Source organism: Marmota monax, unplaced genomic scaffold (assembly GCF_021218885.2).
Source record: "Marmota monax isolate L192 unplaced genomic scaffold, Marmota_monax_Labrador192_F-V1.1 WCK01_AAM20220418_F8-fsc00177, whole genome shotgun sequence".
In the NCBI taxonomy this organism is placed as follows: Eukaryota; Metazoa; Chordata; class Mammalia; order Rodentia; family Sciuridae; genus Marmota; species Marmota monax.
Genome location: NW_026694922.1, coordinates 243,223 through 359,655, shown reverse-complemented (window position 1 = coordinate 359,655; position 116,433 = coordinate 243,223). Strand labels below are relative to the sequence as shown.

Below are 116,433 nucleotides of genomic sequence, written 5' to 3'. Positions count from 1 at the left end.
AAAGCCTCAGTGTTTCTGCCTGCCTCACCTGCAGCAGGGAGGAAGGAAAGATTAGCTGCTGCCTTCTCCTGTTGGTCTTGGCATTTCCAAGAAAGGGTTTTCCATCTTGCTTCACCCAAGTAGGGCAGGAGGGTGAAACAGGCAGGCTCCAGGAGCATCCTTCCAGCCCCTAACTGGGAGAGATGGAAGATAGGCCTCCATCCGGGCTTACATGCTATGCTTTGAATGTTTGTCCCCCAGAATTCGAATGTTGAAAACCTCATCCCCACTCATATGTTAATGGCATTTGGAAATGGAACCTGTGGGTGATTTCTTCATAGGGCCTCTGCCTTCATGAATGGATTAATCAATTCATGGATCAATAGATTATCAAGAGATTAGGTTAATTATCCTGAGGGTAGGTCTGTTATAAAAGCCAGTTTGGGCTCTCAGCCTTAGCGCCATCTTCTTGGAAACCTCTGCGCCATGAGAGCCAAGTGGAGGAAGAAGCGAATGCGCAGGCTGAAGCACAAAAGAAGAAAGATGAGGCAGAGTTCCAAGTAAACTAGCTGGGCACTGTGGAAGCCAAAGGAGTAGAGATACGGAATGCCAGGGGCCAGGGACGTTGGTACAAGTTGGACTGCCTCCTACTGTCCACATTTTGTCTTGGTGGATTTAAAAACTTACATCGCCACTCTGTTGCCAAGACCACCACTGAGAGAATACCCACCTTGCTCTTAACATTCCCTGTTGGTCCTTTGGCATTCTGGACTAATTCATTTTATCAGTTGTGGCCAGTGTAACGAGTGTACAATAAATCATCCCTTCTGTTTTAGCTGAAGAATTAAAAAAAAAAAAGCCAGTTTGGGGTTTGGGATATGGTTCAGTGTTACATACAGCATGTGATTAGTATGTGTGAGGCCCTGGGTTCAGTCCCCAGCATGCCTGTGTATGCACACACGTGAGTGCACACACACACACACACAACTAGTCTGACTCCTCTTGAGAACTCTCACCACGAGATGCTCTGTACTGCCTCTAGACTCTGCAGAGTCCCCACCAGACTGGGTGTGGCGGCACACACCTGTAATCCCAGTGATTTGGGAGGCTGAGGCAGGAGGATTGCAAATTCAAGCCAGTCTGGGCAATTTAGAAAGAACTTGTCAGGAAGTAACAAATAGAGTTCAGTGGTAGAGTATTTCTCAGTTCAGTCTCCAGTAACACATACACGGTCCCCACCATCAAGAAAGCCCTCATCAGAGATGCAGCCCCTCAGCCTTGGTCTTCCCAGCATCTGAAACTGTAAGAAATATTTTTTTTTCTTTATCAATGATCCAGTCTCAGATATTCTGTAATAGCAACAGACTAAGTCACCCCTTATAAACAACAATGTGGAGCTGCCTAGGGACAGCTTCACCTAGCCAGGGTGATCAACTTATCCTGGTTTATCCTGGACTTTCTCAGAGTTGCTTTTTGTTGTTGTCTGTACTGAGAATTGAACCCAGGGGCACTTTAACCACTGAGCTACATTCCCAGCTCTCTTTTATTTAGAGACAGGGATCTTGCTAAGTTGCTGAGGTTGGCTTTGAACTCCCGATTCTCCTGCCTTAGCCTCCCAAGTTGCTGGGATTACAGACAGGCACCACCACACCCTACCCTTTATATTTTTTATTATAAGACAAGCTCTCCCTAAGCTGCTAGGGTCTCACTAAGTTGCTGAGGTTGACCTTGAACTTGTGATTCTTTTGTCTCAGCCTCTGGAGACACTGGGATTATAGGCATGGGCCGCCATGCTGGTTTGTTGGGCTGCTTTGTGGCTGATGAACTTCCTACTTGTTATAAACTTGGTCCTGCCGCATGGACCATGCATTCTGGGCAGCCAATCAGTTGGACAAAAATTCCACAAATAAGGAATTAGACCATATCCAATGGTTGTGGAATAAATTACCACAAGTCTCAGCAGCTTGAAACAGTAAACATTTATTATCTCACACAGTTTGTAGAGGTCCAGAATTCAGCAGTGGCTGGGTAGCTGGGGTGGTTCTAGCTCAGGGACTCCCACAAGGTAGCAGTTAGGATGTTGGCCTGGGCTGTGGTCATCTGGAAACCTGAATGAGGCTGGAGAGTGCATTTTCAAGGTGGGTCATACACACACCTGGCAAGTTAGTGCTGGTCATTGACAGGAGGCCTCCGTTCCTTGTCGCATGAGCTCCTCCAATGATTATTTGGATGTCCTGACACATAGCAATTGGCTTTCCCTGAGGTGACTGATCCAAGACAGAGTAAAGTGGAACCTTTGTGGACTTTTATGACCAGGCTTAAGAAGTCAGTGGTGACTTTTCTGTGCATTCCTTTGGTTACATATGGTATGACTGCTCAGTATGGGAGTGGCCTATATAAGAGTGTGAATACCAACATTTGAGAGCTGCTGGGACCATTTTGGAAAATGGTTATTAAAATTAGTTTTTTTTAATTGTAGTTGCAGATGGAGAGAATGCCCCTATTTTATTTTTTAGTTTTTATTTTGTAAATAACTTTATTTTATTTATTTATTTTTATGTGGTTCTGAGGATTGAACCCAGGGTCTTGCATGTGCGAGGCAAGCGCTCTATCGCTGAGCCATAACCCCAGCCCCATTATTTGTTTATTTTTATGTGATCCTAAGGATCAAATCCAGTGCTTCACACATGCTAGGCAAAGCACTCTGCCATTGATCTACAGCCCCAGCCCCCCAAATTAGGCTTATACTAGGCCCAATTTAATTGTTGGGGTTGGACTCAGCTCCTCAAGCTGTCTCCTCCTTCTCCTTCCTGTTCTTTTCTTCTTCCTCTTCCTTTCATAGTGCTGGGGATCAAACCCTGGGTCTTGCACATGTCAGGCAAATATTCAGCCACTGAGCTGTTGCAGCTCCCTTAAGCTTTATTTTATGAGCAGAAATTCCCAGAACCCACCTTTTCCTCTGTCTTAGGACCTCACCATTGGCTTCCCTATCCGCTTCCTCTCAGAGATCCCTTCCGGCCCACCCGTAAGTCTGCGACATCTCTTTCTCCTATGCATGTCTCCCACCCAACCCTTTCCTCTCTTCAGGGTGTGGACCCAGCCTCTTCTCTTTCCTGCCTTTCTCCTTCCCTCCCTCACAGCTGCCCTCCTGGAATCTGCCTTCATAACTCTTTGCCAAGGCCTGCTGTCCACTTGTGTAATGCAGTGAGGGGAGCCAGGGACAGAGACAGATGAGCAGCACTGGGCAGAGAGGAGCAGGCAGGTTCATAAGTGTAAAATATGAACAAACCTGCCATCATCTATTCCCTAGGACAAATAGATCATCACCAAATAGGCTGGAGGAGGGCAAAGAGACAAATTACCCAGCTGTGGCAGTGTCACCTGCTTCTTATTGATGGGCTTTTATGCTCAGGCCCGACTGCTCTCTGAGAACTGTATCCTCCAGCTCCCAGGGGACCCCAAACAGGAGGGCCAGGGACAAAAAAGGTTTTATGTCTCCGCTGGGGCATGAGCCACAAGACCAAGTCCCAGTCCCTCTGTACTATGCATCACATGTATGAATTATACAATTTTGACACAGTGACACATAAAAATTAGGTTTCCATGTATAAAAAGATAAATAATTCAAAAGCACAATATAATCTCCAGTTTGAACAATTTATAAGCTGTTGGTGTAGAATGAATTATAAACTGTTTATGCCACAGTGATACCACTTTAGACCAGGAAACAAATGCCCACATACTCTTTTTTGGGATACTGGGACTTGACCTTGGGGGTGCTCGACCACTGAGCCACATCTCCAGCCCTATTTTATATTTTATTTAGAGACAGGGTCTCACTGAGTTGCTTAGCCCCTTGTTCTTGCTGAGGCTGGCTTTGAACTCACGGTCTTCCTGCCTCAGCCTCCCAAGCTGCTGGGGTTACAGGAGTGTGCCACCCTGCCTGGCTCCACATACTGTCTTGACTGAGCAAATCATACCGCTGTTGGCATTATTTTGACTCTAGCAACTGTGTAGCTACATCCCCAGCCTTTTTTTTTTTTTTTTTTTTTTGAGACAGGTTTTCAGTAAATTGCTGAGTCTGGTCTCAAACTTGTGATCCTTCTATCTCAGCCTCCTGATTCACTGAGATTACTGGTTTGTGCCACCACGCCTGGCTGCCAACTGCTTCTTGTGACTACTGAGCTGTTATTTGGCCATTCACTGCTAGTATAAGCCACTTTCAAAAGCTTTAACAACCTCATTTAAGCTTTTACAAAGTAAAGATGTTAGAGCCAGAAAGCACCCTACCCACCAAATCTATACCTTTGGAGTAGATATTGGGCATGATAAAGACAATGAAGCAAGGAGCTGATCCACCTCTGCACAGGTGGTGCTGTTAATTTAGAAGAGTCCCCACAAGCCAAGATAATGCAGCAAAACCACAAAGCACCATCAAATGCAAAAATGTAGTTAGATAGTTGTGCAGATTTATGAGCAGTGTGAATGCATTTTATCTTTACACTCATTCCTATGGGGGAAACAGGTCTTGGAATACTAAATTTTGAATCATGTGAAGTTTTACAGAAAATAGTCTTCTTATAAAATATGACTTCCCTGGATCTCCACAGCTACCTTGGCATAAATATAACTACTGGAACTCACTTCTGAAAAGGGGTGGGTTGTGTTCCTCCAAAAAGAGATGTTGATGTCTTAACCCCCAGTACCTCAGAATGTGATCTTATTTGGAAATAGGGAATCTTATTTGGACAGGGGGAATGAGGTCAGTAGGAAAGGCTCTGATCCAATATGACTGGTGTCCTAAGAAAAAGGGGAAATGTGGAGCTGGGTGAAGTGGCACATGACTGCAATTCCAGTCACGTGGGAGGCTGAGGCAGGAGGTTTGAAAGTTCAAAGATAGCCTCAGCAACTTAATGAGACCCTGTCTCAAAATAAAAAAGTAAAAAGGGCTGGGGATGGATTTCAGGGATACAGGGATATAATGTCCCTGTGTTCAATTCCTAGTACCCTCCCCCCACAAAAAGAGGGGGTGGGTTTGGACACAGACAGATGGGCATAAAGGATGGATGATGTGAAGCCACATAGGGAAAAGGTGGTGTGAAGATTGAGGATATGCTGCCACAAGTCAAGGAATACCTCTGGCTACCAGAAGCTGGAAAAGACAAGGGGAGAGCTGAGCATGGTGGCGTACACCTGTAATCCCAGTGACTCGGGAGGCTGAGGGAGGAGGATTGCAAGTTCAACTCCAGCCTCAGCAATTCAGTGAGGCCCTAAGCAACTCAGCGAGAACTTGTCTCTAAATAGAATATTAAAAAGGGCTGGGAATATGGCTCAGTGGTAAAGCACCCCTGGGTTCAATCCCCAGTACAGGGAAAAAAAAAAAAAAAAAAGGACAACCCTTCCCCTGTAGGTTTCAGAGGGAGTGCAGCCCTACTGACACCTTGATCTTGGACATACAGCCGCCAGAGCCGTGAGACATGTTTCTGTTTTTCTAAGCCCCCCACCCCAAGGTGTGATTCTTTATGATAGCAGCCCTAGGAAACTAATGCAGAATGTCAGATCAACACCCAAAATTATCTGCCACTTTAAGGAGCATAGAAACAGCAGCAAATTGCAAATTACGCACAGGGATGAATTTTAGGACAGAAAACAGTCATTTTTCAGTCCCTCTTGTGGAAAGGCCCTTTTCTATTGGCAGCAAGCTCTTCTTGAAAGACTGTGGACCCAGAACCAGGGTCTATGGGTTAAGGAACCAGGCTCTATCTCTATGAAATCATGTGATCTTTGGCCAGTAATTTGGGTTCTGGCTACCTCAGTTTTCTTTCTTTTTTTTTTAATCTTTATTTTATTTAGTATTTTCTTGTGGTGCTGAGGATTGAACGCAGTGCCTCACACATACTAAACAAGCACTCTACCACTGAGCTATAGCCCCAGCCCACTTCTTTTTTTTTTAACATTTATTTTTTAGTTGTAAATAGACACAATACCTTTATTTTATTTATTTATTTTTATGTGGTGCTGAGGATCAAACCCAGGGCCTTGCATGTGCTAGGTGAGTGCTCTACCCCTGAGCCACAACCCCAGCCCCTCATCTCAGTTTTCTTAACTATGAAATAAGTATAATAACCTCCTTGATCTTTAGAATTAAATGAAAATGCATGTGTATTAAAATGAGCACTCAGTAAAAAACAGTTCAATAAATGTGTGCTTTAGGCTTTGCTACTTGCAATCATTTCCTATCCCCCTCCTTTTTTTGGGGGAAGGGATGCTAGGGATTGAACCCAGGACTTTGAATACTAAGCACACACTACCACTAAGCTATAACTCCAGCCAATATTCTCTGCTTTTGAAGAGATGATGAAATGGAGACCCAAAGATGGTAAAAATTTTTGAAGGTCACATAGCACTTTGGACGTAGAAGAGCTCAACAAATAATTACTATTTACGAAGGGCTTTTAAATTTGTCCTATTAGTCACTATTTTTCCTGTTTTCACAGGTGATGTAATTGAGGCTCAGAGAATCTAAGTCGCCTAAGGTCTCAGAGAAATAGAAATCTCACCTCAGGCCTGTCTCCCTCTAATACCACAAATAATATCTTGGAAAGACTCAAAAGATTTGCAATTCTGGACCTGAAGGGAATAGGATAATTATAGTAGTCTTCCCTTATTTGCAAGAGATGCATTGCAAGATCCCCATTGATGTCTGAAACCACAGATAGTACTGAATCACACACACACACACACACACACACACACACAACACACACACACACACACACTTTTTTTGGGGGGGTACTGAGGATTGAACCCAGGGGTGCTTAACCCTGAGCCATATCCTTAGCCCTTTTTAATATTTTATTTAGAGACAGGATCCTGCTGAGTAGCTAAGTGCCTCACTAAGTTGTCGAGGCTGGCTTTGAACTTGCAATCTTCCTGCCTCAGCCTCCCAAGTCACTGGATTACAGGCATGCACCACCCTGCCCAGCTGAACCATATATATATATATATGTGTGTGTGTGTATACATACACATACACACATAAACATATACACATATGCATATATATACATATACACACATATATATAGCCCTATTTTTTCCATATGTACATGCCTATAATAAAGTTTAATTTATAAATTAGTTATAATAAGAGATTAACAACAATAACTAATAATAATATAGAGCAATTTCACAGATGGATAAATTAGTCTTACCTGGCATCTTAGCAACTTCATCATGTAATTTACTTTCTGTCATTAAGTTGAGAATTTTCACCTTTTCACTTAAAGGAAGTACTTTATGGATTCTCTCTCTCTCTCTCTCTCTCTCTCTCTCTCTCTCTCTTTTTCTTTAGATGAGAAAAATATTATTTGGTCTCATGGTTTCAGAAATCTCAGTCCATAGACTGCCCAAGGTGTGGCAGAATGTCATAGCAGAAGAGTGTGGTGAAGGAAAGTGGCTCAGGATGTGGCCATCTGGAAGCAGAGAGACAGCTCTGTTCAGCAAGGACAAAATATTGGATTCTCTTGGGTACATCTGAATTGCCAGCATCACTACTCTTGAGCTTTGGGGCCATTATTAAGTAAAATTGGGATTACTTAAACACAAGCATTGTGTCTAATAACTGAGATGGCAACTAAGTGATTAACAGGCTTATTCAGCAATAAACTGGACAAAGGGGTGAGTCCCTCCCAGGCAAGATAGGACAGGACAGGGCAGGATCTCATTATACTGTTCACAACATTGCAATTTAAAATGTGTGGTTTATTTCTGGAATTTTCCATTTAATATTTTCAAATGGCAGCTGGCTGAGGAACTGTAGTTTTTCTACCATTGTTCTGGGGTGTCTCACTATTATTTCACATAGGAGTTATTGCCTGCAACTTGCTTTCATTCAAACTCAGTGCCCTAGGGGTGGCACTTTGGATGAGCATCCTGGCCTTGCATAGATCTCCTGGGCCAGGTGATGTTTAATGAGTCAGGTCACCTCCCTGAGACACAGGCTGCAGGTAGGCAAGGACTTCTTAGTTTACTTGGCTTCAATCTTCACCACATTCTGGAAACAGTGTAGGGCAGCTTACAAAAATATATCCAGAATATCAGTTGAATCATGAGCAAACATAAGACAGACCCACACTGAGAGATGCTTGGCCAAATATCCTCTTCAAACAAGTGTCAAGGTCATGAAAAATAAGCAAAGACTGAGGAACAATTATAGGCTGCAGACTAAGGAGAAATGAATGCTATGTGGGATCCTGGATGGGATCCAGGAATAGAAAAAAGATGGTAATGGAAAAGTTCTTGAAATTTCAGTCAGGTCTTCAGTTAATGGTAATGTTTCATGTCATTTGCTTGCTTTTTTTCTTCTTTTTCAGTATCAGGGATGGAACCCCACACCTTGCACATGCTAGGCAAGCAGTCTACCACTGACTAAATCCCCAATCTTTTTAATTTTGGGGAGGGGGGTACTGGGAATTGAACTCAGGGATGCTTAACCACTGAGCCAAAGTGGTTATCACCAGCCCCTTTTTGCATTTTTTTATTTTGAGATAGTGTTTTGTTAAGTTGCTCAGAGCCTCGCTAAATTGCTAAGGCTGGCTTTGAACTTTAGATCCTCCTGCCTCAGCCTCCCACATCACAGCTTGTGCCATTACTGCACCCAGCTTCAGTTTTCTATTGCTGTGTAACAAATTGCTACAAATATAGTGGTTTAAAACAACATGTATTTATTATCTCACAGTATCCATGGGTCTGGAGTTCAGGTCCAGGCTTAGTTCAGCATGTTTTTCGGCTCAGAGTTTCACGAAGTTGCAGTCAAGGTATCAGCCATACTGTAGTTCTCATCTGCTTATTGACATTTGAGCTGCCTCTGGTTGCGGGACTGAGATCCCTTCTTTTTTTAGCTGTTGACCAGGGACCATTCTTGATACCCAGAGGCCACAGAGTTCCTTGTTATGTGATAGGTGATTTACAAGCAGATAGAAGTGCATGCCCCTGCCCCAATCCCCCCCTGCTTTTATTTCTGGGGGGGGGGTACAGGAGGAGATTGAACTCAGAGGCACTCAATCACTGAGTCACATCCCCAGCCCTTTTTATTTTTTGAGACAGGGTCTCTCTAAATTGCTTAGGGCTTCACTACATTGCTGAGGCTGGCCTTAAGCTTTCCATCTTCCTGCCTCAGCCTCTTGAGTTGCTGGGACTACAGGCATGCACCACCAAGCTGGGCAGGAGTGCAACTCTCTGACTTCTTCCATTCCCATTTCTGGACTTTCTTTAAGAGCTCACCTGAGGGCTGGGGATGTGGCTCAAGTGGTAGCATGCTTGCCTGGCATGCGTGTGGCCCAGGTTCGATCCTCAGCACCACATACAAAGATGTTGTGTCCGCCGAAAACTAAAAAAAAAAAAAAAAAAATACTAAAAAGTTCTCTCTCTCTCTCTTTAAAAAAAAAAAAAAGATACAGACCACATTGGGCATGGTGGTAAATGCATGTAATCCAAGTGATTACTCGGCTTTAAAAAAAAAAAAAAAAAAAAAGAGCTCACCTGATTAGGTCTGTCCCACCTAGGCTAGGCCTTTTCTGTTAATTCAACAAATTAAGCATTATATCTACAAAAATCCCTTTTGTCATATAAAGTAACATAATCACAAGAAGTATCCTCTCATATTTATAGGTCTTGCCCCTTCTCAAGATAGTGGATTATAGCTGGGTATGGTGGTACAATCCTGTAATCCCAGAGGCTAGGGAGGCTGAGGCAGGAGAATATCAAGTTCAAAGGTAGCTTCAGCAAATTAGTGAGATTCTATCTCTAAATAAAATATTAAAAGGGGCTGGGGATGTGGCTTAGTGGTTGAGTGCTCCAGGGTTCAATCCCCAGTACCAAAAAAAAAAAAAAAAGATAGTGGATTATACAAGGCTGTGAATCATTGCTAATAATTTTAGAGTAATATAGTTTTCAATTTCTTCTTATTTTTTTGTTGCTAGTCATGGAACCCACAAATGCTGAGTCTGTACTCTACCTCTGAGTTACACCCCCAGCCTAATATCTTTATTTTTAAAAAATAATTTATTTATTTATTAAATTTTTTAGTTGTAGATGAACACAACACCTCTATTTTATTTATTTTTATTTGATGCTGAGGATTGAACCCAGTGCCTCACACATGCTGGGCAGGTGCTCTACCACTGAGCTACAACAACAGCCCTCTGTATCTTTTTTATAATGCATGTGGATTACTTTAACCTTTATTTATTTATTTTTTGTGTGGTGCTGAGGAATGAACCCAGGGCCTCGAACGTGCTAGGCAAGCGCTCTGCCACTGAGCCACAGCCCCAGACCTGGATTAGATGAAAGATAGAAGTGCTGGTGCATAAAGTCTTTTTTTCTCATGAGTCTCCACTGAAAGGAGGCTGAATGAAATTGTCAGCTAAATCTCTACTATAAAGACAGTCAGAGCTCCTTGGGGCTGTTACTTACGACAGTTGTGGTACAGGATGCTGGCTTCATGCCAATGTGTAGTGAAAGTAATTCTGAAAGTAGCCAGAAATGAAAGAATGTAAGGGCAGTTTTTGGCAGAGGAATCACAATCTAAAATTCACTCATGGCATTTGTATGATGAGTTGATTTAATCTGGGTGCTACATTTGGATCTTCAATGTCCTCCCAAGGCCCTTATGCTAAAGGCTTAGTCCCTGCGCTAGGGGAGTATGAAGCGGTGGAGTACTTGTCTGGATTTGACCCCAGCACTGCAAAAACAAAACGAAACCAACAACAAAGAAACATACAAAGGCTTAGTCTCCAGCCTGAAGCATTTGGAAAGTAGTGGAACTGTTTAATAGGTAGGGCCTAACGGGAAGTCTTCTGGTCATTAGGAACATGCCTTTGAAGAGGGCAATGGGACCCCCTCATTCCTCCTCTATCTTCTCTTACATCCTGGTCATAAGGCGAATAGCTTTACTCCACTACATTCTCTCTGCCCTAATTTATCAGAAATTGATTACCTATGGTATTTTGTTACAGTAACAGAAAACTTAATAACACACTGGAGTTCATAGACATGCTTTGGATGGGTCTTTCCAAGAACCCCTAAAACACGCAAAATTGTTTATATATATGTACTCCCTTGAGGAGTGAGGTACTTTGGTTCCATTGTTTCTGACTCTAAAAGATGGAAGAATTCTTGCTCTGTAGCAGGGTTTTGTTTTACTTTGGCTTTATTGTCACTTTGATCTGGATAGGTCTTTGTTGTTTGTGTGGGGGTGTCATGCGCATTTTAGGTTGTTTAATGGCACATCTAGCTTTCATCTGTAGAAGGCAGGAACATCCAGTTGTGACCATCAAAACAGTCTTTAGACATGGCCAAATGTCACCTATGGGACAGAGATCACCTTTGAGAATCCCTGAGCTTCTGAAGATTGGAGGAACAAAATGTAAATCAGGTGAGATATGGATTAAACTAGTCCTAGATACAAACTGCGACATAACTATAATCATAATTTACCCAAATTACAATTTTGGGTAAATGACTTTATTTCAGCCTTATCTAGTTTCTTGACATATAAACTGATAATATCCAAAAATCATCCCCTGCTACACCCCAGCACTAGTGATGGAACTCAGGATCTCACATGTTAGGCAAGCACTCTGCTACTGAGCTAAATCCTAACCTGTTTTGTTTTTATTTTGAGACAAGGTCTAAGTTGCCCAGGCTATCCTCAAACTTTAAATCCTCCTGTCTCATCCTCCACAGCAGTAGCTCAACTAGGTGTGTCAGTAAGGGATTTCTGGGTAACTGGGATTACAGATGTGCACCATCATGCCAATAGGATTTTTAAAGCATGCAGAACACTTCACTTTTTTTTTTTTTTTTTTGGTACCAGGGATTGAACTCAAGGGTGCTTAACCACTGAGCCACAGCCTCAGCCCTTTTTTTTTTTTTTTTTTTTGAGACAGGTCTTGGTAAGTTGCTCAGGGCCTTGCTAAATTGCTGATGCTGGCTTTGAATCTGTGATCTTCCTGCTTTAGCCTCCCGAGCCGCTGGGATTATAGGCGTGCTCTATCATGCCTAGCTACTTCACAGGGTTTTGTATGGTAAGCAATTATATAGGATCACTATTAATATTGTCCAGACCACAGCTGAGACTGTAAACATTTCCTCACATCTTTCCCTCATTCATGCCAGAGATATTTATTATGTGGTATCTGTGTGTATCAGATTTTGATGTGCTCAACCTGAATTATTCATGAGAAGGATCACTTGAGCCTAGGAGTTCAAAGGCAGCCTGGGCCGCATAATGAGAGCCTGTCAAAAAAAAAAAAATCAACACACATACATAAAATAAATAAGTAACTCCCCACCCCCACAATTATTCTTCAATCTCAACCTGGTAACTATTATGTATTTTTTTATTCTTTGTAAAGAGAATTTTAAATATCAATATGATTTTTCATCATATCTATTTTTATTTTTGGCCCTCCTTTATGAGATCCAGAACCTTCCTGGATATCCTCCAGGAATTTTAAATTGGGTATGTTTTGCCAATTAGCTCAGCAACTAGCACTTAGTCTTCTATAAAAATGAGTGGTTACTGGTCACTGATGTTTCTTAGCCCCTGCTGTTTGATCCACTTTTTTTTTTTTTTTTTGCTGCTCCTCAGTGGTTTCTCAAATTCACTTATTTTCTGACAGCCTCCTTGGCCCTGGGTTAAAAGACCTGATTTTTCTTCCCCGTGGGGAGCCCAGAGGAGAATCCAGCCTGGTTCTCCTACCTGCAGGGAAAAATTGAAGGCATGAAAATGAAGACACTCCTACACCAAGCCCATAGTTCCCTGAGCAGTTTGGTGGCAGGAATTTGCTAGTGGTATGAAGGACATAAAGTTTTGCAATAGCAGCCTCCATTGGGTATGCCAGTAAATGATTCCTGGGGTCCTGGCTGGTGCTTCCTGGCACTGCGGGGGTGCAAAGGAACAAAATTTATGCTATTAGCACAGTTATAACACTGTGTCTGTTGAATATTTCAGAACTGAGGTACACGGTGTCTTAAAGCTGCAGATGGAAGAATTTAGAAGCCTCAATCAGGGCAGCACAGTGGGTAATATCAGCAGGCTCTGGTGGGGTAGACCTGGGTTTGAACCCTAACTTTGCCTCCTATTCTAGGTGATAGTCTGCAAGAGACTCTATTATGCTGAGCCTCAATTTCTTCATCTATAGAGTAAGGGTGATGCTACCACAACTAACACTTCTGGAGTGTTACTATTCAGTCAGAACACATGCAAGTTGTCTCTGTTCCACCACTAAAAGCTGTTTTAAAATTGAATTAAAGCTGAGTCTAGTGGTGCAAGGATGTAATCTCAGCTACTCAGGAAACTGAGGCAGAAGGATCACTTGAGCCAAGGAGTTCTGAGTTAGCCTGGAAAACAGCAAGATTCTATCTAAAAATTAAAAAACAATTTAAAAAAAATATAGAAAAGCATACCCTTCTTATTCACATTATATCCCTTGATGACGTTAAAAAACACACCTGCACATGGTTAAAAACAAATCATACAGGGTGTAACATGAAATACACTTTTTTTTTTAAACCAGGAATTGAACCCAGAAGTGCTTAACCATTGAGCCACATCCCCAGCCCCCCTTCCCACCCACCCCCCCCTTTTTTTGAGACAGGGTCTCACTATGTTATCTAGGGCCTCGCTAAATTGCGAGGCTGGCTTTGAACTTGCGATCCTCATGATATATATTTTCATTCCCCACCCCTACTTTTTTTTTTTTTTAAACTGGGAATTGAACTCAGGGGGCTTTATCTACATCCCCAGCCCTTTTTATTTGTTTTATTTATTTTTGAGATGGAGTCTCAATAAGTTGTTCGGGTTTGCGTTTAGTTGCTGAGTCTGGCTTCGAATTTGAGAAACTCCTGACTCCTGTAATCCCAGCCTCCTCCAGAGCGGCCGGGATTACAGGTGTGCGCCACCCGGCCAGCCTTCCCACCCTTTTTGTTCTACAAACAGAGCGATTTAATAGAATTCAACCTAGTATGTGCCAGTTACTGCTCTAAGGCTTTATATGTAACTAAACACTCTGAAATTCTTCATCTACTCCATGAAGTAGATACAGTCATTACTCCCCTTTGGCAACTGTAATTCTTTTACAGAGAAGCAGAAGGATCAGGCAGGAAAGGGCAGGCAACCTACTAGGCCTCCAGAAGGGTTGTAAAAGTTTGACAAACATAGAAGTGAGTAAGTCGTTAAGTGCTACATAGAAATATTCGCCGGGTGTCCGAAACGCGCTCCCTTGGGGCGCCGCTTACGGCGCGTACTTTGTTGGACCGCAGTATCTCTTTGATCTGGGAGCGACTCATTCCAGAGCCGCAGGGACTAGTCTCTACCAGGGTTCCCGGGAAAGGCGCGCTGCGTTCCGCCGTCTCAACCAGTCTTGCTAGAGTAGGCGGGCCCTCTAGGAACAAAAGCGTTCGGAGTGACTGCTGCTGTAGCCACTCAACGCCGAGCACAGGTCGGCGCATCCCGGCAGAGTTAAACTTCCAATTGGTGGAGTCGCCCTAAAAGAGGCGGGACGAAGTTAAAGTCCTGTTTTCTTTGGAGTTCTCAACCAATCAAGGCGTCTGGGAAAGAACTGATAAGTTAGGTTGAGACGTGTGTAGCGTTCGGGGAGGCCTGAGGGCGGGGCGGGGAGCAGGCTGGAAGCTGCGGGCAGGGTACGCTTCCCGCGGGCGCGCGGAGCGAGGACGGTGACAGCCACGCGCGCGCGTGCGTGCCCTGCTGTGGCGCGGCCCCGCGACCCCCGTCGGCAGCCCAGAGGCGCGCCGGGTCTGGGCGGCCGCTGTCTAGGATTCTTGTTCCCGGGCGTGCCCGGCGTCCCCGACCCCAGTCTCGGAGTGTCGGGCCTCGCCCGCCCCGTCGGCTCCTGCTAGCGTCTGCCCCTTGCCACCGTCAGGGCCTGCCCCCCAACTCCCCTTTTTCGCTCCGGGGGCAGGGTCCTCGCGGCCCATGCTGGCCGCTGGGGACCCACGCAACCCAGCTCGCTCTTGGGCCGGCCAGCCGGCCACCATGGTGGCCCTGAGGCCTGTGCAACTCCTCCAGGGGGGCTAACAGGTCCAGAGCACAGGCTTTGGGGCGCGAGGGTCCCAGGTCTGAGCCCCGAGCCATGGCCGGGGCCATCGCTTCCCGCATGAGCTTCAGCTCGCTCAAGAGGAAGCAGCCCAAGACGTTCACAGTGCGGATCGTCACCATGGACGCCGAGATGGAGTTCAATTGCGAGGTAACTGGCCAGTAGCCCCGACGGGCTGAGGCGAAGGGAGCCCCGCTGAGTCCCCGCATCCGGCACCTACTGGGGAGCCCGGGTCGCGGTGACAGTCGAGATGGAAGCTTGAGGGATTCTGTTTTATTCTCCTCTGGGCATTGATAGAGACCGTGAGAACCGGAAGGGGCCATACAGGCCCAAATCCACAAGTTAAAGCTAATTACTGCTTTTTCGCTTGGGGCTCTTTCGCTTGGGGTTTAGCATTTCTAAGGGTTATTTTCATTCATTGTTATTGGTGGAGGCTGGAAGCTTCCGTGGTAGAGAATTCTGGTTTACAGTGTCAGGTTTAAACTTAAACTCAAGGGAGTTGTCCCCCACCCCAGGTAATGTTATAGGTCCCAGGTATTAAAAGTTAAATCTTCGTTATTGGAAAGTCTATACTTGTTCCCTTTTCCAAACTGGAAAAGATAATTTTTTTTTTTTTTTTGTATTGGAAACTTAACCTGGGGCGCTTTACTACTGAGCTACATCCCCAGCTTTTTTTTTTTTTTTTTTTTTAAATTGAAACAAGGTATCACTAAGTTACTTAGGGCCTCACTAAATTGCTGAGGCTGGTCTTGAATTTGTAATCATCCTGCCTCAGACTATTTAGCCTGGGACTACCGTTGGGCAAAACCAGCAAACAAACAAAAAGCTCAAAAAGCTCTTTAAGAGAGAGTACCTAATACTTTCCATACAGTGTCCAGCCTGATATAACAATTATCACTTTGTTGAAGTGTCAGGTACTCACTTTTTTTTTTTTTTTTTTGTACTGGAGATTAAACCCAAGGGCTTAACCACTGAATCACATGTCACATGCCCAGCCCTTTTTATTTTTTAATTTTGAGATAGGATGTAGCTAGGTTGCTTAGGGCCTTGCTAAATTGCTGAGGTTAGCTTTGAATTTGCCATCCTCCTGCCTCAGCCTCCTGAATTGCTGGGATTATGGGTGTTCGCCACCGCTGACATTCATACTTTAACCTTCACAATAACTCAGTGAGGCAGGTACCTGTAACATTGTAGAATATGTATTTGGTCTGATTTCCTGGCATACCACAACTAAAATCTTTGGAATCTCTGAAGTGATAAGTGGCTTTTTGTATGGTAATGAATTGACTAGGTAGCTCCTATCTTGATGGGAGCTGATCACAAGAAAGACCAAGAAACCATTAGAGGGTTGGAGTTTTTCAGCTCCACCTAACCTGGAGGAGGGGAGAGGGGCTAAAGGTATTTGGCTAAAGATGTAATTAATCATTCTTGTGTAATGAAGCCTCCATAACCCCCCAAAAGAACAGGATGTATAGAGCTTCCAAATCTTCAGCTTCCAGCTGAAGCTGCAAGGGGTTCCTAGGAGGTGGTGTCCTACCTAGGAAAGGGCATGGAAGCTCTGTGCCTCTTCCCACATGTCTTGTGTTTTTTCATCTGTTGCCCTTACAATATCCTTTTTAATAAATAGGTACACATAAATGTTTCCCAGAGATTGGTGAAGTACACCCCAAAGAGAGGTGGTGTGAACTCTGATTTATATCTTATTGGTCTGAAGCACAGGTAAAACATCCTGGGGCCGGGAGCAGTGGTGAACACCTGTAATCCCAGCATCTCAGGAGGCTGAGGCAGAAGGATCACGAGTTCAAAGCCAGTCTTAGCAAAAGCGAGGCGCTAAGCAACTCAGTGAGACTGTCTCTAAATAAAATACAAAATAGGGCAGGGATGTGGCTCAGTTGTTGAGTGTCCTTGAGTTCAATCCCCAGTACCAAAAACAAACAAAAAAATTCAGGGGCAAGTGATTGGCTACTATGGGAGAGACAGTCTGTGGGACTGAGACCTCAACCTATGGGATCTGAATTGCCTCTAGATTGAGTTCTCTAGGTGGCCATATCAGGATCGATTTGAATTAGAGGACATCCAGCTGGTGTCTGCTGCAGAAAAGAATTGACTAATTGATTAGTTACTCGTGAGGGAAATCCCCACAAACACACACCACCTCCCCCCCCCCCCCCCTCTCTCTCTCTCTCTCTCTCTCTCTCTCTCTCTCTCTCTCTCGTACTGGGGATTAAATCCAGGGGCACTTAACCATTAAGCTACATCCACAGGCCTTTTTATTTTTTATATTGAGACAGGGCCTTACTCAGTTGCTGAGGCTGGCCTCAAACTTGTGCTTCTCCTGTCTTAGACTCCTGAGTCACTGGGATTACAGATGTGCACCACCATGCCTGGCTCTTACATACTTCTTGGTGATCAGAGGTCACATAAATCTTCTGTGTTGATTGTTTGGGGCATAGAAAAAATGCTGGTATTTTGCCTGTATCTACCAAATACCACAAAGATTTTTTTTTTTTTTTTTTTTTTTGGTACCAGAGCTTGCACCCAGGGGTGCTTAACCACTGAGCCATATTCCCAGCCCATTTTTTATATTTGATTTTGAGACAGGGTTTCTCTGAACCTCACTAAGCTACTGAGGCTGGCTTTGAACTCCCAATCCTCCTGCCTCATCCTGTGAGAGGCTGGGATTACAGGTGTGCACAACTGTGCCTGGTACATTTTGGACTAAGTAATTTGAGTCTTTACTACTCAGTTTGGTTCATGGATCAGTAGCATTGGCAACAGTAACTTAAGTCAGGAGTTGGCAGACTTTTTCCGTATAGTAGGGCCACATAGTCAAGCTTCTCAACTTTGCAGGCCATAGGATTTCTGCTGGATTTACTCAGCTCTTCAATTCTGTTGTTATACACAAAAGCAGCCTTAGACCTGATTGGAATTCCAGCATGATGGTGTTAAGGAGCGCCATTGACCCATTTTCTTGCAAAACTGGTGAAAATTATTAACAACTATTTAAACCCTTTGGAAATGTCCAAAGGTAAAACAGCAAATGGTGATATATTTATTCAAGAAAAAAGTATGAAAATTTGGTAAGAAAGGTGAGAGGCAGTGGTGTTTGGACCAAGATTACTCTTTTCTTAGAACTTCACTGTTTCTCATCTTAACCAGACCTATTTGTTGCTGAGGCTAAGTCCTGGGTGATTGCATCTCAGAGATGGGGCTCCCTTCTTCCACTTAGTCCCTATTTGTGGAACAGGGCTTGGCATACTGAAATAACTTCAGCCTTAACTGCTTTTGTCTCCATCCTGGATTATGAGGGGGTGGTTCCACAGCAGGATAGGCAAGCTGAGACCTTGAGCTAGTGTGTCCCCACCTGTCCCCTTCCATGAAGTACTTTGTCCTAGAGTCAGGAATATCACTCACAGAGAAGCTTGCCATGGGCCCCTTCCCCATCCCCAGATCCCTGGCTCAGGGATTTTGGCTGAGAGTAGAAGCTGGCCTTAAAACAGAGCTCCTGGTTGGGGTATAGCTTAGTGGTAGAGTGCCTGCAGGGAGCCTTGGGTCCAGTCCCTAGCACCAAAACCAAACCAAACCAACCAACCAACCAAAAACCCAAAGGAAGTAACTTCATCTGCAAAGCAGTGTGGAACAGTTTATACACACTTGAAAATAGTGGGAAAATTTGAAGTTCTGCAAGCATCACAGGTTGGGCAGACAGGGCAGTGGGTGTAGGTGAATGTCTGGGTGGCAAATGGTGGGTGGCAAGTGGAAAAAATGCAGCGCAATTCACAACAGCTAAACTGTGGAACCAACCTAGATGCCCTTCATCAGATGAATGGATAAAGAAAATGTGATATATATATATATATATATATATATATATATATATGAATGAATGATGGAATATTACTCAGCCTGAAAGAAGAATGAAATTATGGCATTTGCAGGTAAATGGATGGAACTATAGAATATCATGCTGAGTGAAATAAGCCACTCCCCCAAAATCAAAAGCCGAATGTTTTCTCTGATAAGCGGATACTGATCCATAGTGGGGCTGGGGGATAAAAGAATGAAGGAATTATGGTTTGTGCAGAGGGGAGGAGCTGTGGGATAGGAGGATGGTAGAATGAGACAGACATTATTACCCTATATACATATGTGATTACACTACTGGAGTGACTCTGCACCATGTACAGCCAGAAGAATGAGAAGTTGTGTTCCATTTGTGTACAATATGTCAAAATGCATTTCACTGTCATGCATAACTAACTAATTAGAACAAATAAAAAAATTAGAAGTTAAAAAAAGAAAGAAAGAAAGAAAAATGCCGTGGATGAAAGTAGTTGAACTTTGGAATGGATCTGGAGTACATATAGGGAAAAGAGAACAAGCAGTTGAGGCCCCATTTCCTAAGTGGAGAGTTCTCAGCTAAGGTCCCTCCCCAGCCTGCCTCCCTAATTCCTAGAGATTTATGGCTTAGTACAACCTCAACCCAAATTATTCATATTTAACATGAGCCTTTTCACTATATTTTATGCCCTAATTACTAAAAAAAACACAAAATGAAATTCCCAGCACCAACCTCTTCTCTAACACAGCCATGATCCCCAAATAACTTTCTAACCCCAAATCAACCCAAAACTTACCTTAACTCAAACTCATCACCACCCTAACCACCACTCACCTTTACCCTCACCCCAGACCACTTATCCTGACACCTAACACCAATCCCATTTCTAAATCCCAAACCTTCATTCTTTTATTTTTAATTTTTGTTGTTGTCATAGGTGGACACAATATCTTTATTTTATTTATTTCTTTTTATGTGGTGCTGAGAATCAAACCCAGTGCCTTACATGTGCCAGGCAAGAGCTCTATCACTGAGCTACAACCCCAGCCCCCAAAACTCTAATCCTAACTCTAAGCTTCATACTCACCTTTTTCCTCTGCCTCATCCCAACCCATTTTTTAAAATTTATTTATTTACTCTGATTTGTTATATGACAGTAGAATGTATTTCAATTCATAGTACACATATACAGCACAATTTTTCATGTTTCTGGCTGTTCACAAAGTAAAGTCCCACCATTCGTGTCTTTATACATGTACTTAGGGTAATGATGTCCATCTCATTCCACCATCTTTCCTACCCCCATGCTTGTTTTCTTCCCCTCCCTCCCCTTTGCTCTATCTAAAGTTCCTCCATTCCTCCCATGCTCCCCTTGCCCATCCCCATTATGGATTAGCATCCTCATATCAGAGACAACATTCAGTCTTTGCCAACCCAATCTTGAACATTCAAAAAAAAGAGCAATTGGGAGGAGATTTGTGAATTTAATATTGATATAGCTTAGACAGAAAGTGTTTCATTTTGCAGGAAATAATAAGGAAACAAGACAAATGGGAGGAGCCCTCCTGGGGTTAGAACAAATATCAAATATTGACCTCGGAAACAGTTCCCTCAAAACAATCATAGTTTGATAGGATTAGTATGTATAATAAGTTATGCCTTGGGGCATTGTTGAAAATAATAGATCAATAAGCCACAATGAATGGAGTTCAGCTGAATGTAGTCATGAGAAGGAGAGAAGAGAGCCCTTCTAAAGCCACTGTCATACCAAAGGGACTAAGGGCGAACCTAAAGCTTTGGGAACCCAAAGCTATACCTCCTTAATGCTATGTGGGTGAAATAGATTTTGTTAAAATAATCTAGCCAGTCATTGAACTAATAGACAAGCAAATAATAAGGTCTGGAGAGGGCGTTCCAGTCCCTGGAGTTGTTGCAGTATATTATCTGAAATGTCCAATTTCCAACCAAAAATTATGAGTCATACAAAGAAACAAGAAAGTAAGACTTATACAGTGGAAAGAATCTGGCAATAGAAATTGCCTGTGAGAGTGAACGGAGGCTAAATTTAACAAAGTCTTCAAATAAGTCATTATAGGGGTGAGTATGGTAGTGCACACCTGTAATCCCAGCAGCTCAGTAGGCTGAGGCAGGAGGATCACGAATTCAAAGCAGCCTTGCCAACTTAGTGAGGTCCTAAGCAATTTAGGAAGACCCTGTCTCAAAACTAAAATGAAAAAGGGCTGGAGATGTGGCTCACTGGTTGAGTGCCCCTGGGTTCACTCTCGTGTACTAGAAAACAAAAACTAACCCCTCCAAGTCATTATAAATGTGTTCACAGGACTAAAGGATAGCATGATGACAAAGAAGTAAAGGAAATTATGATTCTGTTGCATCAAATGGAGAATTATTAGCAAAAAGATAGGAATTATAAAAGAGAGCCAAATGAGAATTCTGGAGTTGAAAGTACAGTAACTGGAATAAAAAATTCACTAGAGGAACTCAATAGTAAATTTGAATTGGCAGAAGAAAGAATTAGTGAATTTGAAAATAGATTAATAGAGATTATGCAAGTTGACATGTGGGGAAAAGAAAATAATGAAGATAAATGAGCAGAACCTCTAGAAATGTGGGAGATCATTAAGCACAACAGTGAGTGCATAATGAGAGCAGCAGGAAGAGAGAAAGGAGCAGAAAAGTATTTGAACAAACTATGGCTGAAATGTCTCCAGTTTTTAAAATTTTTATTTGTTCTTTTTAGTTATACATGACAGTAGAGTATACTTTGATGTATTTATATAAGCATGGAGTTTATCTAATTCTTCAGGTTTTATTTTTTATTATTTTTTATTTTTTTAACTCAGGGGCACTGAACCACTGAGCCACATCCCTGCTCTATTTTGTATTTTATTTAGAGACAGGGTCTCACTGAATTGCTTAGCACCTCAGTTTTGCTGAGGTTCACTCTGAACTCATGATCCTCCTGCCTCAGTCTCCTGAGCCTCTGGGATTAGAGGCATGTACCACTGTGCCCACTATTCTCCAGTTTTTTTTTTTTTTTAACATCTATATATTTTTAGTTGTAGATGGACACACACCTTTATATTATTTATTTATTTTTTATGTGGTGCTGAGGATTGAACCCAGTGCCTCACACATGCTAGGCAAGAGCTCTACCACTGAGCCACAACCTCATTACAAACTCCTATTCTCCAGTTTTTTAAAAATAATAACTATACATTTGGAAAGCCAGAAAGCTCAATGAACTCTGAGTAGGATAAATTCAAAGAGATCCACAAATGTAAAAATGCTGAAAGTCAAAGACAAGAAGAAAAACTGGAACACGAAAAGAGAAAAACAGACTCATTACTTAGAGGGGAGCCTAGTAATTTTAACAGCTGACAGAAGAAAAATCCTATCAACTAAAAATCATGTGTCTACAAATGATCCATACAGAAGCTGGATATTGAGGAAAAGGACATCTCAAAATGAAGGTGAAATGAAGTATTAACAGTTTTTTGTTTAAAAACTGAGAGAATTTTTTTTGTTTAAAGACCTGCCTTGCAAGAAAATTTTAGGGGAATTCTTTAGGCTGAAAGGAAATGACCTCATACAGTAATTTAAATTCATAGGTAAAAATAGCATTGGTAAGGGTAATCATTATAATTATAAAAGAATATAAATTCAGGGCTGAGGTTGTGGCTCAGTGGTTGAGCGCTTGCTTAGCATGTGTGAGGAACTGGGTTTGATCCCCAGCACCACATAATAAATAAATAAACAAAATAAAGATATTTAAAAAAATATAAATGCATATCTTCCTGCTTTCTTCTCTTAACTGGATTTAAGAAACAATTATATAAAATAAATGTACATAATGTACTATTGGCTTACAATGGGTAGAAATGTAATGTACCTGTAATGTATTTGCCAGTAACAACACAAAAGAAGTGGGTGTGAGCAGAGATATCAATGGGCTAAGGAAATGGCTATAGATAGATGGTGAGGCAATAATTATGACAATGAATTATTGGGTATGTAAATTTAATAGATGTACTATATAGATGTCCAACAATAATACCCTTCAAATGGGGAAAGGGAATGGAATTATACAGAAGTATAATTTTTTTTATTCTTTTTGGTACCATGGATTGAATCCAGGCATGCTTTACCATTGAGCTACATTTCCAGCCCTTTTTATTTTATTTTTTATTTATGAGACAGGGTCTCACTAATTTTCTGAGGGTCTTGCTAAGTTACTGAGTCTGGCCTCAAACTTGTGATCATCCCATCTTGGCCTCCCAAGTTGCTGGGATTACAGATGTTTGCCACAGTGCCCAGCTAGGTGTAATGTTTTATATATTGGTGTAAACTAGTGTAAATCTGAAGTTGACTCTGATTCAAAGTTTGGATTATATCATAAATGCTAGAACAACTACAAAAAAAATCTAAAAATATAGTGAAATAATCATTGAAAATTTTAAATGTTTTATTAAAAATATTCACTTAAAGTAAGATCAAGGAATGGAGCTGGGATGGTGGCTCAGCGGTAGAGCACTGGCCTAGCACGGGCAGGACCCGGGTTCATTCCTTAGCACCACATAAAAAAACAAAGGCATTGTGTTGTGTTCATCTACACCTAAAAATAAATATTAAAAAAAAAAGATCAAGGAGTAATGGAGGTATAGAGGAACAACAACAACAAAAGACATGAAACAGAGAAGAAATAGAACTGCAGTTGATTGCTGCAGTCTGGCTGGGCACAATCAGGAGCCACTTGTCAAAAGAAACTAACTTTATTTTTAGAACCACACACGCCAAACAAAACAGCCTCTCAGAAAAAACCCTCAGAGCCTCAACTGCCACCACCGGCTTTCCACAAGCCTCTCTCTCCCACACAAGCTTCTCTCCCCCTCCCACAATCCTCCTGCTCTTGAGGCCGATTGGCTGGGTCACGTGGGCGGAGCCAAAAAAGTCCCCCAATGAGCAGCTCCGTGGTCTGAAAGGGCAGGGAAACAGTCCAATGAGCATCACCGCAGAGGAGCCAATCAGCTAGATGTTGCTGGGGCCGAGGAGCCAATCAGCTAGATGTTGCTGGGGCCGCTGTGAGCCAATCATCAGCCGGCAGCTGGAAGTTTGCTGGCAGCTGGAAGTTTGCTGGGGCCCCTTCGGCTGTGGCTTTCAACATCTCCCCCTCTCTGTTTAAACAACAAGCATGTGGCTTAGGGACCGTGTCTGTTAGGCAGTCCAATTCAACATATGGTCCTTACCCGTCATCGGATGAACTGACCTCTAGGCATCAGCCTCCTGTGTTAGGTTGGTACCACTGCAATTGGATCATACCCGTCACTGACTACCGGTCCAGCATACAGCTATACTTGTGGATAGGCCTTTGCACCAGTGGGGGGGTGAGGTTCTTTGCCTCACCTCTGTTGGCCCCCAAATTTTAGACCATCACTAGTAGAGGAGGATGCAAAATGCCATGACATTAAGCCAATTGAGGGCTCCTTTGAAAAATTGTACCACCGGTGACATCATCAGCAAAAATACCCCAACACTACCACAAGTCGCTGCACCAACAGATAGTTCACAATGCATACAGGTGAGCTCACAATGTGTCCAGGCAAGTTCTGCAAGCAGTTCAGTGATGGCTATTGTAGAAGCTGTAGATTGGTTTTATCTTTGACTTCACCAGCACTGGGATGAAGATAGGAATTCTGGCAATAATGGCTAAAGAAAAAATTATGTAACATTACAGAAGGCACTAAAAGAAAACAATTTTCTTAACAATTTACATTATCTTTAAGAGAATTATTAAATATAATGAAAAGGAAAGGTGAAAGTAAACAAACAGATCTGTTAACCTTCTTTTTTGTTTACATATTAAAACAATCCTCAACAGTTGTTTACCCAATTTAAATTAAACCATATAAATCACGTGAAAAAAAATATTTGGATCCATTTTATCATGAGCGCTCATCATATATGATATATGGACATACGTACATTCAAACATATAACACAAAACACAAGTGTGCACACATAATATAATACATACAACACATAACATTATAGTAAAGGCCTTATAACTTTTTACAGGTGAAATCTCCATTGCAATGTTTAAAAACTCTATAGTCAAAAAATAGAACTGATCAGCAAAACATTAACCTAGGTCTGTATGAGCTCAAAAAACAAAATAGAACTTCATGATATGGCAAAGGGCAATAATAAAATAGATATTGAAAAAAGCATCCTGGTTCTGTTGCAGATGTAAGAATAGCCAAACTGGAGTTTTGGATATCAGTTGTTATGGATTTGAGCCAAATCATCTTCTTTTTGGTCTGTAGAAATCGCTTTAGTTAATCTTTCTGGAATCCAAATCGGCTGCTGTTCTCCCTGTGGAAACACATAAACAGACCCCCGACTCCAGACAATCACTGGGTCAGGACCTTGGTTAATCTCTCTGGAATCCAAATCGGCTGCTGTTCTCCCTGTGGAAACACACAAACAGACCCCCGACTCCAGACAATTACTGGGTCAGGACCTTTCCATTGTCCTGTTAGAATATCCTTCCAAAGTACCTTGGGCTTATGCACATTTTTTGGACACATATGCCTTTCCGCAGCACTAAGTCCTGATGAATCCAAATTTAAAAAGTTTAGAGTAAAAAGGGTTATTTTAAGTTTATCTTTGGGGAATATATACCCCTTTCCAATTCCCTCTTTTTGCTTTAATAAGTACATTTTAATAGTTTGATGAGCTCTTTCAACTATACCTTGTCCCTGTGGATTGTATGGGATTCCTGTTATATGAGTAATGCCAAATGTTGAGCAAAATTGTTTAAAAGAGGTAGAAGTATAACCAGGGGCATTATCTGTTTTTAACTGTTTTGGAACACCCACAGTGGCAAAATTTTGTAAGCAATGAGCTATAACATCTTTAGTTTTTTCTCCGGCATGAAGGGAGCCCATCAAAAATCCAGAAGAAGTATCAACTGTAACATGCAAATATTTTAATTTTCCAAATTCTGGCAAGTGTGTGATGTCCATCTGCCAAATATGGTTAGGTATCAATCCTCTAGGATTGACTCCAAGATTAACTTGTGGTAAAAAGGTCACACAATTTTGACATTGTTTTATTATTTGTCTAGCTTGTTCCTTAGTTATTTTAAAACGCTTTTGTAAAGTATTAGCATTGACATAGAACTTTTTATGAAAATTTATAGCTTCTTCTAGTGTAGAGAAAATATGTATGTCATGTGTAGTTTTATCTGCTAAATCATCGCCCAAACTAAGGGCTCCAGGCAATCCTGTATGTGCCCTGATATGTCCTATAAAGAATGGATCTTTTCTGTCCCAGATTAGACTTTGTATAGTGGAAAGCAAACAGAAAACAGTAGAAGAAGGGGAAATCCTACCAGCATCTTCAAGAGATACTATAGCATTAACTACATACTGACTATCAGAAAATAAATTAAATACAGAATCTTTAAACATCACAAAAGCTTGTAAAACTGCATTAAGCTCTACCTTTTGAGCTGATTGTTTGGGTACTAAAAATGTAAAAGTTTGATCAGGGGTAACTACTGCTGCTGTACCATTATTTGACCCATCAGTGAATATATTTGGAGCATTCATGATAGGTGTTTTTCTTGTCATTTTTGGAAAAATTACAGGATGCAATGACCAAAAAGACAATAAAGGATTAGATGGTAAGTGGTTATCAAATGAAACATTAGATTTGCACATGATTATTGCCCAAGTATTTAACTCATTAGCTAACTCATCAATTTGATTCATAGTATATGGAGTAATAATTTTATTGGGAGAAATTCCAAACACTCCCTTTGCTGCTTTTATTCCTTTGAGTATTAATTATCCTACAGCCTCAGGATACCTAGTAAGAATAGTGTTAGGAGAATAAGGTAAATGTATCCATAATAATGGACCTTCTTGCCAAAATACTCCTGTAGGAATATTTTTTGTTGGTAGTACAATAAATAATAAAGGCAAACTTATATCAATTCTATCCAAATGCATATTTTCCATATATGTTTCAATGATTTTTAATGCCTCTCTTGCTTCAGGCGTTAACATTCGGGGTGAATTTGGATCTGATGGACCTTTTAGGATATCAAATAAAGGTCCCAACTCTCCTGTTGGTATACCTAAATAAGGCCTTATCCAATTTATGTCTCCTAATAACTTTTGAAAGTCATTAAGTGATTTGAGTTGATCTACTCGTATTTGAATTTTTGGTGGACGGACCATGGTTGAGGATAATAGAACTCCTAAATAATTAATTGGAAAATTTAATTGTACTTTATCTATTGCTATCTCTAGATTATAATTTTTTAATAAGTTTGTAAGTGTGGCATAACATTCTAGCAATGTGTTTTTATCTTTGTGTGCTAATAATACATCATCCATATAGTGAAATATTTGTAGTTCAGGATTTTGATTTCTAAGTGGCTGGATTACTTTGTTAACATAAATTTGACACATAGTTGGGCTGTTAGCCATCCCTTGAGGGAGTACTTTCCATTCATATCTCTGATCAGGACCTTCATGATTCAGTGCAGGGATAGTAAATGCAAAACGTGGACTATCCTCAGGATGAATTGGAATTGAAAAAAAACAATCTTTAATATCTATAACTAAAACATACCAGGTTTTTGGCAAAGCAGACAACTGAGGAATCCCTGATTGAGCAGGTCCCATAATAACCATCTCATTATTAATGGCTCTTAAATCTTGCAATAATCTCCATTTACCAGATTTCTTTTTGATGACAAAAATGGGAGTATTATGGGGAGATACAGAAGGTTGTATATGTCCTTCCGCTAATTGTTGTTTGACCAGGTCATGGGCTGCTTGTATCTTTTCTTTAGTCAGGGGCTACTGAGGAACCCATACTGGTCTTTCTGATTTCCAAGTAATTTTTATTGTCTCAGTGGCCCTTTCTGAAAATCCAACCCATGTCTTTCTGTTCCTTGATCTATTTGTATTGGTGCTGCTATACCTTGTTCTTGTTTTTCTAATCTTTTTCCTTTCCTAAAACCTTGTCTAGTCATAATAGTGGGTGCATTTTGGTTGATGTTATTTGTTAATGTCAAACCTAATTGATCTAGGACATCTCGTCCCCATAAATTTACGGGAAGATGATCCAATACATATGGCTGTATAGTTCCTTCACATCCTTCAGGATCCTTCCAATCTAATACCATTGCACTTCTATGGGGATTAGTCGCCACTCCTAGGCCTCGAAGCGTTTGAGTGGCTTGTTGTAATGGCCAATGTTTTGGCCATTCTTGACGAGAGATGATGCTAAGGTCTGCACCTGTATCCAGTAGCCCATTAAATTCATGTCCTTGAATATTTAGTTTTAGCATGGGGCGAGAATCTAAATTTAAAGAAAGCATAGCCCAATCTACACCTGTGGAACCTAATCCCTTGGAACCTCTTTCTACAGTACGACTGGAAAATTTATCATGTAGGCTGGGTATTATTAGTAACTGTGCTATTCTATCTCCTGGTGAAATTACTGATATACCCTTTGGAGAACTGGCTATAATTTTTATTTCACCTTCATAATCGGGATCAATTACCCCAGGACTTATCATAAGTCCTTTTAGAGTAGAAGAGCTGCGTCCCAATAATAAGCCTACTGTTCCTTTGGGAAGAGGTCCTTTCACCCCTGTGGGAATGATTTGAACTCCCATCTCTGGAGTTAGTACTGCTCTGGCGGAGGCGCAGATGTCCAACCCTGCGCTCCCTCTGGTTTGTCTGATGAGGGATCTGATGGACAATGTGTCCTTGGCACTACCCTGATGGGGTTGCTGGGTTCCTCCAGTGCTCCGTATATTTGTGGTTTTGGGCCCCGGAGCATTGGGCCCCCCTGTCCATTTTTTGGCAATGGAGCCCGATGCCTTTCTCCACGATATTGTGGATAAACACCTGGTCCTTGTTCGTTTTTTGATAATGGAGTACCCTCTATGGTGGTTTGAGAATGGCATTCATTAGCCCAATGTCTCCCTCTATGGCATCGTGGGAAAATACCTGGTATTCTACTCCTTTGATACCTAGTTTTGTTAAACCCTCCTCCAATGGGGCAATTCCTTTTAAAATGTCCTGTTTGTTCACAATTGTAGCATGTTCTTGGCCTGGCATCTAAAGCCTGTTTTACTGCAGCTGCCACAATTTGCCCTTGTTCATTAATGTCTCTGGCATCTAAAGCCTGTTTTACTGCAGCTGCCACGACTTGCTCTTGTTCATTAATGTCTCTACATAATTTAATATATGTGTTTAAATCTTCATGTTTCCATGGTCTAATGATATCTCTGCACCAACGATTCGCTTGCTCATAAGCCAGGTGTTTTAGTAATGGCATTGCTTGTTCTGTATTCCCAAAAACTCTGGTAGCTGTTTGAATAAGCCTATCTACAAATTCAGCATAAGGTTCATTAGCTCCTTGTATTACCTTAGATAATTGACCTTGTAAACCTCCATGTCCTTGTAAAGTCTTCCATGCCTTAATTGCATCTGCAGCAATTTGTGCGTATACGCCAGGATCATATGCAATTTGTTGCTGCTGATCCTCATAAGGTCCCTTTCCTAACAACATATCTAGATTTCTCTGAGGATAACCAGCTGCTGCATTTCGCCTAGCCATCTCCTTTCAAAATTCCTCATTGGCAACCTTCCATAACAGGTATTGTCCTCCATTTAGCACAGCTTTACACATATTAGCCCAATCTGCTGGCGTCATGTTCAAGTTGTTAATGGATTCGACCATGCTTACAGTGAAGGGTGCTTGAGGACCATAGGTTGTTACAGCCTCTTTTAGCTGCTTCACTGTTTTGAAATTTAAAACTTGGTAAAATCGCTGCCCTCCTGCCTCAAATACAGGGCATGTTAATATTTGAGATCTTGTCTCAGGATCCCAACTATCAACTGCGGGGGTTGGGGACCTCCCAGCATATGGAGGTGGCCTTGTTAGTTGGACACTTACGTCCTCTGGTGATAGAAAGGTGTTAGTAGCAGTCTCCTGTTGTAACTTTCCCCCTGATGGCTTTTTCTGTTTTACACTTTCTTTCTCTGTCTGACTAGCTTGAGAGGCCTTCTCTTTTACTTGAATCTTTTCCTCTGTCTGACTAACTTGAGAGACCTTCTCTTTTACTTGAATCATTATGTCTTCTTCTTCCTCTACCATTGTCTGAACTGAAGGCTTTGGACTAAGCAAACAAGATATGAACGTCCACAATGGCAATGTGCCAACTGGCAGAGTCCCTGGGCTTTTCTTTTCAATTCTTTTTAAATCTTCACCATGATGATTCCATTGTGATATATTTAACAACTCCTCCTTAAAAAGCCATGGGCTACATTTTTGTATTGTATCAACGTATGCCCTGACTGCTCTTGATTTTACTGAGATGCCTCCTTCCTCTAACAATTTACTTAACACTCTTTCAGTTTGTTTTTTACTAATTTCTGATCCCGTATTTCTACTATAATACAACCCAACAAGATAACGCCTAACAAAACTGAAACTGAGTGAAACAAAATTGGAACAACACAAAATCATTATAATAGCCTCCTGAAATGTCCATCCGTCCTTTCTCCCTATCTGTTCCTCAGATGTGAGCGGTTTTTCTTCCATCTTACACATCTCCAGGGACAGGCAACTTAAAACAAAAGTGAAACAAAATAACAAAAGAAGAATCTTAAAATGGCTACCCATCCTCTCGCCCTGCCCTCAGGGGCGAGCAGTTCACTTACCCTCAGTTGCTCCCTGTGCGAGCCACCAAATGCCGCAGTCTGGCTGGGCACAATCAGGAGCCACTTGTCAAAAGAAACTAACTTTATTTTTAGAACCACACACGCCAAACAAAACAGCCTCTCAGAAAAAACCCTCAGAGCCTCAACTGCCACCACCGGCTTTCCACAAGCCTCTCTCTCCCACACAAGCTTCTCTCCCCCTCCCACAATCCTCCTGCTCTTGAGGCCGATTGGCTGGGTCACGTGGGCGGAGCCAAAAAAGTCCCCCAATGAGCAGCTCCGTGGTCTGAAAGGGCAGGGAAACAGTCCAATGAGCATCACCGCAGAGGAGCCAATCAGCTAGATGTTGCTGGGGCCGAGGAGCCAATCAGCTAGATGTTGCTGGGGCCGCTGTGAGCCAATCATCAGCCGGCAGCTGGAAGTTTGCTGGCAGCTGGAAGTTTGCTGGGGCCCCTTCGGCTGTGGCTCTCAACAGTTGATAACAAATAATGGACAGCTGAAATAGATTCCTTGAAAGAAAGAAACTGCCAAAATTGACTCAAGAAGAGAGAACAGGGGCTGGGTTGTGACTTAGTGGTAAAGTGCTCGCCTGGCACATGTGAGGCACTGGGTTTGATCCTTAGTACCACATAAAAATAAACAAACAAACAAATAAGTAAATGAAGGTGTTGCATCTCCAACTTAAAAAATAATTAAAAAAGGAGACCATCTGAATATACCAATAACAAATAAAGAATTTGAATTAGTAACAAAAAACTACCTACAAAGAAAATTTCAGGGTCTACCCTTTAGAGACTCATCTAGCTTGACCACTGAAATCTACAAAACAGTTCAGGAAGAACTGTTTTTCACAAACTCTTTAAAAACATTGAGTTGGAGCAAGCACTTCTCAAATAAATTTATTTTATTTTTTTGGTATCAGTGATTGAATCCAGGGGTGCTAACCACTGTGCCACATCCCCAGCCCTTTTCATTTTTTATTTTGAGACAGCGTCTTGCTAAATTGTTTAGGGCCTTGCTCAATTGCTGAGGCTGGCGTTGAACTTTCAATCCTCCTGCCTCAGCCTCTTAAGTTGCTGGGATTGCAGTTGTGGTGCCACTGTGCCCAGCTCAAATAATTATGTGAGACTGGCTTTACACAAGTACCAAAACCAGATAAGTACATCACAAGAAAATCATAGACCGAAATCTCTTATAAATGTGGAAATAAAATCCTAACAAAACTAAACAACAAAAAACCTAGCAAACTGAATCCAGCAATGTATAAAAAGAATTATACACCACAAATAACTGGAATTTATTTCATGACTACAAGGATGGTTTAACATTGGAGAAATCAATTAATGTAAATAATATAATGCATCAGTAAAATAAAAAATAAAAATAGCATGATCATCTTAGTAGACACAGAAAAAGCACTTGACAGAATCCATCATGTTTTTCATGATAATGTACTCAACAAATAGAAGGGAAGTTTGTTTTTTTTTTGGTACCTGGATTGAATCCAGGGATGCTTAACCACTGAACCTTTTTATTTTTTTGAGACAGGTTCTTGCTAAATTGCTTAGGGTCTTTGCTAAGTTGTTGAGGCTAGTCTTGAACTTGCAATACTTCTGCCTCAGCCCCCTGAGTTGCTGGGTTGACAGGTATGCACCACTATGCCCATAGAAGGGAATTTCTTTAACCTGATAAACAGCAGTGATGAAGAACCCACAGCTAACATCATATTTAATGATGAAAGACAGTGCTAGAGTCTAATACTCACATGTCTTAGGCGTGCAATACATTTTGTGTGTTTTTTTTCCTTTCATTTTTTTTTTAAGACTGTATGCTTATCCCCTAAAATCAGGAATAAGACAAGGATATCCATTTTTTTCTTCATTCCTGGGAATCAAACTTAGGGCCTTGCACATGCTAGGTAAGCCCCCTATCACTGAGCTATATCCCCAGCCCAGGTATCTAGTCTTACCAGTTCTATTCAACATTGTACTGGAGGTTTTAACTAAAGTACTTAGCAAGAAAACTCAGTACATGGTACCCAAACTGGAAAAGAAGAAGCAAAACTGTGTTTACAGATGACATGATGTTGTAGAAAGACTGTAAGAAATCCAGGAAAACTATTAAAACTAATGAGTTCAGCAAGGTTGAAGGCTTAAAAAATCAATTTGAAAAAATTAGTTGTTGATTCTGTACAATTGCAAAGAATAATCTGAAAGTGAAATTATAATAACATCAAGAAGTACAAAATACTTAGAAATACTTTTAACAAAAGAAGAGTAAAATTTAGCTTTTAAAACTATAAAAACTTTTTTTTTTTTGGTCCTGGGCATTGAACTCAGGGCTTTACACATGCCAGGTAAACATTGTACCACTAAGCTACATTCCAGCGTTTTAAATTTTATTTTGAGACAGGGTCTTACTAAGTTGCCTAGCTTGACTTCAAACTTGGGATCTTTCTTCCTCTGCCTCCCAAGTAACTGGGATTACAGGCACTTTTCAGTGTCAAGTTGGTAGTATTATAATTTATGTATTTAATGCAAAATTTAAAAAAAATTGACAAGCCAATTCTAAAATTCATATGGAATTTCAAGGAACCCAGAGTAGCTAAAAAGCAATCTTGAAACAGAACAAAGCAAGAAGACTCACATTTTCCAAATTCAAAATTTACCAAAAATTTATCATAATCCAGACAGTGTGGTACTGGTGTAAGGATAGGCATATAGATTAATGGAACACAATTGAGAGTCCAGAAATAAATCCATTGGTCTGTTGTTAATTGTTTTCTTGCTAAGGGTGCCAAGACCATAGAGTGGGGGAAAGTAAGTGGTACTGAAACAACAGAAGAGCCTCATGAAAAAAAAGAATGAAATTACACCTTTATGCCATGTATAAAACATTAGCTCATAATGAATCAAAGATACGAATGTATGAGCTAAAACTATGAAACTCTTTTTTGGGGGTGGGGCACGGTATAGGGGATTGAACCCAGGGCACTCGACCACTGAGCCACATCCCCAGCCCTAATTTGGGTTTTATTTAGAGACAGGGTCTCACTGAGTTGCTTAGCCCCTCGCTTTTGCTGAGGCTGGCTTTGAACTGGTGATCCTCCTGTCTCAGCCTCCTGAGCCGCTCGGATTACAGTTTTGCGCCACCACACCTGGCTAAAACTATAAAACTCTTAGAAGGAAACATAAGGATACATCTTTATGTCTCTGAATTTGGCTTACATATTTTTTTTTAGATATGACAGCAAAAGCATAAGCAATAAAAAGAAAAAATAGATAAACTGGACTTGAGCAAAATTAAAACTTTTTACTTCAATGGCCATCATTAAATAAGAATACAGTAGCAAATTATATATATATATATATATATATATATATATATATATATAGTACTGAGAATGAAACTCAAGGGCACTCAACCACCAAGCCACATCCCCAGCCCTATTTTGTATTTTTTTTTTTTTAGAGACGGGGTCTCATTGAGTTGCTTAGCGTCTTGCTGTTGCTGGGGCTCTTTGAATTTACAATCCTCCTGTCTCAGCCTCCTGAATGGCGGGGATTACAGGTGTGCGCCACCACGCCCAGTGTAAATTATGTTTTATCTCAAACATACAAATCGTGCTTTAGCATGTGCGAGCCTTGAGTTCAATTTCCAGTAGCTCAAAGCAAACAAACAAAATTAAACCTTACAGTTTAATATTATTTAATAATAAAAGAAGGAAATAACCCAATTTTAAAATGGCCAATGGTTCTAAATACACAGTTCTTCAAGGAAGATATTGTAGCCAATAAAACATATGAAAAGATGCTCTATATGTAGGAAAATGGAAATCAAAAACACAATGAGGACTTTACCATAATAGAGCTAACCCCTAAGATGTTTGGAATAAAAAAATCATATAGTATTGGCCAGAATGTGAAGAAGCAACCACTTTGGAAAATGGTCTGGCAGTTCTTCAATTGAACATGGAGTTACTGTATCACCTAGTAATTTTACTCATAGATATCTACCCAAGAGAAATGAAGCCATGCCAGAGAAACTTGTGCATGTACAGAAGCATTATTCACGATAGCCAAAAGGTGGAAACAGCTCAGATGTCTATCAACTGATGAATGGATACATAAAACATGGTATATCAATACAATGGAATAATATTTGACAAGAAAATAAAATGCTGTATCAATACATGCTACAACATGGATGGACCTTGAAAATATTATGTAAGTGAAAGAAACCAGTCACAAAAGAACATGTTGTATGATTCCTTTCATAATGCAAATCTAGAAATGGGATATTTGTAGAGACAGACTGTAGATTAGTAGTTGCTTAGAGCAGGAAGAGTGGATGGGGACATAGCCATGGTAGCTAAAAGCTAGGAGTTCCCCCCCCCCTTTTTTATAGCATATATTTTTTTAGTTGTAGGTGGACACAACACCTTTATTTTATTTTTATGTGGTGCTGAGGATCAAACCCAGTGCCTCATGCATGCTAGGCAAGCACTCTACCTCTGAGCCACAACTCCAGCCCCTAGGAGTTTTCCTTTTGAGGTTATGAAAATGATCTCAAATTGGCTGGTGATGGTTGCACAACTCTGTAAATATGATAAAAATGTTGAATTGTACAATTTAAAAAGGTGACATTTAAGGGTATATGAATCATTTCAATAAAACTATTTTAATAATGCAACCTTAGACAAAATGTAAACAATGGCCATCAAGCTTGAGGGACACAAATTTGATTGAATTCCGTGTAATTTCACAAGTGATGAAATATTTGGGGTTTTTAAAACCATTTTTTTTACATTAACCATTTCTATATTTTTATATATAAAATATAAAAAATACAAAATATAAAAATTATTCTTAGCTCTCAGAATGCACAGTTAGATATTGATTTGGATTTATCCTATACCTGGCCTTTGAAATAGACCCAGGCTTGAATTCTAGCGACACTATTTCCTTGGACATGATGCTTAAGCGCTCGGGCCCTCAGTTTCTACATCAATAAAATGGGACTAATAGTACGGACTCTGCACATTTGTTATAAGGGGTTTTAGAATGCTTAGTGCCTGGCAGAGAGGAGGAATTAAAAGGGACTATAATTTCTTTCATATGTAGAAACTAGAGAGGAAAAAGGAAAAGAGAGGTGGAGAGGGGAGCTCATGAAAATCAAAGGGAGATCAATAGAAAAAAGGGAGCCAGGAGTGATATTGGCCAAATTATATTGTTAAATTGTGTACTTGTATGAATATATAACAACAAATCCCATCATTATGTTAAACTATAGCGCCCGAATAAAAAATGTGTGTGGGGGAGAAGGGACTATAATTGGCCTAAAGTAGGAGACTTGGGTCACCTTGGGTACTTCCTGTTGTGATTTGTCAGGTTTCATCTCCCCAAACTGTAAATTCTAGAGGAAACACCCATTTGTAAACATTGTTAGAATATTCTGTTAAAAAGCAATAGTAGTTTGATTTATGATGATAGAGGGAACTCAGAGAGGCCATTAGTCTTACTCCCCTGCCCTGTTTTTATGTTGTATATTAACTGGGCAAGGTGCTGATGCAAGGAGATAGCAGGTACATTTTTGGGAAAATAAAAAAGAGAGATAGCACTTGTGGAAGTTTTGGCTTTATTAAGGTCAAATGTTGGTGGCCTTCCAAGAAGGACTCAATTGCAGAACCAGTGGTAGTACTTATGAGTCATGTTACTTTATGGTAATAAGACTTTTTGCTGCAGACATCGGGGGAAGATCTCTTTCTTGCACTACTTGCTGCATTGCACAATTGGCTTGGTGCTTTGGAAGATTTTTCCACTTGAAAGATTTGATATTTGTCATTTTGAGAAAGTGAGTGCTGAATGTAATTTGCCAGGAGGCTAAACGGTTATGTTACTTCTTATCTCGCCTGGAATTTTACTCTAATAATTCAATCTATCAGCGAAAAGAACCAGATATGAAAAATTTCTCAAAATTGAGTTGTGGGAGATTCTAATACCATCTTATATTGAAAACAAAGCCTTCTCCTGTTGATTGGCATCCTAATTGTTTTCACATACCCAAATGGAATTATAATCAGATTGAATACCAACATAACTCGCCATTCCAAGATAAAAAAAATGGGCATAAGTTGTCCATAACAGAAGGAAACTTCAAAAGGAGAAGACAAAAAGACCAACTCTGCTATTTTCTCTAAGATCTTAATTCCTTGACTCCCTAAGATTTTGGGTAGGATCCCCTTTGAGGATGTTAATTCTGGGAGGGCAGAATGGGATTGAAGCAGTTAAAAAGGGAGATGTTGGCCTTTCTTCTGAAATAAGTTTCTTGTTGTGCTGATACAGAGTCCTATTATCCTATTACTATATATAGCTAAGCAATGAAATAACCAAAATGCCAGGGGCTTATATTTTTCTGGGTGAAGGATAAGACTGACAAACCCCTGCTATATTGAATCAATGTCTAGTTTGTCTTTTTGAATCACATGGGCATTTTCTTTTTTTTTTTTTTTTTTTTTTTTAATTTTTTATTGTTGGCTGTTCAAAACATTACATAGTTCTTGATCACATGGGCATTTTCCATAGTGAATCTTCCTCACTTGGGTTTCCTTGCCTTTGGCCTAAAATGAAACCTGGGTAACAGAGACCTCATCTCTTTAAAAAACAAAACAAAAAAACTCAAAAAACAAAAATAAGAACCAAAGCAGCTGTGGGACTATCTGGGGATTGGAACATAATTATGCAGATGTAAGGATCAAGTGAATTTGGACATCGGGGTCTTCTGAGATCAAGAATGAGCAGACCCAAGAGTAGGAAAGCCAGCCAGGTAGGACGGAGTTCTTGGGGCAAACCTGGTCAGAGCTGGGCTCAGAAAAGTCAGCACACTTTCTCATCTCTAGTCCCAGTGCATGGTCAAGGTGTCACTTACGTAGAATCATCTAGAGCCTTAGACTGGGGTCTGAATACCTGGCTTCCAGGTAGAGCTCTTCCATGTGACCTTGGGCATCACCTCTTTCCTCCAGGCCTCAGTTATTTCATTTGAAAAAGAAAAAAAAATGTGATTTCTAAGGCCCTCTGTCTCCACATCTTATCACCTAAGATGATCTAGGTAGAAGAGGCCCACTGTGTTCCCCCTTTTTGTACTTTCTTTTTAGGATGTCATCTCAGGATTTTGAGATGTGAGAATAATCTACCAAAGAACAGGAAAAAAATATTGCTTAGGAAGTAAGAGTTTAGCTATTAGTTCTAGTAAAGGGGGTGAATTGGCCTGGGAAATGCCCTGCCATCTGTTCTGGAAGCAATCTTGGTTTTAACACTGTAAAACTCAGTTGCTGAATCTGTAATATGGGGAGAATAATACAGTATCATTCTTTAAAAAAACCTTTTTTAGTTGTAGATGGACACAATACCTTTATTTTATTTATTTATTTTTATGGGGTGCCGAGGATCGAACCCAGTGCCTCACATGTGCTAGGCAAGCACTCTACCACTGAGCCACAGCCCCACCCGCTACAGTATCTTTCTTACAGGGTTGTTTGAGAAATGAGGTGAATCTTGGCAAGAATTGGGTCTACTACTTGACCCATAATAAGCCTTTGGTAAATGTTAGCATCTTAAGCTGGGAATGTGGGAACAAGAAGAAAAAGTCTCCTATTAGCAGCTGTATGAATTTTTCTCCTTTAGTTATTGTCTTCATTTTCTTTGAATCTCCTTCAGATTATTCACGCCTTTATGATTTGTATAAAGTTTTCTATAGTTTACCTAAATATAATGAGCTTATGTCATATTCCTGGTTTCTCTCTCTCTTCCCAGTGCTGGGGATTGAACCCAGGGCCCTGTACAGTTAGTCAAGCACACTACCACAGAGCTACATCCAAAGCCTGCCATATTCCTATTGAAGGATGTTCTTTTTTATAATATACAATATGACTTGATTTCTATTTAGCTTGATGTCCACTGTGGTAACAGGATTCTTTTCTGATTTCTGCCATTGTTTGTTATTCTCTATTCTTTTGTCCCCAGTGTGTCATTTTTTTCACAATACCTTTATTTATTTATTTATTTATTTATTTATTTATTTACAGTGCTGAGGATCAAACCTACTACCTCACATATACTAGGCAAGTGCTTAACCATTGAGCTACAACCCCAGCCCCCCCCCCCCCCCAGTATGTCATTTTTGATATTTTTCTTTGTTTTTGGTGACTCCTCCAATTATTCATGCTAGTTTTGCATTCCTGTCCAAGAACATTCTTGGTGCTTGTTTATTTTTAATTTCAGAAGTTAAAACATTTTAAGTTTTATAAACCCAGAATTAAGTTTTCTCAGAGCTGCTAATCTTTTTAGCCAGCTGGTGACAAGCCTTCTCTGGTTTGTTACAGGATGAAGTGTTCTCTCTTCCTGTCTGTGCTTTGTCTAATTTAGATTCTAAATCCACATGTTTTAGGACATTTTTAGCACACAAATTTATTACTGAATTAGTGCTGACTTCAAGGGAAAAGCCTTAATCAAACCTTTAGTCACAGTGCTGACTTAAGGCGCTTGTTTGGGTTTAGGAATCACGGTGGCACCACTAGGTGGCGGCAGAGCAAATCATTTCTAAAGACCCTGGCCTTTTTCCTCTTCTGCTTTCATTGCTTCTTTTTGCTTCTCTGCCAAATTTGGACCTGGCTTTAGAAAATTCACAGAAACTCTCTGTTAGTGAGTGATGTTGCTTATGGCTTTCCCAAATATCTTGCCATTTTTAGTTTCCTAGTTTCGGTAGTTTCTATAGTTTGACTTTCAGATGAAACTTAAAACTGAAGCCTGAAGTAATTACTAAACTACTAAGCTTATCTGGACCCATCTGTGGTTTTAAATTTCCCAATAGTGCATTTACCTACTATCCTATTCCTGTCGATTTTGAGATTATATCAGTCTCATAAATATGTCTAAAAAAAGTCTCTAGCCCACAGTAGATTTTTCTCAACCATTAGCAGAAATTTTCACCCAGTCTTACCCATTCATACCTTCCAGTGTTGTTAAAAGTCAGTGTCATTATCATTGATGATCGGGAAGCATAATGAAAACTTCAAGCTAGAAACAGAGACAGAACATTTAAAATTTCTTTGCAATTAGAGTGGCTAGAGTCAGCATACTACACAAGCTAATTTGCACAAATGGATTATATTTTGGCTCTATTGTGCAGAAAGCTTTTTGTGTGTGTGGGTATGCGGGGGGGGGGGGGGTTCTGGGAATTGATCCCAGGGCCTTGTGTATGCTCTACCACTGAGCTGCACCCTGCTGGAATAGACTTTTACATATAATCTGCATTTTTTTTTACAGTGACCAAGACAGGAATAATCCATTGGATAATACTTTGTGGTGAATTTTGTTTCATAATATGCTAGTTTTCTCTAATGATTAGACATTTGAAATTTAGCCCTGTGTCTTATCTCACTGAATTTACTATTGTTTCCTATCTATAGCTCTCTGCTGAATTTTTATTTTCAATGTTTCAAACATTTGTAATCACTGATGATTGCTGAGAATCAACAGCATTCTAGTCCTGAAAACTTCTACTCTTCAGCAGCATTCTAATTATCATTTTTGTTGCATTGGAGAATTCATTATTATACAGTCAACTCTTGATTATTAGGAGTAAGGAACATGATAGCAGAACCAGAGCAAGGGAAGAGAATGGAAAAACCACACAGGAGTGAAATGTTAAGTGTCATTTACATCTGTAAAATGATTTTAAGGTATAGAATGAAGCATTAAAGGATTAACAAAGAAATTATTATAGCAGCAACAACATAAAAGTACTACATGGTTTATACAAAAACCATCTCAAGCTTGTGGACTCAGAGGGTGGTATTAATTCTGAAAGACCACTTGATGATTGCAGAAGCTGAGGCCCAAAGAGGTTAAGTGACTTACCCAACACAGCAGGTTTTGGTGTTTTATAGCTGTTTGACAGGGCTGTGATTGCTCTCATGTTGTGAACTAAATCCTACAGAGATTGCCTTTTTTTTTTTGCTTTTGGGGAGACTGTCTTGCTTTTATAGCACTATAATTGTGTTGTTTCTTTTTGCTTTGTCATCTGTCAACCAAGTTTGAAGCAAGTACATCTTGTTTTTTTATTCAGAGCATCATAAAATCTAGGGACTGCACGGGGCATAAGAAATTTACAGATGAAGACACTGGGGCCTCCTTGAACTGCGTGCTTCACTTAAGTCACAGGCTTGTGTGTGGTGGAAGGAGGGTGTCTAGGATCCAGATTTCTCCTCTGGGTTCACTGCTAATCCCATAACTGCTTTCTACTTCAGCGGGAAAGATGCCAGAAGCTGCAGACATAAGGACTTTTCCCCCTTAACAAACTGTAACTCATTTTGTTTTGAAAGACTAGAGACTTATCAGAGTTAAAAACCTCTATGTTGTGGCTTCCCAAGGTGCTGTGATTTGTTTCTTACTAGTCTCTTCTGTTTGGTGGAAAATTTTCTTCCTCACTTCTTTGAGATTTAGATTTCTTTGCCAGGGTATTTTTAGAGAGAGTAAATCAGTATGTGTCACCAAAGGGGAAAAATATATACCTTAAGGTCTAGTTATGCAGTTAGAATTTTAATAAGGAGTGTCATAAATTCTTGCTTCATTGCAGTCATTACTTAGAAGTCTGTTCTACTTAGAAGCCTCATCTAGTTATCATCATCATTATCATCAACATCACCAGCCAACCACAAGCATTTATGTGGCACTTGCTTGTGTTCTGGGAGACTTAAGTGTGTGAGCATATACATGCATGCAGGTGTGCGTTCGTGTGTGTGTGAGTGTGTGTGTGTGCGTGTATGTGTATGTCTGTTTGTGTTAGACCTTGCCTTCAAGGAGTTTGTGATCTACAGAGTTGGAGGAAAGACAGGAATCTGGGGGAAAGACAGACTGTACACTTTTCCATATTTGTAAAATACATACTGACTTGTCTGTGATATTATATCAGGGAAGGGCAGTGCTGAGATAAAGAAATAGATCTTATCAAAGTTCTGATTACAGGTGAATGGAAGTACATAGATTTTTATTTTCAGTTTTCTGGTACCAGGTATTGAATCCAGCCCTTTTAAAAAATTTTTATTTATTTATTTTTATTTTCAGACAGGGTCTCACAAAGTTGCTAGGGCCTTGTTATGTTGCTGAGGTTGGCTTTGAACTTCAATCCTCCTGCCTCAGCCTCCTGAGCCACTAAGATTGCATGCATAGGCCAGGCTGGAAGCACACAGGTTTGCTGTCTTGAGAGTACACAGGCTGGATTGTAACAAGGCAAGGTAAATGATTGAATGAGGGAGGAAGGATTTGGTGGAAAGCCTTGAAACCAATAATTTAAATAGATTTGGAATAATAACAGATGATTAGAGAACTGGAAGAAGAAAATTAATTACCATAGTCCATTATGACAGAAACTGACAGGGTAAGAGATTAGAGATGGGAATTTTTGCAAAGAGGCTTTAGGTTTGAATCTTGCAGATTCAAGATCAGCAGAGCAGAGCAAACAAATCTCTTTTTGCTATGATCTTGTTTCTATTTGGAGGATTCCTTTTTCCCTTATGTTGAAATAATGCCTGCGTAGGAGTGGTATATCCTTTAGTTTCAAAAGGAAATGGCAGAGTGGTTTTGCATTAAGCTCATGAGACAGAAGAACCTGTTTTTTGTTTTTGTTTTTGTTTTTTTTTGGTGTGGTGATACTACATCCTGAGTTGAAGTGTTGATTTTACAGCCATAATACTATACTTTTTAAATCTTTGATTAATCAGAAGAGATTTTAATGGGATTCATTATTATTCACTTACTGCATAGCAAAATCATTTTTATTACTTTTTTTTGCAGGGGGATGCTGAGGGTGGAACCCAGGCAAATACTGTACCACTGAGCCACATCAGCAGTCCCTGTACCTCTTTTGTCTTTTTGCATAACTGGGATTGAATTCAGGGGCACTCAACCACTGAGCCACATCCCCAGCCCTATTTCGTATTTTATTTAGAGACAGGTTGCTTAGTGTCTTGCCATTGTTGAGGCTGGCTTTGAACTCGTGTTCCTCCTGCCTCAGCCTCCCAAACTGCTGGGATTACAGGCATACTCCACCATGCCTGACTCCTGTATACCTCTTTCCATCATGTTTATCTTGTAAATTGAGGTATTTGCCCTCAATTTTTTCCAAAACAGACAAATAAAAGTTGTATTTAGGTTTAAATCTTTACATAACTGTCTTAAATTCTCAAGTCTGTAAATCTGTTCTCAAAGGCCAGCTATGACTGCAGTAGTTAGTTATGGATAAACATTGAACAGGGAAATTGCAGTCATCCTTAGTTTTCCATTTCTGAAATAACGGCAAACATGTGGCACATTCCCTGAGCCTGGGGAGGCACAGTTCCTTCTGTTGCTGTATCTGCAAGGGAGCTAACCTTTTGACAATTTTTATGGCAAATGCTATGGCAGCTTGTGAGCTAATTAGAAGGAAGCCTGATAAGGGAATGCTGGGGTCGTCAGTTCTCTTTCATCCTCTATGGAGGAGACAACCAGTTAAATAGCATTGCTTGTGTGACTGGTAATCTAGCCCTCCAGACCTCTATGAAACAGAATATTGCTTCTCTCTTAGCTTTTTCCAGATGTGAGTCATTTCTAAAAAGCCTACGTGTCTTTGTGGGTTCCAATTCTCAAGCATTTTACATCTAACAGCCATATTGGGTTCACTTTCTTCAAGAGAGTTGACCTTGTCTAGCTGTGGCCTTTTTCCCACATGTGGCTGGTTTCCACCTCACACTGCCCTGTTGCTATCAGCAAGTTCAAGGGGTTTGATTGTCACTGACTTTGTGGCCCAAAGAAATGGGAGAAATGCAATGTGAAGACTGCCAAAGCCCAGAAGGAAAAAAAGAAAAAAAGCATCTTCAGGATTGAGTATAACTCTGGCCAACTATAAGATGGCTGTCAGTAAAAGTTATTCATAAAGCTTCCCCAGTTAATAGACCCCAATCAGCCCTGCAGGTTATTGTTGCCATTTGCTTCCTATAACAGAAAAGTGCTGCATTCTAGTTACGTTCCTGTTGTGGAGGGTAAGTGCTTACTGCTATTTACTTAAAACATTCCAGGTTGATAAATGACAAGTACTTCACTCTGGGTAAAGCTCATAAATTCAGCTCCTACAAAAAATAACAAGCTGACAGCACTTAGTCCTGTTTATAAAGTTCATACACATTTATCTTTGATACCAGCACAAGTATATATCTATGAAATTGCATCACAGCCTGTTAAAAGTAACAGGAAAGCACAACCATAAAGCCGAGCAGCATCACATTTGCACACTCTCTCCCTGTAGCCCCTGCGCCTGAAGGGCACCTTGAGGATGAGGCCTGCAGAGGGGACACTTCCTTCCACATGATGCAGTCCAGATCTATGCCTCTTCCTGCCTCTCCTCTCCCTGCAAGCCACCTTCCTCACTCCCCCCACCTCTCTTTTTCTCTCTGAAAAACAAACACCTGCCTCTTAGCCTCCATCCTCTTTGCTGGACCCAGATGAGGCAGGGAACTGTCCTGGACATAGAGCAGTTGAACACTTTGGCCAGGTGGAAAGAGATGGTTTCAGTGTATACTTCATCAGGACCAGCAGCTGTTCTATTTTTGGCATCCTGTTCAGAAAAATTACAATTTCTAACAAAAAGTCCTGTAAATAGTGTGAATGCAGGGCCTGAAAGGCTTACGTGCTACCAGGTGTCAAAAAAGGGATTCCTCCCCCCCCCCCGCCCCAGTGCTGGGAATTGAAACCAAAGCCTCATGCTGCTAGGCAAGTACTCTGCCACTGAGCTACACCCTCAGCCCAGGAAAATAAGCAGGGACTCATCCCTGTCATCTTAGCTTCTTTGAGGCCTGCAGGTACCCTTGCAAGATGTGTACCTGCTCTGATCCAGAGCCTGAACAGCCAGGTTCCTGATCAGTTGTGGAGTCAGAATCTTACACGTTGGGCCAAAGCTGCATATTCAGTAGTGCATTGAACATTCAGTACTGCAGATTGGATAATTATGCTGTTTGTCAGATACTAGAAAAGTGCAAAGAACATTCCTTCACTTTGCAACAGCTTGGACCCAAGCAGCAAACGTGCTATTCTCTCCTCCTGGTGTGACCTCCTTTTTGTCAGCTCCTTCACCACAGGCCCAACTATTACTTGGCTTCTGAGACCCAGTTCAGACAGCATCTCTGTGAAACCCCTCATGCCCAAGATCCCCAGCCTGAGTTGTGTTCCCACAGCATCCTGTTCTGTTAGCACTTAACCAGGTTCATTTTTGTTATCCATTTACCTGTCTTCCCTGTCAGATGCAAACAGGGACCATGTCTTGTTCTGATTCATCATTTATCTCCTGTACCGAACACAATGACTAGGATGTAGTGGGTGCTCAATAAATGTTTGTCAAATGAGTGATCGTATGGTTAGCTCAATGAGAATTGATGGTGCCCTTTTCGATCTGTCATCCATCATCCCTGGTGTGGATCAGGGCTGGAAGGCTTTAAGTGTACCACTTTGGAATCCAAGGAGAGGAGGCAGGATGAGAATTAGTAATAACTACCCCTACTGAATGCTTATTTACTCCAGGTAGAGCACTGTCTTAATCTTTTGAAATATATTAATGCACTTAATCCTTAGATCAATCTGCTAAGACAGGTTCTGTTTATTATCCTTGTTGCAAAGCTCAAGGAAATTCAATAACTTGCCCAAGGTCATATAGTGACAGTGTTGAGATTCATACCAATGGTAGATAACCAACTTATCTATGATTTTCAGAGTGGTTCCTGGAAAGAATTAAGCCCCAATGTCCTGAGGCATCCATCTCAGTAATGATTCAACTTGTCTCCTGTGTATTTAGAATGATACTAGTTATGTTCCATTCTTGGGAAACTGGAGAAAATAGTCACCAGATAACTCACTGTGTTCTGTGGTTCAGATGCAAGAGGAGCTGGACAATTGACAAAAGTATTGAATTGAAATGTATGTAGTTTTGGAAACAGGGTAGAATTCTCATCTCCAACAGAACTATAGTACTGTTATTTCCCATATGAACAATCTAAACTTGTTTTTTTTTTTTTTTGTCTGTAGACATTTGTGTATACTGTCCCTCTACCTGGGACACCACTTACCTGCGGGCTTCTCTTCCAAGCCCAGTTTTCACTTGGCTTCTCTTTCCCACCATGAATCTGTTTAGATGACATTTCCTTACTCTCTCAGATGAGGGGGGTCCTTTTTATGGGGTCCCCACAGCCCTTAGTGTCCCTGTTGTGGCACAAGTGTAGTGCTGAAAAACACCTGGAGTTGATTTTGTGTGGGCTTAGGGAGGTGACCACCTGTTCCTGACTGGCCATATTCTAGACCTGTGAGAGTGGGGCCTCATCTTTTGTTCCCTATTTCTCCCTGCACCTTGCATGGTGCTTAGACACAATGGGTGTTCACTAAATATCTGTGGAAGGAGTGGGTGTGTGGGACTAATTGTGCTCCAAGTCTCTAAGCTTTGGATTTTTGAAGTAGTTCAGTTTTGTCACATGGACACTGTTTGCTGTGTCTTATATGCAGATACTCAACTTGGGTGCTGTGGGGAATAGGAAGGTGGTGAAAGTTGCTCCTAGTCAGAGGTGTCTACAATCTAGGGAGACCTTCAGATGACAGTGAGCCACCTCACAGCATCAGCACAATGCAGTGGTGGCACATGCCTGTAATCCTAGTGACTCTGGAGGTGGAGGCAGGAGGATTGCAAATTTTGTTTTGTGCTTTGGTACCAGGGATTGAATCCAGGGACGCTTAACTATTGAACCACATCCCCAGCCTTTTTTTTTTTTTTTTTTTTTAATTTAGAGATAGGGTCTTACTGAGTTGCTTAGGCCTATTTATTTATTTATTTTAACTAAATCGCTGAGGCTGGCTTTGAACTCACTATCCTCCTGTCTCAGTCTCCCAAACCACTGGGATTATAGGTGTGTGCCACCGAGCCCAACAGGATTGCAAGTTTGAGGCCAGCCTGAGCAACTTAGTGGAACCTTGTCTAAAAAATTAAATTAAAAAGGTTTGGGATATGACTCAGTGGCAAAGTGCCTCTGGGTTAAATTCCCAGTACCAAAAAATATGAATAAACAAACAAATAAATATTAAAAATTTTTAAAAAGGACATATTTGTCATGTTCTGTCAAATCAGCCCACATCATTCATAACCATTCATAACCAAATACCTCCCTTCTCCAGGATCCTGAAAACCTACAGTATCTATGACCAACAGCTTTTGTCTGTAAAGAACTGGAGACTCAAATCAGGAAGACTGAGCAAGCCTCAGACATTTGGGGAAGGGCATATTGAAAAGTACAACATCAGCCCGGTATGGTGGTGCTTACCTGTAATCCCAGCGATTTGGGAGTCTGAGATAGGAGAATTGCAAGTTCAAAGCCAGCCTCAGCAATTTAGCAAGGCTCTAGGTAACTTAGTGAGACCCTGTCTCAAAATAAAAAGGGCTGAGGATATAGCTCAGCAGGTAAGCACCCCTAGGTTCAATCCCTGGTACCAAAACCAAACCAAAACAAAACAAAAACGAAAAACAACTTTGGGTAGGTAATAACATGTTGAGGTTAGATTTAGCCAAACAGAAAACAACTTTTCCTCCTTGTCCTTGTCCTTGGTAGGGATTAAATCTCAGCCTAGTGCATGCTATTCAAATGCTCTACCATGAGCTACAACTCCAGACCATAAGAAAACTTAATTACTTAAAGACATAACTTTCTATTTTATTATTCTGGGGGGTGGGTGGACAGGGTCTTACTATGTTTCCGAGGCTGACCTTGAACTCCTGGGTTCAAAAAATCTTCCTGCCTCAGCCTCAAACATGTTATTTTATAAACGGAGGCTTTAAATCAAATTTATTTAAGGCATCTCTTCCTGGTTTCTTCAGGCAGCTTAATTTATCTTGTCTAAAACTTAATTGCTCATCTGTTTTCCCAAATTTACTGTTTCTCTTGTATTCTATCTCTCCTTTAGTGGAACCATCTGGTGCTTGAGCTAGAAATGCAGGTGTCCCTCTTGATTCTTTCTCCTTTGGTCCCCGTTCAGGCACCAGTTCTATGACTGCTCGCTTTCCATTTCTCAGGCTGTCTTTTCTCCCTCCCACCACCTTTCCCATTGTAGGAATGGCTTTCGCTCTGTCCTTCTTGATTTATGCTCCTTCCTCCAACTAATTCTCTCCCCTGTTGTCAGAACACATCCAGAATGCAGATCTGACCCTGTCACTCCTCTGCCCAAGTCCTCAAAGCCTCTATGGAATTTGGCTGAAGTCAAGTCACCTGGTTGGGCATTAAGCACTATTTCCACCATGCCCCCTCCAGAGCCTGGCTGTTGGTTTCAGCTCCAGCAAATGACTTGCAGTTTCCTGTAGCAATCATGATTTTTTGGAGTGGAGGGGCATAGGAATTGAACTCAGGGGCACTTGACCACTGAGCCACATCCCAGCCCTGTTTTGTATTTTATTCAGAGACAGGGTCTCATTGACTTGCTTGGCACTTCACTTTTGCTGAGACTGGCTTTGAACTTACGATCCTCCTACCTCAGCCTCATTAGGAGTCATTGGGATTATAGGTGTGTGCACCGCGCCCAGCACAATTATGATTTTTTTTAAAGAGGTGTATTTCCTTCCCTACCTCATGAACTCTCACTTGTTCTTTAAGTCTTCTTGGACCTGAGTTCTCCCCTGCTTCTCTTGCATGCATCCTGCTTGCATCGTTTTGTAGTTCCGATGTCCAACAGTGCTGGCACATAGCGCGTGTGCTCTGCAGTACTAACTGTAAAAATAAATGAGAGTAACCAGGGGACTTAATTCACATGAAGCTGTAGATGAGCCACATTTGATTCTTCTGAGAATGGGTGTCATTTCAGACACTGGTCACTTTCTGAACAAGGTGGAAAGCAAGAAGAAAGGAGGACCACAGAATAGGGAAAGAGGTGCTTGAGGGACTGGGGGTTTGCCTACTTTGAGTCACCCTGAAAAAGGCCAGGGCCTGCTTTTGTCAGCCTGCCAAATAATCTGTGGCTCAGTTCCCTTATTTGTACAAAAGGGGCTGGGTCTGTGATAGTTAACTACTCAGGCTCATTTTCAACTCTGACAGTCTGAGATTCTTCACACCAAAGTTAAAAATATAAGTAGGAAACCCCCCTAAGTAGGGCAGTTCTGAATTGTTATGAAAATTCTTTCCCTCCTCCTCACTTTATTGCAAGCTCCATGGGGGCAAAGACATTGTCTTTGCATTCAACAAAGATAGTTTTGCATTTTAAAAACGAAGAAGTAGGGGCTGGGGATGTGGCTCAAGCGCCTGGCATGCGTGTGGCCCAGGTTCGATCCTCAGCACCACATACAAACAAAGATGTTGTGTCCTCCAAAAACTAAAAAATAAATATTAAAAAAAACCCAAAAAACGAAGAAGTAAGGGCCGAAGTAGGGGCCGGGTTGTGGCTCAGTGGTACAGCGCTTGCCTAGCATGAGTGAGGCACTGGGTTTGATCCCTGGCACCACATAAAAATGAAAACAAATTAAAAAAAAAAAGATATTGTGTCCATCTACAATTAAAAAAAATTAAAAATAAACAAAAACAAAACAAACAAAAAACAAAGAAGTAGAAGGGAATGCAGGAAAACTGCATTAATATGATATTATGTTTGAGGATTTAAACTCCCAAGTCAGGAAATTCACTCATCTTCCCTTGGCAGCTTTTCTTCCAGTGCATTGCCCATCCCACTTGCAGACAGCCCCTTCGTGCCAAAACCCAGCCCTGGCTGTGGCTGTAAGTAAAGGCATGTTGGGAATCATTACCTTGATCCTCTTGGCCCATGGGTGTTTAACTTCTCCACATTAATGCCTGCTCTTTAGTGGTACATTATCTTGTAGCAAGGTAGGCATTTATGATTTATATACTGTGTGCTGCTTAAAATAGAGACAAGAGGATAATCGGCATCCTGAAGCTTCCAGTTTTCCAAAATAACGTTTCTTCAGTGAAGTCTGCCTGTAGGAATTAAAACCTGCTGTGAATTAAAAACCCTTTGTCCAGTTGTCAGATGGGGCAATGGGTGTGGCCATTGTTCAGCATTATAAATGGGGAAAGACTATAATCTTTTAAAAATAAAACTCGTGATTTTATTTATTTTATTTTATTCAAAATAATCTCTAAGGACTTTGTTAATCTTAATAATCTTTGTTGTATACCAGGGACTCTACTATAGTCAGAGAAAGATAGGAGAAAAAGCCCTAGTGAAGAACAAAATTAGCTGGATGCAGTGGGGCACACCTGTAATCCCAGTGGCTCGGGAGGCTGAGGCAGGAGGATCGCGAGTTCAAAGCCAGCCTCAGCAACAGCGAGGCACTAAGCAACTCTCTCTAAATAAATTACAAATAGGGCTGGGGGTGTGGCTCAGTGGTCCAGTGCTCCCGAGTTCGATCCCCAGTGCCCTCCCCAGCCCTCCCGCGCAAAAAAAAAAAAAAGAAAGAAAGAAGCCCACTGCAACTCAAGCACTTGTCTGCTGTGGTCTTGGTATCTGCCATCTGGGTTGCTGACTTGGAATGCTGGAATGTAACACAGAGAAGAGATGGCCTCTCCTTTTGAGTACCTGTGGGGAACCCACCATTCATTCACAGCTATTTTTTTAAACATTTATATTTTAGTTGTAGGTGGATACAATTTTTTATTTTATTTTTATATGGTGTTGAGGATTGAATGCTGTGCCTCATGCATGCTAGGCAAATGCTCTACCACTGAGCCACAACCCCAGCCCTCATTCACAGCTATTAAAAACAGAAATCCTACTTGAAAATTCCCCTGTGGAACTAGGTTTTAGCAAAAAGTCAATCAGATATTTTTTCCTTCTTGTTTTTTTCTTTTTTCTAATAAGTCTCTAAAACCTACATGTTCCCCATTCCTTTTTCATCATGCATCTTCAGTGTGCCAGGACTTTGGAGATTTCCAATGAGGGTAGAAGTTCAGAGGCTTTTGTAATCAAGTGGTCTCATTCTTTCCATGTTTGGCGACCTTGCATTTGAGTCTCAGGATTACTCTATGACTGCTGTTTCTGTGATGTGCCTCAGGTGTTCATACCTGCAACTAAGCGTGTATTTCTATGTTCAACTGATAACTTGGGAGGTGATGGGGCAGGAATCTGGCAAGTGGTAGCTGAGGGGGTAGTATGGGAACATCCTGGGAGACTTAATGGCAAAGCCACTAGGTGGCAACATTTACTAAGCTGCTAGACATTCTTTTCCCCTTAGCAGCTTTTGCTTCAGGTCTTTTTTTGTTTTGTTTTGTTTTAACTCAGGGGCACTCAACCACTGAGCTACATCCCCAAATCCCCAAACTCTATTTTGTATTTTATTTAGATACAAGGTCTCACTGAGTTACTTAGTGCCTCGCTTTTGCTGAGTTTGGCTTTGAACTCAACGATCCTTCTGTCTCAGCCTCCCAAGCTGCTGGGATTACAGGCATATGCCACTGTGTCCAGCTCAGGTTCTTTTGAAAGTGAGTCTCTAGGGTAAACACACCATAGTATATGGATGTCTGTCACCTAGGCTCAGATACCAAGAGTTTGAAATTGCTCTGTTGACTATGGATGAGTTACTTTGCCTTTAGCCCAGTTGAGCATCTATGATAGGAAACCTGTGACTGGACTGGCTAATCTCTCATGGTTCTTTTTTCCCATGATTTATGACTTTGATTGCAACTTCCTCCCCTATATTTAAAAAACTTCTAGTAAAACGAATATTTAAGTTAAACACACACACACACACACACACACACACACACACCCCACTAGTCTTTTATCAAAGGGCAGAATGATTTTTTAAAAAGCAACAACAAAATCTCAAGGGAATTGATGTCTCAGACGCTGGCCATCTCCCTGGGTTAACTCAGGAGGCTCAGCTCTCCTAAATGAGGATGCTTATTTACCAGGTTTCCTAAATTAGCAGCTTTGGGGATATTAAGATCTGTAAGGAAGTGTCCAAGGGAGGTATTGTGTATGCTCTGCAGTGATTAAGCCATTAAGCTCTAATTGGTATTTTCCCACTCATGGTTTTGTGTGGGAAGCTTTAAAATTATTTAGGAATTCAATGCTCATCAGCCATCTTAGTATCAGTAGAGAGTGCAGAGAACCGTTTTGTAGGCGAGTAGGTTATGATTCTTGCTCACAACATCCTTCCCTGTTGGTTTGTTATATTGCAGGTGAAATGGAAAGGGAAGGACCTGTTTGATTTGGTGTGCCGGACTCTGGGGCTGCGGGAAACCTGGTTTTTTGGACTACAGTACACAATCAAGGACACCGTGGCCTGGCTCAAAATGGACAAGAAGGTTGGGCTTGGAACTGCACAAAATCAGTGGGGCAGATGTGTGCTTTCCGGATTTTACCCTGAGCAAATGCTTAGCTTATTTGTTCATCATCAGGACTTCATGGCTACATGGTAGAAAGGGGGTCAAGTTCCTGAACTGAGTGGTGCAGAGACCAGGTCCCAGAAGTGCTGTGCCTTACCCTTCCCCAGCCTGTCCTAGGCAAGTGGAGTTCACTGGGGTTCAACCCTTGCAAGTCCTGGCTTCTTTGCTTGTTGTCCCCAGCCCGATTGCTTCCAGCTTTATGTCCTTCAATTTATTGAGCCAGGAGGCAGGCTTTATGAATAAAAATGACTACTATCTTATACTTAAAAAAAAAAAAAAACCCAACGATTCATGTCTTTGAAAGATTCTCTTGGGGCTCATGTTCTTAAGGGGATTTTTAAGTCTTTTTGAGAACACCATGGCCCAACTTGAATTAATCATTAATGTGATCCAAGGAATAAAGGACGCGCCTGTGCCTGTGGTGAAGGAACAGTACCCATTTGTTCTTGGGATTCTCTGGGGCACGTGCAGTCTGGGCTCCTACTAATTTTAAAATGGCTTGAAAATGGATATTGCTTAGAGGAACTGCCCTCTGCATGGGCTCATATGTTCACATAAAGACACACTTATATATTTACCTGCCCACCTAACTATGAAGATGATTGGGGAACAGGACCAAGTGCTTTTGTCTGTCACTCGTAAAAAGACACCTGAATCTTTAAATAAGTCAGTGTCTAATTCTTACCCTAATTGGTACCCTCTGCAATTGCCTGCCTGAAGTTATTACATACTTCATGTTATGATAAATGATGGAAGCCTTCTGTCTTTTACCAGTGTGATCCTAAGCTGAAGTGTTCAAATTGTGTTTATATATGTACAGGGTAATCTCAAGTCTTCACATTGAAATCCCTGCTGGTTGTAAATTTCAAATGGTTATTCTTCATGATCTGAGTTCTGTGAAGTGCCAGTGTCAGTGAAGGTATCCTAGATCAGGTTGATTTTGAGTTACTGGCCACTGTCCCCTATAATTTGGGCAGGAGTAAGGAGAGTTATGTGTCAGAGACAGCAAAACTTTCCATATGTTTTTATGATTCTCAGCAAAGTGAATTTTAAATCATACCTGAGTGTTGGCCAAACGGATATTAGATTGAGGGCATCAGGAGCCATGGAACCGCTGCTCAAAGGAAATAAATTATGACACATGTTAATGGAGCCTGGTAGCCTGTCACATGGCATGTTTATGTCCTGAAATGAAATTCACTCTGGAGAGCAGATGGTTCAAGCTTTTCAGGGGGTGGATGGAATTGTTAGAAGATTAAAGGCAGTGGCTTACTGACTGCACTGCAAGCATTTTGTGGGGCATCTCTGGAGGGTCCTAGAAACAAAGGATTGTTCTGTGGACACGTTTCACTTCTGTTGTTCAGTTAACATTTAAATGGTGTCGCAAAAATCTAGTTCATCATCTCTAAGGTGTATTCCAATTGGATCTATGTTATGTAGGTGGGCAATAAGGAAAAAGAACAAAGGGACATTTCACTACTTCAGAAAAATGTAAAAACATTTCAGTCTCCCATAAAAGACAGTGGCCAAGACCTTTGAATTATATTTCTAGGTTTTTTTCCTGTGGCCTCGAGAACATTTGAACCTTCATCTTAGCTTCACTCACCTTTTAGGGTATTGATTAGTTTGGTTCAGAAACCCTGTGTGAGGAAGGTATTTCCTCATGTGGATGGCTCTGTGAATGCTTCCAGCTGGGGAATCAACACTTGTGAGGAATATAAAGAAATTAACAGGGAAAAAATTGTATACTCTCCCTGCAAAAAGTTCTTTGGTAGCACAGGAAGAAGAGGGCTGACACAATACGTGTGTCTTCTGCTTTGCAATTCTGCAGGTGCTGGATCATGATGTTTCAAAGGAGGAGCCGGTCACCTTTCACTTCCTGGCCAAATTTTATCCTGAGAATGCTGAGGAGGAGCTGGTTCAGGAGATCACACAACACTTATTCTTCTTGCAGGTATACCAGCCCGTGCTACCCCCTAAATTCTGAGAGAATACCCCCCACCCTCTCTGTGGTTGCAGAGGCATCCTGAGTGAACCTCTCAGAGTTGACCACAAACGCCTCCACATTGCAAAAATGTTCTGCCTCTAGAGCGTCAGTCCCTTTGGGTCTGTAATGGAAAAAAATCTTCAAAATAGAACTATACCTGAGCGATGAGAATTGGTGTCAGATGAAATTGCAAAGGTGTGATGATGAAGCATGGATAGAAGCAGCTGCCTAACCTAAAACCTCCCAGAAGATGGGTCCTGTTTGTTTCAAGCTAACTTGAAAGTGCAAAGAAAGTCTAAAGAGAGAGGCTTATAAAGCAGTAGTTCTTCCCTAGCTCAAAATCTGATCTCATTAAGACAGAACTTCAAAATGCTGGTGATGCTTGATTTGTCTCGTGCCTGTGATACTTCCAGCTTTCTGCTTCATGCTATCTTGTTCTATAATTGTCTGCTTGCTCCTTTGCTTCCTTGTTGGAGTGTAAGCCCCTTAAAAGCAAAAGTCATCAAGTGTTCAGTAGGCATTCCTAAGTAATCACTCATCCAAATTGAAGAAATTAGGAGATACGTAATTATAGGTTATTGACCCTCTAGGGGGATGGGGAGGGGAATTAGAGGATGATGGAAATCTTGTCAGTTTTGCCTGTGTGCTTACTTGTGGCCAGAGCACCTCCCTGATTTTGTGGCTAGTTGCAGTGATTGGCACCAGGGCTGCCTGTGTGACCAAAGGTGCACACTGACAGTGACGTTAAGATTACAGCAAGGTTGTTAATTATATGATTTCTCCAGAAGTAGACATGTGGTCTGTCACAGCATCCTTGTAATTAATTTGAGCCTCAGAATATTGTGTTTGGTAAATATTAAGTGAAATGTAATAAGCCCCCTAAATAATTTCTTTTACCAAAAGGTCTTCTCATGTGCATGTGCGCATGCACACAAACACGTACACACACACACACACACGCACAGAGTATGTGTCAGATTTCTTTCCAGTATTTTCAAGTCAAAAGATAGCCCTTTCAGTTTTTCTGTAGTGTGACTTCTTTTTCTTTTTCCTTTGAAAAGAATCCAAGGATTTGAAAAGTTGCACTGCTTCAAAACAGCTCAGGTTTCATTTTCTTTGTAAGAATATAAAATGAGTTTTAAAACCTGGAAAGAATTTCTTTGTGTGAATGAAGCCACATAAAGACCTCCAAGGTCCCTGAATGTCTTAATGTTATAGAAATGGCATTCCTGTAAGTGCTTGGAAGCAGAATCTATCCCTCGTATGACTTTAGTTTGATTTTCCTTCATTGAAATGTTAGGGTGTTTTTGTAACAGAACAAGGCAAAATTTACTACTTTTATGAATCTGGTGACTGTTGACATCTGTAAAAAGAGTTGGCTTTCCTTTTGTGTTTATTTTAGTGTGCCCCGCATCATGCAGTTTTCTTGCTTTTGTGTCAGGATCATACACTGCACCATTCCAAGAAATTAAGTGCAATGAAATATGTTAATTCAACACTATGGCTTAGGAATTATATTTCCTGAACCTCACGTGTACTTAAAAGTGTTGAATCGATCAAATTTTATTGCTTCCTTTTTCCTTAGAGCAGCACATTGAAAGTGATGTTTTTTTCTGCAGTCATAACTCATTGCCTTGGTAGCTTTTGTCTTTAGACTTAAAAGTAGACTTCATTTCCTCCATGCTCTGAGTGCTCAGCAGAGACCTAGGCTGTAGTCATCCTCAGAGGGCTCCTGACGCTTCTCTAGTTCACACCTCTCTGCCACAGCCCAGATGTCAGTCTCTGTAATAACCATGAAGATCACATTTACTCTTCAGCCTTGATCTTGAAGAGATGAGTATTGTTTATTTATTTATTTTTTTTTACAGTGTTGGGAATCAAACCCATTGCTAGGCAAGTGTTCTACCACTGAGCCGCATCCCCCAGTCCAAGATGAGGGGGTGTTTATGTGTAGCCATCTTAGCAGTAACTTCTCAGTGACTGAACTCTCAAGTGGTCTGTAGCAGTTAAAAAAAAAAAATTGTCCCCTTTGTCAGAAAATCATTAACAGGCTGCCTTGACAGCCTTCATTTAGAACACCCTGCAGCCATCTGCTGTGACCAGCCTGCGCGACTCACTTCCTTGCGCACAGTCTCATGTCTCCCTCATTGCCCCTTTTAGGTGAAGAAGCAGATTTTAGAGGAAAAGATCTACTGCCCTCCTGAGGCTTCTGTGCTCCTGGCTTCTTATGCTGTCCAGGCCAAGGTAGGCTCAAAGAAGAAAAATGCAACTTCCTGGACATTAACTTGTGTCACAGGATGGCTCCTATCTTCTGGTTCTTTGGATTTTCTCAACAAAGACTTGTCCTAGGAAGTGAGATGTCCTAAGACTTGTGGATTAGTGGAATCCATTGTCACTGTCCTAATTTCTGTATGTGGGCATATGTGTGTTTGTATGTACAAATGATAAGTGTATCCTTCTAATGAAATAGAATTCATTCTACGGGAATTCATTCAGAAAGATAAATTTTCTGTGAAATTTCATTATGCACATGTGGGTCATTACATTCACCACACCAACCTCTATTTATTAACCAGGAAAAATGAATTTACGATCTCTAGTTATGACCAAACGTGGCCTTTAGGTCAAAAGAGCCCAGATTCTCCCTCCATCTTCTAAAAGCCAGCTGTCCTATGTGGAGGCACCCCGCCACACCCTCACACACAGCCCTGCCTTCTTCACCTCTCAGGGGCATGCGCACTGATTGTGTGGCTAGACTCTGCCTGTGGAGCTGTCCAGCTAGCTGAGAATCATTCACTTTCATTCACTCACTACAGACCAGGAGAGATAGGAGAGGAACATCACCAAGTCTGTGTTTCTTTTCTTTTCTTTTTTTTTTTTTTTTTAATATTTATTTCTTAATTGGACACAATACCTTTATTTTGTTTATTTATTTTTATGTGGTGCTAAGGATCGAACCCAGGGCCTCGCATGTGCTAGGTGAGTGCTTTACCGCTGAGCCACAACCCCAGCCCCTGTTGTTTTGTTTTAATGTTATTTTTTAGTTGTAGATGGTCACAACACCTTTATCTTATTTATTTTTATGTGGTGCTGAGGATCCAACCCAATGCCTCACACGTGGTGTGTCTTTTTAATCTTCTAACTGCTCTGCCATTGAGCCACAACCCTGGCCCATCTTGGGTTTTTGTCCCTTCTATTCTTTTTTTTTTTTTTTAAAGAGAGAGAGAGAGAGAGAGAGAGAGAGAGAGAAATTTTTAATATTTTTTTTAGTTTTTGGTGGACACAACATCTTTATTTTTTTTATTTTTATGTGTTGCTGAGGATCGAATCCAGGGCCCCGCGCATGCCAGGCAAGCGCGTTACCGCTTGAGCCACATCCCCAGCCCTCCGTTCTATTTTTTTAAGACCAACAAGAGAGTTAGCCCAGGGTACTTCATGTCCCTCAGATTTCCCATTTCACTCACATACCACCTTCTCCTAGTCTCCCAGCTTCCTGCCTTTCACTGAAGTATAAGATGTCCTCAGACACTGATGACTTGTGATTGTAAAGCATAATCTTTTCAGTTATTTTCCTTTTTCATTACAGGTATCTGTAAAGCCACCCCTGTTGTGTTAGAAAAATCAATATGACATTCTTCTTCGCTCACTTTTTTTGGGTAGCTTGGTACAATTTCAGATCAAAGCCAGGAAGTAACTGGTCTGTCATTTGAGTGGGTGAGTGGGGGAAGGCTGTATGTTGTCTTGACGATCACACCAATAGAAACACAGCTTCATCATATGATGACTCGTGGAATATTTGCTGAGCATTCACCAGGCCTGAGGGAGGGGGTTTGTTGACTGTTAAAGATGTAGGCGCTGAAGCACTATCTGCCCTTTGTGATTTGCCCAAGGTCATTCACACAATCTTGGGTAATGCTAAGGACAGAATTCATGGCTTTGGGATTGCATTTTGTGCCTCCCCTATTCCACTTCTCTGAAAAATGAGTAATTGAGAAAACAGAAAATGGGCCTTGATTCAACTAAAACATATGCTTCCTTTTATGCTTTGATCAAGAATATTAGTAACAGGAAAAATGTGTCCTTTCAATCAGTATCGCCCCAACAGTGATGAAGCAGTCATTGTCACTTTCATTAAATCTGGGCACTGCCTGGCCCAGAGTGGAGTCCTCTTTTGTACATTTTTGCTCTAGTTTAGGGGAGACCCAAGCTTTCAAGGACACTACCTTGGTCACAAAGGCTATATTTTCTTAATATGGATTTTAGGCCACAAATTCAAAGGCCACCTGTGGGGGGAAAAAATCACTTTTCTGGGAACCAGCAGATGTTTGCTTAAACAGATTTCACTGTAGGAAAGCCCTACTAATTTGGATTCTACTAATTTGGAGATGAAAGTGATTCACAGACAGCATATGTGGTTCATATGGAGGAGGATGTTCTAACTATTTTTTCCGGTGTAAATTTTAAGGATCTTACAAATAAAGGTAATCTATGGCTTAAATCTGCACTGGGGAAATTCTCACTGTAGCATGCTTCCAGTTTCTAGGAGCTGTTTAATATTAAAAGGAGATATATCTGATTATAATATTAATAAGACTTTACATGTTCATACTGGGCTTTTTGTTGTTGTTGTTCTGTTTGTTTATTTGTAGTACTGAGGATTGAACCCAGGGCTACTCTTTTTATTTTTCATTTTGGGCTACAAAAAAGTCCTTCTAATTTTTCTGAGACAGGGTCTCATTAAGTTGCCCAAGCTGACCTCAAACTTGTGATCCTTCTGCTTCAGCCTCCAGAATAGCTGGGATTATATGCGTGTGCCGCCATGCCTGGCTTGTGGCATTTGCCAAAGTGCTGAAACAAGAATATTTTGCAAATTACTCAATGTAGTCTTTTCTGGAAGCCAAGCTAGAGAGTATTGTGCCTGTTTTGCTGATGAAGAATTTAAGGCTCGGAAAATATTGATGATTTGTCCAAAGTCACAATACTTTTAAGTTAATTCTGTTTTACAGAGGGTATAGCCCATCTATTTTTCTCTTTCTTTTGTTTGTTTCTTCTTCTTTTTTTTTTTTTTTGCAGTGCTGGGGATTGAACCCCAGGCATTGTGTATGCTAGGCAAGCACTCTACCACTTAGCTACACCCCAGTCCTATACCCATTTCTTTTTTGGCTGGGAGGGACACCAGTGATTGAACTCAGGAGAACTCAACCACTGAGCCAAATCCCCAAGCCCTATTTTGTATTTTATTTAGAGACAGGGACTCACTGAGTTGCTTAGTACCTCGATTTTGCTGAGGCTGGCTTTGAACTCATGATCCTTCTGCATCAGCCTCCCAAGCTGCTGGGATTATAGCATGCGCCACCATGCTTGGCTATTGCCCATTTCTTGATGGAAAGGATTTTAAGCCGAGAGGAGCTGGGTTGGGGACGTTGGTGTTCCAGCTGCCTGAATTAGCACTTTGCTCTCATCCTTCACTGTCTAGTGAGAGGAAGGTCTATGGAGATCAGACATTGCCTTTCACTAATTGTAGTTTCATTTATGTGATCACAAGCTTTTCATTAAGTCATACTGGTTCCCCCAGTATGCAGCTTGTTTTCTTTCACAACCTTTCTGAAGCAGAAAGGAACTTTCGAAGTATGGAGGGGAAAGCGAACTGAGCTCATTAACACATGGAATGTAATTATGCACAAATGTATTCATTATAGTATTTCAGCTATTTGAATGATATAGACACAGTTGATTCTAAAGCATAAAGAAACAATTCCTCTCAAGGTATGAATAGAAATATTAATCACCTGGTTCAGTTTTAACAAGAACCATATTTCTTGGTTGGAGTTGAGTTATGCTGGAATCAAAAGTATGGGAAGGATTTCTTTGGTCCAGTCACACGACACCACCATCTTGCAATGTTTAAAACACCTGTTGGATTTTATATTGATAATTTAGGGTTTGAAATATGTCCTAATTAAAAATGACTTTGGAAGAGAATGGTATGTGATTTATAAGGCTTCTGGTGCTACATGCAGACTTTTCACATTCTGAAGGAAGAAAAGAATGGTGGGAGAGGAGGCTTAATTTTCCTTTTTATCTTTAATATGATTAGTGCCAAAATGCAAGTCAGTTAGAACACTGAGTATAGGTAGAGACTGGCATAGATTGAGGCTGGAGATATCTCTAGAGGAACAGATCATAAAAGGTCTTAATTTTATCCTACGGGTGCCTCAGAGCCTGTGAAGGATTTATTTTTTTGACAGAGCCTAAATTTCCCAGTATTGACACAGTGAGATTGAATTAAAGTGGGCAATGGTTGGTTGGATAGGAACAGATTGACTTAAAAATACATAGGAGGTAAAAGTTGATTAAGTGGTGCTATACTCTGCATATCCTTTTACAAATTGATATATTGTCCCCATTCAGCCTGGATTTTGAGATGTATCCATGTTGTATGTGTAGGTGTAGCTCCTTGATTTGAACTGCTATTTGGTACCATTCGTAAATAAACATGTTTTTTTTATATCCACCAAGAAGAGGTAGATTGTTTCTACTTTTACCCTATTATAAACAGTGCTTTGCTGAAAATCTTCCTACATTGTTCCTCATATGCATGCACAAAAGTTTTTTTCCCCCCTTTAAGGCAAATTTCTTTTTATTTTTTATTTTTTTTTATTGTTGGTTGTTCAAAACATTACATAGTTCTTGATATATCATATTTCACACTTTGATTCAAGTGGGTTATGAACTCCCATTTTTACCCCGTATACAGATTGCAGAATCACATCAGTTACACATCCATTGATTTACATATTGCCATACTAGTGTCTGTTGTATTCTGCTGCCTTTCCTATCCTCTCCTATCCCCACCCCTTCCCCTCCCCTCCCCTCTTCTCTCTCTACCCCCTGTACTGTCATTCATTTCTCCCCCTTGTATTATTTTCCCCTTTCCCCTCACTTCCTCTTGTATGAAATTTTGTATAACCCTGAGGGTCTCCTTCCATTTCCATGCAATTTCCCTTCTCTCTCCCTTTCCCTCCCACCTCTCATCCCAGTTTAATGTTAATCTTCTTCTCATGTTCTTCGTCCCTACTCTGTTCTTAGTTACTCTCCTTATATCAAAGAAGACATTTGGCATTTGTTTTTTAGGGATTGGCTAGCTTCACTTAGCATAATCTGCTCTAGTGCCATCCATTTCCCTGCAAATTCTATGATTTTGTCATTTTTTAATGCAGAGTAATACTCCATTGTGTATAAATGTAAGGCAAATTTCTAGAAGTAGAATTTAATAGAATTGACAAAAAAAAAAGTCTACCTAAATACAAAGAAGTCTTACGTTTATAGGAAAAAGATAATGGGCATGAAGCATGTGAATAGGGGTCTTATAGAAAAGAAAGTAAGAATGGCCCATAAATACAATAAAAAGGTGTTTGATATTATTAGTAATGCCTAATTCCAGAATGTTTCCATCACCCCCAGAAGAAATCCCACGGCCACTAGCAGGTTCCCCTAACCGCTTCCCTCCCACCCCTGTACCCTGATAACTGCTAATCTGCTTTTTTGTCCCTGTGAACTTGCCTGTTCTGGGCATTTCATATAAATGAAATCATACAATACGTGGCTCCTTTTCATTTAAAACTGTCAGAACAGATAGACCTGCCTATTCTTTTTTTTTTTTTTTTTAGTTGAACACAATGCCTTTATTTTATTTATTTATTTTTATGTGATGCTGAGAATTGAACCCAGTGCCTCACACATGTTAGGTGAGTGCTCTCCCACTGAGCCACAGCCAAAGCCCTTGCCTTATTTTTTACCTACTGTACAGTATATCATGAAAGGGAGGAACTGTGGATTATTTAAAGGTATCTTCGTGGGGTTTTTTGTTTTGTTTGTTTGTTTATTTATTTATTTATTTAAACAGGTGCAGTGAACATCCTTGTATTTTTCCCTTTTGGGCATATATTACTAATATTCTGTTATGATAAATACCAAAAGAAATGGCACAACCGAATTGAAGGATAAGAACATTTAAAATTTAAGTAAGGCTAAGTTAAAGAAGCCCAACAAAAAGGCCACATATCATATGACTTCATTTAAATGAAATGTCTATACTAAGCAAATCCACAGAGACAGAAAGTAGATTTAGTGGTTGTAGGGGGCGGGAGGAGTTAGAAATTTAGGAATTACTGCTAGTGGGTATGGGATTTCAGTTTTGAGGGTGATGGTAATGTTCTGGAATTAGTGAATGTTATACAACATTCTGAATATACTAAAAACCATTGAATCATTCACTTAATATGGTAAATTTTACGTATGTAGATTTTATTTCAAAAGCTTCAAATAGATAAAAATTTTAAAAACTTCAAATTTGAACTTACTCTCTGAAAGAATACTTTCAGCAATAGTGCATTAGATGACGGGTTTTTGCACATCCTTTCCAATAGTAGATGCTATCAGTCTTTTAAATTTTTGCTAATCTGATAGGAAACTAGATTTTTTTTTTTTAATGTGGTACTGGGAATTGAACCTAGGGGTGCTCTATCACTGAGTGACATTCCCTGCCCCTCCTTTTCTCCCCCCTGTGGTGCTGCGGATTGAACCCAGGGCCTTGTGCATATGAGGCAAGCACTGTACCAACTGAGCTATATATCCCCAGCCCCCCACTCCTCTTTTTAAAATTACTCTTTGTTTTGAGACAGAGTCTCATTAAGTTGCTAAAACTGGCCTTGAATTGTGACCTTCTTGCTTCAGCCTTCTGAGGTGCTAGGAGTACAGGAGTGTACCACTAAGCCTGAAAGAAAAAAAGATTTTAAAAAATTTGTACTTCCTCGATTGTCATCTGGGTTGATAATCTTTTCATAGATTTACTGACCATTTGTGTTTCTTTTATTTGTGAATCAACTGTTTATGACTTGTACCTTTTTCTACTGTATTGCTTACCTTTTTCTGATTGATTTATTGAAGCACCATCTGTTGCAGGTATCAACCTTTTGTCTGTTTTACATATCACATATGTCTTTTGTTGTTGTTTGGAGTCACATAGAATGGTTTCACCAACCATTATTATATACATGCTCTCTATTTTGTTCTGATGTTTTTATGGATTTTCATTTATAGGTTTAAGTCTTTAATCCATCTGGAATTTAGTGACTTTTAGTGATAGGGATCCATTTTTCTATATATTCCTTAAGCAAATCTTTATGTTTTGTGAAATCCTGGTCAGAATATTCAACCTTGTAGTGGCACCCCCTCTTCCACAGAAAATCTTAACTAAGCTTCTCCAGAAATCTTCACCATAATTGATTTTAGGACTATCAGCAAAAGAGTCTCTACAAAAGAGTTCAGTGTAGGTAAACTTCCTAATTTTCCTATTGCTCCATTTTATTTGGCCACTGGTCTGGAAGAAATCAGCACTCCAAGTGCTGAACGTCCCTTTACTTGTTTTTCACAAACATTTATCCAGGATAGTAGTTTGTAAGAAGTTGTTTGCAAATGCAAAATGTGATTTAAAAAAAAAAAAAAAAAAAAAAGATCCTTTAGCAAGGCCTCTGGCCTTGAGCTGGAACTTCACAGAGATACCTACATTTCTAAGGTAAGCAAAGTTACCAGTTGGGCTCCATGATAACAGCTGGCAGGGGGAGGAAAAAAAAGGTATTGATCTTTTGTCCATTTTGTCTAGCTCTCCCCTTCTCAGGTGTTGTCCTTGAAGGGTTAACTTGCCCAGAATAGTGAAAGAAAAAGCTGTTTTTATGTGAACTTCTGCAGATTGTGAACTTCTGAGCCCCTCCCCTTACAAGCTGGGTATAAAATTCTGAAACTACCTGAACTTGGGGTTCAGGGGATTAATTGATTACAGAGAAAGCTGTGCCCTCTGAACCTGACTGCAGCCAAATAAAACTGTTTCCTGCTATCTTCGGTACCCTGCCTCATCTGTCCCTTACAACAACCTGATTTTACATACATAAAAATATAGGAAATCATTTAATATCCATAAAGAGTCCCACTTAAGACTATAGGGGCTGGGGATGAAGCTCATTGGCAGAGTGCTTGCCTACCATGTGTGAGGTCCTGGGTTTGATCTCCAGCACCACAAAAAGAAAAAAAAAAAATTAAATGCCCCAAGAGTCCTTTAAATGGTGTGCTCCCTTCTTGAATTTAAGTTCAATTATTTTATATCAGGTGTAGATCCAGGTATTGTAGACCTGAAGTTTATATAATTTAGGGACTTTTCTTTAATAAAGAATACCAAATCATGACTCTTAAAATTAGGCAGAGACCCATGCAGGTACAGAGAGCTGAAATCTCAACTTCTTACCCTCACAGTAAATTCACCCTGGATATATTATCAGAATGCATCTGTTACATAAAAGGATGAGGAATTGCCATCTCCATCCATAGAGTGATTTGACTTTTTTATATTCACCACTGCTACAATTTCAGGATTGTTTCCCCCTTTGTTTTTTAAAGAGACATTTAAGAGCAGGCACATACATCAAGGTGGCTTTAATGTTGTGAGTGGAGTTAGTCCAGTGGAGTAGTCCTTGCAGCAGTCTTTGCTACCTCTGCATTGCTCAGCTGTAATATATTTGATCAGTGGAATAGCTGGGAGCTTGGTATAATTTAATAATGGGGACCGTTAATCTTGCAAGAACCTGAATTTACAACTTTAACTTTGCATATCTGCTTACTTTTGCATTCAAGTTTGGTGGGCATTATTGAGAGGTTTGGAAATGCAACTAATAGGGCTTTCTTTGGCATCAGATGCCTTCAAAAACTGGGGAGGCAAACAGTGACAGGTGATAACCTAAATAATGCAGAGGATACCAATAATAATCATAGCTGACTTCCACCAGGAGCCAGGCACTGAGCTAAAGGCTTGCCTGTACTGCTTAACTTCACCCTCGTTGCTAGGTGCTTTTACACCCGTTCCTTTACAGATAAGGAAGCTGAGGTTTGGATAGAGGGCACCTTACTTAAAACCACAGTGGCAATACTCCAGAGCTCCCTTCTAGATCCTCCAAGGCCAGTGTTCTCATTTGAACAATAGGAAAACAGTCTTGGAGGGGCCTGAGATCTTTGACATCTGGTTGTATGTGTCAAAGATGGTTTTTAAAACTTTACAGATATTATTTCATTTAATCCAAACAAGAGTCCTGTAAGATATCCCCATTTTACGGAAGAGAAAGTTTTCTAAGTTCGTCTAGCTACCAAGTGAAAGAGCTGGGGTGAAAACTTAAGTATGCATAGCCTCTTACTTGTATTCTGCAGCTACCTCTGAAATACTAGTAAAGAACCATACTGTTAGGGCTTTTTATGTCTCTGGGCCTTTTAGAAGTAGGGAGAAACCTGGGTTCTCTCTAGGTTGGTTTGTTTTGTTTTGTTTTTAGGTGATGCTGAGAATCGAACCCAGCATCTCCTACGTGCTGCAGGGCAAGTACTCCATCAACTACATCTCCAGCCCCCTTGTTTCATTTTTGATGACTTTCTGATCAGGCTTAAATTTTCTAATAAAGAAAAGAACACTTTTTTCCTTTTTTAAGTAGAGAACAAATTTCTAAGTCATTGTCCCTGGAGGAATAAATTAAAATGCAGGACCTATTTCCAGCCCCAGTAGTGACTTGCTGTGCAGCTTTTGCAAAATCAGTTAACCTTTTACTTGTTTCTTTGTACAGTAGGAATGACAGTGTTAACATCAGATTTTTCCAAAGCATTTTTCTGAGCCTTGAGTGAAAGGTATTAAAAGTATTGTCTGCATTATTCCCAGCTCCCACCTAGCAATTGGCTCCAATTACCAGCCACTTAGAAGCATTTGTAGGTAAGACTCTTATCACACCTTGCTAATCACAACTTTCACAGTTGTGTTTTGTTGTTTCCATTTAAAAACTAACATTTTAGAAGTGACTGCTTTCTTCCAGAGTTAGAAAACATGACTACATTTCCATACAAATGTCACATTCTTATTAGCACATGCCCATCCATCGCCTTGAGGGATTTTGCAACTGTGTTCATAGATATAATCAGCTTTGTATTTTCATTCAAGGATAACAAACTAGCAAGGTTGCAATCTTGACTTGTCATCGGAATTGAATTGCTCCCGGGAGCTGGGAGAAGGGAATAAGACTAAGTAGAGCCCTGTTCAGAAATGGCAGTAGTCTTTAGAATCTCAATCACCTGCTCTCCTTTCTTCTCCTTTCAGTATGGTGACTACGACCCCTCAGTGCACAAACGGGGGTTTTTGGCCCAAGAAGAATTGCTTCCAAAAAGGGTAAGAAATCAAATTTTCTTTTTGTGGAAACATAGCAGAGACGTGGTCTTAAAGAAAGCTAACCAAATGATTTAAAGAAATGTTGGCAGTATATGGCAAGCGCATTTTCCTAAATACTTTGTAATGAATAAATCTTGAGTAAAGAGAATGGCATCTCTGTTAAGTATATGAGAAAGCAAAGGTTAGTTTGGTGTTGCTGGGATGAGCATGGCCTGTTTCTCTAGTGTGGTGATTTCTTTAAAGGTGATTGAGTGGCACTGATTTCCAGGAAGGTGTATGAAGCAGTTTGTGTTCAGTGGGAATTAAGCCGTTTGCAGCCTCAAGGGGTGGATAAAGGTGAGGTAGGGGTGGGCCTTGTGATTTTTAATCCTCAGCATTGTTCATCTTGTTCATTAGCCACAGAAGCAGGCCCTCCTTCCCTTTGGCTGCTTCTGATTTTATGGCCCCACTCATCTGTCAGTGGGTAATAAAGGTCTGCTTCTCACCTTTCCTGGCCTTTGCCTGTCCTTTGATGGCTTCCATGCAGACAAAGGCACAGGATTAGTGAGCATTGCTTCACTGTCAGAGGTGGTCTCTGGGATACACAGCCCAGGCAGGAAAGGGGGGCTGCTGCCAGCCCCGGCGTGCACTGAGGCCTGAGGAGTTCTGCAGTTTCCAGGCTGTTCCTCCAATTGAATTTTGCTTGTTTACACACCTACTTCTGCGTATGACTCTTCCCTGTGTGCAGCCTTTTTAAAAATAGCTTTGCTATTTTGTAAAAATGATGCATAATTATAAAAATGGCAAAAATACCCAAACTTACTTTGTGTGTAGATCTTTAAAAACTATTTATTCATTTATATATTTATTTTGGTTCTGGAAATGGAACCTAGGGCCTTGTACATGCTAAGCACACACTATAAATAAACTACATTTCTGGTCCCTATATCATATTATCTATAGATTCTGATTTTTGTACTTTTTTTTTTTTTTTTTTTTTGGTACTGGGGATTGAATCCAGAGATGCTTTGCACTGAGCTACATCTCCATTTTATTTTTTATTTTAAGACAGGATCTCACTAAATTGTTTAGGACCTTGCTAAGTTGCTGAGGCTGGCTGTGAACTCGTGACCCTCTTGCCCTAGCCTCCTGCATCATTGGGAGTATAGGTCTGCACCACCACATCTAGCCCTGTGTGTAGATTTTATTTTTCTCTCTTTGGGTAGGTAATAAATCTATATCAGATGACTCCAGAAATGTGGGAGGAGAGAATTACAGCTTGGTATGCAGAGCACCGAGGCCGAGCCAGGTAAGGTCCCTTAATTGTTTACATTCTTATGGCCTTTTTTTTTTTCCTTAAAGAACTGCAAAACTAGGACAGGTCTGTTGAACAAAATACAGTACTGAAGTATATAAAGACAAAGGGGGAGCTGAGAGTCATGTCAGTCTTCAGTTTCATGTGCATCTTTTCTGTAGCACATTGGTGTCAAGTGGCATATGTACTGCCTGTCAGGATATACAGACCTAATGCATTCACTGGTAATTTAGTTCAATTTTAAGATTTATATTGTATAGATAGGCACTGCTGTTGCATCCAGCCCTCTATTGATGGCATTTGGAGTATCTGTAGGTTTTTCACTTTTACAAAAAGTTCTGAAGTGCCTAGCTCATATTGTTCCACAATTGTATGAGTAGTGTAAGGATAGATTCTCAGAAGGAAATGGCTGGATAAAGGATGTGAACATTTTGTGTTTTAAAAGGTACCACCAAATTGCCCTTCCAAAAGGCTTTTCCTGTTGGTAACAAGTCAGCCCACTCCAGTCTATACTCAGCACTTGTTTAGTTTACAAAGTTTATCAATCTATAATTTTTGTAAACTAAAAGGTGAAAATTCATATTGTTAAAATTAGCATTCCGCTGGTCACTGTAGGAATTGATCGTCTTTGCATTAGCCTTTAAATTTTTTTAATCTCTTCTTTAAATTAGCTTCCTATCATGTGTCTTTTTTTTTTTTTACTTTTAAAAATATGTTATATGAATACCCAAAAGTAGACAAATTATAAGTATACTGCCTGATCAATTGTCACAAAGTGAAAACACCATCTACCCTCGAGAAGAAATAGCCCATAACTACTCTCCTTTTCCTCCAAAAGTAACTGATTCCCTGATTTCTAACTCCATAGATTTGCATTGCCCATTTTATTTTATTTTATTTTTTTGCAGTGTTGGGGATTGAATTCAAGGCCTCTTGCATGCTAGGCAATCACCCTGTCACTGAGCTTTACCCCTAGCCCAGCATTGCCCATTTTAAACTCTAGATAAATACAATCAGTTTCTATTTTTCGTTCCTCATTTCTTTTACTCAGCATCATATTGCAAGATTTGGGCTTGTGGCATGTGGCAATAATTTTCTCATTTTCATGGCTGTGCAGAATACCACTGTGTTAATACACCACAAATTATTTATCCATTCTACTATTGAAGGACATTGAGGTTGTTCAGTTGTCTCCTGGTTTTTGCTGTTACAGTAATGTCAATTTCCCAAAGTAATTGTATCAATTTATATCAGGAGTGTGTGTGATTTCTGGTTCCTCCAACTGCTTGCCAACACTTGGCGTTCTCTCAGGGTGAATTTTTAAAATCCATTTGAGAGCATTTTGAGATCAGAGCAAGAGGGAAAAGGACAAGGTCACAGGGAGACTCCAGTTAAAATATTTCAATACCATTACCTAGTTGGGAGTTTTCTGCAAGTCATTGCTGCTTCAAGAGCTTCCTTTAAATTTGACTTATAACTTGGAAGGAGGTGACCTGGCTTGGGTTTTACAGTCCCAATAGCTCTTGCCCTAACCTCCAACAATACGTCAAGAAATAAAATCAGGAAAGTAGCTGTCAGGTGGCTTGCAGAAAGAGTTGTTCATTACCAAAACCTTCTAAGTTAAGGAAGTACACAAAGATAAGGCAACAACTTAAATAAAATTTGAATATCTAGACCCATTTAAAGATAGAAGATAACATTACTATGTATTTCTCTTTTTTTGACATGCTGGGACTTGAAGCCAGGGCTCTGTGCATGCTAAGCAAGTGCTCTACCACCAAGCTACATCCCTAGCCCCCATGTACTTTACTTGAATCACTTGAGACAAATGTCACCATTTACCAAGGTCAAAGTGTGAAACTGAAGCCAAGAGACAGCATAATGAATCTGTTTTCCTGTTTTTACTGGGATGAGAAATTCTGCTGTGTTTAATAGACTCAGGGTTGAGAAGAACTTTGCCAGTATGGGGCCAGGGAAGTGGCAGATTCAGAATGCTCAGCTTGGCGGGTACCTGCCCTCTACCCTTGCCGCTTAGCTCCAGTGACAATGTCTTCCATTCTCCTCACAGGGATGAAGCTGAAATGGAGTACTTGAAGATAGCTCAGGACCTGGAGATGTATGGTGTGAACTACTTTGCAATTCGGGTGTGTTGAACTTCCTGAGTTCCCAGGCTAGCAACTAGATGCTGAACCAGATGGTCAAAACGGGTTACTTCTGTATCCCAGGGTGGTAGTCTTTTGTGGTTCAGTGGTAAAGAATAAAAGACAAAGGGAAAGGGTCTTAGAGCTTGGATTTTCTATTTTTGGACTTCAGATTAGATCATAGGTAATTAAGTGGCTGTGGAGCCTTGGGGGACTGGGGCCTTCGCTTTGCTTCCTAGCAGGAGCCTGTTGGAATGCTGGGAGTGTAACATTTGATTATTTCAAGCTCTGTGAGATCCAGAGAGCACCCGGAAATACTCTTTCCCCAAGGCCCACTGAGAGTGAAGCGACTTTTATAGATTACTGATTTGTTTGGGTGGGACTCTTGTTCTATGAAGCTAATTATTTTTTTCTATTCAGACATTAATGATCTACCCTCCTCTGGGAACCCATTGCTTCTTCAGAGAGAGGCCTTTGTGTGCAGCCAAAGTCTGGCCTTTTAGCCTGCCTTTCTCCTGTGGGTGGGTTTGGGTGGCAGACGCAGTGTATCGGCAGCTTCTTCCAAAGGAATACATGTGATGTGTCCAGGCATTTCACCACTGGTAGATGAGTAGATGTTAAAAAACATCTGCCACAGTAGTTTACCTTTATGACTACAGTTATGCTTTGCTTTCCTCTTTGCAAGTTCCTATAACATTTGTACTAAATTTGGGTAAATTAAAACATTTTCAGTATTCTAGAATAGTTTTTTACTTTATTTATCTTCTAAATACAGATTTTGATGGATTACTTGCATAACAAATAAGCACACTGAAATGTTATGCTATTTCATATACAAAACAGGTGCCTAAAATATGCTATTTCATATACTAAACAGGTGCCTAGAATATGCTTTTTAAAATTTCATTAATTAGTATTTGCTTATTGTTTGGTTTCTTCATTTAAAAAAATATTTTTAGGGGCTGGAGTTGTGGCTCAGTGGTAGAGCACTTGCCTGGCATGTGTGAGGCCCTGAGGTTCAATCCTTAGCACCACATATACATAAATAAATAAAACATAAGCTCCATAAAATATTTTTAGTTGTAGATGCATACAATACCTTTATTTATTATTTATTTTTATATGGTACTGAGGATCAAACCCAGTTCCTCACACATGCTAAGTAAGCACTTTACCACTGAGCTACAATTCTAGCCCTGTTTTTTTATTTTAATGTATTTTGTTTATTGTCAATGGATCTTTATTTTTATTTATTTATATGCGGTGCTGAGAATCAAACCCAGCGCCTTACACATGCCAGGCAAGTACTCTACCACTGAGACATAACCCAAGCCCCCAGCCTTTTTTTTTTTAATATCTATTTTTTAGAAGTAGCTGGACACAATACCTTTGTTTTATTTTTATGTGGTGTCGAGGATCAAATCCAGGGCCCCACATGTGCTACACAATCGCTCTACCGCTGAGCCACAACCTCAGCCCCACCCCCCTGCCTTTTTTAAGGTCAAATTAATTTAACAGAACACTAGTTTTGTCAACCCAGCTACTCTTGTCCCATGTGCCTACCACCTAGATTCTTTAAACTAGGATTTTATAATCCTCAAAAAACAGTTTCTTATCAGGTACCATGTCTACATTAGTCAGGCTAATGTATACTATTGAGTATGTACATTTCTTATATTGATCAATAGACTAGGTTAAAGATTATTTTAGAGGTTTTGCTGTTAGAGTTCCTAAATTTCATCATTAACTAAGGAAGATATATGCTTAAAATAATTTTTTTAAAATTAAAATTTATTTTTAACTGATATATAAAACATAAAAAATTATAATATAGAGGGATACTATGTGATAAAAATAATTTAAAAGGAGCTGCTTGTGTTCCCATCTCTCGTTTAATGTATAGAAGTGTCAGAGTCATGATGATAGGAGGCAGTGGGCAAAATATGTTTATTTATTTTTTTTATTTAAACTCAATAATCAGAAACATAATGGAATATCTCATTTTCCAAAATGTGCTGTAGATGTAAGAGTACAGAGCCTCATTTTTGCTAACACAGTTATTTTAAAAGCTTTGCAGACAAACAGGAGATTCTCTCATAGCTTGGTGATAGCGCCTAACTTCAGGTGTTAGAAGGAGTAAAGAGATTTATCTTAGAGCACTCGCTTCTCCATCTGACACCTGCTGTTAGATTGGTACTTCTCGTCACAGTCCAAGCACCTTCTCAGTTTGCAGATCTGTTTTCCTACCCTTGAGTCTTGGTTCAATTTCCTTGTTGTCAGCATGGGGTCAGGAGCTATAGTGTCCTTGTGTGGGGAGTTTCTTTCTTCTGCCAGACAAGAGCTGGACCATGGTGTTGGCAGGTGAGCCTGTCCTTGAGGACATGGCTGACAGATCCGTAGCCGAGTCAGTGATGCGGGGCCCAGGACACTTGCTCCCAGCTTTCTGGACTGCTGACCAGGATGGCTGACAGAGGTATAACATACATACAGCCAATTAAATTTTTAAACAGCTTATTGATCCAAAAATTTAAGAAATAAAATTAATGAAACTTTTAAAACTTTGCTTTATAATGGAATACTCTTTAGATACTTGTTTAGTTTATGAAGTAGCATGACATTTCAGTATCACACACATATATATATTAAATTTAATTAATTTATATATAATTCATCAGACATTTATTTCTAACATTTAGTTATTAAATATTTCGAACATAGAGGAAATACCCAGATATACTCACTAATGAGTTTCTACAATTAACATTTTATCAGCCTTGAGTATAGTACAGTAAGACTACATTGAGACTGAATGTAACCTAAAATGAGACCATCTAGTCCTGACATATAAAATTTTCCAGTAATCCAACAGTCTGTTCTTTCTTTTGGGTCCTGAGGATAGAGCCCAGGGGTGCTTAACCTCTGAGCCACATCCCTTTTATTTTTTATTTTGAGACAGGATCTCACTAAATTGTTTAGAGCCTTGCTAAGTTGCTGAGGCTGGTCACTAAAGTTTTGGTCCTCCTACCTCAGCCTCCTGAGTTGCTGGGATTATAGGCATGTGCCCCTACATCTGGCCAACCTGTTTCTTTAACATGGGAAATATTTAAACTTACGGGTTTTGATTGTTTGTATGTTCTTGGTTTTGGGGGGATTCTGGTGGTGTTTTCAAACAAACAAAGGCCTTCACTTATGCTCAGTACTCATCCTGCCATTGAGCTACATCCCCAGCCCCAAATCTACAGGTTTTAATTCTACATCTATGATAATCTGGTTATTAATTAGAGGCAGTAACACTTAGATTGCCCCTCCTTTAGCCATTGAGCCAATGATAGGAGCTCCTAGTGACCTTTGTGGGGGATATACAAGTCACAATGGTATAGTTGTGCCTCTGCCTGCCCCAATCCTGGAAGCTGAAAGCCTCCTGAGTTATAAGACAGCTGTGATTTCTGTTGGGACCTGTTGAAACTTGTCAGCTGTAACCGTGTGTGCTAGGTTTTAGAAAGTTGAATAAAATCTTGAGCTGGAGTTGACAGTGGCCGCTGTTTATTGACTGTACAGAATAAAAAGGGCACAGAGCTGCTGCTTGGAGTAGATGCTCTGGGACTTCACATCTATGACCCTGAGAACAGGCTGACCCCCAAGATCTCCTTCCCGTGGAATGAAATCCGAAACATCTCATACAGCGACAAGGAGGTAGGATATGTTTGAAATACAAATGCTGCCAGTGGCCCAGTAAAATGTCTTTTCCCATCTCCCCTGCTTGCCAAAGCTGCCCCAGCTTGGCCATCTCCTTATTATCAGGAAAAGCCCTCTAATTCTCAGGCTTTGGGGTTTTGGTTGTTGATTTTTAAAGTATTTACAGAACAGAACTGGCATCCTTTTTTTCAAAGGGCATCACTAAACCCCATTATTGACTAAAGAAAGAATGGGAAGCTCAACATGTCAGGGTTAAATCCCAAAAGAACAGTTAAAAAGAAAAAAGGAATATTTTCTGATTACTTAGCTTTCTATTTCGGGTGATGAATTCTCTTTGTATTTTAAGCATGGTCTATATTAAGCCTCTTTCTCTGTCTAGTGCTTGATCCATGTGGTGGGAAATATATATATGTTCATAGATACACACACATACCATTATGTGTGTGTGTGTGTGTGTGGGGGGGTGATATATATATATGTATATATAATATTTATATATATATAATATATATATTTTAGTGTGTGTATTTCTCACAGCATTCACAATTTATTTATTTTTGAGTGATTATTTTTATTTTTTCCACATTGATGGGATTTGTGGTTATATATTGATATATATTCACCCAATGTAACAATATAATTTGGCCAATATCATTCTCAGCATTGGCAATTTAAATAAGGAATATTCAGGGCTGGGGTTGTGACTCAGCAGTAGAGCGCTTGCATAGCGCATGCGAGGCCCTGGGTTCGATCCTCAGTACCACATAAAATAAGTAAATAAAATAAAGGTATTGTATTCAACTACAACTGAAAAATAAATATTAAAAACAAACAAATAAATAATGAATATTCATAGGATTCAAATATTCCTATACAGGATACTAATGAATTTTCCCTACTGCTATAATCCTCTATTTATTCATTCATTCCTCCTTCTCTCTCCTCTTCCTCCTCCTCCTTTTTTTTTTTTCCATTTGTGCTGGGGATCAAACCTAGAGCCTTGTACATGCTAGGTGGGTACTCTACCACTGAACTCTACCCACATCTCCTATGAATTATTTTAAAAGAATCATTGAGAATCTACTTTGTGCTAGGTTTCATATGACAAAGATGTAGGAAGCCCAGGCTCACGTGTTCAATTGCCAGTATGCCAAAACAGGGGGAAAAATCAGATGCAGGGCTGAGGATGTGGCTCAGCGGTAGAGTACTTACTTGCTTAGAATGTGTGATTCCCTGGGCTCTGTCCCCAGCACTGGAAAGAAAGAAAGAAGGGGGGAGGGGAGGGGGAGGAGGAAGGTGAGATAAAGAAAGGTAGGTAGGTAGGTAGGTAGGTAGAAAGAAAGGAAAGAAAACCCAACCCAGGAAGTTCTAGTCAAGTAATAACTCAACCAATATAATAAATAAGTGCAATTGAAAGGACTAATGACAAAGATGACAATGATAGAGAGTTTCTACTTACAAGCACTTTTGCTCTGATTCTCTGATTTAATCCTTGTAAGAACCCTGCTGTGAAGACAGGAGCTGTATTTTCAGTAGCCATGTCACAACAGGAAGCAGAGGTGCAGGGGATACAGTGACCTGCATCTGAGTAGAGTGGCAGGAGCTGGGAGGCAGAGTGGCTGATGCTACAGCCCCAGCTTTTCAGGGAGGCCCAGAGGCTGGGCCCTTGAGAGCACAAGATACCAGGTGCCAGCGGGTGGGAAGTGCAGCCTGGACTGTGCTCAGTGCCTTCCTGGTACTTGCACATCTAAGGCAGGATGTGGAGGAAAACTCTATCACTGAGGTACATCCACAGTCTCTTCATTTTTTATTTTGAGACAGGATCTTGTTAAGTTGCCAAGGAGGCTGGCTTTGAACTTGTGATTCTCCATCTCAGCAGGTTTTTGAGTCACTGAGATTATAAGTGAGTGCTACTGCACCTGGCTAGATTTCCTGTTTTTTTTTTTTTTTGTTTTTGTTTTTCTTCCTTCATAGCAAATTGAGGAAAGGAACACCATGCTCTGGTTTCCACTCTGTGTTGTAATCTACTCAGCCATGCTTGATGAGGCCAATTGAGTATCTTAATCCCAAACATTCTGACTTGGAGCTTATGTAAGTAGTTAGCTCAGGAGGTAAATAAACATCAGGTAGTTCTTTTTTGAAAGTATTTAAATTGAAAGCTCCATGTGACTTAAAGCAGTAGATGTACCACAGTATGGTAGTTCTTTATCTCCCAATTTCATAAAGCTCTGTTTATTGCACATCACATATTTCTGTGCTAACTAAAGGCTCCCCAAACACTCATTTTTAGAGACCCCAAGGATTAAAGTCTCCCCTACTATGGCCTGATATAACAAACTCTAATCTACCTACCCTCTCCAGGGGCCAGACACTGTCATGTTCCATCCTGTTGATAACTCATGGTAAGCGGACCTCAAGCTGTCTTGGCATAATAGGAAGTAGTCTCGGTAGTTATGCATGACAGCCATGCTGTCAAAACATAAATGTTAGTTTATTTTAAGTCATCCATTGATTCTTTGTGTACACCCTGCTATGGCACAGAGCCTGTGGTTTCCCCAGTACTTGTGGTTTTCCATTGACAGCCTCTGGGTTTGACAGCAGGGCCAGAAATAAGCTCATGAAATTTACAAATAGCAGCCTACACAAGAGCTATACTGCTTCTGAGTTAACTTGGCCAAAAGCTAAACAAAGGATCATTTTCTGTCCTCAGTGTGCTAACCCTTTGTTGAAAAATCTATCATGTGAAAGAAATACTCAGGAATATATCTTCCCCAACATATTTATCAGCTAATCAAGCTAGGGTTTTTGCTTGTTCATCTTGTGATATGGGAGACCAAACCCAGGGCCTCAAGTGAATTAGGCCAAGTGCACTACCACTGAGCTACATCCCCAGCCTGATGCTTTTTTTTTTTTTTTTTTTTTAACTCCTGCAATGCTAAGGATGGCTAAGCAGTCTTTCTTGGAATTGAATATGTAGTTTAAAACGAATCTTTGAAATCAAGTATCTGTTTGGCCCCCTTAGGAATGGTTAAGCATGGAAATTATATTTGTTCTTTCTGTCAAGGATCTGGTCCTGGTACTACTTGGCTGCCACCCTGGCCTTATCATTCATCTTTTTCTGTACTTTGATTTCAGGAGCTAGGTTTTGATCTTCTATAGCAGTCCATTTATCTTCTTCATATTTTTATTCCTTCTATTAAGAGCTTTTATCAAGTTTGCCCAAATTCAGAGAACTGTAGTAACCCCCTGTATCCTATCACATCAAATCTAAACCTCTCTTTTATTCCTTACCTCCATTCCCAGCCCACCCATGCCTCCCTCCATCTAAGCCCACTGCAATCCCCAAAAAGCTAATAACACCACACACACACACACACACACACACACACACACACGCACACACGCATACTCTGCCCCTTTCCCCATCTCCACTTTATTCCTCCTCACTGCCCTTATTCCTCTTAACTATCCAGAACAACTCTGCACCCTGCCTTTTAACTACTTTGTCATATTCTAAGATCAGATCCAGTCCCTTTCTACTTTTGGTAGATCTACTCAGCCCCCAGGACATTTGGATATGTGCCACCAATGAGTGCCATTTCTTGTTAGTCTGGTTCTTACTAGATTGGGAGCTTCATGAGGCAGGGGCTATGCCTTAGACTGTGCGGCTCTCCCAGTGTTGGCCTTGAGGGCTGGCCCAAGCATCCCTTCCTCACAGCCACCCAATATGGTACAGAAATCATACCTTTAGGATCCTGAATTTCCAAAACCCCAGACTTGCTATTCTCCATTCTCCTAATGCAGTGAGGCTTAGAGCCTGGGAACTAGGAAGCCAGGACAAGACATAGCATCATGATGGACCATGGCCAGCGTGGTTGCTGCTTTTGTGGAATTCCCAGTTGGTGGTAGGAATCTATGCAATCAAGCTGAACTTTTTCCTCCTCCCCCTCCTCCTCCTTCTCCTCCTCCTCCTCCTCCTCCTCCTCCTCCTCCTCCTCCTTCTTTTGTAGTAGTAGATAGACAGCATGCCTTTATTTTAAGGCATGCTAAGGATCAAACCCAGTGCTTCACACCTGCTAGGTAAGCACTCCACCACAGAGCTACAGCCCTAGCCCCAAATTGAACTATTTTCTACTTTCTTCTTTCAGTTTACTATTAAACCACTGGATAAGAAAATTGATGTCTTCAAATTTAACTCCTCAAAACTTCGTGTTAATAAGCTGGTAAGTTGAGATACTGATTTTCATTATTGATAACTATAGCTTTTCTAAGAAATTGAATTTTTGTGGGGGATCAATACTAGGGATTAACCGAAGGTTGCTTTTTTTCCCCTTTAGTTGTAGATGGACACAACACCTTTGTTTTATTTATTTTCTTCTTTGTAGTGCTGAGGATTGAACCCAGTGCCTCACATGTGCTAGGCAAGTGACCACTGAGCCACAACCCCAGCTTCCCCATTGCTTTTCCACTTAGCTACATCCCTAGCCCTTTTCGTTTTGTATTTTTTTATTTTTAAAAAAATTTTAAATTGTTATATATGACAGCAGAATGTATTACAATTCATATTACATATATAAAGCACAATTTTCCATCTCTCTGTATACAAAGTATATTCACACTATTTGTGTCTTCTTCATACATGTACTTAAGGCAATGGTATTCATCTTATTTCACCATCTTTTTTTACCCCCTTACATTCTCCCTCATTTTTTATTTTAAGACAGGGCCTTGCTAAGTTGCTGAGGCTGGCCTTGAACTTGGGATACTCCTACCTCAGCCTCCCAAGACACTGGGATTATAGGCATGTGCTACTGCACCTGGCTTGAATACTGTTTTTTGATGAATATCAGAGTGACATCTTTGAGGTGTAAAATGAGAGCTCACCTGGTACACACCTTTCTCTTTACCTGAATTTACAGAGTCAAACCTAAATTTTTCCTCCCAGTTCTGGGGAGCTTTAACTCAGGGCCTTGAACATGTTGATATACACTATATCACTGAATTATACTCCCAGTCCAAAACTAAGTTTTGAAAATGATTTTTGTGGAGGTACTTCATATATATATAAAAGCATAATTATATATCAAGCATAAAGAATAACAAAATGAATACTATTACTCATGACCACATTTAAGAAATAACACATTTCTGCTGGGCATGATGATACATGCCTGTAATCCCAGTGCCTTTTTTCTACATTGTTCTGTAAGATTTATCTATGTTGATACTTAAAAAAGATATAGTCTGCTAGTCAGGCACCATGCTTGTAATCCTAGTGACTTGGGAGACTGAGGCTGGAAGAATGCGAATTCAAAGCCAGCCTCAGGAAAAGGGACGCACTAAGCAACTCAGTGAGACCCTAAATAAAATACAAAATAGGGCTGGGGATGTGGCTCAGTGGTCGAGTGTCCCTGAGTTCAATCCCTGGTACCCCACAAAAAAAGACAGTCTTTTCATTTTAAATTCTGTATAGTACTCTATTATATGGAGATAGACATATATATATATATATATATACACACACACACATATATACATATATGTATAATATATGTACTTTTTAAAAAAATTCTTGATTTTCTTATTAATAATGGACTTCTGTACTGTTTTAGCAGGCTGCTATGAACATTCTTGTCTCTGCTTTCTGGTACACATAGGCAATAGTTTCTCTAGAGTTTAGAGTGTATACATAGAAGTATAGGGCTTAGTATGTATTCAGATTCAAATTTATGACACATTTTTTTTCATATTTTTTAACTGGTGCATTATAGTTGTACATAATATATTGTTTTTTTCAAAGAAGGTAAACAGAATAGATTTACAGACCCAATAGCAGTAAGTGAGATTTCTTTTTGATTGGTATCTTTAATACTTATGTTATCATCTTTTAAATTTTCTTGCCAATTTTGTATATATAAATTATATTTCAGTATCTCTATCTCTTTTTTCCCCCAGAGATAGGGTGTCAAACCCAGGGCCTCACACATGCTAGACAAGCACTCTCCCACTGAGTTATATCCCTAACCCTCAATGTCATATCAGTTTGCATTTTTATAATTACTAATGAAATTGAACATCTTTTCATATATTTTTTGGCCAATCTTATTTCCTGTTCTGTTCAATTCTTGTTTCTTGTCTTCTGGCCAGTTTCCTGATAGGTCATTTATTTTCTTTATTGATTATGTCTTCTCCCAGCCTGTGTCTTGTTTTTCTTCTTCTTTTTTTAATAGTATCATGACTAATAAAAAATTGTTTTTTAATTTTATTCTTTTTGGTACTAGTTATAGAACCCAGAGGTGCTTTACCACTGAGCTACATCTCAGCCCTTTTCATATTTTATTTTGAGACACAGTCTCACTAAGTTGCTTAGGTCCTTGTTAAGTTACTGAGGCACTTTTCTAACTTGCAATCCTCCTGCCTCAGCATCCTGAGTTGCTGGATTACAGGTGTGCACCACTATGCCTGGCCTAAAAATTTTTTATTTATTTACTTTTGAAATTTTAATTTTTTGTAGCTGTAGATGGACAGCATGCCTTTATTTTATTTGTTTATTTTTATGTGGTGCTGAGGATTAAACATAGTGCCTCACACGTGCAAGGTAAGCACTCTGCCACTGAGCTGCAGCCCTAGCCCCTATTTGTTTTTATCTTTTTTAAAAATTAATTTGTTTATTTTTGCATTACAATTCTTAATACACCTTTATACCACAATTTATCATATAAGGTATGTTGACACCAAATTCACATCTTCATACATGTGTTTGAATGAGGGTCTCCTTTCACCATCCATGCTATTCCCCTTCTCCCTCCTGTTCCCTCCCACACCTTATCTAGAGGTAATCTTATCTTTTATTTTTTGTACCAGGGATTGAACCACAGGACACTTAATAACTGAGCCACATCCCCAGCCCCCCCCCCCCTTTTTTAAAATTTTGAGACGGGATGTTTAGTTGCTTAGAACTTCACTAAATTGCTGAGGCTGGCTTTGGACTTGTGAGCCTTCTGCCTCAGCTTCCTAAGGCGCTGGGATTACAGGCATGCACTACCATGCTCAGTTCTAACAAGTTTTTAAAATTTTAATGCAGACAAATATAAAAATATTTTCCTTAATTATTTGTGCTTTTATGTGCCTTACTTGGCATATCTTCTCTTCCTATGATTATAAACATTATCTTCTATATTTTATTATTTTTTTAATATTAATTTTTTAAGGTATAGATGGACACAACACAATGCCTTTATTTTTATGTGGTGCTGAGTATAGAACTCAGGTCTCGCCCGTGCTAGGTGAGCGCTACACCGCTAGCCACAATCCCAGCCCCAACATTATCTTCTAATCACAATTTCTAGGACTTTATCTTTGCATTTAAGTTTTTAATCCTTCTGGAATCAATTTTTGGTGTATGGAGTGAGGGAGGGATCAAACTTTTTTTCCACATGAATAACCTTTTGTTCCAGCCCAACTTACTGAATGAGCTTTCCTGCCCTTCCTAATCTGCAGAGCCATATCTTGGCTTAGGAGAGTAAGGTGTACAGCTAGAAGACATGATAATTGACCTTTCTCCTCTTTCCACTTGTATTTTTACCTCTTAGCTTATCTGAGCTGTCTTCATTTTGCGTGCCTACAGAACTAAGAGCACTAGAAGCTGTCAGCGTGCTTTGCCATTTTACTCCTCAGGTTTAGTGCCACTCACCAGAGGCTGTGATGCTGTAGTGTGATTGGTCTGATAGGCAGAAAAGTAAATTTGTGGGTTTAACATTTCTCATGCTCCATGTCCACAGATTCTTCAATTATGTATTGGGAACCATGACCTATTTATGAGGAGAAGGAAGGCCGATTCTTTGGAAGTTCAGCAGATGAAAGCCCAAGCCAGGGAGGAGAAGGCTAGAAAGCAGGTGAGCAAGACCTTATTTTAAGGATGATGTCACTGCTTGGTCACTGGAAGGTAAGGCCGGTTGTGGACTGATAGAACCATTTGGCCATGGAGATGCCTGCTCCTACTTCATCCCTGTTGGATCTTTTTTTTAACTTTATTTTTTAACTTACTTGTTTATTTTTATGTGGTGCTAAGGATTGAACCCAGTGCCTCACATGTGCAAGGCAAGCATTCTACCTCTGAGCTACAACCCCAGACCCCTGTTGAATCTTTATTAGCTAATACCCTGTTGATGGGATGTCAGTTTTAGAAATGAGCAATAAATTCTAACAGCCGTGTAAGAGAAATATCTGTACACTTCAGTGAAGTTAAGTGTGATTAACACAGGTTTGGATGAGATAGCTAGTGTTCTTTCATCTCTCCATCCACCTCGCTAGCTAGCTTTCTTTTTGCCTGTCTGTCTCCTTTGCCTGGCCTTCTCCTTTTCTAATTAGATGGTGATGGAATACATGGCAGCATTTCAGTGCTTGCTGCTGGAATACTAATTAGACTCTGGTCACACTTCCTCACTGCAGGTCAGCCTGGGTGCACATCACCCACTGTGGGAGGCGCGGAGAGGGCCTATCAGCAGACTGGACGAGCTGCATCGCTGTTTTCTACTCGTAGACCTTCTCTACTCACCAAAACCCACACAACTAATTTGAGCCTCGCTGCTGAGAATATCAATTGTTTTTGGATGAACTGTTAGATAGAGTAGTGGCAGCTGCAGTCGGCTGCCCTCCGGACTAGCAAGCTCAGAGGTGTAATGATTAGTCTGTGTGCTGCTCTCTGATTTGGGTACCCTGGAGAGCTGGCTTCCAGCCCTGGAATTGAATGTGGAATGCCCAGTTTGATCCAGTGGGCTGTTAGCTCTCCATCTCTTTGCTTTCTGGGAGAATGGGCTCAATGTACTCTTTGGGATGCTTTAAAGGTGATGAGATAGGTTTTGTTGGGCAAAGAAATGCTCCTGGCCAGCATAAGGTCGTAGTGGCAACTTTAAGAAGAGCTTCCTTTGACCTCTTTCTCAGCAGAGCAAAGCTTAGAAGTGACAGATTTAAAGACATAAAGGAGGGTGTAGGCTTTGGGCCCTGGCAGAGAATAGCATGACTACCCCTTGGCCTGTACTGCCTATAGGACAGCAGAGGCATGACCCAGGCATCTGGGTAACCAAAGGTCAGGGGACTTGACAGGTCAGAGGGCTCCATGGCTCAGTAGAACAGTGACCCTTGGAGCTGGATCAGTCACTTAGTGTGTGACTTAGTTTTCTCTTCCATCAAGTGGAGCTAATGATGCCTCTTGTCTTTTCTCAAATCAAAGGACATATTGTGCCTGAAGAAAGTCTTTGTAAGTGATAGACTGCTTTGTAGATGGGAAGTCGTTTATTATTGGGGTAGAGGTCTCAGGGAAAATATAGTGCTGGGAACTGAATGGGGCTGTCTGGGCCATTTTTTTTTCCCCAAGAGGAAGATAATAGAGATGGAAATTATAATACGATGGAAATTAGAGAACAAATTGGCCATGCTTCTCATTGACCGGCAAGAAGAAAATTAGAGAACTTACAGTATTTTATTACTTATCTTTGCATTATCCTTTCGAATTTCAGTGCATTTTTTTGGCTTTGTATTTAGAAATGCAGCAGCCTACCAGTGGGGCATAGTGGCACAGGGCTGTAATCCCAGCTACTTGGGAGGCTGAGACAAGAGGATCACAAGTTCAAGACCAGCCTGAGCAACTTAAGGAGACCCTGTCTCAAAAAAAAAAAAAAAAAAAAAAAAGCTGGGGATGCAGCTCAGTGGTAGAGCATCCAACAATGGTACCACAAAAATGCACATACATAAAAAAAGAAAATTTTAAAATATTTTTAGATAAAATACCTTTATTTTATTTATTTACTTTTGTGTGGTGCTGAGGACCAAACCTAGAGCCTCACACATGCTAGGCAAGGACCTACCACTGAGCTACAGCCCCAGACCAAGAAATCTTGTACTACTAGAGTTTGGGATAAGATTAAAGCAAGAAGGTAATAATTCACTATGCCTTCATTATTTAAGGCAGAAAATAGCACAGTGATCACTTCTAGCTTTTGCTTTCTGGACTCAGTTCATATTCTGGGATCACAGAGATGGTGCTGTCCCAGTCTTGTTCCCCTTATTAAGCTCGGCAGGTAGCCCAATTAACACAGTGATCTAGCGGACAAGGGAGGTGACAGTGGCTTTGTACCATTGCCTTAAGGATTGGGCTATGTTCCCTGCCTGGCTCAGAAGTCGCCTCTGCGTGGGGCTGTGCAGAGCTGTGCTGTGGCTGCTGCAGCTTCCACCTGTGAAATAGTTGCATGAGCCATTGATGCTTGACACACAGGTCCATCTTCTCTGTGGGCCAGGCAGGAACGGAGTTGTTGTGGATGAAATCAGAGATGTGTGAAGAGTCTGTGTGGATTAGAAATGGTGAAGTGGCTCATCTGAGAGATGAGAGAGCTGAGAGCTGCTCCATCTCAGGGAGGAGGAACCTGCGTCACAAACCACCAGCCACAGGGCAGAGCCACATGAGGTTTCCTAACTAACAGGGGTGTTATAAGGGCACTTTGTGGAAGAATGCTGCTTCTGTCCAGATGGAGACCAAGCTTGGTTTTGTTGTTGTTGTTGTTGTTTCTTCATTTGTTTGTTCACTAGTAGAATTTTTTTAAGGTACACAGCTTTCAACTCTGCCACTGGTTTAGAAGTGACAGAGAGCAATGGTTAAGTTTGCCCCAAGAAAAGAGATTGGTCCTCGAAGGAGAGACTCTGGAGGCTGGGCATTCTTGGGGTGCTGGAGCATCGTGATTCACCCCTGCTCTTGTTCACCCCTCCAGATGGAGCGGCAGCGCCTAGCTCGAGAGAAACAGATGCGGGAGGAGGCTGAACGCACGAGGGATGAGCTGGAGAGGAGGCTGCTACAGATGAAGGAAGAAGCCACGATGGCCAATGAAGCACTGGTGATTTTCTGAGGGCTGGGGTCCCAGGAGGTCACATGGGGACTTCTGGAGGGAGCCTTCTGGGGACTGAATTAGCAATATTTGCTTTGATACACTTTATTTCAGCTTTTATTCCCCTGTTTTGTTTTGTTTTTTTCTTCAGTCCTAGGGATTAAACCCAGGGCCTTGTGCCTACTGGGCAAGCACTCTACCACTGCAGATGCAGCTACATCTTTTCATTTTTATTTTGGGAAGAGCTTTCACTAAGTTGTCCAAACTAGCCTTGAATTTATGATCCTACTTCTTCAGCCTCCCGTGCCAGACTTTATTTCAGCTTTTAAAAAGGCAGTGCCTTTTCTTTTCACCTGTTTGCCAGAAACAGGTTTAGGTTGAGTTCATGTGCATCCAGACTCTACTTTTACCACAGGATTACCTTTAAAGCAGCATTATTTGACTTTGGCACTACTGACATGGGGGGACCTCTCATCTGGGGCTGTCCTCTGCATCAAAGGATGATTAGCATTGTTTCTGGCCTCTACTTCCTAAATGCTAATAATACCACCTTAACTTTCTTTTTTTTTAATTAATAGTATCATTATTTTATTATGTTTTAAAAATCTGCTAGCTAATAATATATGGCAATATATAGAAGTACAAACTTCATAAGTACATGATGAGTATTATAATCCAATTGATAATTATATGCATCTTACTGCAAGAATGGATTTGTATATTTATGTATTTATTTATTTATTTTTGCATTATAATTCTTAATGAACCATTATATCATAATTTATCATATCTCTGATTATATTAACCTCCCATTTGTGACAATCAAAAATGTTTCCAGGGCTGGAGATGTAGCTCAGTAGTAGAGTACCTGCTTAGCATGCACAAGGCCCTGGGTGCCTTTTCCAGTATTGAGGGGTGGGGTGGGGTGGTGGTGGGTATCTTCAGACATTGCCATGTGCCTCAGGGTGGTGGGGGACAGAGATAGAACCTCTTCTGTTTTGTTTTTGGTTTTGATACTGGGGATTTAACCAAGAGGCACTTTACCACTGAGCCACATCTCCAGCCCTTTTTATTTTTTACTTTGATACAGAGTCAAACTGAGTTGCTTAGGCCTTTGCTAAGTTGCCGAGGTTGGCCTTAAACTTGCCATCCTCCTGCCTCAGCCTTCTGAGTTGCTGGGATTACAGGCATGCTCCATCTCTTCCAGCCTTCCTCTTGTTTCTTTTCTTTTCTTGGTCGTGGTGGGGTACCAGAGATTGAATCCAGGGTCATTCAACTACTGAGCCATATCCTAGCCCTTTTTGTTTTAAGTCAGGGTCTTGTTTAAGTTTCTTAGGGCCTTACTAAATTGATGAAGTTGGCTTTGAACTTGCAATCCTCCTGCCTCAGCCTCCCGGCCTCCTCTGGTTTGGAACCACTGATTTAAAGAGAAAGAAGTACAATGTTTAAGTTGTTTTTCTCCCTCATAAAGCATCAGCCTTAGTTGAAATGGGTACTCAAAAAAAGTGCCCTTTCTTTTTGTTTCTCACTGATGGAGCCCAAAAGGCTCTTCTAAATATTTGGGGGATGTGACATGTCATCTGTTTCATGAGTGCTGCTGAGGGGACACTTGGTGACAGGGCCCGAGGAGTCCAAGACTGGTTCTTGCTGACCTGCGTGTTCCAGGGCAGATCTGGGCAGGAGGTAGGAACCCAGTCCAGCTGAGCACACTCCTCTCTAGATGCGGTCAGAGGAGACAGCCGACCTGTTGGCTGAAAAGGCCCAGATCACCGAGGAAGAGGCCAAACTCCTGGCCCAGAAAGCCGCAGAGGCAGAGCAGGAGATGCAGCGCATTAAGGCCACAGCCATTCGGACAGAGGAAGAGAAGCGCCTCATGGAGCAGAAGGTGCTGGAGGCTGAGGTGCTAGCACTGAAGATGGCTGAGGAGTCAGAGAGGAGGTGAGGGGGGGTGTCCTGGAAATTTGGGCCTGGCTAAGGGACTCTCTCTCCTTGAGCTGGGTGGCAGCCATCCTCAAGCTGCTTCTCCATTGTGGGGCAAGGATGGGGACATTCCTTCCTGGACAGGGTTGGGTAGCTGAAGCTGTTGGAAGGACCCAGAAACAGTTTTTTTTTTTTTTTCTTTTGCTGAGTAGACCTCTCTGGTCCTGCATCTGTGATAAACCCCTGTCTGTCTGATAATCATTTTGCAAGAGAACCTCTGAGCATCTCCAGACTGCTTTTAGTCAAGGAAATTAAAAAAGTCATTTTTGTATTTAAAAAAATGTGGTTCTTTCCTCCTTTTTTATTTGGGATGGTGGTGGTGATGTGGGAAAACAGAGGTTATTTATCTTGAAAGGGAAATTAGGCATCTGAAGTCCCAGCAGCCTTCTTAGTAGATAGTGGGGAGAGGGAGGCAGGGTTCTCCTTGGGACCAAGTTGGGAACTGTTGAAGGGAACTGCTGTTGTCTGTACTTTTCAGAAACTATTCTAGGATCTGGATTGTTCTGCAGCCTTCAGATAAACACTGGAACATTCCCCACAGTATCTGGCTGTATTGATTTAGAACACTTGAATCTGGCTCTTAGGCACCAAGGTTCATTCACTACGATTTTCCCCATCACTCTTTGCGTGTCATTCTGGAGAAATGGTTCCTGGTGGCTGGCCCTGTCCTGGCCCCCTTTCTTTCTATGTTGGTCACATTTGCTGTGAGTGTTGGATCTCAGTCTGGGTCCCCACAACAGGCCTCACATGCTGCCCCTAACATGTGTCCTTTAGGGTGGGGATCTGCACCAAGAAGCAGTTGCCCTCAGTGGCAACTGCCTTCAGTGGCAGATTTGATCTTCCTGCCTGAGGAAAGTGGGTGCTTAACCTGCGACTCTTTTACTTGCAGGCTGTGAAGAAACATTCTTTCCTATTTTTGACCTTTATGGTCTAATATAAGACTTTTGGGAAAAAAAAAGACCTTTGCTCTCCTGTGTACTTCCTTTGCCCTGCCCACTGTCACCAGAAATAAGCAAATGTGCCTCTCGCTCCTCCCCAACTTCCTACCTTCCTCTGTCTCCACCTATTACAGAGGTTTTGTTTTGTGTTTTTTGATTTTGTTATGAGATGGGATCTTGCTATGTTGCCCAGGGTGGCCTTGAACTCCTGGGCTTAACCGATCCTCCTGCCTCAGCCTCCTGAGTAGCTGGGACTACAAATATGTGCCTCTGTACCTGGCTGGCTTGCAGAACTCCTTGTTTGGCTCTTCTCCCCACTGGCTTCTCTCCCAGTCTAGAGTTACCAATTGAAATAAATAATGCCCAGGAATGTTGACCTTGCTTTGGGAGTTCTGACTTCCTGTAAATGTCACTGTCCTGTTATCCTCAAAGTTAACCCATGTCCCTCCTCTCTAGGGACTGGGTGAGAGTAGGGGTATGCTCTTTCTACCTGTTCTTTTCTATGGAGCTGACATCTCCTCCTTCCTTTGCAGGGCCAAGGAGGCAGATCAGTTGAAGCAGGACCTGCAGGAAGCCCGTGAGGCAGAGCGAAGAGCCAAGCAGAAGCTTCTGGAAATCGCCACCAAGCCCACATACCCGGTGAGCCTGGTGGAGGCTGCCAGCCTGTGATTGCTTTAGAGACCTGGTGATTTCCTGTCCCTCCCAGCCCTTGGTTCATTTGACAGTGCCTTCAGGGTGACCATTCAAGTGAACACATGATCGAATGCAGTCAGGAGGGGCTTTTGGCCTTGGACTAGTTATTTACCTCTCTGATTAGCTAGATAACCAGATAAAAGACAGTAACATAGATAATGGGCAAAAGGGCCTTCTCCAGTTCTGGAATTTACTTCAGAGTGAATAACTGCCATGCAAGAACCAGCTGCCAACCTCAGTTTTGTGGACAGGGCGACAGACTTCTGCTAAATTGGGCCACAAAGTAAATAGAAGCTGCTTCCCTTCCTTTCCTCTGTGCAATCTTCTCAGCAAACTTTCTTTGCATACCTGTTCTGTGTCCACATAATACCACAAACGTGGAAATCTGTATCCAGATAGATGTGCACAGGTGCACAGAATACAGCCCAGCCTTGGAGGCAGGAGAGGCTCAAGATAGCATCTGAGGGCTAGGGATGTGGCTCAAGCGGTAGCGCGCTCGCCTGGCATGCGTGCGGCCCGGGTTCGATCCTCAGCACCACATACAAACAAAGATGTTGTGTCCGCCGAAAACTAAAAAAAAATAAATATTAAAAAAAAAAAAAAAAAAGATAGCATCTGAGCTGAGTCTTGGGGTGGGAGCCGGGACTATCCAGATGGGAAAGAGACAATAGAATGTTCTGGGCAAAAACACAGGTGCACCCACAGCACATACACACAGTCCATTCACCTGCATGGCACCAACACACACACTGCACATTCAAGTACACAGCACACATACATACACTGTGTGTGCGTTCACAGCACGTTCACACATAGCACAGATGCAGGTGGGGTACAAGAGACAAGCTGCTTGGGGTTTGGGATGGGGGATGTGGGAGCAGTTTGCTGGTTGTCTTTTACTGTGTTAACACCCTCCCTAAGCCAAATGTGTGGCTCCAAACAACCATTCATTATACCTCTCACAGCATGGTGAATTGATTTGGCTTAATGTCTCAGGTTGTCTCGGGTGGTCACAGGTGACACAGAGACTGGGGTCACCTTGAAGGCTCAGCTGGGCCCTCAGGATGTGTGTGTTTAAAACTTACATTGGGTCAAGCTATTCTAAGATATACCTCTTAGCAATAAACCCTGAAGGAGATCATCATATCATTTTTTTAAAATATTTTTTAGTTGTTTATGTGGTGCTAAGGATCAAACCCAGCGCCTCACACGTGCTAGGCAGCGCTCTACTGCTGAGCCACAACCCCAGCACCCCCCCGCCCCCCCTCTGCCATCAGTTTCGTAATCACATTTTATGGTACAGATAGGTTGTAATTTATCTAACCAGTTCCTTATGATTGGGTATTTAGTCTGTTTCAATATCCCTGAATGCATATCTTCATACATACATGTGTGGCTATGTTGGTAGAATAAATTCTTGTAAATAGAGTTGGGTAGTCAGATGTTCAATTTTGGTGTGCTTCAATGAGGTTGTGCCAGTTTCTGCTCTCTCCAGTGATGTGGCAGCCAATGCTTATCCTTGCTGGAAGTTTTTATGAAGTATAACTTATATACAGAGAAGTACCCAAATTGTGGCTGAACATGATGAATTTTCATAAAACAACCCATGTACCCTGCATTCAGATCAGAAAACAGAATGTGTTTTGGACCCTCACTAAACGCCACTTCCGACATCCTCCAGACACCCTGCCTTAGGCCTTGTTATTGTCACAGATGAACATTTTGAGGCTCCGTTCTTCCCCAGACACCATCCTGGACTCAATACAGGATCCAAGGATAAAAAAGAGAAGGATCCTACCCACAGGAAACTTGCAGACAAAGAAAACAGAATACACAGCCAAAAAAGAATCTTTCAGGGCAGAATTACTGAAAAGGCCCATTACAGAGTTCCCCGCAGTGTTAAGGGACAACATAGTGAGAGACTGAGGGATTTAAGAAAGCCCTTGAAAGAGGCACAAGGAGAAAGGGCACAAGGAGAAGTGACACAGATAGGCATGAGTACAAAGATGGAGAGGCAACATGGCTCAAGGGACAATAAATAGTAGCATTTACGATTTAGTAGGGTGAATAGAGGGAGGTAGGGAGGTAGACTGGGGCTGTGTTTTAGAGATCTCTATGCTCTGGGATGAGAAAGTCCTAAACCAAATCTAATGACTTCATTCTATACTTTAAGCCATCCTCCAACTCCGTTTTCTGAGTCCCAGCCCCTCAGCAAGCTGGCATTGTCTGGTCTGGGCCAGTTTCCTCCCCGGTCTCCCCACATACCTCTGCACACACCCAGCACTCTGGCTGGACACTCTCTGCCTTACCCACTGATGTGCCTCTCACTTGGTACCCTTCTCCTTGTGGCATATTCTGATTCCAACAGAAGCAGCATTTCTTACAGTACACCTCCTCCACCCCCCCTGGCCTCTGTTCACTCCCTGGCTACAGTGTTTATCTTATTTAACTGTGAGGATCTGTGAACACATCTGTTTCCTGAATAAGACCTGCAGCTGCTCAGAGCCAGGGATGCTGTCTTGCTCTGTGTGTCTCCGGCTCTTAGCACAGGGCCTGGGAGTTTCCTAAATGAAAAAATGAATGGGTGGGCTAGGGTTGTAGCTCAGTGGTAGAGCACTTGCCTGGCATGCGTGAGGCATTGGGTTTGATTCTCAGCACCACATAAAAATAAATAAAGTGTCTTCAACAACTGAAAAAAAAAAATTTTTTTTTTAAGTGAACAGGAGTTTGTGTTTGATTCAGCTGAGCATGAGAACAGTCAAATGTGAGGGGAAGAGGGATGATTTTCCTGTCTGTGGGACCATTCACCTGGCAGCATTGAATGTGGAGGGTTTGTTCTTGTATAACTGAAACTTCCTAATCTGAGCTTTTTCATTATAGCCCATGAACCCAATTCCAGCACCGTTGCCTCCTGACATACCAAGCTTCAACCTCATTGGTGACAGCCTGTCTTTTGACTTCAAGGATACTGACATGAAACGGCTTTCCATGGAAATAGAGAAAGAAAAGTATGTAGCCCCCTGTGCCCTGCTTGGGGCAGCCATGAACAAGATGCAGTGGATGTGAGCCTAGGGACACAAAGGGTTGCTGTGGCAGCCTGTCACTAACTCCTGCAAAGATTTGCTCTGTTGTCATCTACTAGAGGATGAGTTTCTTAATTAGAAATTAAAGACGACAGATCAGCAGTCAATTTTACAGGATAAAAATAACACTTGATTGGTGGCTTGGAATTTATAGTGGCTCAAAACCTCGACTGAAGAATAGGACTGGCCAGGCACAGTGGTAAAAGGACCAGGCACGTAACACATGCAAGGCCCTGCGTTCAATCCTTAGAACTGAAAAACAAAAAAAGAACAGGACTATTTTGTCCGGGGTCTCTAAGTCAGACTGCTGCTGTTCCTGTCCTAGTAGGCTGTGGTTTTCACCTAGTCACATTCTCCAGTGACTCAGATCTGTGTTGGTTCCCATGGCCAGAATAAAGAGAAGAGAAGATACTCGGGCTGAAGTCTCAGGAAAGCCAGTGGCTGGAATGGGCCAGCTCTGCTGCATTGGGCAGCCCTGAGTGGAGTTCTGGCATGGCCTGACCATAGCAGCTTTTGCCAAGCTGCCCTCCACCCCTAACACCATGTGAAGGAGTTAGAGAGTGGAGCCCAGCATTCTAACACCTTCAGACTGGTGACCTGGTTTCAAGACATGAATTTTGGGAAGTCAATAGACAAATGTAGATTAGATATAGAGAGGGGTCATGCTGCACAGGAAGGTGAAGTGAGGGAGCCCTCATTCCCAGAGCTGGAGGTAAACTGGTTAATGATGCCACAGCTGTCAGAGAACAATCACAATAGCTACCACACTTTATCAGGTTATTTGAGATTTTTGTGTCATTTAATTCCTGCTAACAATCATCACACTGACATCAAAGGTTTTCGTGTTCCCATTTTATAATGGCTTGGTTTAATGAGCTCACCCAGCATCATGCAACTGGAGGAGCAGACCAGTGGTTGAAAACCCTCACCCATGTGTGGCATCCTCAGGATAAGCCTCTGGGAAAGTGCCTCCATGGAGTCCAGCAAGCCAGGCTCTCTTTCTCTTCAGTCCCTCATATTCAGGGGACAGCAAAGAAGCCAGTGACCGAGAGCCTCTTATGGAAGTATCTGCTGTCTGCACTCCTTTCACTCTTGTCCAGCTGTGCATATTTATGTGGTTGTGATCCATGTGAGGCTACATCCTGTTCTGTGTCCCGCTGTTTTATAGTTTGTATTTTCTTACTGTCTTAGTATGTTTGGCTGCTATAACAAAATACCTGAGGCTGGGTGGCTTATAAACAGAAGAAATTTATTTATCACAGTTCTGGAGGCCGGGAAATCCAAGATCAAGGCACTGTCAAACAGAGTGTGAGAGCCCACACAGGTGGCGCCTTCTTGCTGTGTTTTCATGTGATGCACTCACAGGTACCAGAGGACTCTCTGGAGTCTCTTATGTAAGGACACAAATCCCATGATGAGAGTGCCACCCTTCTGATCTAATCACCTCCCAAAGGCTCCACCTTCTAACACCTTCCCATTGGTGATCTGGTTTTAAGATGTGAATTTGGGGGAGTCACAGACATTCATTGTGTGTGTGTGTGTGTGTGTGTGTGTGTGTGTTTATTGATCTACTCTAATTTTTTCTATCTATCTATCTATCTATCTATCTATCTATCTATCTATCTATCTATGCATCAATCGTGCTGGGGATCGAGCTGGGACCTGTAGCACTTGTTACTCTTGCACATATTGGCAGAGCCCATCTTCTAGCCATGGTTATCCCTTCAGAAGCCTCCTTCACATACGTGTTGCATAGTTTTCCAGACCATTCCCTTGTCATTGGACACTTCAAAGGCAATTCCTAGATTTTTACCATTTTACATACTGTTGCTCAGTGTATCTACTTGCAAGTGGGGGTGGAGATCTTCCTTTCCTGGTGTTGGCTGAGTGAGCTTCTGTCCTCTTTAGGAGAGGAAGTCTGAGAATAAGTGGGGCATTATGGTCTATCAGAAGAGATCATTTGAATTACTTCTTCAAGAATGGCTGAGACAAAGAGTGTTTGCGGTGTTAGGAATCTTGTTTTTTTTGTGCAAAACTGAAAGCTATCTTTGACAAATAGTAATTGTAGAGTGCTCTATAAGAATTTACAGAGGGCTTTCTTTCCTATATTGTGTGTGTGTGTGTGTGTGTGTGTGTGTGTGTGATACTGGGGATTGAACCAAGGGGCACTTTACCATTGAGCTATAGCCCCAGCCCTTTTAATTTTTATTTTTTATTTTAAGATATGGTCTCACTAAGTTGCTGAGGCTAGCTTGGAACTTGGGATCCTCCTGCCTCAGCCTCCTGCATTGTTGGGATTACAGATGTGTACCACCATGCCAAGCTCCTGTACTTTGTTTAATCCTGACCATATAGCCCTGTGATCATTATTCCAATTTTACCAATGAGGAAACAGATTCATTCATTGCATTTAAGTGACCAGCCCAAGCTCCCATGGCTGGCCTATGAATGACCTTAGACCCTGGCTGTGCAGCTTGTGGGTCACAGACCATCTCACCTATGCCTCAGGGTTAACCTGTGCCCTGATCCACAGTGTCCTCTTGCCTGCAGAGTGGAATATATGGAGAAGAGCAAGCATCTCCAGGAGCAGCTTAATGAGCTCAAGACAGAAATCGAGGCCTTGAAACTAAAAGAAAGGGAAACAGCTTTGGACATTCTGCACAATGAGAATTCGGACAGAGGTGGCACCAGCAGCAAGCACAATACCATTAAAAAGGTACCCAGTCTCTTGGCTTTTACTGATCAGGATATTCATTAGCGAAATGTGAGGTTGGCATCTGGTTTCCTCAGGAGGCGAGTCATTAGATTGTTGTCATTTTTTACATGTACTTAGTTGAGGAAATTTTTCAACTCCTGCCAGAAAAGGAATTTAATCTACCAGCGACCGTGAACCCACTGGCTTGATGGAAGTGAAACTTGTGTTAAAAGCTCTGATGAGATGAATCCCTGATAGAAGATGGGTTTTGATTCATCATTGAGCACTAAGCGGTTCTGTTTTTTAAGCCAAGGGGAGTTATGCCCAGGGAACTGCCTTGCTTAATGAGAAGGCACAATGAAGAATGGAGTCCCCTCTAGTCTTTTTGCATTTTTAAGTGGCAAGGACTTGATAGAGAAACCATATTCTGAATTTTCAACTTTTTTCATACTTGAATTACCTAGGAGAACATTAATGTTTTAAAAAATGAGCTTTCATCTACGAGGCTCACAGTAGCCCGTCTTCCTTGCCTGATATTTGAAGCTCTCGGCATTTTAGATATTTAGAAGTTAAGTTCCATACATATTATCAGCCCAAGAGCGTAACTCCCTTATATATAGGCAAAGCAGAAGGTCTTTACTGGCCAGTTAATGCTCTGTTTTTAACTGATAGCATAGGACCAGGTTTTACTATAAAATAGGTGTGTGGGTTTTTTTATTTTTTATTATTTTTTAATTTTTTGTATACCCCTGAGTATATCCTCACCCCTTTTTTTTTTGAAACAGGGTCTAACTACGTTGCTTAGGGCCTTGCTAAATTGCTGAGGCTGACCTCAAATTTGCAATCCTCCTGCCTCAGTCTCCCTAGTTGCTGGGATTACAGGCATGAGCCACTGAATCCAGCTTAAAATAGGTGTTATTAAAATAAGATTGTTTATTGGGTTTAGATGATCTTAGAATTAATTGATCTGGTTCAAGTTTTACTCTTTACCTTTAAGATGTTCTCTAAAATGGTCTCCCAGTTTAAGGACTGTCTCTGTTTTCAGTGGTTAAGCTGTGACTGAATCTGCCTGTCATCGTTGATGGGTACAGTAGGGAACTCCCACTTCTCTCTAATGACTCCAGTTACAATTGGCATCAGGTAGAGAATCACTTTTAATAGCATAACCTAGAAGGAAAGGCATTTCCACGTTCTTTGTTCTTTCCTCTGGTTTCTGTCCTTTCTTGGATATCCCTTCTAAAACAGTTATTAAAGTGGTTTCCCTTTTTTTTGTGCGGTGCTGGGGATTGAACCAGGCAAGCACGCTACCACTGAGCCATATCCCCAACCCAAATGAAGTTATTAAAAAGTTAAAAGGAGGCCTCTACCACTAAGCAAAGAGGTAAAACGATAATTGGGCCAATGAGCTAGTCCACCTTTGAGGGAGCTTCCTCAGACCCCACCCCACGCTCTTGTCACCTGAGCACCGAAAGTGGTCTCCTCTTTGCCACTGCTGCTGTAGTGAGCTGGACCTTCAGCCACTAGAACTTGGAGTGCTGAAGTTAGAGAGACCTGTTTTCAAGCCATTAAAACAAGCGAAGTCACTCATCATTATTTCAGGCCTGTCTGAGCATTTTGCAAATGGCACATGTGGCATTGTTGATATCACAGGGTATGTTTTTGTTTTTCTTCATTTTATTTTGCTGGTTTAGCCTCAAGCCCAAGGCAGAAGACCTATCTGCATTTGAGCCCTCAAAGTAGGTTATTCCCAGGTACTCTGTCTGTGGTGATGGTACTGCCCTCTGTGATACTAACCCATGCATGAGCTTGCCTGTCTCTGTCCTCGGGCCACCAGGAGCCCTCCTGAGGGCAGGTGAGACCTGGGTACTGGCCACAGCATGCTTTGATCTGAGAGCAGGCATCCACTTTGTGGGGCCAGGCCAGTCTCCAGAGCCCAGGTGGCTGCCTTGTTCTGAAGAGCATGTCACGGGACTATAGGACTGGTTGTCCTTCCCATTTTGTGTCATTGTTGGGCTGGGAAAGGTCATGGCTTCTTGTCCAGTCAGGTCTGTCTAAAAGCCCTTTGTCTTGGTGATGTACTCCTTCGATAAATAACCCTAGCATGGAAGTGGGGCCAATTCCGGTGCTTTCCAGACTGTGTCTCTAACTGAAGATCACAACCTATCATGTGGTGGTAAGCTCTGCAGGCCTGTAGCCACACCTGGCAGCTTCTGGTCATGGAAGGGAGGGGTCACCCATGCTCACTCATTTTCCTTTAGAGCTTTCCCATTCACTTTTCAAGTGCAGCAAACTCAGAGCATAGGGGTTTCATCTGTCAGTCTGGTGGGCTGCCTGTCCCATCTCAGCTCTTAAGGCAGCTTAGCTTCAACTTCTCTGCAGTGTGGAGTGGGACTGTGCTCGGGGTGATCTCACATTGGAATAGTCCTGTTGCAGGCACCCAGAAGATGAGTGATCAGTGGTTGTTTAGTGAATTAATGGAATGATTGCTGCTTATTCTTCCAATGCCTAGGTGGTGAAGAGAATTTATTTTGTCTGGTAATAAAATAACATCTTGCCCCTGCTTCTCACCTAATCCCTAGTCCCGCCCATGCCAGTAAGCTCTGCACCGTCCAACAGGGATATAATATGTGTCCTTCGGAGTCCTCATTTAGTCGAGTAGAATAAGTTAATCGGAAATTTCTACCCAAAATAAGATCTGGCATAAGATAGATCATATTTATAGTCATTATCTTAGCAAGAGAAGTTAGCTATTAAAGTCCCAGATAGATCTTTAATAAGATGGATTAGAGCTGTCAGTGGTTCCAAGAATACAAGGCATGAACCCTGATTTGGGTGTATCTTGAGCCCTGATTGATTTTGAAGACTATTTCTTTCATGCTTCACATTGGTGTTGATATCCTGACACGCACCAGTGTGTGTTCTGAGCAGAACAGTTATGACCAGCATCAGAATGGGCAAGCCAGGGGGATTTCTGTCCAAGTGGTGACCCCATGTAACTAGTACCACAGGGACCCACCATGGTTTCTAAACTTTGGTTAAACAGGAACAAACAGAAAATTATGATTCATTTCGGCCTATACTTTCAGTTTTTCTCTGCATATGATCATACTGTTCATCTGAATATGATTTTATCCTCCTTCTATAATGATGCAGAATATTTAAATGCTCCAGTTTCCTAAATTTTTTTTTGTCAGGGGTTGGGGTGGTGGGGGACCAGGAATTGAACTCAGGGACACTTGACCACTGAGCCACATCCCCAGTTCTTTTTGTATTTTATTTAGAGACAGGATCTCACCGAGTTGCATAATACCTCACTAAGTTGCTGAGGCTGGCTGAAGTTTCATTTTTTAGTCAAATTTGTACCATTTCTAGAATAGATAGTCAGGTCCTCCATAATGACATTTTGTCAATGGAGGACTGAGTATTCAACTATGGTCCCTTAAGAGTGCATCACCTAGTGACATCATAGCAGTTTGTTTGTGTAAGCACATTCTATAATTTTCACTCAGTGACAAAGTCGCCTAACAACACATTTCTCACAATATGTCTCCATCATTAAGCTATGAGGAACTGTATATGGAAGCATTCATTCATTCATTCGCTTAATGTCTTCATGTGAACTTGTTTTTAAACATGTTGTCAAGCTCTAGATAATCAAGAATTCTGTTTAATCAAGGGTTAATAAAATGTGGACTTCGCTTATTTATTTATTTGTGGTACTGGGGATGGAACTCAGAAGCACTCTAACACTAGGCTACATCCCCAGCCCTTTTGATTTTTTTTTTTTTTTTTGAGACATGATTTTGATAATTTGCTGAGGGTCTTATTAAGTTGCCAAGGCTGGCCTTGAACTTGTGATCCTCCTGCCTCAGGTTCCCAAGTCACTGGGGTTACAGGTGTGCACCGCCACGCCTGGCAGTCTGCCTTTTAATATGACTGGACTCTCAGCATCACTGGATTACATATTGGCAGTTTTTGCTGCACTCAAAATTTGAGGCATGCTCCATTTTCTAGACTTTGGTGGTCCCTGTGACTGGTGACTCCATGACCAGCCAGATATCTGTGCAAAGGTGGCTCTGAAGTCTTGCCTACCACAGGGTGAACTAATGCAAGCCTAGCAGAGGAGAAGTGCCACCTCAGGCTTTGGAAACGTGAGTACCTAGATGTCGAAGGCAGAGTTCCATCTAGAATATCTGGAGATGAGAGATGGAAAGACCAGTGCTGACTTGCAGAGTTTCCTAAACGTTTCTTAACCTGGGTCCAAACCAGCCTATTTGGATTTTTATTTTATTTTAGTGATTTTAGATCTTAGATTTCAATGGAAGAATGGTTCTCTCACCTACTGCAGTCCAGGTATATAACATTCCTCCTCCTTGTTGAAAAGTTCAGTGTCCGGTGTGGTTCAAGCAGTTCCCATGGGGGCTGTGGAAAGCTGAAGCTAATTTAAGTGTTACCATGATCCCTTAGGAATGCTGAGAGGCTATGCCAGTTGGTTACTCAGGGTTTTACCATTGCTCTGCCACTTCTTTTTCTATAATTTTTCCTCTCTTGAGAGGAATAAAGCCAGGTACTAGGGTATACACCTGTAATCCCAGCTACTTAGGAGGCTGAGGCAGGAGGATCCCAAGTTTGATACCAACCTCACCAACTTAGCAAGGCCCTAAGCAACTTAGTGAGACCCTGTCTTAAAATAGTAAATAAAAATGGTTGGCTCAGTGGTAAAACACCTCTGGGTTCAATCCCCAATATGAAAACACACACACACACACACACACACCACACTACACACTGGGGAACCTGGATTTGTTTCATTGTCCAAGGGAGCTGCACATGTTACTGGCATCAGTCAGACTTGGGTGGGGCACATAGGATTCCTTGAGTCCTGAGTGCTTTGCCCTCAGATCCACAGTGCTAATGCAGGAGCTGTGCTCAGGTTGGGGTTTAGCTGTGCTGCCACAACCTGGAGATAAAAACATGGTCCCAGACCATGCACATTTCATGGTCTTGCTGTCATCCTCTTTTAAGAGACTGGTTTCAGTCTCTTGGTTCTGGGCTGGCCCAAGGTGCCAGCAAACAAGTGATAATTTTTGTGTCCATGGTCTCAAATGGAGCAGAGGATTTCAAAGAAATCAACAGATGAGAAGTTATGAGGGTTGTGAGGCTTAGAAAGCTTATTTTATTAGCTTTCTAATCAGACCATCTAGGTCCAGCTGTGGTTCCCACTGAGGGAAGAGACGGAACCAGAGGAGGCTTGACATTCATGGGAAGCTCAGCTCCTACTCCTTGATCAGAAAGACATAAAAGTCCAATGTCATCTTCAATTTCTGCTGAGTCCCCTTGGAGATTCAGGGCTGGCGAAGTGAAGTAGAACACTCCAGACACTCAGGGAAGTGATAAATCACAGGGAGAGAGTGAGTATGCGTGAAAGGCATCTCCCACAATTAAAACAAGCAGCCAGAGCCTCCCTAGTGACCCCTGGTGTACATCACCAGCCTCAAAGATGGATGCTAAGTAATTCATGTTTAATATGTGGTTCCTATGTCCAGCCGTCCTTATGACCCTGTAGGCCACTGCATTAGGAACTGGGCATCTTGTCTGGTAGAGCATCCTTGTCCCTGACACAAAAGGCAGCAAACTGGCTTCTCAGTTCCAGAACCTTCCCTTTGTTGTTGTGCTCAAAGGAGGAGGGAAGAAAGAGGAGTGTGGACTGGGGTGAGAGCAAGTTGTGGGCATTGCACACCCAGAAAAAATTACAGTGGCCACCCAGACTCAGCTCCCGGCTCTGTAGGAGCACATGGAAGGCATTAGGAGTCATTGGCTGATGTTAGGAGGGCTCCTCCTAGATGTGACACTGTGGGCCTGTCCCTGAAGGCCATTCCTAAAAACATGCACACAGTTTTCTTGCTTGTTTCTGGTAACACTCTCAAGAGAAAATTGTGTGTGTGTGTGTGTACACATGTGTGCGCACATGCATGCAATACTGGGGATTGAGCCCTGGGGCACTCTACCATGAAACTACATCCCCAGCTCTTTTTATTTTTTATTTTAAGACAGGGTCTAAGTAAGTGGCTGAGACCTTGAACTTGTGCTCCTGGAATTACAAGCACGCACCACTGCACCCATCTCAATAGTGGATTCTATTGGCCTCTTTTCCAAAGGATGTCAATCCAAGCCTGGTTTTGGTCAAGATGCTTTATCCAGTCAAGCAGTTGTTCTTTGGGAGGTGTTGAGCCTACAAACTGCCTTGCTGGCCTAGGATATTTTATGACTATTTGGAAGTGCCTGAGGCCATTATTGGGCCTTATTTGATGCAGTAAAACATCCCATTTGGCCCCTGGGCTCTGAAGATATGTTTCAGTGCGGCTCTCCACGGGCATCTGATTTGTTGCTGCAACAGTGGGAGGGAAGAGCCGGGATGCAAACTCATTCTGCTGGCTCGAGGTTCCGTTCTTATGAGCCTTGCCATGATTTCTCTTTTGAGATTGGCAATTTAAAAGTGACATGAGTATTTCTGGACCGCTTTCCTAAGGCTCTTGCTCTCAGGGCTGAGTAGACACCATTTAGCCTCCACCTGCCCAGTGAGGTGAATCAAGCCTATTAGTCCATTTGTCAGATGGAAGAACAAAGTAGCAAAAGGCCCTACCAGCCTCACAGCGGCAGCTGAAGACACGGACAGACACATTTCCAGACATCTTTCTGCTGCCTTAGGTCCCTGAAGGATTAATACACAATAGGGCCCCCTGGGTTTTCCTGGGAACATTTCTTTTTAGAGCTAATACCAAATTGGATTTGTTTGTTAGAATGGACGTGGCTTTTCATTCCACCCCTGTTTAGAAATAAGCGTGCAGACAGCCCTGTCCCTGTGCTCATCACCAGATGGCATTTGGGTGCAAGCCATCCTAGCACGACTGCAGAAGAGCTTCATCTGGCCACTTTATAGCAGCAACCCCCTTCAGCAGCCCTACCCCTCTTTGGCTCCAGTTTAGAAGGGGGGCTGCTTACCACACCCCAAACCAAAGACTAGATTGGAATTTCCTGCTCCTAGATGTGGCTGCCACCTTTCTGCTCCAGAGTCTGCTTCCCCCCTGTGGATCCTCATGCCAAACAATCTGCATGTCCTTTTGTATCTTCGCTGTCCCTTGCTCCTTCATTTTCAATATGTAGTGGCGGAGAGGAAGTATAACATGATTTTAGAGCCTGCATTTCAATTTCACTGCATTTTTATGGGACAAGCAGAGTCTTCGTGCCAGGAGTTATTAGGTTAGTATCTAAAATGGGTTCGGTGCTATTGGCATTATTGTTTAAAATGAATTAGATAGCCCCCTCCCCCTTCCTTACCCCCCTCTCTTGGGATGAGTAGATTGAGGCGAGGCCCCCAGAGACTAGTTGAAGGAATCCTGGAACTCTGATTAGTTTTGTTCTCCCAGCTTAAATGTAGAGCTTCCTTTCTCCACTACTGATAGCCCAAGTGGCTCTCTGTCCTACCCACCCCTCCACCCCCTTTTGCTTTAGGAACAAGATTATCACAATGCGGCCTTGTGAATCAATTTTCTCTCTGTGCTGATGAAAGTGTAATTCATTCTTAATCAAGCAGCCTTGCTGCTGCAGGCTCCATGCCGGAATACATTTAGTTACCCTCCCATCACTTTGGGAAACAGTCCCCTAAAAGGACTTTTAGAGGAGAACTAGAGGAATTGGCAGCCTGCCAGCACTGTGGGTCTCCAGCAGGGGGCACTCTTAGGAGCGATTTTTAAAGAGCTGTGCTTCCACGTGGGCCACCAAGAAGGTGAGAGTGCTTGTCACAGATACCTTCCAGGCTTGCTGTCTCCAGGCCCTAGGGACATTTCTCCAGAGCATCTTGATGGGCTGCCTGTCACATAGCAGTGAGCAAGAGCTGGCTGCATCAGATTGCATGCCTGGGTTAAGGAGACCCAGCTGGCGACCAGGTCTTCTTCTAGGGCTGGGAGGAGCCGGCCTCCTGTCTTACAAGGAGACAGATTTGTCTCCTGAATCTGAACTGGTTTAAATTGGGTGTAAGGGCCATTTTTGTCGTATCACATAGTTTGTGGAACAGAAGGAGGCCTTGATCTGCTGAGTGGCTTCCTTTCCTATGCTTCCACAGCTTGGCAGCTGTCACAAACAACTGGTTGTTTGATGGAGCAGAAGGTAGGATGAAAGGTGATTGTGACAGGGTCAAGTCTGTGGATGCTGGGCAGGAGGTAAGAGCCAGCCTTGCAGGTGGATCAGAGGCTCCATAAGACTAAAAAAAAAAAAAAAAAAAAGCCCGATAGATCTGCCACAAAGGAAAGGAAGTCATTCTCTTCAGAATGGACTTGGATTAGTGATAGACTTGAACAACTGGTTCCGTCAAGAGAGGACTTAATTCCTCCTGTGTTATTCACATGGCTGATTCTAATCAGATGTGAAGAGACAGCTGGAAGAGAGCAGCAGGTCAGCCTGGGGCCTGGTGAGAGATTTGGTGTTCTTTTAGTCATCTTTAGGAAACTGGCAAGAGCACTTTGGGTTGGAGACTTTGAGCAGGATCCTCGTGGTTTACGGTCTTACCAAAGGAGCAGGGTTTGACTGCTAGGCCTGCCGTGGTTGGATTTGACTATGAATTCTGAAGGACAGTGCTGGGAGGACACAGTCACCATTCATGTGCAGCAGAGCTCTGCTCACTTCTCAGAAGGAGTCGAAGGAGGTCCATCAGACCGGGAGGCCCCACGGATGCAGCCATTGTCAACTAGATCCTGGTTGTGTATCCGTGAGCTGAGGTCGTTCTTTTCCCTAATTGCTGAAATGCAAAGACCTCTTCTGGGTGACCTTCTAGATACACTGCAATGTGCACGTAGAGCCCACTTCTGCCTGGAGACTTCCCCCCAGCAGGCAAGGCTGGGAACAGGCAAGCTATTGCTGTGTTAAAGGGAGCACAAACATCTTTTCTTGAATTCTGGTGACAAGTGGGACTCACGGGGCTTCTTCAGTTCTCAACTCACAGTGCAACATAGGACAAGGCAAGGGCCTTCGCAGGATCATCTCCTTGGTACCTTGTGGCTCTGTCAAGCAGAGGTGTTGCTGTGTTGTGCAGAGACAGCCAGCCTGGCCACCAGGCAGTAAGACAGACTAAGTATCGCCATGGGCTGGTGAATCTTCGAGTGCAAGAGCCACAGGGAAACCAAGAAGCTTTTTTTAGCTGGTTTTTTTGAGTGGAAGAAGAAGACCCAAAGTTTGTTTTGTGCCACTTTCTCTGAGTCTTTGCCTTCTCTTTTATGCTTCTGCTTCTGCTGCAACTCTGCTGTAAATGTGACAGTAAGCTTTCCAGAACAGACCCTGCAGTGGCAAAGGCTCCCACAGGTGAGGGGAGTGCCCTGCAGGGAGCACAGTTGGTAGAAGCAGTGGGCAGTGGTGGGAGGGAAGGGGCTCCTGAGTTATCTGGAGGAAAGAGGCCCAAAGCCTTTCCACACAGAACCTCATGGCCTCCCCCTGTGCTCTCCTGGTCCTGCCAGGAAAAGGGCATTTGATGTCTAAGATGAAGAATGCTGTGGGGGGAACTAGGCAGAGGCCATGGTGGGGCCTGGAAGGGTTCCTAGCCCTGGGGCGTAAGCGCGTATTATGAATTCCTCAGACGTTGGGGTTCCTAGTGGAATTGGAAATTGCCAGAACTGTAGTGCGAGTTTGGAAGATGGGGGCTGCAGCAGCCAGATCTGCCTGTGGGTGGCGACCATGGGAGACTCCCCTTGCCCTCCGTCTGCCGCCCTCAGTGACCCATGATGCCATGTCTGAGCCACCTCTGGCCAGTGAGCCTAACAGCCTCCGGACCTTTTGGACAACTGTGATGCCCTCTCTCTCTCTTGCATGGTCAGAATATCAACTTTACTGAAAGCCTTTCCTTTCTGTGAGACTGAAGGCAAATTCCTGGTCTGGCAAGAGAAGAGGTGGGCTGAGCCCTGCCCTGCCCTGCCCTGCAGCAGGGGTGGATACTGATTGGGAAGTGGCCCGCCCACCAAAGAGCACTTAGCCTCCTAACATGCTTGAGTAACTGGAATCTGGCGCTGCCAGCGCTGCCAAAACCCTCCCCTGGCACCTCGAGGGGACAGCCAGCACACTCTCTGGTAGCGGATCCAGGAATTCTTGGAGCCAGCATTGTGCAAACAGGCAGGAGGCTCTCGGAGGCCCCCACAGCCTGGGCTCCCTGCCTGGGGAAGTAGCCAGGCCAATGGGGCAGCGCTTGCCCTGTCTCAGAGGCCATGACCCTGCCTTTGCCTGCAGCCCTTCCTGACAAGCACTCTGCTCTGCTGCCCCTGGGAGGAGAGGAGCCAGCGCTGGGGGAGGGAAGGAACGTGATGCTGCTATTAGTAATAACAGCTGCCAGGCTCTCAGCACGTGCCAGGAGTGGCGCTGAGAGCTTCACAAGCGTTTCCCAGTTCCCCTGCAGGTCCCCTGTGAGGAAGGGGCTGACACACCCTGCATGTGCTGGGAACTGAGGCCAGAGGGATTCAGTGACCCACCCAGGGCCACCCAGCTGGTCAGTGGGCCACATGGGCCTTGGGTCAACCATGCTTATGTTTGACTCAAAGTGGCTGTGAGCATGGCTTTGTCCCCTACAGGGCCTCTGCCCCCTAAGGAGCCTTCTGAGGTCTTCTCAGAAGTGTGGGGGAAGCCAGAGTGGAAATGTGGGTACACACCATTTGATTCCAACCCTGAGCCGAGAGGGGTTTTGTCCCAGAAGCTCTCTGGCAATTGAATTTGTCTTTCTGGTTGCCCTCCTGGTTCCCATTATCACGGGGCACACAATTGCTGGCCCTTCTCTGATGGCACTGAGGGAGAAGCCCGTCCACATGCAGCTCCCTTCTGGAGGGAGTTCCATTTCAGCAAAGAAAAGCTGTCTCCATTCCATCAGAACTGGGCTTCCAAAGGGCTTCTGGAATTGGTTCCACTGAAGGAAACGGCTCAGATGCCTCCCTGCATTCCGCTTGTTAGTCGGGAACTTCAAGGCCAAAAGATTTGGCAGGATTTAAAGAGTCAGCTCTCAAGCTGTCTCATTTTGAGCTCGCTAATGCTGCCTGTCTTTTGATGGTGAAGTGGTTGGTTTAGAGTCTCCCTCCCATGCCCTTTGTAGAGCCCTGGGTAAGACTGAGGGCTCTTCAGATTTGGAGACAGCCTGAGAGGTTGGAGGGTGAGGAGGGCATGACCAGCTAGCCTGCCATGGCTTACTCCCGAGTAGAGAGACTCAGAGGTTAAGGGTGTTCCCTGGGGCCCCCCAGAGAGCTGAGGGTGGAGCGGGTTCGCCTGGGCCTTTCTCAGCTCCTTGCGGAGCTCCTGCCTTCCCCCATCTTGCCACTCAGCTGTCATTACGATTCGCATCATTCACTCAACATGCTCTGCGCTCCTACCCAATGCCACGCACTAAACTAAACGTTTTGGGGATATGAAGATGGACTCCCTGCTGTCCCTTTGCCATCTCTCCTATGGAAAGTTCTGGAGCTAAATCTAGAATGCACGGTCTTGCCCCAGTGGGTCTATTTCAGGAGCAGAACAGGGCAACAGGAAGACACTTGTGCCAGATCCTTCTGTTTGGGGAAAAGGCTACCAAGTGGTCTCAGAGTCAAGGACTCAGGAAGCACAAACTCCACCATGCTCAGAGTGTGGCCCCTGATCCACCTCTTCCCTTCTGAGCTTCTCTGATGCCATTCTTCTTGGGCAGTGTTCTTCCTGGGAAGGCCTGACAGTTGATGGCCAGAATGCTGCCCATATACACTGTCCCCCCTGCCTGTCCCACATGGGGAAACTGCTGCCTCCCAGCTCATCAGGAGACATCCCTCTCAGCTCCTCAAAGCAGGTCTGCTTTGAGACCACTAGGAGCAGAAGGGACAAGCCCTTCCTTGTCTAACCCGGGCCTGCCTTCCCCAAGTATGGGTTGCCTTACCTGGGAGTCAGGACTGAGAGGGTTTGCCCTGCTGAGCTGGGTCTTCCTGGTCCAGAAAGGATAAGAATCCCAGGCTGGTGTTGCTGTAGATACTGCAGAGGTGACGTGTCAGTCTTTTGTAGACAAGAATATATGAGAATCTAGTAAAATACCTAGGGACCCTTATCTTCTATGAAATGGCAACACTGATGACATTTTCTTGCTAACATGGCTTCTGCCCACCATCCATGCCTCCTGGCATGTCCTCCTTTGTCACCTAATTTGAAAGCTGGGGCAAGTCTGGAATCCTATTTGAACTTGACCACCAGCCTCTTGAACATCTACTTGAACAGGCCTCCCCGTCACTCCAGACCACCTTTGAGGTTAGTCCGTGCAGCAGGAAGGGATCCCACATAAAAGGACAGAAACACACTGCCCCTTTCACTTCTTCTCTGCTCTCTTACAGCTCACTTTGCAGAGTGCCAAGTCTCGAGTGGCCTTCTTTGAAGAGCTCTAACAGGTGACCGGGCCACCCCAGGATCTGCCACTTCTGCTGCTTCTGGCACCAGCGGGATGGGTCCAACACCATGGAAACCACCCTAGGGACTACCTGGGGGCTCCTGTGGGAGCTCCAGAATTTCCCCCAGCTTAGTGGAGAGCCCAGCCCCCTTCATGTGCAATTGCCTTTGAACTACGACCCTGCAGAGATTTCTCTCATGGCGTTCTAGTTCTCCTGACCTGCGACTTTAATTTTTTTGAGAAGTGTTTGTCCTTTTTTGTCTTATGTGGGATCCCATACTTCCTCTGTTCCAGCACCATGGTGTGTGTGTGTGTGTGTGTATGTGTGTCTCTGTCTGTCTGTCTGCCTGCCTGCCTGCCCAATGCTGACCTCCAGAGCCTTGTCTGGGAAATGGTTGTAGGGAGTGAAGTGCAGAGGCCGCCTGGAGGCCAGGAGGCTAGTCTTGCTACTCCACCCTGCCCAGGGTTCCGGGACGTCCCTGCCCTCCACAGGCGAGGACCTGGCACAGTGAAGCAGTAGGCCTGGCTGTGCTGGGGCCCAGAGCAGCCTGTTGCCACACGTCAGCGGCGAGCTTGCCTGAAGCTCGGGACCCGCAAAGCGATGAGTCCTCAGCGAGGCACCACCGAGACAGCAAGTGCTGGCTGCCAGCTGCTGGGACAGGCAGGCCAGCTGCGACTGGGGAGACGCGGGGAAGAAGCTGTGATGAATGGCCACCAGCCAGCTGAGCGACTGGAGGCAAATAGAGCAGTGTAGGGATCTGACGGTACAGTGTTCACCGCCCCCACAGCCACCCCAGCCCGGGTCAGAGAGGTAGGCGGGAGCCACATGTGTCTTCCCCGTCCGCCTGCCTATGGAGGATGGGGAGCTTCCTGGTCATGTTCTCATCAGTGCCTGGAACCCCAGGCATGACCAGGAGTGTGGGGGGTGCTCCATGAGCTCCGAGGCCCCACAGGTACTTCTAGCTGTCCCAACACCACGCTCCAGAGCCCCAGTCCTCCTGCCTCACCCCTCCTCTAGGCCACATGCCAGCAGGACCTTCACTTATACCTGGGCTTCATTTTGCTGTTTCTTTGTCCCCCTTCCACCACTGAAGCCCCTTTATTTTGTGTCCCCTTGAGGGCCCAGCGAGGTCTCTCTCGTCCCTTCCAGCTGGCGCCTGACTCAGGTGTCCACTCGAAGTCGGTGCTCACACAGGTGCCTGGCAGCACTCACCCCATGACTCACTCACTCCAGGGTCTGGGGCCACCTCGGATCCTTTTCTCCATGACTCCTGTTGCAGCTGAGGCCAACCAGGGCCCTTAGGTCCTAACACCTGGGCCTTAACGCAGGGCAAGTGATATGTCTTAATCAGGAAAAAGACACTTATTAACTGAAGACAGATGAGGGCCTCGAGATGTCCCGAGGGCAGAGGCCATCTCAGGTGATTCCATTTGGTTTTGAGAAACTGAGACTCGCTCGTGAGATCCGGCTTTGTTTCCACTGTCAGCCTGAGCTAACAAGGTCCTGGGCTGGCTGCCCCCTTCTTGAGCTACCTTGCCCCTAGGAAACCAGCTCTGGGCACTCAGGGAGGGACTCCAGTCTAGAACCTGAAAGCAGATGGCTGTGGCAGATAGGGAGAGTCCTTGGGAGCTGAAGCCTTGGGCATTTGCAAAGTCACGTCTGGCTTTTGTGCCTGGCTCTGTCTTCTTGGGTGTGAAACCCATCCCTGAATTTCTACCAGGACTTACTTTCCTCCCGATCTGTAAATTTAATCTTTAACAGTGGCTGTGGGGCACAGGAGCATGATAGTCGTTTATAAAAATGATGTTGGGCTGTGTTTTTTAATTTAACTGCTGTGTGTATCTCTGAAGTCCAAGAAATGCCAAGCCATGTGGCCACGCTGAGCTATGGCCACCTGGGGCCCCGCTGACCCAGGAAGGAGGGCCTGCCAGTGACACTAACAGCCAGAAGCCCTTCGGCCCTCTCTGGAGGGAGAAGATGGGGTCCTCAGAATGTTGAGCCCCAGTAGGAGAAAGAATGAAAGTAGCGCTTGGTTTTCAGAGATTTGTGCCTTAGCCGAGGTGACTGTTCTGTCTAGTGAGTTTTTGTTTTCTGGTTTGTTTGGGGGTGGGGGGCGGTCTTTTTGGTGCCAGGGATTGAACTCAGAGGGCACTGGACCACTGAGCCACATCCCCAGCCCTATTTTGTATTTTATTTAGAGACAGGGTCTCACTGAGTTGCTTAGCGCCTTGCTTTTTGCTGAGGCTGGCTTTGACCTCATGATCCTCCTGACTCAGCCTCCTGAGAGTTTTTTTGTTTTTGTTTGTTTGTTTTGGGTACTGGGAACTGAATCCAGGAGTACTTTACCACTGAGCTAAGTCCCCAGTCCTTTTTGTTTTTCTTTTGAGACAGGGTCTTGCTAAGTTGCCAAAGCTGGCCTCGAACTTGCAATCCTCCTGCCAGAACTTCCTGACTCTGGGGTTACAGTCGTGTGCCACCACGCCTGGCTCCGGTGAGCATTTTGTAGAGCCTGGGAGCTTGTCAAGTAAGGAAGTCTCGGAAGTTCATAGAGAGCAAGGTTCTGGCCATGATTATTTCACTACCAGTGCTTCTGGTGGCTTTTAGGCAGAAGTGCCACCAATACTGAAAGCAGTCATGAAGTCACTGCCCAGCTTGGGACTCTGTGAGGTCATGCTGTTGGCCCATAGCCGTTCCCACATGTTTAATTGAGGCCCCACCTCAGCCACAGCAGCACTCTGACCCGTGGTCACCCCCCATTATTCATGCACCTGCCAGGCCCTGCTAGACAACGCCCTGTGGCATTACATAACATTTTGTGAGTGACTGTTCTGTCATCTTGGGGACAGGTTTCTTGCTCTCCCTCTCTTTTTCAAAAGTCCAGAGGCTGACAACCAGCGACAGTGACTACGTGTTCCTCCCTGACAGGGCTGGGGCCTCCCAGCCCCTGGCGGAGCAGCCTTGGCAAGGATTCAGCCTCTCCCAGTGGCCCTGGGGCCAAGCCGGCCCTCGTGGGATTCCAGGGACGCTGCATCCATTTTCAGAGATGTCAAGCAGCACTTCTTCCTGTAGGGCCTGACTCACGCCTCCTGTCAGGACCAGACCTTGGAAGGCTTTTTTCTATTCTGGGGACTGTTGTAATTTAAGTGATTGTTTTAATAAAAATTCTAAGCTCTAACAGTTTGTCACGGGCTTCCTTGGTTTGCTTGTCGCTCAAACTATTGAGGTGGCAAGACCAGGGCTGGGTGGTGGGGCCTGCTTTTGTGGTTCCATGAGGACAAGAGCCGACTGCCCAGATTTCACCTCTGGCTCCTCTTCTCTGAGGGCCAGGGATCACCTCCATCCCTGCTCGTGGCATCGTCTCTAACAACCCCTTCACCTGGGGACTCTTCCTGTGGATCACACTGAGGTGTGGGAAGGGCCCTGCTTGTCCTCGACTCCAGACCTGAGAATAGGGCACTGGAGTGGGGAATCCCTCTAGGCACTTCTGCTTCTAGGGTTTATAACTCTGGGCTCTGGAAAGTGGGGGACACATAGAGCCACGAGGACCCAGTCACCATCTGTAGGGTGGCAGAGACTTGGCTCCTGTTACAGGGCTACCCAACATCTGCACTTGAAATTGGGAACTATCCCTGAATGTAGAGCTTATGTTTATTTATTTATTTTTTAATCAACAAAAGTCTGTTATTAAGACCAAAACTATCATTGGATAACTCTCCAAATCACTGCAGCCTAAAATCAGAAAGCCAAGTGGCTAATGTGATTATCAGTATTTCGAGGGGACCTTTCTGTCTCTTGTAAGAATATATTTCTATTCTAATCATTCAAGCCAAGGAAAATAGCCCGTCAAAATACAGTCACATGGCACCTAAAGTTGTGGTCAGTGACAGACCACATATTCCACAGTGATCCCATGAGATTATATGGCCTAGTGATGTCTTTGTGTAAGTGTACTATGCTCACACAATGACGAGAATCACCTAATTATAAATTTCTCAGAATGTGTCTCCATCTTTAAGTGATACATGGCTGCATACAAAATATTCCCCAAATGTCCTTGTTAAATATTATTAGTTTTTAAATCTACTTTGGAAATATCACTAGTTTTTGACATATATTTTGGAAATATATATAATTAGAGAAATGTAAAACAGCAATACGTTGTTAGGTTTTAACATATAGTTATTAGACAAATAATAACAAAACTTTATTTCTCACATGTAAATTGTTATTTTTAATAAGTGGAGGTAGTCCTGATTTCTTTGTGGTCAAACCAGAGAAAGCACTTTGTACATATTTGTTATTTTAGGTTGTCCTGATAATATTTTTTCCTAACCCTTTTTAAAAAAGACAACCCTGATCCTCAAAAGACATACACGGAGATCCCAAGGTCCCTATTAAGCAGGATTCGAAATAACAACACTGCCAGGTATTTGGGTGTTGAGGAAGTGGGTTGAGCTCTGCTGGTGTTTTTAGTTGAGTGTGATCGTGCTCTGAACGCAGAGCTGCTGGCCGGACCTCAGGGCTTCCTTGTGGCATTTGCAGCTGGGTCCCAAGGGATTCCCCCCCCCCTCTCCCGTGGCTCCTTCTGACCTCCCTGCCAGTGCTTCCTCCTTTGTCTTGGGCCGTGCCTGAGTGGGGAGTGCCTGGCAGCTGCTCCCCAGGGCTGCCCGCCCCTGGAGCCTCCCTATGGAGGAGAGGATAAGGCGCCACCCACGTGTAATGAGGAGCTGGCAGCCCAACTCTGAGGGGAAAGGTACCCGGAGAAGATTGCTGCGACTGTGTCTAATCCAATCTCGCCGTCTGGGGACGAGAAAGACAAGCGTCTGCATATCCCCGGCTCCCTCTCAGACAGCCCAGGCAGCCTCCGCTCCTCTAGGGAGAGAGTCCAAGGGCTCCCCTCCCCTCCCAGCCGTGCGGGGCTCCCTGGCAGCCTGTCATTACTGCATTACGGCAGGATCCTGTGGCCGCAGTCCCAGCGCTGCTGGGGAGACCGCAGTTGGCTTGCAGGGAGACAGCTCCGGCGCCCCCCGAGGCTGAGACAGGGCAGCCCAGACAAATGACAGGGCCGTTTATCAGCACGGCAAGGACTCCATCTGACTCAGAGCGGGTCCCCCACCGTGTCCTCTCCCGGTTTCCACTTGATGCCCATTTCTCACTGGGCTGGTGGCCTCAGAATAGCGCCTGGCATGTTGCCTCTGAGTCGAAATCAAGACACCTCCTGAGAACTCCGCAGTGGGAGCCCCAGAGGCTGCTCAATCGGCTACTCCGCTAAGGAGCTCCGAGCTGCTCGGCTCTCGGCCATGGTGGGGACCTGGCCCTGTCTTCCCCCAGGGCCACACTCTGCCCTCTCAGTAAAGACGGTTGACAGTGGTGCCTCTGGGTGTCTTGGGGATGTTGCCAGAATAACATGAAGAACCGAAGCAAAAAGTACTTCGATTTCTAAGAAAAAGAGGGTGTGGATGTGTAGCAGCACTGCCATTATTTACAAGTGACAGGCAGCTAGCACGAGGAGACACCAACTCCACCACCAGCTGTGGATAAGCTGGGGAAATGGAACTCAGGGCCCTCCTGGACTTGGAATTCAGACAAGCCCGGGTTCAAATCCCTGCTTGGCCACTTACCAGCCCTTTGAGTCTAGGCAAGGTACCAAACCTTAGAGCACTGCAGTTATCTCATCTGTAAAATGGGAATTTTAGAAGGTTTCATGGAGGTTAATAATATCTGGAAAGCTCTGAGTACAGTGTTTAGACACATGTCCCTACTCTCAGCTGTGGCTATCTCTAAAAACTTCCTTTTGGGATCAGGGGTAGAAGGACGCAGAAAAAAGAGCCACAGTGACCAGAGGATATCAGAGCTCAGAGGGACTAGGCCCACCCACTGTCCCCATGTGGGCCCCCATCCTACCACTTGTACCTGGAGCTTAATGAACCTGCATCTGGCCTGTTTGTCCTTGCTGTTTGCCCAGTGCCAGCTGCAAAGGCCAGGAGATGATAGATAACCCTGGACAGGGGCAACCCGGGAAGGATGTTCTTGTTTTGTCACATTAATACCCTCTGCTTGGGTCAATAATTTACTGGAGGCTCAGGATGAGAGAGGAGCTGGGTGGGCCACACTGGACTCTGCACACGGAGCTCTTCCCTGCACCCGTGGGTACCTGGGCTGCAAAAACCCAACTGCAGACACCAGGGAGGCACAGCGGTGACCTAATTTTCTCTTATCAGGCATAAGAAAGAAGTCCCCGTGGAGCCTTGCCCATTTCCAATATAAATAATGTAATTCCCCCGCCTGCCTCCTCTGGGGAGGAAGGGGCAGCCTTTGATCTGAAGGAATTAAGTCAGTAAACAAAAGCGAAGAAGGCTGCAGAGGTGTCTTGTGGCAGGCACCTGCTCTACCATTCACCCTGAGAGAGAAGTTAAATTGAGTCAATGGGGGTAGCCCGGCCTGGGCCTCCCTAAGTCTCCCTTCATCCTCAGCAGAGCCCAGGCGACACCCTGCCCAGTCCTCGATGCACATCTGGTACAGCCAAACCACGCACGGAGTCTCGCTACTAGCAACAGCAGCCTTCCCTTGCTGGGGTCCTGCACATTTTTTAGGCGAGGATGATGCTCAGAGAGGCATAGGTGATGCACAGCTTAGCCCTAGAGCCCCAGGTGGAGAAGGGCTTCACGCTGGGAGAAAGGGCCCCATGGCTGGCAGAGCAGCCCTCCTGCCCCTTTAGCTCGTCCTTTAGGAGAGCTGGCCACAGGGGCTTCTGGTTCCCCCAGCTCTCTGCTTCCACTGTGTGGCCTTAAGTCCTTTTCACTCTCTGGACTTCCATGCCTCAGTGGCAGAAGGTCAAGTTTGAACCAGAACAACTCCAAGGCTCCCAAGTTCCAACTCCACCATCTGGTCTCCCCAGGCCCTCTCAACCCAGTGTCACCCTCTGGGAAACAAAAGGGGGTTACCAGCCCAGGACCCCAGGGGGTGGCCCACAGTCACAACCAAGAGCTGGTGCCTTTAGGAACAGCCAGCCTGGCCTGTGATGGCAGTCCCCTGGGACCCCGCTCTATGTTCCTCTGGCACAGATTGGGGAAGGTCCCTGGTGGCACCAGTCCCTGGCTTAATAAGAAGGTGCCAGGACAGGGGGTTGGCATAGCTACTCTGAGCTTTCCCACCCCCGTCCTCCTGAGCAGCGAGTCTCAGCCACTGTCAAGTCCGGGCATAAGATGGGGGTGACATGAGCCACATGCAGCATTGGCCGGGTCTGCTGTGACAGTTGCTCTGCCCTGAAACCCACTGGGGACCTACCTTCTTTGCCCATGCCCCATCCCTCCCCCATTTCTCCTCCCAGCCTTCCGCTTCCAGCCTGAGATCCCCAGCTCCTGAGGTTGAATCTATTAAGTCCTTCATATTAACCAGCAAAGGGGGAAACAACCCTCTTTCATCTTAACTGGAGTGAATTTGCATTAACACCTGGGGAGTTCTGTTTGCCTTGAGAAAGCACATTGCTATTCTGAGCTGCACACACCACGGGCGTTAGGCGCAGTACCCTATTCTTTTATTAATACGGCTTTTCTCTCCTCCCTCCTCTTTTCCCTTGGAAGGGAGACAGCGGCCGGGGATGCCAGGGCTCCCCACTCCACATGGGAAGGTCCCTGGAAATGCCAAGAAGGGGGAAATGGAGCAGCTCTCATGGAGAGGTCTTCCGGGTGAAGGTGGGCTGGGAGCTGCCTCTCTGGGCACCCTCGAAGCTCCTGGGGCAGCCCCGACCCAAGCTCCTTCCCACCCTCCACAGAACCCTGCTGTGGCCAGGCAGCGCTGAGCCTGGGGTAGGGAGTCAAGTAGCTTGAGGAGGTCCCTGGGCAGGGGAGGGGTGAGAAGGAGAGGCCAGGGTTTCCAGAGACAGCTCTCACTAGACTATGGCCCCAGGGAGGTCTCCATGTGGAAGTCACGGTGACCCAGCAGGGTGTGACTCAGGCTGCTGTCTGTCTGTCCCCGAGGGCACTGCTCCCAGTCCCCAGTAACACGACTAATGTCAGCCACCCCCATATTCTGTCCAGGCAGGAGCTTGTCTGATTGACAAAGGGTGCACCCATGCGCCCAGGAGTCTGGGATAGACTGTTTTCAGGTCTCAAACCTGGAGATCAGGATTCCAGAAGAAAAGAGGGGCACTGGGGACATACTGAAGGGTGAACATCTCCAGCCACCCCTGTACCCCCCTCCAAGATGGCCTGCCTCTTGCCTCCAAATCTTTCTGGAGGCCCCACTTCCCTCCCTGAGTTCCCCAGTCCACGGACCAGCTCCCGAAGACCCTGCAAGCTGAGGAGGGGGAAGACAATGCAGGGCAGGGAGTGGGCAGAGGAGGGGCGGGTGAGGGCTGCAGGTGTGGAGGAGGAGTCCAGCTTCCAGGGCTGCGCAGAGTCGAGGGCTCGGCCTCCCAGCCTCATCCCCCTCCCCAACAAGGGAGTCAGTTCAGAATCCACCACAGGGTCATCTGGGGTTAAATGAGATCACCGAGCCCGGGTTCTGAGGCAGCGCCTGCTGCAGCGAGAGTTTATTAAACCAGGCGAGCTGCTGTGTGGTTATAGCTACTTACTATTAACTTGTCCTGGATCAGTTATCAAAGGAGACAGCTCAGGGCTGGGAGGGATGTGGGCCAGAAGGTTCCCACACGGCTCCACCTCCTGCTTAGGGACCCAGGGCAGCTGTGTCCTCTGGATCACCCTGAGCCCCCCTCCCCATGTGCAGAAAGGGCAGATGGAGCTGGGGTTGTGGCTCAATGGTGGAGCGCTTGCCTCACACGCGGGAGACCCTGGGTTCAATCCTCAGCACCACATAGAAATAAACAGATAAAAATAAAAATATTGTGTCCAACTACAACTAAAAAATATGTTAAAAAGAAGAAGAAGAAAGGGCAGATGTGGCCACCTAGGGGAAGCCTACTAGCCCTGAGGTTCCGATTACTATAGATGGACAGCAGGATTGGAGCAGGTGGTTGCAAATGTCACAAAGTAGGTGACACAGCTTCAGCCAATAGGACACCACCCCTCCTGAGGGGTTGGTGAGGGAGTCCAGAGGTTCTGGGGGCTCTGGCCCAGCATCAGCATTCCCTGGGCATCCCCAGCCCCTCCAGCTGCCCTCCCACCCCCACCCTCTACTGGGCCAATGCCAAGAGCCTCTGCTGCTCTCTCCAATGACATTTACCAGCTGGGAAGTGGCCACCGAGTCGTGAAATCAGTGCAGCCTGGGGCTAGCTCACTTCATTAGAGCTGGCTCTGCTCCACTGGGTAGATCAGCACGGGCAGAGCCCCTTCCTCGAGCTCCCCAGCTCCTCCAAGCCAACCCAGCCCTACCTGCCTGGATCAGGGGAGCTGTCCCACATCCCAGCACCGACTCTGTGTGCATGGGGTCAGGGTCACAGCGTCTCCTAAACACCTGCCTTGGTCAGGCCCTGAGAAAAGCTGAAAATAATGACAATCACAGGAACCTGTGTTGGCGTGGCACATGGGAGCTCTCGGTCCTCTTGGCGGTTCTGAGAATGGCCTTCATCACTGCGCACACCAGGCCCAAGAAGTGGCAGCGCCTCCTGCTTAGGACCTTACCTGGTGGCATCATGAGGGACCCCCTAGGAGAGCTCTGTGCAATAGAGGAGAGACTCCTGTGTGCGACAGAGGAGGAAACTGAGGTTCTGGGAGGCCATGTGACTTCTTGGAACTGAGATCCGAAGCCCCCTCCCCGATGCCTGGGCCCATTGCAACTCACCCTCATGGGAGAAGGAAGCCCTCCAGCCCCAGTCAGAGCCCAAGGGACTAGAGTCCTTTCCTTCCTGTCACCTGGGTGTGGTCAACACCCCTCCAAGGGGCTTAGCAGTGGGGACAAGCCCACAGCCTGACCTGGGCTATCCAGGGGAGGGTGGCATTCTGGGGAAACCCAGCTCTCCCCCCACAGCAGGGGAGGAGCTGGGGACGTGGGGCATTAGTGCCCCATGGTGAAAAGAAAGAGCATATGGGAGGGGGCAGTGCCACTCTGCCTACCCCACCTGGGGGACCCCATGCAAATGGTCAGGTCACCTCTTTGAGCTTTAGTTTGCTCAGCTGGAAAACAGGGTCACTGATGTCTGCCTTGGATGAGTAAATGAAATAATGCCCGTAAAGTGCTTGCACAGCGCCTGGCACTGGGCAAGTACCCATAACTGCCAGGCAGTTCCGCCACCAGAAGGGATGATATCCCGTAA

The 116,433-nt window shown here is 43.0% G+C and overlaps 1 protein-coding gene and 1 long non-coding RNA gene across 5 annotated transcripts; one reads left to right on the top strand and one right to left on the bottom strand.

Annotated features, from left to right (window-relative positions):
* Window positions 1–9,953: 9,953 nt before the first annotated feature.
* Window positions 9,954–14,459, bottom strand: LOC124081146 (uncharacterized). Its single transcript, XR_006847967.2, has 3 exons — window positions 14,362–14,459; window positions 12,746–12,925; window positions 9,954–12,279 (listed from the first exon to the last, which is right to left on the bottom strand). It is a non-coding gene; the product is annotated as an uncharacterized LOC124081146 (long non-coding RNA).
* A 224-nt stretch (window positions 14,460–14,683) lies between these two features.
* Nf2 (NF2, moesin-ezrin-radixin like (MERLIN) tumor suppressor) lies at window positions 14,684–109,395 on the top strand. Of its 4 annotated transcripts, XR_006847951.2 has the most exons (18): window positions 14,687–15,251; window positions 51,955–52,080; window positions 53,993–54,115; window positions 56,309–56,392; window positions 66,330–66,398; window positions 67,604–67,686; window positions 69,761–69,836; window positions 73,392–73,526; window positions 77,678–77,752; window positions 81,311–81,424; window positions 84,293–84,415; window positions 86,127–86,344; window positions 87,858–87,963; window positions 90,898–91,025; window positions 93,651–93,816; window positions 95,487–95,531; window positions 106,167–106,220; window positions 109,146–109,395. XR_006847951.2 is itself a non-coding variant. In XM_046427248.2 (17 exons), the coding sequence occupies exons 1-16, from the start codon at window positions 15,138–15,140 to the stop codon at window positions 106,215–106,217; spliced, it is 1,791 nt and encodes a 596-aa protein (XP_046283204.1). In that variant the 5' UTR covers window positions 14,686–15,137; the 3' UTR covers window positions 106,218–106,220; window positions 109,146–109,395. The 4 variants fall into 4 exon arrangements, 3 of the variants coding, with proteins under 3 accessions (XP_046283207.1, XP_046283204.1, XP_046283205.1); XM_046427248.2 differs by lacking the exon at window positions 95,487–95,531 and having other exon boundaries at window positions 14,686–15,251; XM_046427249.2 differs by having other exon boundaries at window positions 106,167–109,395.
* The last annotated feature ends 7,038 nt before the right edge of the window (window positions 109,396–116,433 follow it).

What these genes read in the sequence shown, in the direction of transcription:
- Nf2 (XM_046427251.2), top strand. Translation starts at nt 15,138, where the DNA reads ATGGCCGGGGCCATCGCTTCCCGCATGAGCTTCAGCTCGCTCAAGAGG. An exon ending in GCTGAGGAGTCAGAGAGGAG is followed by an intron (nt 86,345 to 87,857) that starts GTGAGGGGGGGT and finishes CTTCCTTTGCAG; the next exon opens with GGCCAAGGAGGCAGATCAGT. An exon ending in CCACCAAGCCCACATACCCG is followed by an intron (nt 87,964 to 90,897) that starts GTGAGCCTGGTG and finishes TTTTCATTATAG; the next exon opens with CCCATGAACCCAATTCCAGC.